The sequence below is a fragment of the Electrophorus electricus genome, chromosome 4, assembly GCF_013358815.1.
Source record: "Electrophorus electricus isolate fEleEle1 chromosome 4, fEleEle1.pri, whole genome shotgun sequence".
Classification (NCBI taxonomy): Eukaryota; Metazoa; Chordata; class Actinopteri; order Gymnotiformes; family Gymnotidae; genus Electrophorus; species Electrophorus electricus.
In genome coordinates, this window is record NC_049538.1 from 10604991 (window position 1) to 10748465 (window position 143475).

The 143475-nt window shown below is 46.9% G+C and overlaps 6 protein-coding genes across 11 annotated transcripts in view; 2 read left to right on the forward strand and 4 right to left on the reverse strand.

Annotated features, from left to right (window-relative positions):
• The first annotated feature begins 9221 nt into the window (after positions 1-9221).
• pepd (peptidase D) lies at positions 9222-54219 on the forward strand. 2 transcript variants are annotated; one of them, XM_027019784.2, is made up of 15 exons: positions 9222-9244; positions 11342-11528; positions 13380-13507; positions 14963-15026; positions 24207-24254; positions 24922-24983; positions 25609-25653; positions 28923-28998; positions 35955-36001; positions 49855-49923; positions 50739-50816; positions 51949-52097; positions 52337-52521; positions 52886-53077; positions 53381-54219. In XM_027019784.2, exons 1-15 carry the CDS (start codon positions 9237-9239, stop codon positions 53525-53527), a joined length of 1485 nt encoding a protein of 494 aa, XP_026875585.2. In that variant the 5' UTR covers positions 9222-9236; the 3' UTR covers positions 53528-54219. The 2 variants fall into 2 exon arrangements, with proteins under 2 accessions (XP_026875585.2, XP_026875578.2); XM_027019777.2 differs by lacking the exon at positions 9222-9244 and adding an exon at positions 9727-9827.
• Positions 54220-54668: 449 nt separating this feature from the next.
• LOC113583445 (thrombospondin type-1 domain-containing protein 4) lies at positions 54669-91458 on the reverse strand. Of its 4 annotated transcripts, none has more exons than XM_035524925.1 (18): positions 91196-91458; positions 90178-90226; positions 89760-89829; positions 85947-86317; positions 85436-85838; positions 84194-84296; positions 81843-81979; positions 62860-63064; positions 61316-61491; positions 60608-60695; positions 60238-60435; positions 59970-60099; positions 59600-59804; positions 58734-58907; positions 58436-58609; positions 57680-57859; positions 57343-57487; positions 54669-56651 (listed from the first exon to the last, which is right to left on the reverse strand). In XM_035524925.1, exons 2-18 carry the CDS (start codon positions 90198-90200, stop codon positions 56509-56511), a joined length of 2925 nt encoding a protein of 974 aa, XP_035380818.1. In that variant the 5' UTR covers positions 90201-90226; positions 91196-91458; the 3' UTR covers positions 54669-56508. The 4 variants fall into 4 exon arrangements, with proteins under 4 accessions (XP_035380818.1, XP_035380817.1, XP_035380819.1 ...); XM_035524924.1 differs by having other exon boundaries at positions 91168-91458; XM_035524926.1 differs by having other exon boundaries at positions 54669-55385; positions 91168-91457.
• A 3274-nt stretch (positions 91459-94732) lies between these two features.
• LOC113583899 (leucine-rich repeat-containing protein 49) lies at positions 94733-122926 on the reverse strand. The gene is made up of 18 exons (XM_027020503.2): positions 122538-122926; positions 122206-122274; positions 121977-122049; positions 121590-121802; positions 121108-121195; positions 120460-120663; positions 119549-119615; positions 116793-116936; positions 111923-111984; positions 110772-110919; positions 108675-108758; positions 104923-105098; positions 104568-104669; positions 99108-99342; positions 98535-98720; positions 98242-98351; positions 96428-96581; positions 94733-96140 (listed from the first exon to the last, which is right to left on the reverse strand). The coding sequence occupies exons 1-18, from the start codon at positions 122592-122594 to the stop codon at positions 95907-95909; spliced, it is 2406 nt and encodes an 801-aa protein (XP_026876304.2). The 5' UTR covers positions 122595-122926; the 3' UTR covers positions 94733-95906.
• Positions 122927-125939: 3013 nt separating this feature from the next.
• larp6a (La ribonucleoprotein 6, translational regulator a) lies at positions 125940-130760 on the forward strand. The gene is given in 4 exon segments (XM_027020518.2): positions 125940-126646; positions 127696-127894; positions 128826-129020; positions 129022-130760. Coding segments are annotated over 4 exon segments (2016 nt in total). The 3' UTR covers positions 129937-130760.
• A 2972-nt stretch (positions 130761-133732) lies between these two features.
• tm2d3 (TM2 domain containing 3) lies at positions 133733-139791 on the reverse strand. The gene is made up of 6 exons (XM_027021602.2): positions 139665-139791; positions 139118-139222; positions 138858-139018; positions 138427-138601; positions 136118-136193; positions 133733-134873 (listed from the first exon to the last, which is right to left on the reverse strand). The coding sequence occupies exons 1-6, from the start codon at positions 139771-139773 to the stop codon at positions 134708-134710; spliced, it is 792 nt and encodes a 263-aa protein (XP_026877403.2). The 5' UTR covers positions 139774-139791; the 3' UTR covers positions 133733-134707.
• Positions 139792-140049: 258 nt separating this feature from the next.
• The window catches only part of tars3 (threonyl-tRNA synthetase 3), a 9734-nt gene continuing 6308 nt past the window's right edge, over positions 140050-143475 (reverse strand). For both annotated transcript variants that reach the window (XM_027020079.2, XM_027020071.2), the window contains 9 exons: positions 143440-143475; positions 142962-143124; positions 142536-142673; positions 142340-142417; positions 142144-142244; positions 141864-141968; positions 141601-141673; positions 141201-141315; positions 140050-140852 (listed from right to left, as the gene is read on the reverse strand). The exon at positions 143440-143475 is cut by the window's right edge and continues 131 nt beyond it. In XM_027020079.2, coding sequence (XP_026875880.2) covers positions 140704-140852; positions 141201-141315; positions 141601-141673; positions 141864-141968; positions 142144-142244; positions 142340-142417; positions 142536-142673; positions 142962-143124; positions 143440-143475 — 958 coding nt within the window. In that variant the 3' untranslated portion in view covers positions 140050-140703. The remainder of the gene's footprint in view (positions 140853-141200; positions 141316-141600; positions 141674-141863; positions 141969-142143; positions 142245-142339; positions 142418-142535; positions 142674-142961; positions 143125-143439) is intronic.

Consider the following 143475-nt stretch of genomic DNA (forward strand, 5'->3'; position numbering starts at 1 on the left):
TAGTGTGTATGGTGTGTCAGAGTGTACGGTGTGTCAGTGTGTATTGTGTGTTAGTGTGTATTGTGTGTTAGTGTGTACGGTGTGTCAGTATGTACGGTGTGTTAGTGTGTATTGTGTGTTAGTGTGTACGGTGTGTTAGTGTGTATTGCGTGTCAGTGTGTACGGTGTGTTAGTGTGTATTGTGTGTCAGTGTGTATTGTGTGTTAGTGTGTATTGTGTGTTAGTGTGTATGGTGTGTTAGTGTGTATTGTGTGTTAGTGTGTATGGTGTGTTAGTGTGTATTGTGTGTTAGTGTGTATGGTGTGTTAGTGTGTATTGTGTGTTAGTGTATATGGTGTGTTGGTGTGTATTGTGTGTTAGTGTGTATGGTGTGTTAGTGTGTATTGTGTGTCAGTGTGTACGGTGTGTTAGTGTGTATTGTATGTTAGTGTGTACGGTGTGTATTGTGTGTTAGTGTGTATGGTGTGTCAGAGTGTACGGTGTGTTAGTGTGCATGGTGTGTTAGTGTGTATGGTGTGTATTGTGTGTATGGTGTGTATGGTGTGTATTGTGTGTTAGTGTGTATGGTGTGTCAGAGTGTACGGTGTGTTAGTGTGTATGGTGTGTCAGTGTGTATTGTGTGTTAGTGTGCATTGTGTGTTGGTGTGTATGTTGTGTCAGTGTGCATGGTGTGTTAGTGTGTATGGTGTGTTAGTGTGTACGGTGTGTTAGTGTGTATGGTGTGTTAGTGTGTATGGTGTGTTAGTGTGTATTGTGTGTTAGTGTGTACGGTGTGTTAGTGTGTATTGTATGTTAGTGTGTACGGTGTGTATTGTGTGTTAGTGTGTATGGTGTGTCAGAGTGTACGGTGTGTTAGTGTGCATGGTGTGTTAGTGTGTATGGTGTGTATTGTGTGTATGGTGTGTTAGTGAGTATTGTGTGTCAGTGTGTACGGTGTGTTAGTGTGTATTGTGTGTTAGTGTGTACGGTGTGGTAGTGTGTATTGTATGTTAGTGTGCACGGTGTGTATTGTGTATTAGTGTGTATGGTGTGTCAGAGTGTATGGTGTGTTAGTGTGTATGGTGTGTCAGTGTGTATGGTGTGTTAGTGTGCATGGTGTGTTAGTGTGTATGATGTGTATTGTGTGTTAGTGTGTATGATGTGTATTGTGTGTTAGTGTGTATTGTGTGTTAGTGTGTACGGTGTGTTAGTGTGTATGGTGTGTTAGTGTGTATGGCGTGTTAGTGTGTATTGTGTGTCAGTGTGTACGGTGTGTTAGTGTGTATGGTGTGTTAGTGTGTATTGTGTGTCAGTGTGTACGGTGTATTAGTGTGTATTGTGTGTTAGTGTGTATGGTGTGTTAGTGTGTATTGTGTGTCAGTGTGTACAGTGTGTTAGTGTGTATGGTGTGTCAGTGTGCATGGTGTGTTAGTGTGTATGGTGTATTAGTGTGTATTGTGTGTTACTGTGCATGGTGTGTCAGTGTGTATGGCGTGTTAGTGTGTATGGTGTGTCATTGTGTATGGTGTGTTAGTGTGCATGGTGTGTTAGTGTGTATGGTGTGTCAGTGTATGGTGTGTTAGTGTGTTAGTGTGTATGGTGTGTTCGTGTTTATGGTGTGTTAGTGTGCATGGTGTGTTAGTGTGTATGGTGTATTAGTGTGTATTGTGTGTTTTTGTGCATGGTGTGTTAGTGTGTATTATGTGTTACTGTGCATTGTGTGTTAGTGTGCATGGTGTGTCAGTGTGCATGGTGTGTTAGTGTGTATGGTGTGTTAGTGTGTATTGTGTGTTACTGTGCATGGTGTGTCAGTGTGTATGGCGTGTTAGTGTGTATTGTATGTTACTGTGCATGGTGTGTCAGTGTGTATGGTGTGTTAGTGTGCATGGTGTGTTAGTGTGTATGGTGTGTCAGTGTGTTAGTGTGTATGCTGTGTCAGTGTGTATGGTGTGTTAGTGTGTATTGTGTGTTAGTGTGTATGGTGTGTCAGTGTGTATGGTGTGTTAGTGTGCATGGTGTGTTAGTGTGTATGGTGTGTTAATGTGTAAGGTGTGTCAGTGTGTATGGTGTGTTAGTGTGCATTGTGTGTTGGTGTGTATGTTGTGTCAGTGTGCATGGTGTGTTAGTGTGTATTGTGTGTTGGTGTGTATGTTGTGTCAGTGTGTATGGTGTGTTAGTGTGTATTGTGTGTTATTGTGCATGGTGTGTTAGTGTGTATGGTGTGTCAGTGTGCATGGTGTGTTAGTGTGTATTGTGTGTTGGTGTGTATGTTGTGTCAGTGTGCATGGTGTGTTCATGTGTATTGTGTGTTACTGTGCATGGTGTGTTAGTATGTATTGTGTGTTATTGTGTATGGTATGTTAGTGTGCATTGTTTGATTGTATTGTACACTTGACCACCACTCTGGAGTCATTAGTGGAGTACACCACTCTGGAGTCTTTGGAAGACCATTCTTTTATGACACAGAGAGTCGAAGGCCTTCATAAATTCACAAGACAGGATTTTGTGGAGGTTATGTTTTATTAGGGCCTGGAGAGTAGATAGATGTTTTGGTGAGATCCCAGTCTGAGATTTATTAATTACACTGTGATTGTTGAGAAATGTTTGCATTCTAAAATTAACGCAGCTGCAGGATATGTTTTCTAATAGTCTGCTAAGACTGTAATTTATGGGATCACGTGTATCTCCACTTACAAAGGTTGGTGTGATTTGCCTTTTGTTCCAGATATTGGGAAATTTACCAGAATTTAAGTCTGGTAGTACAGTTTCAGCACTGTTAGTTGAAGTCCTGCTATATTTAAACATCTCTGACATAACTGTGGCAGTTTCAGAAGCTTTTGGTCTTTTTGTCTTGAAGTATTTTTTTTTGGATCGCTTCCGTGCTGATACATTACTGCAGCATCATTCCTGCTTTGGAGGGATTCTATGTTTCTGGTTTGAAAGTTTTCTAAGGAACTTTTTTGGTTCTGCACATTCAGTATGAAACCATTATTCTTTCTTAGCCATATTATAATTTCCTCTTTTTTCTATTCATTTTGTGACTGGAAATAATTGCAAGGGCAAGAAATATGTCATTCAATTTCTGGGTTGCTGTATCAACTTTTTTGTCATAAAATGTATCCAGAAAGGTTAAACATCAATTTTATTCACTTTCTATCCTCATCTGTCTCTCTTTCCCCCTCTCCCCCCCTCCCTCCCTCCCTCCCCCCCCCCCCCCCCCCCCACCCCCCCCCCCTCTCTCTCTCTCTCTCTCTCTCTCTCTCTCTCTCTCTCTCTCTCTCTCTCTCTCTCTCTCTCTCTCTCTCTCTCTCTCTCTCTCTCTCATGTTCTTTCAGACTGAGGAGGAACCACAGGTGTAGCGCGGTCTGTGGGCAGTAGAGACGATGGCTTTCCTGTGATGAAAGCTTAGCCTCTATCCTGACCACAGCCACATAGAGCAGTACTAAAAGCACTCAGCCACCTCCCCTCCTACACCTCCCCTCCTACACCTCCCTTTTTTCCTCCCCTCTGTAGAAGCCAGATGGCTTGCTCAGATCAGGCCTGGCTCACTCCTGAATGGCTGACATAGGGGCAGGTCACAAGGAAAGAAGCAATCTTCAACTCGCACAGAGTAGAGAATTACAAACTATTTACGGTAGATGAATGATATACAAACTATTTAAGATGGATTCATTTTATATATATATATATATATATATATATATATATATATATACACATAGATGTGATATAAGCTGTGAGGTATATGTACATCTATATGTTTATTTAAACATGTATATGTGTATAAGCGGGCTTTGACTGACTGCTTTAAACGAGCTCTGATAAAAGTTCAGTTGTAAAACAATATATTCTATGCTGATACTCCCGGAGCATTTTTAAACAAAGCAGGTAGTTTTGTAAAGGAAGTCTCACATGTGTCTTTAGTGAGTGACAGTGGGTGGGAGGGGTGAGCCGCCATGTTCCAGTAGTGGTAGCGCTGGCATTTCCTGGTGTTGTAGGCTGTCCCCTTTTGACTTAACGGGCTTGACTTTGTATGAAGGCACTGATTAAATCTACAAGCTCATCAGCGACACAGACAAAACAGGCACACATCACAGTGATTAAAAGATATAAAAGAGTAATAAAACAAAACATTGTCTTCAAAAGCAGTTTGCCTCGTCTTGGAATCATGTCTTAATTTCCTTGCAGGAAAAAAGGACACAGTCTAATGACTTTGGCGGGAAACAGCTCTCCTGGGTTAGCTAGCTTGTCAAACCGGCATCGTTTTTGTCACGTTCAGAAGAATTATGGACCAATAAAATGGCAAATCTAATTTTGCTTCTCCACACACACACACACACACACACATACACACACACACACACACACACACACACACACACACAACCCACCCCACCTAGTAAAAAAGCAGCGAAACAAACAAGACACATGGTTGCGCATTTCAACTAAGACACAGCCTACGCACGGCAGACCTTTGAAACAGCATCTGTTTATCTGTATTCCTGCTTGTCAAACTGTCAGTGAAACACGCCTAACTAATATCTCTGCAGTGAAACACACCTAACTAATATCTCTGCAGTGAAACATACCTATCTAATATCTCTGCAGTGAAACGCCTAACTAATATCTCTGCAGTGAAACATGCCTAACTAATATCTCTGCCTAATGCTGTCTGTTAAACAGATGATAAGGTAGGTTATTTACTTTCTTGTGGTTTTGATACAAAATTTGTATCCTTGACTAATACAAACCTATAGCTACATCAGTCCAATCCAGTTAACACTGAAGTAAGCATTTTTAAAAACCTATATTCTTCTAATTTGTGTGCTCTCAGGGTAGTGACCAGAATAGATCAAACAGGGCCTGGTAAATAGGTTCAAGCTTACATTGCTGTTTAGTCTGTCTTTAATGTAGGTTTATCTGCCTGCTTTAAGACATCTATCTAGACATTGCCAAAATAAATCAGCCGTCTGAAGCCAGCAAGCTAATACCAGAAGCAAAGTCTGAATACTTTTCAATGTATATGTGGAGTTGATGAATGAATCAGCCATTTCACTAAGATGATAAGACAATGAAAACCTCAAAGACAAGCAGAGAGAGAGAGATATAAAACCAGGCTGTTAGGACAGAGGTCCTTCATCAGCTGTGAGAGCAAAATGCTTCTGAAATTTGAGATGGGGAAACCTTTTTTTTATTCAACACAGTAGAGTTTAAATCATAACATTCATTCCATGGGGTTTTGAGAGTCTAGATCTGTTCTTTCCTAACTTCCTACCTTTCGTAACTTCATTTATGCCATAACAACAGCTGACAATGCAAACAGATGTGTCATTAATGCAGTGACCATTAGCATTAAAATGCCTGACTAGTCCTTAATTCTGAAGGTCTGAAGAGGTTCAACCAAATGATCATCAAGCCTTCTCTTGGATTCTCCAGTGTACAATAAGAGATACAGCAGACAACTCCCACGGTGATGCGTGAGGAGGAACGGGGGATGACCACTGATCCTTCTGTGCCAGCGATTTTAGTGCCTGTGTTAATAAACGTACATGTAGCACATCTAGAGCAGTTACAAGCTAAAGTGCCACAGTTATTATCTGAATGGTCATTTATTTGACTCTTGACTCCTGGTCACGCCTGTTGGAGAGTATGGTCCTGGAGGATTCTGAAGTGTTTAATTATGATATGTTGTATTTGTAGGATGATTGGTGAGCACCAGAGGAGTCCTTGTTGTCTTGACAGCAGATTGTTTATAGGAGAGCACATCTGTTCACTGAACATGAGCAAAGGCGTCCTTAGGAAATCCATTGTCATGAAAATATTGCCAGGTTTTCATACATCTTTGGAGGAAGTCTTCATTCTCACAGCAAATGCATTTAAACTTTAATGGCTTTGAGTGAGGGATGGAATTTTTACAGGCCTTGGAATGTGAAGAGTTGGACTGCAAATAAGAATGAGAGTCTGTCAGTCTATAATAGATGATGATATTTAAACTACAATCTTCAGACTTAACTGAAACATCCAAAAACGTTATCCCCGTGCTAGAATGCACTGTACTCTGTGTATATTCCAGAACCGGATGTAATTTGGACCCCATTTACACCTGGTTGTTTCATGCATCTTGAATATTAGGATTATATTTGGATAGAGATTATCCATATCAACATATATGTATAAACGCCCCCAAAACACATTTAAAACAGATTTGCTCAAACAACTCTAGGAGGTGGTCTGAGGCGCATTTTATGGTAGTGTACATGTATCCGTCTCTCTAAGCCACTGTCCAGTACAGTACGTCACAACTCCTGTGATCCATGGTTGGTACCCAGACAAAAATCAATGCTTCTGAGCCATTTTGGTGTCCAGATTGGCCCGTGGACCATAGTAGCATTTCCTGCAGCTGCGACAAGGGTCACTGCTGTATTAATTACCCTAATGAGTCATTTCCTCATTAACATCAACTGCTGGAACCGGTGCCTTCCTCAAAGTTTGTATATGAGCCAATTTGCATATTACACACTACATAGCAAATCAGATTTCAAAGTGACTAACTGGCAATGCCTTTGACTACCAAGTGTAAATGCATGTGGTCACTGATCAGGATGCAAGCCACATACTAGTCTCATGAAATGACCAGGTCTAAACGGGCTCTCGGAGAAGGGAGAAATAAACACTCTGAGCTTTTCAAATGTCTGTGACGCAGACCCAAAAATACTATCAATTTATCTCAGAAATACTGTCAGTGCAGGGCCAGTATATCATTCAAAATTGTTCAAATTGTTTTCCAACAAATGCAACAAAAAAGGTTTTCATAGGATGGTGACATTTTAATACCCATACATTTAATTCTCATTTTATCTGCGAGTAGTACTTGGAGTCAAAGCTGAAACAGTTTAGAGTTATTAGGAATTCTGCCACCCTTGAGTGAATATCTGTGGGGGAAATATTCTTACGTCTGGTAATAAGAAAATGCTTTAAAGCTCTCTGGAACATGGAGCGATCACGAGGCAGAAGCACATGCTGAGAAGAGCGAGGTTTATTAAGGGCAAATCCATAATCAGAGTTGTGGTCACGGTCCAGGGCCAATGAACCAATGTGGAGAGTCCGGGAATACCTAGTAAAGAGCTTAGCACATCCAACTACAGAGAACGCAGGAATGGAATCACAAAGACCAGCAGACTAACAGGGAGAAACACAATGAGGGTAATGAGAACTAACAATGAACATGTGACACACATGAGAAAGTGAAAACATAAACAAGGACTGGAACAAGAATGAAGAAAATGAACCGATGACATGAGACAGGAAAACCACGGAGACAGGAAAACCACGGAGACAGGAAAACCACGGAGACAGGGACACTAGGAGGGACCAACCATGACACTCTCAAAACATCTTTGATAGGGTTGACCGTGTATAAACTGTAAAAGTAGGGATTTGGACCGTGTGTTGAACTCCTATTCAGTATTTCTGTCTAATTTATTATAACTTTATTGAGTATTTCTGTCTAATTTTATCACCATGCCTTTGCAACCTGTGCCTTTGATCTACATATTATCAGCATTTACATCAGGGGGCATAGTGTGGTGTTTGTCCCACTGCCTGAGGAGCTGGCCTGCTCCGCACTCACACGCCAGGACAAGGAACAGGCCATGAGGGGGAGGAAGCAGAGCGGGAGGGCTGAGCTTCACACACACGCACACAGAAATCAAGGAGATTTTAGAAGCAACAGGCAGCACTTAATCAATAATTCAGCTGAATTTACTGATATATTTTATTTACATATGTAACATCTTTTTTCAACTATTGGAATAATGTGAATATGCTAGCTCCAAGGTCTTCATATTGTTTAGGATAAACCAGATCTCAATTTAACAATTGTATTTTTATTTTATTAGTGTTGTCTGGTTTACTTTCTTATTTCTTGCCAGTGCAGTTTAACTGCTCAACTCTCTGTGGACCTTCTCAAACAGAATAGCTGATGGTCCAGGTGCCTTTTTTCCATCATCTTACTTGCAGCAGGTTGGGTGGTGTTGGGTGATGTTGGGAGGGGTTGGCGGGTGTTGAGTGGTGTTGGGTGATGTTGGGAGGGGTTGGCGGGTGTTGAGTGGTGTTGGGTGGTGTTAGGAGGGGTTGATGGATGTTGAGTGGGGTTGGGAGGAGTTGACTGGTGTTGTGTGGGGTTGGGTGGTGTTAGGAGGGGTTGATGGGTGTTGAGTGGGGTTGGGAGGAGTTGACTGGTGTTGTGTGGGGTTGGGTGGTGTTGGGTGGTGTTAGGAGGGGTTGATGGGTGTTGAGTGGGGTTGGGAGGAGTTGACTGGTGTTGTGTGGTGTTGTGTGGTGTTGGGTGGTGTTAGGAGGGGTTGATGGGTGTTGAGTGGGGTTGGGAGGAGTTGACTGGTGTTGAGTGGTGTTGGGTGGTGTTGGGTAGCGTTGACTCTCGTCCAGCATGTTCAGCTGTGTTCGGCTTTCCGCAGGATCTATATTCAGGATCAGCAAAGCCTGGATCTTAGTTGGCAATGACTGTTTGATCAAAGTAATGTGTGTGACGTTATAAGGACAGAAGCTGATTCAATTCTCTCCTTCTGGAGAGAAGCCATAGTTTTGTCTATTGTTATCTGGTATCAAGTACACAATGTTCTGACCACCCAGCATTGAAGAAGTAGGCTACAGAGCAATGACGAAAACATGGAACCTCAAAGAGTGAGCCAGAGAGGAACAATCTCCTTGTATTACAACCAATCACAATCACAGTTATATTAGACATTCAAATTTGACAATTTGACAATTCTGTTTTTTTTTTATTATTTCACAATAGTCTCTCCACAAAACAGGAACTACTGTGATAACACTACACGAAACAGGAGATTCTGTGACAGTGGCTTCTCTTTATGACCCAGGTTAAAGCTACGATAGACTATTACTCTTTCTTGTTCAGTTTTGAATTATAGCACACCTGTCAGGATAAGTGAAAAGCTTGCTGAAAGGATGAGCTCAATATTGACTGTCCACCAACCTTAATGAGGTAGTCTAGCCTACATCTATCTTGCTGCAATTCATAGGCCTACACTTTAACGAGAGACGGTAGCCCACCTGAGGTCATGCAGTTTGTTGCCCACCCTCTGCGCTGTTTATCTATGGTCGGTTTCTCACCATGCTGTTGGCTAAACTTTATTTGAGCGGCAAAGTATTGGGATGGTAGTGGGTGCTGCGCCGGTAATCAGGTCTATATAAACCCTGGTGATGGACTTTTACACATGACCATGTAAGTACTGAGTTGGCGGTGGTTCATTACCGCAAAATATGACATATCACAAAATATCACCTATATAAGCTGTGGTCAAAAACTAAGCGTGTGCGGCCAGAACGTAGCTAAATGTAATTAAGAGATCACTGACAGCTGCTTATAGAAATGTTGTTTTTCATTTCGTGTGTTTGTAGGCTACATCAGGTATCCTGGACAACTTCGGTATTTATTTAGCGCACTGAAACGCTTGTTTCACAGGAAATCAGAGGCGTAGTTGGAGAAGGGGCAGGCGCCAACAATAATTCGTGCTCACACGAGTCATATAATGAGCCGAGTTCAAATGAAACCTACGCCATCGCAGGAAATGTTACACACAGCTTGCTTTGAATGTAACCATGTAAAAGGCATTTCAGGACTTGACGTTACATAAACATCTAAGACAGCCTGTACAGTCTAGCCACTACACAGCGAATCGTCTCAGCGCGTAAAGCCCACTAGGATCAGACCACGCCGCGGTCACGCTTTCTCACAACGTGGCAGTGCGCGTCAGCTGACGCGGTCATGTGATTCCCGCACTGGACAAGATGGCTACAGCAGAGATGTAAGTGTGCGCCTGTGCTCTGTAATACATTCTTTTTCGCTTCTTAATGACTGTACATTCCTAAAGTTCTGAACGTTTGTGCTTGTACATGTGATCCGCGTGGGAGCGTTTCAGTCTTTTTCGGGTTGTTGAATTTGGACAGTTTATGCATATATCATTAATGAGTACACTTCAGGTCTCTGTGGGCTAAACTACCCCAGAAAAGGGATTCAGATGATAGCTAGTTGGCTAAACTGATTGAACTGTTTCCAGCAAAATAGTCTTGTTGGGAGCTACGTAATCAAAAGATTTCGTTATGTCCGTTATATTTTTCAAATGCTATTTTAACGGAAAGTGCTGACACTGCAAGTGTTGTAGCTTGTCGCTTCTTAACTTCTTGGTCTTCGACCGTTCAAAGTTCGTCTCTTGAGGACTTTAAGATTTTTGCCGTGATTTCAAACTTTGCCCATGTCGTAATAAAACACTTTATGTTTGACACTAACAATATGTGAATCCTTGCCTTATCTCGTGAAACTTTGTAGTCGGCAAGATTTATATCTGTTTGTAATATACTTTCATTTATAAATGATTATTTAATTTATGATTATTTCTAAATCTCTGCCCTCATGTCCTGACTGTGTTGACCTGTCCTTTTGTATGTTTTATATCTAGGCCTGTTTCTCTGTAGCTGGTCTCTCTTTCCTCTGGTCTCTCTTCCCTTCTTTGATGTGCTCTTTCTCCATATGTTCATCTCCGTGTTGTGTGGTGAGACTGTTGTTGGACTGACTGCTGCGTCTCCGTGCTGTGTGGTGAGACTGTTGTTGGACTGACTGCTGCGTCTCCGCGCTGTGTGGTGAGACTGTTGTTGGACTGACTGCTGCGTCTCCGCGCTGTGTGGTGAGACTGTTGTTGGACTGACTGCTGCGTCTCCGCGCTGTGTGGTGAGACTTGTTGGACTGACTGCTGCGTCTCCGTGCTGTGTGGTGAGACTGTTGTTGGACTGACTGCTGCGTCTCCGTGCTGTGTGGTGAGACTGTTGTTGGACTGACTGCTGCGTCTCCGTGCTGTGTGGTGAGACTGTTGTTGGACTGACTGCTGCGTCTCCGTGCTGTGTGGTGAGACTGTTGTTGGACTGACTGCTGCGTCTCCGTGCTGTTGGACTCACTGCTCACCCAAAGATGCTCCTGGAGGTCATCTGCAGTCTTCTGACTCAGCAAAATTTCTGTTATAAAGCAATGAAAAGAAGGCTTTTTTAAAAATGCTTGAAAATATTAAAATCTGCGTTCAATATATAATTCTAATATTAAATGTTTAAAAAATGTTATTAAACATGAATAATAATAATAATATAAATAATATTAAAAATAAGTATGTTGAACTGGTTTCAGGACTGTGAGTAGCTTAGACGTGGTGTACGTGATCAGTGTCCTAAAACCAGAGCGCGTGACAGTAATTAACTTCTGTTCCCATATCTCTCATATCCTTTTTCCCCATTTTATTGTGTGCGTGTTTGTGCGCGTGTGTGTGTGTTGCAGAAAAGGAGTATATTGGTTGGGGAAGGACACTCTGAGGGTGTCTGCCGCTTTGTTTGCCGAGAACCGGTGGCGTCTGTGTGAGGGTCTGCGGGCGGTCCAGGGCCTGCAGCAACGTTCCATGGTGGTTCTGCAAGGGGGCGAGCAGAGACAGCGCTACTGCACCGACACCGATGAGGTCTTCCGACAGGTAACGGCCCCCGCCGCGCTGCCCACTGTAGCGCCAGACGTTCCTACAGGTAATGGCCCCCGCCGCACTGCCCACTGTAGCGGCAGACGTTCCGACAGGCAACGGCCCCCGCCACGCTGCCCGCTGTAGTGCCAGACGTTCCGACAGGCAACGGCCCCCGCCGGGCTGCCCGCTGTAGCGCCAGACGTTCCGACAGGCAACGGCCCCCGCCGCGCTGCCCGCTGTAGCGCCAGACATTCCCGACAGGCAACGCCCCCCGCCGCGCTGCCCACTGTAGCGCCAGACGTTCCGACAGGCAACGGCCCCCGCCGCGCTGCCCACTGTAGCGCCAGACATTCCCGACAGGCAACGGCCCCCGCCGCGGTGCCCGCTGTAGCGGCAGACGTTCCGACAGGCAACGGCCCCCGCCGCGGTGCCCGCTGTAGCGGCAGACGTTCCGACAGGCAACGGCCCCCGCCGCGCTGCCCGCTGTAGCGCCAGACATTCCCAACAGGCAACGGCCCCCGCCGCGCTGCCAGCTGTAGCGTCAGACGTTCCGACAGGCAACGGCCCCCGCCGCGCTGCCCGCTGTAGCGTCAGACGTTCCCGACAGGCAACGGCCCCCGCCGCGCTGCCCGCTGTAGCGTCAGACGTTCCGACAGGCAACGGCCCCCGCCGCGCTGCCCGCTGTAGCGTCAGACGTTCCGACAGGCAACGGCCCCCGCCGCGCTGCCCGCTGTAGCGTCAGACGTTCCGACAGGCAACGGCCCCCGCCGCGCTGCCCGCTGTAGCGTCAGACGTTCCCGACAGGCAACGGCCCCCGCCGCGCTGCCCGCTGTAGCGTCAGACGTTCCGACAGGCAACGGCCCCCGCCGCGCTGCCCGCTGTAGCGCCAGACGTTCTGACAGGTAACGGCAAACTTCAAGCACAGCTTCTCAGAAGGGCACCGTTTCCACCGTGCCATTGTTATTTCGGTACCGTGTTGACACCTACCAGTCGGCCAACAAACCTAGCTGACCATCTTGGTTCTCCTCGATTTGCCTGTCCGCGAAGGCCATAGATTAAACTCGAGCCCAGTGAGGAGCCATATTCAGCGCTGAAGCAGGCAGCAGATGAAACGGTGAAGTTTATGCGCACAGGAATGTCGAATTATGAGCAGCACGCTTTCAATGTTAATTTAACCATAAATAAATGAACAGCAGTCATTTCTTCCTGCCTGCTACGTGTTTATTTCTCATGCAAATGATTTCTTCATTTGAATAAAAGAGTCTTCGTCTGTTTAATTGCACGCTCGCCCATGATCGTTTAGTAGCAGGGAGCTGCGTACAAGCAGGAGTCTAATAGGACCGAACCAGGCAGTTATGGAATGTCTTCCTCCTTGCGCAATCGCTTATGAAACATTTACAAGCAGAGATTAAATCTGGAACGACAGGTCTTAATTGTTTGAGCGCGAGAGTGCTGGTGTGGAATATATATGTATGTATTTATTGTGGTTAAGATCATAGATTATTAAGCAGGCACACGTCTGATGCGTACACCTGCTCTGAGAGCGGTTATGAATTCAGACTCTTAAGTCTACCAGGACTTTAAAGCCACTTTATGGCTTGTAAAGCGACTAACGTGTTTGTGTTTGGTTTGAAACTTTGCAGCAATAATGTGTCAAAATTATTGGCTAATTGTGGTTAACTGTTGACTGTGAAACAAGGCATTTTTCTATTTATGGAAACTGCTGGTGTTCAAGCACCGTGGGGGCCGGGTGGGGTCAGGGTGGACTAAGGGTGGACTATGGCTGTGCACTGGGAAATCATTCCAGTGTTCCTGAGTCCTGTGGTGAGTCCCTCGTCCCGTGACTCGTCCCTCCATGTTCCGCAGGAGTCCTTCTTCCACTGGACGTTTGGCGTGACGGAGGCGGATTGCTACGGCGCCCTGGATGTGGACTCGGGCAGGTCCCTCCTCTTCGTCCCCAAGCTGCCGGAGAGCTACGCCACCTGGATGGGGAAGTGAGTCATGCTCTAATGCTCCCCAGAACACCCTACTGGTGCCCTGACGTTTAGAGTGCTGACCCGGCTCTTTCAGGGTCTTTAGGGGGCTTTCTTTACCTAAATCCCCCAGTCTGAGTGAACCAGAACCCATCGCTCTAACTGCACGTCATTTGTCGTGTACATTCCCCAGGGACACAACTCTACACACATCTCACACAGTCCTGTGTGAAGGCCCAGAAGCGTTCTGATTTCGCCAGTCACTCGCACATACCACATTTTGGTGTAAACACGTGTATTTAGCTGTCTGGATTGGTTATGTGTACGCATGTACGTGCACATCAAAATGTCTTATTGGGTTGAATTGTATAGTAACTTTTTCCAGTCCCTGAAAAGCATATGCCACTTTAATGAGCCGCCGTGGATAGGGTGGGCGGTGTGAAGAGATCGCCACGGCGTTTAAATCCATCCTGTTACCAACCTTTTCGGAGCTCAGTGGTACCAGCCTTCTTAAAGCTAGGGACCTGCTCCTGTTTAATATATGAATATGAAGCTATATTAAATTATCCATGAACAGAGGAGCTGTTCTATTGTACAGGATTAGCTGGTTATGAGATTCATAAGAAATATTATTCCTTGGCATATCAAGGGGGGGGGGGTGTGTGTGTGTGTGTGTGTGTGTTCTGGATATTCCATCATAAACGGTAACTGGGCCATCGAACAGTCAGGAAAGTACGAGGGAGGCGGCCCAATGAAATCAGCAGCACTGCCTTTCTGGTAGAGGGCCCAACCAATGAGATCCTGGATGTGTTTGTGAGTGGCATGGACATCACATCCAGACAGGAAGGACTTTTGTCCTGCTGTTCACTTGGTGGGGCTGTCACAGTGTTACAGAGCCGGACGTAGATGGTGCAGAGAAAAGTGTTGTCCAGGCACTGGATTAAACACCAGACACAAAGGTTTAGTCCGATGTGTGTGCTGGCACTGTCTGGCTTGGATTTTAGTAAGCACCTTTCCACATTGCAGGATTAGTACATTGGAGGTGTTTGGTTTGTTGGACCTACATTGGGAAATGTGCAAAAGTAACTTAAAGGTTGAATAAGCACAGTTTCCCATTAAATGTTGGCTTAAAAACAGTTTATACAGTAAAGCCATTAATATGAGTTAGAACAAAACCACATGTTGCTTACAGTACCTTTAACTGTGGCTTCTGTCCTGACTGAGGCACAGCACACACCATCTCAGACAATGCACTGTGTTACGTCAGGTCTTCAGGGATAAGGATGTAGCAATCGAGCACAGAGCGCATTCTGCTTCCTGGTGCAGGAGACCTTCAGGCTTCTGCTCGGCTTTCTTCTAATCATGACTGAACAAGCTGCTGCTTTTGTCCCGCCCCCTCCCTCCTCTGCTGCTCCTCGGGTACGGCCTCCCCCGGGCCCGGCGATTAAAGCTGCCTTCATCTGTCTCTTTTGGCAGGATCCATCCACGCGAGCACTTCAAGGAGAAGTATGCGGTGGATGAAGTCCACTACACCTGTGACGTGAGTAGAGCGCTTTGTTCACTTTCAAATACGCCCCACAAAGATCCGCGGACCGGTTGGCACAGGAAACGCGCGTGAAGGCGTGTTCGGCTTGTCCCCTAACCTCTCGGTTCAGTTATAGTTGCAGCTTACCGGTGTTTCAGGATGGAAACTTCACCAGTGACCTTGAGGTGACCTTGTCACTGTTTTTAACTCCAAGTTCTCGTTGTTTCCTAAAGCCGTTTTCGCTGAGGCTGAAAGCGAATAGAAAGGCGCAAGGCAGTCGCCGTCTCGCTCTGAAATCACCAGTCAAATATGCAGTAAGGGGAATTTCCTGTTTAAAAAATATTCACACGGCGGATATTGCGGCAGGGTCATCGTCGACAGATGCAATTGGCTGGCTGGAATTCCGGTGGCAGGGTTGTCCACGCGCCAGCGGGGGAGGCGGGTGCTGTTTTCCGTCTTGAGGCAGCTGGTTCAGAAACGCGTCGCAGTGATGCTGTTACGTGATGACAGTGAGTTGAAATGGGGAAAGGTGCCCACGTTTGAACTTCCTCAGGGTGGCAGCTTTTAAATATGGCGGGAGGCTGAGTTTAGGGTGGCACTGGTGGCTAATGAGGTGAGTGACAAGATTACCAGGTTTGTTATGGCTATTCTGGAAGTGCTGCCTTGCATCTGAGCATAGAGATCTAGGAATAATGTAGGAGGGGCCTACAGTGTGAGTTTTAGTTCAAAGATTCTACTAATCGTGATCTCTGTGGACATTTTGAAAGTCATTAGGTAAAAAGCTGTCGAGTTCGCACGTACACTCACATGCAGTAGCACAGCTACCGGGACCCATGGCGCAAGTTTCTTGCATTCCTGTCTCTTAGTGTTGTATCTTGGTTTGCTTTGTGTACATATTTATTTTATTTACTTGGAAGATCACCATATGCATCCTGTTTTCAAGCATCAGCAATAATCCTATCGGTATGTATTCATTCCCACGGCCTTGAATTGTGGAGTTTGGCAGGTCCTTATTTATGAGCTCAAAACATCTCCAGACAGCAGGGGTGAGGGAGGATTCTGTAGGCTGCCTGTGTTGGGCCTGTGTTGCCCTGCTGAGATGTCAGCCTGCTGCTTCTCGGTGAGGGTTGGACTCCCCGAACAGCTTCAGTACCTGCTTGGCTCCAGCAGAGACGAGGGCAAAGTCGTGGGCGGAGACAAGGGGTGGAGTTGCGGGAGGACACAAGGGAAAAGTCGCAGGTGGAGACGTGGGCGGAGATGAAGGCAAAGATGTGGGCGGAGACTTGGACGGAGATGCAGGTTTAACCTGAGGTTTGGCCACCCCACGCTGCTGTTGTGTTCGACAGCTCCTGATCTTCACAGCTGCTGTGTGAATGCAGATCAGACACTTTGCTATTCTGGGAGAAGAAGGGTGTGGGTGTGAGGGAGTGGGTGTGTGACAGCACTGTACCGAGTCAGACCTACAATGGCGAAAAAGTCACAAGTGAAATTTGGAACACTCTCTCTCCCCTCCCATTTGTTTATTCTCTGTTTCTTCCTCTCTCGCTCTCTCTCTCGCTCCGTCGCGCTCTCTGATTCTTTCTGTCTCCCGCTAGCTCTTGGGTTTCCCTCCACATGAACCCTCGAACCCGTCTGAACTGGCTCGAGCCGTGTAACTCGGTAACACGTCCACCAGGATCCATGACGCGTCACAGTGTAGCAGACCCAGACTGCCTGATGCACCGCTCAGCCCTTCACTCCTTCTCGCTCTCTTTTCCTCTCTACCATTTTAGCGATTGCAGTCATATTGCACTGCCACGACCTCAGACAGCTGATCCCTCCTCCTTTTGCTCTGGGTGGAGGATGGGCGGTGCTGCCCTGGGGGCAGCGGGCAGAGGAGAGGGAGAACTGCGGTCTACACCGCAGTGCCGAGCGAGACTTGCTCCTGCTCCACCTCCACCGCACCTGCGTGTAATAATGTCACAGGAGCCGTCTTCGCCACGCCACAAGGTCGAGCCCAACATTTGGGCCGCAGGTATTTTTAGCTGAACTCCCGTTATTATTACAGAGCTGCTTAGGGTGATTAATGGCAGGAAAGAAGCAGAAGGAACCGGAAAGAAACCAGAAAGCTCTCTGGGTTTTCTGCTGAGCGCGCACGTTAGACTGTCCTTGTTCTCCAGAACTCGGAAGTTTCATTTTGCTTTGCTCACATTGCATCAAGGTTTTGCAAGAATTTTCTGTTATCTTATAATGGATATATTTAGCAAGAGATGTTTTTCAGAGACGTTTTCAGAGCCTTCAACACTCTCCGTCATCGCCTATTATATCGCTGTCCTTTTCATGTCTTTCCTCCCCCTTATGTGGTTTGGTTTAATTATTTCATGTTCTTATTCAGGCAGAATTGGGTTTCATATATATGTCTGAAGCCTAATCAACTGTATTTACTGAGGGACAGCTAAACGTACCTGGGGATTCTCCATACACATGGGAACTGTGAGGTAGACGCCAGTAAGACAGCAACATCCAAACACCTCCACAGGGTAGGACGGGTCCTTGAGGCAGTTTGATGGGAACAGTAAGGTCAAAGCCCTAAACCCACGTGCCCTGCCTTCGGATACCCAGCAGGCACTATAAACTTGTCAAGAGAAGAACTGGAAGCTGCTGATGTCAAGACCAGAACACTCCTCACAGTACATGGAGCACTCCACCAAAGACCAGAAAACCCTCACAATGTACCACACTCTCCACCCAAAGCCACAAAACCCCTCACAGTGTACCACGCACTCCAACCAAGATCCAATGTCCAAAGACCATATACCAGCTGGACGGGAGTGGAGGGGTCTACGGAGCTTAAGCTCCACTGTCCAGGGTGAGACATGAAACATCCACCCAAGCAATGTTCTCCAAGGATGAGCTGATGACGGGGTGCCTCAGATAGGGGATGCAGTCACCATGGAAACAGAGGAGATGCCAGGGCAGGCTAAGCCCCTCCTTGGAGTGTACCACTGACAGATAGCAGGGGTGGCTGTTAAGACAATCCTACCAATGGTTGGAAGTGCAGGACTGAAGAACAGCACAAAGGCACCAATCACGGCAGTCGATCAAAGCAGGGGTGTGTCACACCAGAGAAAACCCAAGATGCAGACTTTGCAGAGCAGGCTCTGAGACAGTCCATACCAGACACAGGCAGGGAAGGCATACAAGGGATGTGATATGTCACCAGGACAGCACAACACCCTAGAGACCGTAATGGATATGATGGCTATTGTAAATATCTATTGTACTGCCTATAAGATTTCCTACAAGTGCTGCCTATAGCTGTGTGTGAGCGCGCCCTCTTAATAAGGATGGTAGGCCCCACAGCTGTCCTGGGAAGAGGGGGCCCCGGGAGAGTCTATGAAAGAAATCACGGTCAATGCATTCCATAATTGTGATAAGAACGTATACTTAGCAGTGTCTGTTGTGTAAACGCTCCAGGGAATGTAGCAGACGAAACCTTTCTACTTTTGATAACAAGCCTGTAGAAATCTTTTAAATGTCCATTTACGTTTTAACCCCTTAGCCCTAATGGAACGTCCCAGGCACTGGGGAAAGTACCATATGCAGTTCATTCCCTGCTTAGAGAAAGCTTCATTTGAACTGTGACTGACTGACAACTACCGAAAAACTGCCATTGTCTAGAGTCACTCCGTAGAGTTGTTCCATACTTATTTTAATGGAAAATATTTACTGGGAATGGTAAATGGGAATGTGGTTTGTTTGTTTTTTTCCCTTTTCACCTATACTTCTGCATGTTTTATTCAACAAACATTGTGGAACTGGATTTGGAAGATTTCTGAATCTTCCATTTGGTGCTTCTGACCCCTTAAACACACACACATATACGGGTAGTATATGGCAGTTAATGTAATTAAACCACTAATCATTTAAACCACTGGTCATTTCTACTTCGAGCCCTACCGCTACCAAGTTTGCACAGTTGGGCCTCTGAACAAACTGTACTCAGCGCACACACACACATATATATATCTCAGATTTCACAAAGCAGAATATGAGCTGGACACACCCAAGTTCACATGGTAGGAACCACAGAGAGTGGTGGAGAACAACAAGGTTGAGGTACTGTGAGACCTCCAGATCCAGACAGACAAGAAAGCAGTGGAGAACCAACCAGACAGTGTGATGTTGGAAAAGGTGCAGAAAACGGTAGTGGAGATGCATCTGCCAGTCCCTAGTGATGGAAGCGTCCAACAGAAGGAATGAGAAGTTTGAAAAATCCCACAGACTGAAAGAAGAAATGCTGAAAGAATGGTTAACACCAAGGTTGTCCCAGTGAGCCCTAACCTGGAGGTGTCAGGAATGACACTTCAGGAATGACATCATCAATTTGATTCCAGACAGACAGCAAAACACTGCCACACCCTCGAACTCCCAGCCACACCTTCAAACTCCCAGGCGTCTGATAGAAGGCCGAGGGCGGAGGGTAAGACCACCCGCTGGAAGGGTGAGACCGGAATTCTCATCAAAATCACATTCTCCTGAAAATGTACTTTATATGACACAGAAGGTTTCAAGGTGACGTGGTGCTGCATTTCTGATGTATTCTGTTTCTCTTTTGCTCTCTGCTCACACCTCTGCCTATTTTCTTGACTGTGTGTGTGTCGGGGGGGCGGGCGGTCCGCCCTCATCTTGTCCCACCTCCACTTAGTCCCTCCCCGTCTCTGCTCCGCTCGGGAGAGTAAACATGGGCTCTCCAGAGGTTTCTCTCGCTCTTGGACAAACAGATCATTTGAGAAGGCAAACAGCAGCAGAGCCACGGAGAGCAAAGCCAATCAGACAGCGGGGGATACTGAGAATCCTGGAGGACAAATGAAAGCTCGGAAGCAGATCACACGCTAACGCACCCGCGTGTGGCCACGGGCTAGCATGTGCGTGTGCAGCCTAATCCATCCTGCCAATGTGCTCTGTGGTGACCAACGTCGCAGCTTGACTTTATAGTGGGCAGAGTGGCTAATAAGAGTTTAAAGGTTTGTGCTTCTGGTTTGGCAGTTTGGGCCATGGCGCAACACCCACAACGAGGGCTGACACCCATGATTGTTGCATTCTCTGTGAAACCCTTTTCTGTAATGATATGCAAAATGCCCTTGGCACTCTGGATTTGCCCGCGGTGAACTTCACCCGTGTTACAAACCACCATAACGTGCTGCCTGATTTCCCAGCTAAACCGCCAGTGAAGTGATATCCGTCTTTGCAGTGCTTTCTCAAACACTATGATGCAGTAATGACCTTTATTTTGTGCTTGTACAGTTCCCAGGATAACATCCTATTCATCTTATGTTATTCTAGCGCTCTTTCTCCTCCGTACCATTTGCTGCTCCGCACCGAGATCACGGTACGTTCGTCTGATCTTATCTCGAGTGGATATCATGCCAAATTGCATAATTACAGCTGTTAGACTCGCCCACAATATGCAAACAACCACATTCAGATTGTCTTAATGACCGTCATTTTCCACTTATGTTGAGATGTGTTGCTGTTTAGCTTGCTCAGTCTGAGTCCGTGCGGTGAACACCATTGATTGGTTCACAATTCTCCTGCCATCGCTGGGTGTGTGTGATGATTGATTTGTTTTCCCCTGATTGGACCGTTTTTGTGTCATTAATCATGATTGCCAGTAATCTGAGTGTGTATGTTAAATATAAAATTGAAATAATTAAAGATCAATCAATGTCCGTTTCAGTGCAGTCTTTAGTTTGGCTCAAATGCTGCGGCTTGCACTCAAACTTAGAATTCTCAACATTTTGTTAGAAAACTTTTGTTCAGATTAAAGAGATATTTAAGGATATATTTTTATTTATTTATTTTTTTCTTCAAACTCAGATGGCCTGAATAAATCTCCTGAAACCTCCGTCTACAGAGAAAAATCCCGTATTAAGCAGACTGGTTGTGTTTTGATTTTTAAAAATAGGAAGAAAGAGAAGGTTCAAATTAACACATTAAAAGGATTTCCTCAAAGGGGACTGTTAGGACTGAAATGAGAAGAAGGCACGGGTCATTTGAGAAGATAGAAACGATGGATGATCATTCTGCGTTCATCATTTTAATCTGCTCCATCCTCAGTCACCATTAAGACTGGGGAGTGTGTGTGTGTGTGTGTGTGTGTGTGTGTGTGTGTGTGTGTGTCCGTCCGTCCGTCCGTCCGTCCGGGTTTTGGGGAGTGAGGAAAATCCATATTTCCAGAGCCATATTTCCAAAATCCAGAGTCTACTGTACTGCTGAGGGGAGGTAACCGTATCCCCCTCTGGCTCGTGTGTCCTGGACTCTTAAGTTCTAATGTACTGTAGTGCACACTGGCAGATATCTTATTATCTCTAAGCACCCCGACTCCCAGCAAAATGCATCGTGGGTAGAGCGATACTCTTGACGAATCCTGTCCGACTGTGACCAACACTCCCTTCCCCCTGAGGCTGTGTGGAATTCCCCTGCCCTGTGAAAGATGTGGCATTGTGTGAGGCGCTGTCCATGGTGCTGGGCTGAGGCACTGTCCACGGTGCTGTTGCCAAGGTTTGTGTGTGACGCTCCATCTGACAGTATACGTATATCCGTTAATCACGTGACCCTCAAGGCACATGAACATGTGAAACATAACACGTTCCAACTCTTTTAACAGGAAGGCATTTTTTTGTACGCCAAATGGCAAAGGACAAAAAAAGTGTCAAAAATAAGTCACTGTGTATGGTGCAAATGGAATCTTGTGTCTGATCTACTCTTTCTCAAGCTAACAGCAGGTTCACCATAAGTAAGCAGAACAACCAAGTTAGTGATATGAAACAAATTGGGCTCCTGTCGGCTCAATGCCTCGAGGTGCTGGTATCCTCATCCTCTATTATTTATGCTTTGTGGTGTTGGAAGATGTTTGGGAAAGTCAATTCTGAATTCTGAATTTCCTTCTCAAGCTGGCAGTGAGCTAGTTTATGATCAGCACCACTGCTGACATGGGTTCTGTGGGCTTGCTGTTGAACTTTCACCCCCGATTCCCTGGCAGTTTTATAGACCGCAGGCATTGCCAATAGTTGTCAGTGTTTTGAACATGTAGCTAATTACATATTTACAACTGACAGAGAATTACATAGAGAATTTATGGGTCAATAATGGTTCATGGGTAAGCAGGTGTGGTGTGCGTGGATGCTCTCTGTCACAGCAGAGCCTGATCTGAGCAAAGTGCAGTACACTTAAGAAAAAGAAAACATTAGCCCATGCTAAGACCAAGTATCATGATCATTACAGGCAGAGAGCATTCATTTAGAGGTGGTTTTTTTTTCCTTCCCAGAAAGGGGGGGGGGGGTTCCCACAAGGGTTGCCAGATGTTTACCTCACTCTCCACATCCCAGGGATCCAGGTGTCAGCTTTTCGCCATCAGCTGCTTGGCCTGTTCCCCAGTTGTTTTCAACTTGTGCCATCAAGCCAGAACTTGTCTGGCAACCTAGGACTTTGGTCCCTGTCCCTACTGCTGAGATCATTAATAAAGTGGCACATGTGTACAGAATGCAGTTTATCATAAGGTAACCACTGTTAGTTTTTATTTGGGTGCAGTCTTCTGTGTCAGCTGTGTTTACGAATCCTGAGCTCATTTGAAGCTGTTTGTGCGTGCGTGCGTGTATGTGCACGCACGCACGCGTGTGTGTGTGTGTGGTGTGTGTGTGTGTGTGTGTGGTGCGTGCGTGCGTCGTGCGTGTGTGTGCGTGTGCGTGCGTGCGTGTGCGTGCGTGCGTGTGCGTGCGTGCGTGTGTGTGCACGTGTGTGTGGTGTGTGTGTGTGTGTGTGCACAGGCGCATGCGTGCGCTGGCTTTAACTGCTGTGATAGTGATGCATAGTTGCGTCAGGCAGCTTTATTAAAGTGCTGTAAACGGCCAGAGGAGGATCTCGCACAGCTCACAGATTTTTAAACGATCCCCCACCCTCCTGATTTATCAACTCCGTACGGCCAGTCTGAGCATCGTGGCTTTTGTGGTCTTCTCAGCGTGTTCGTTATTTGTCGGACACAGGACATTAAGTCAGCATCATCACCGCTTTGTGAGCCATTAATCTGGCCTTCTGGCTAGCTTTATTAGCTTGGCAGTGAACACCCCTCTGGACCTCATCCGCTTTTATCGTCAGGTCCTTGCCATCCCATTTGCTGATGGCCACAGCCGATCAGATCGCCACTCTCTTCCTGCCAGGAATGTCCGGGACCCGCTTCCTGCTCCAGGACCACGGAGGGAGGCGTGGCCGTGGCTTTGGGAAAGCACTCGGTTGTCCTGATTTGGGGCTGGGCTTCTGAGCTAAGCTGAGGTTCCTTCCTTGAGCTCCTTCCTTGGCTGAGGTTCAAGCTATCGGTGGTCCGTCAGCGCTGCCTCTCTCCCTGCCTAATTACCTGGGGGTCCTCGTTGCCCTTTAGAAAGTGCAGTATCCACAAAACCGCATCCCAGCCTTTACCTGAGGGGGAGGGGGAGGGGGTCAGCGTGATCTCACTGTAAAGAGCAGTTTCCACTCGCACTATAGCATTGGAGCTGGGATGTGATTTGATTTGACTCTTCTCTCCCGTGCGATTTGCAGGCGTCGAACTTTGAGTGCTTCCGCAGAATCCATACAGCCCAAGGATGTGTCGTCTCAAAGCAGCAGAGAGAGAAGCGAGTGAAATGGACCTGTAGAGGGAATTAGTCCTGTGCTGGATTCTGGTCTGCTTATTTCATGGTTTTCATTTCTATATGCAGCATTTGGCAGACACCCTTGTCCAGAGGGACTTACAGAAGCACTTTGTAGTCTCTATCAAACACACGTCCTCGTGTGACGAGAGTTGGGTCAGTGTTAAGAATACAGGCAGGCTTAAGCCCTCAGAAGAGCAGGAAAGTAGACAGTGAAAGCTTTTTTTCCCTTTAGACTCTTCTGAGACTAGCTGCTTTCCGAGGGAATACAGACTCGGACCGCTCAGGAATGCTGTCCCAAAATTCTTGGCTCATGTCTCTCAGCTCCCTTCGCTTCTCAGGATTCCCGCCACCTCCTGCCAGAATTGCGCAACATTTGGGACGGAAGCAGACGCTTTAACATAGTCGGCTTGACCGCTCGCTTGAGAAGTTTTTTTATGTCCCAGGCCGTTTGAGAGTGTCTCCCAAAGAAATGCTCACATTGGATGAATTGAATGAATGTTAATTAGCGTACCTTGTGTTTTGTTTGCAGATCGCTGATGTTCTGACCAACCTGGGCCCGTCTGTCCTCCTCACACTGGTAAAATCTCATTTTCTCTCCATATTTTTAGAGAACACCACATACATTGGGTCAACAGAAGTGCTGTTGGGTTTTTTCTTACTGGCGATGAAGTCCCTGGGACTGTCTCTCCTTCATCACCAAAACTCCTGCTTTAGCCGCTGTATTAGCACTGGCGTTCCGTTCGAGGAACGTTCCCACTCACCTTTTTAAAAATGTCCCTCATCTAGATGTGAAACTACCCGAGGCCCGTTTATTTCTGCCGGTTCCTGCTTCCACTTCTCCTTCTTGTTGTTTTGTTGTTGTTGTTTTAAAAGAGGGGTTGGGCGGATCCACCCACCACGCGATTGACTAACGATGCCCAGACTAATGAGGGTCGATATTTACCACAAACCCTTCATTCCATAACGTCCGTGTCACAGCCTGGGCACTTGGAGGGATCAGGGGAGAACTCTTCGCCTGACTAGACAGATGGTATTCCACTGAGTGTTTGTTTTTTTTGTTTTTTTTTTACATTTCACATCAATAATAGGTTTGGCTAATGAGACGTTTGAAGGCGGCCTCGAGACTTTCTGGCACTCTCTGAGTTTCTCCTCCTTCGCCCCTCCTTCCTCTCTCACTGTGCTGTCTGCTTCTCTCCCTCGCTCCCTCGTTCTCACCTGTCTGTCTGTCTTTCTCTCCTCCTTAGAGAGGCCTGAACACAGACAGTGGCAGTATCTGTCGTGAGGCGTCCTTTGAAGGAATCAGCAAGTAAGTTTTTAAGACACGCCGTTCTCAACCCACGACTGCTTCCCGCCGATATTCCAATGGGCCTAAAATGACTTTGGGTGAAAGTTCCTTGAAGATGGGCAACACCCAGTTGGGATGGGGTGGGGTGGGGTAGTTAGCCAGAAGCATGGTGGCACTAATGGAGTGTTCTGTCTTGGTGGCACTACAGTTTAACAATAATTCTATTCTCTTGTCGCTTCTGGAGGGTTCAGCTATGGTTATGCCCTTCTCGTGTGTTATTCGGCACTTTTTTGGAATTGTAGCGCCTCATGCACCTGATTCTCCACCAGGGGGAGCTGTTAGTGTTTGCGCTTGTTTCGCGTGTGAATTAAAGGCCAAACTCACTCTGCATGTATATCCTGTGTACATCCACAAAACAGGGTATATTCCGTGGGGCCACAGCTGCAGTATAACCACTGTTTACTAATCATAAATATTAATTATGTCATGAATGCCCACAGGCAAACAAACAAATTAAAAAACTACATAAGTACATGAATACATTTATACATAAATATGTGTGGGTAAATAAATAAAAAGGCCTTGGTTCGTACTTGTCAGAGCGATCTGGAGTGATGCTTCACACATGGACTCTTTACTGTTTCAGATTCCAGGTGAACAACTCTCTCCTGCACCCTGTGATCGTGGAATGGTAAGGCGCGCACACACACACGCACACACACACACACACACACACACACACACACACACCCCAGCTCGGTTAAGATTCTTGGCAGTGAGCTCCGTGCCCTGATTCACACGGGGCCGCAACCCCAGTAAAAGTGAACTGTCCCAGACGCCTGATTAGGGAATTTTGTGAACCTGTGAAACTGGCCTAATCCTGACCAGAACCTGCGATTTACAACCATCGGACCCGACCCAATAAGGAGTCAGGAAACCCGTCTGTTGAAATTGAATTTTAAACGACTGTGGTGTGACCGACTAATATTACAAACCAGACGTCTGTCTGTATGTAACACATCTATGCCTAAGAACCATCAGTTCATCACAGATGTCCTCTTTCTTCTCCACCTCCACGGCTTGTGTAACTTAAACGTTAGCGAAGCACTAATTCAGAGTAACCGTCTGCCCTCACGCTACATTAAAGTCCAGCAAACAGCAGCAGACGCTCTGAGAGACTGAAGCAGACTTTTAACGGGTTTTAAGCTCGTCTCTCAGGCTTTGATAAAAGATTAAATCTTGTTCAGCGCTGCTCGTCAAAGAGTCTGAGCCTCCTCCTCCTCCTTAGAGACGCCTCCGTATCTTACATCAGCTATCGCAATCGTTTCCTCATTAGTCCAGTATTGCAGTCACAGAAAATATGGGGGTATGAACTTTAATAACAAGACCTGACAGTGTTCGGCAAGTTTGTTGGTTGGTCTTTGCCCTGTGAAGCAGCGAGATGCTTCTGGAATCTCTAAATTGTGTGGTTTTTTTTAAATTGGTTTTATTCATCACTGGAAAGTTCAGATTGTGCCAAGGGCAGAAATTGAGCTTTAAAGGCCCAAAAAGTGAAGGTAGGTGTGCGTGCGTGCGCATATGTGTGCATGCATGCATGCGCATATGTGCGCGTGTGCATGCGTGCGTGTGTGTGTGTGTGATATATAAAAACTATAAAGTGTGTGTGTATATATGTAAAAGTATAGAGTGTGACAGCATGCCTTTGAAGATATCGAGTTCACGTGTCGTGTAAATTGCACCTCACTCAAGAGTCATTGTTGGTAACACAATAATTTCCAAGCGTAACCACCCTGACAAATTTCCCTCAGTTCCAAAGCACTGTGTCCTCGCCCCGCCTCGTCCCCCCCACCTCTCCTCCGCCTCTCCCCACTCAGACACACTTGCAGAAGAAGTCAACAAGCACGCAGCCCCACTCAGCCTCAGCCGAGATAATTTTGTGAAAGTGTTCTGAGGCAGGACTATTGCTCACTCACGCGCTCGCTTGCTCTCTCTCTCTCTCTCTCTCATTTTTCTCCTTACACTCCATATTCCCTTTTTCTCTCGTTAGCTCTCCCTACTCTCTCTCACACACACACGCAATCTGTACCCTCTCTTTCATACACACACACGCACACACTGTCTCCCCATACACACAGTCTCTCTCTCTCTCTCTCCCTCTCTCTCCCCCCCTCCCCCTCGTTTCTCTGTAATAGTCTGCGTGCCTGCCAGGCTGTCCTCTGCATTATGCTCTCTCTCCTCTATGACCCGGTGGGGTGTAGCTTCATTACGCCGGCTCCTCGCAAGCCTCCAGCCCCCCATCCCCCACACACACGTACATCACCCCTGCTGTACCAGAGAGGAGTGGAGAGCCGCTCTCTGCCCATCCAGCCGGCCTTGCAAAAAATGGAAGAGCCTCGCATGTGACGGGAATGTTTTCCCTCTGGAGTGAAATATCTAATGATACGTTTAGAAGAATAAATGACAGTTTGTTTGTTTTTTATTCTCCTTTAGCCTCCCTTCAAGTCCTGGTGTCAGTGGCATGCCAACGTTAAAAGACTTAATGAAATAAAAGCAGGAATCAATCAGTTGATGGTATACTGGAAACACGAATTGCATTGCGAAATGGAGCTATGAGTTACAGCTGTGTGTGTGTGTGTGTGTGTGTGTGTCTGTGGTGGTCATGTGGTAGTTCCAACATCCTTGGTGCGTCATGACAGGTTCACGTCGACTCACGTGAGGTGACGTTCGCTTACACGTGTCTCCAACATGAGCGCCGTCACTGCAGTGTAGTTGGCGGCAGAGCAAGAATAGAAGCTCATTAACGAGTTAGCACAAGCTGATTTATCTGACAACTCGTGTGTGTGTGTGTGTGTGTGTGTGTGTGTGTGTGTGTGTGTGTGTGTGCGCGTGCGTGTGTGCGCGCACATATGCTGCCGGTGCATATGCTATAATTAACCTGCTACCTTGTTTTCCCTTGCTAACATTTTGAAGAGCAGGGATCTTTAAAACAGACAGCCGGTCACCTCCCCACGTGACGTGACCCCATCTACTGTTGAGTCGTAGCTGTATTATTACTACATGGTGTTGGGTGGAGGAGAGAGGCGGCTGTCAGCATACCGCCGTGCTGCGAAAATGACAGATTAAGATCACTGGTGTCAAACACCGATGTTTTCATCCTCACGACTCCACTGTTCTGCTGCCAGATCTTTTTATCATGGCAGTAGTGGTAGTCCTGGCAGTCCCACCCAAAAAACTTTTTTTAATGACGTCTGCAGCGCGGCCTCGGGTGTGGAACTTTTCTGTGGAGGGGCAATGGATGGTAGGTATTGTACCTTTAATTCCTCGCTGTGCTCATTAAAGGCAGGGTGGCCGACCCCTTCTGGTGCCGCACTCATGATTGTCACAGGCCGCCTCTTTATCTGGCCTCATCTAACACGCCTAATGTGTTTAATCAGTCTGTCTGGTAGCTTCTGTAGCTAGAGCAGGACGTGTGGGACGCTGGCCTAGGCTCCGCCTTAAATCTGCTAAGGGCTGGCCTTGTTACTGCTCAGTCTGAAAAGTGTAATCACGCTAGTAGAACTGATTTAACCAAGCAGTGAGGCCGGGGTTTGTCAAACACACCGAGTAAGTTTTGAAACCTGAAAGGGAACGTAAACACATCCGCGCAGTAGCTAGGAGGCTCTGAGGATGTTTTGGTACTCTTTGCGCCATGTCACGTGGATGGTGAAGGAGCGCGTCGTAGCGAAGGTGTGCCGAGTCCTGAAGCTCTGGGCTTTGATGTTGCTGGGATGGCAGGAGACACTGACAGCCTGCCGTGCTTTGTGACTCCTTTTCCCCATTCTCCTGCTCGCAATGCTCCTAAAACAAATGATTCTAAAGTGCTATATCTGTCTTATATGACAGTGTTGATTTTGCAAGATGACAAGTCTCTCTCTCTCTCTCTCTCTCTCTCTCTCTCTCTCTCTCTCTCTTCTTCTGTAGTCGACTGATTAAGACAGATATGGAGTTGGAGGTTCTGCGCTACACTAACCGAATTTCCAGTGAAGCACATAAACAGGTAATGCTGGGTTTTGGTCTGTATGTCTCAGTGCAAGCGTACAGGAGATCTGCTCCTAATAGTCTCCACAGTGCTGGTCTGGGCGTTGTCTGACGCTCTCTCATAGTCAGATTCAGGATGTTTTAGAGACTTTGGCCCGTTGCTAAGCTACGATAAGGAGTTTAATACTCTGGCTGTGCAATACGCCACTCCAGCGCCCTCTACAGGAGTGTGCAACTTGAAGCTTGACGTGTAAAAGTGCTTCAGACTACTCACACAATCGACTCTCTTCCCTTCCACTGTCGGACCTCCATCTTCAGTGAGGCCACACGGCATCGGTGTTGTCCTGAGATCTCGCACAGTGGAAAGTGGTTAAACACCATCATAACACCACCTCCACCCCTACTCCATCCACATGACCCCTGACACCATCATAACACCACCCCTGCTCCATCCACATGACCCCTGACACCATCATAACACCACCCCTGCTCCATCCACATGACCCCTGACACCATCATAACACCACCCCTGCTCCATCCACATGACACCTGACACCATCATAACACCTCCCCTACTCCGTCCCCATGACAGCTGACACCTTCCTGACCCCTGAGTGTTCACGACTTTCCAATTATGTCATTTTCATTGAATATCTATGTATTTATTTACATTTGGATTGTTCTGTGGAATTATATGTTCACTCATGATGTAGTAGGATACAAATCTAATTCACAGTTATCCTTACATGTTATCCCTCAATTTGACAGACTTCATTTTGAGGAAGAGACATTTTCTGGTTTTCTGTTAAGTACATATGTACTTATTAATATCAGCATGAATTCAAAACTGTAGGCATCTGTCATATGTATGTGACAGAATGATGGAATACGACCCCGGAGTGACATGGTCAGCCTTACTTTTAACCTTTGGCCAGCTGCGTGTAGTGCTCCGTGCCAGACAGCCCTCTTTTTTGGCCGTAGCTTTTGCCATCGTTCGTTATTCCCAACAAAATCCCAGCGTGACATCATCGTGACCACTCAGCCCTCTCCAGCACAGGCATCGAATGGTTAAACGGCAGCGAGGCCCCTTCAGGTTCTCTGAGCTGAAGGTCAGTTATCCAGCAGCAGCTGAGCGGCATCATTCTTCAGAGCTGTGGAGGAATCGGAACACACCGAGGCTCTGACGTGTGTGTGTGTGTGTGTGTGTGTGTGTGTGTGTGTGTGTGTGTGTGTGTGTGGAAATAAACAACCTTAACACGCAAAAAGAAGCTGGTCCAGTAATTAGAAGTTCAGTATTTAGAAGTTTAGGTTTAAGGTGCTCGTAACCATAACGAAGACATATGCCAGCTGCGATTATTTGGTAACCGTTTTTGAGAATTAATTATCTTAAACTAATTTGCATAATCTCTCTTCTTATAGTAGCCCCTGGAATTCTAATTTTCCTTTAATTAAACGTGTTCAGCTTGGAAAATGTTTTTCATGTGCCGCCACAGCCGTTTTGTTGTTAAAGGGAACGTTTGCAAGGGGAAAAGTGCTCGTCCTTGTGACGTTACTGGGAGACCGGAGTGGGGGATCGGGAGGCCCGCGCCAACTGCGCCTGCGTCCGCTCCCGCACACCTTGGACTGGCGCCTCCGTTCCTGCCGTCCTCCTCGTGCTCCGGTCTTCTGCAGGCGAACACCTCCCCTTCAATTAAAGCTCGCAGGCCTCCATGCGCCGCTCCCTGCCGCGGCCCTCTAGCGGCCCCCGTTACCGTTGCTGTATATTTGCGCGCCACAGACAAAGCTAATGGATCACAGGGTGCCAAAAACGGGGTGAGATGGAGCAGGCGGAGCTACGGGAAGGTAACATGGGGTGGGGCTCGGGAAACCAGGCTTGCTCCCACACTCCCCCTCCTTCCGCGCTAGAGCGCCGCAGGGCGGAGGTGCGCGGCCCGACCTCCCCCCCCCCCCCCCCCCCCCCCCCCGCCGCTTAATGCATTTAGTCAGAGTGGTTTTATTAGCACTACGTCTTCCTCCGCTTAACGCGCGGGGCTGATCAGGGTTTTGAGAAATTACTGTAACCTTTTATGTGTGTGTTGCACTTAATTACAAGCGCGACCTAAACGACTCGTCGAGTCGATGTAATGCGTGAGTGTTTGGGTGATGTAACGAGACAGTCTGGCTCGCGGTGGACAGGACAAGGCAGCTGCTCCCAGACAGTTTTCTCCCTGTTGCCTTTAATTGGAAGCAATGAACGTTGGTCTTTTTAAAAAAGAATGTTGTTCCATCGAAGAGCACGTTTACATCACGCTTGGTCATGGACTCGTGGCACATTTCTTTTTGGCTGCTAGCACAACTGGAACCTTGATAATGGTTTGACCTTAGTCACATGTCACCATGATGCAACAATGCTCAGCATGTTTGGCTGAAGTCGGACAAAGAAAACTAGAGGCTGAGCTCCTCAACAGATGCACAGTTCACTTGCATTAACCCGTCTGATGAGGGTGAGAAGAAGTGTGCGTGTGTGTGTGTGTGTGTGTGTGTGTGTCTGCATGTGTTTCCGTGCATGTGAGTGTGTCTGCGTTTGCTGGAGCGTGTCTCTCCGTGTGTGTGTGTGTGTGTGTGTGTGTGTGTGTGTAGGTAGGGCATGGGAACACTGGCCTTGATGTATGATTGTGGCCTTGATGTTGGCGTTTGTGTGCACAGAGATGAGGTCAGAGCCCTGCACGCCGCACGCCATGCTGACCTGGACATTTCCTCCTGGCTGGAGCGTGCACTTAACAGACACGCCACCTCAATTAGAAGGACTTCTCTGTGTTTGACATACATGGATGTGTAAAACCCTGTTGAGCCTTGCTCTTAATAATGCAAGCTGGGTTATGTGGGTTCTTTCAGACTCTGTCGTTTCCTTGTGCTTTCAACTCTTCTGCAACTGTGACTTTGTGAAGGGTTAGATTTTGTTCTGTTTAACAGAACAATCATTTGGCTCTGCACTTTTAGAAACCAAAATATCTTTTTAGATGCCAAAATTATTTTTCCCAGAACCAGTGATCGCCGCCAATAATAATAATAAATACATTTAATTTATATAGCACTTTTCAGGGACCCAAAGATGCTTATAGTTGACAAAAAGACACTGATGGACATAATGTATGCAGTAGACATTTACAAATAAATATGATTATAGAAGACCTTGAGAGCTGCAAGACATGGTTGGCCACCATCAGTAACCCAAACTTGGATAAAGTCAAATCCACATTCCCACGTGCTGCAAATCCCTGTTTGAACTCAGGGCAGGGCTAGTGGCCAGCCTGTGCTGCTGTGTTGATTCTTGGTAGCTGGGTCCTCTCTCGTCTTCACACACACATACACAGACAGACACAGAGGCCCTTTGCTTTGCTCAGGCGCGTTTCTTCTCAGTGGCTCTGATGGGGAAGGCCTCCGTGTTATATCGGGGCCTGGTATGAAGCCTCACTGCATGTTGTTAAATGTTATGAACCGAGGCTTTTCCCTTTTTCAACTAGGAATTCTGACGCAAATCAGTTCAACTTCCCTCCCTCAGATCTCGCCTCCAGGTTCATCATTTTTTAAACTTCTGAAGTTTAACCCAGAGTGTTTCTCTGGAATGAGACAAGCAATGAAACACACAGTGTCTGTCACAGTCACACAGTCTTAAGATCATTATTATTATTATTATTATGTTAGTAATAATATTACTAGTAATGGTAACAATAATAATTATGATATGATGTGTATTCTATATATCTATATAATATTGTGTGTGTGTGTGTGTGTGTGTGTGTATTATTTTTATTTTTATATATATATATATATATATATATATATATATATAAATATATAAATAATATATATATATATATATATATATATATATAAATATATAAATATATATATATATATATATATAATATATATATATAAATATAAATCTCCTATTAAGTGGTTCCAAAGGCATCATGAATATGATCAAGTATATAAATACAGTGATTATCCACTCTCACGTTATTCAGTTTGACACAAACGTGTTTATTCCCAATGCTGCCATACCAGCATTTTTCAGAAGCGTTTCAAGCACTTTAATAATTATTGTGAGCATTATTAAATGAAGATTTACAGCCCAGCCTGCTTCTGCTCAGACCCAGTGTCTGGAGTGAACGGACAAGGCCACTTCACGCCAGCCCATTGTTAAAACCTACAGTATGAATCATCTTGCAAGCTAACCAGAAGGAAACTGAAAATGTATAGACCAACAGCATGTGATTGTGGTTCGTTCGGTGGAGGGGTAGGACGTAAGAACAAGTGCCATATAAACACGGCAACAAAGGGACCAATTTTGTGTGTCAGTGAGACAGGAGAGCTGCTTAGATATTAATGTAACCTAGCAGAGTCACAGTCTCAGACCGGCTACTGCCTCGACTGACCGAGACCACAAACTCCTGCTGGACCCCACTTGTCCTTGCAGTCATCTGGACCTTGTGTTCCTGAGCGGTCACATCCCTGAACAAATCCACATCTTCAGTCTTCACACTGGGAGCAGCATGTGGGGAAAACACGCATGTTTACAGCCGCTCTTATCCAGAGAGACTTACGAAAGTGCTTTGTCATCTACTCCTAGAATATATCCTAGCCAGTACAGTAGATTAGAGTCCAAGATGCCAACAAACTAGAATACTGTTTAAATACGGGAAATACAGGGATCAATGCTGATACCTCAAAAAATGACAAAATGTGCATAAATGCAAAACCAAACTGACAATAAGTGATGTGAAGGGTTCAGTTAATCAATAGTAGCTCAAGACGATGTTTCTCTGTGGAGAATCCCAGCAGTCAGTAAACACGGAGACAGGCAGCTAAATGCTGCAATTAAATGACATTCACATTCAAATGCAAATTTAAATGGGCTCTGATTGTTTGAATGTTTTTCATGGGCCTCTGTGGTAGTGAGATATGGAGTTGACTTGCAAAGAAAACATTTCTCAATGAGACAAACACCCACAAAAAAATTGACACATGGTTGAAACACAAGTAATGCATTCAGAGCTAAATGAGACAAATTTGTGTTTGTTCACAAAATGGATTATTACATATTGTGGCCAAAAAAAAGTATTTTTTTTTTAAATACACAAAACAAGATGGTGACTCCTACTCCAGTTAGTTCAAAACCCTGCAATGCCAAGAGTCAAGCAAAGAAAAGAAGACTTATTGTGAAAAATACTTTTTAAAAAGTGTAAGATTGCACATACCTAATTTATCCATATCCCTAAGAGTGAGCAAGCTCTGCTCAGGCTGGTGTGTGTGTGTGTGTGTGTGTGTGTGTGTGTGTGTGTGTGTGTGTGTGTGTGTGTGTGTGTGTGTGTGTGTGTGTGTGTGTGTGTGTGTGTGTGTGTGTGTGTGTGTGTGTGTGTGTGTGTGTGTGTGTGTGTGCCTACTGCAATTTAGATGGGTGTGAGCCATCCAAACAAATACTGGGTTTGTAAGAAATGAAACATCGTGTAGTTTTACTTCGATCTTATATTGTCATGACTCATTTATTTCCATGTTCATTCTACTTACGTTCTACATCCCGTCATACTGTCTCATACTGTCGGTTCCTGTCATCTCTGTGACCTGAAGGTGGCCATGGCAACACAGGTCATCTTGGTGACCTGAAGGTGGCTGTTTAGTGGCCATGGCAACACTTCTCCGAGCTTGCTGTCAGTGCTCTCTAGGGGCGTCATTAAAATCTGGCCTCCCTGCACCTGATCTGGTTTCAGTCCGTCGCGCTGACCCCATCACGGGCATGCATCCCCCAGCACCCGTGTCCCCCACTGCTCAGCCTGGACCTGATCTGGGTTCAGTTGTCATGCTGACCCCTTCACGGCCATGCACCCGTGTCCCCCACTGCTCAGCCTGGACCTGATCTGGGTTCAGTTGTCGCGCTGACCCCTTCGTGTATATGCGCCCCATCATTTGTGCCCCCAGCTGCTCAGCCTGGCCTGCTTTGGCTCAGACTTGCTTGGCTCCAGTAGAACTCAGAATCTTCTCTGGGGACCACCAGGTTCCTTTGACCAAGTTAGATGGTTAGGAAAAAGAGTACTCACACACACACACACACACACACACACACACTCTCTTTTATGTCCTCTCTCCAGAGGCCGCTATATATACCGGCGTCCACTTTTTTTTTTTTAGCTCCAGGTCACCTTATTTGTCGAGGCATGTCAGCTGTATAATGGACCAGCCCCGAGTCCCTGGGGATGGGCTGGGGGACTGGGACTGGGGCTCAGCTGGGGCTCGGCTGGGCTGTGGCTCGGCTGGACTGGGGCTGGGGCTCGGCTGGGCCGGGGCTGGGGGACTGGGACCGGGGCTCGGCTGGGCTGGGGCTCGGCTGGGGCTCGGCTGGGCTGGGGCTCGGCTGGGGCTCGGCTGGGCTGGGGCTCGGCAGGGCTGGGGCTGGGGGACTGAGGCTCGGCTGGGCTGGGGCTCGGCTGTGCTGGGGCTGGGGCTCGGCTGTGCTGGGGCTGAAGCTGGGGCTGGGGCTCGGCTGGGCTGGGGCTGGGCTGGGCTGGGGTTGGGGCTCGGCTGGGCTGGGGCTCGGCAGGGCTGGGGCTGGGGGACTGAGGCTCGGCTGGGCTGGGGCTCGGCTGTGCTGGGGCTGAAGCTGGGGTTGGGGCTCGGCTGGGCTGGGGCTGGGCTGGGCTGGGGCTCGGCTGGGGTTGGGGCTCGGCTGGGCTGGGGCTGGGAGCTTGGCCATGCTGCACACCCTCTGCAGTCCAGCCCGTCCATTCCCACTGTTTGTCTCCCTCTCTCTGGTTCTCTAATATCTACTCTCCTCTTTAAAAATTGGTGTATAATTTGGACCCATCAGGTCATCATATCCAGCGCTCTCTCAAACCCGTTAGCCTTTGTCGGCAAGCTGGTCTGCGGGGGCGCTGAGAGGGTGCACACAACCAAGCCTTCATTGGATTTATTTGTTTGCCTCTTTGTTGCCAACAGATAATGAAGCATGTGAAGCCTGGCCATAAGGAATATGAGATGGAAAGGTAAGTGAGAGTGGAGCTCTTCAGCACGTTTGTCTCGGTGATCTTAGAGGTCAAAGAATCACAACACACACCATCGCCCCAGAACACAAGATGCGAAAGACCTTAGAGAAGACACTGTGTGTGTGTGTGTGTGTGTGTTGAGAGGCGTGATCCTCTCAATGCTCTGTGTTCTGTATATGTCCAAATATCTTCAGCGTTTGTTGTTTGTGGCGTGTGTGTGTGTGAGCACAGCACTGTCATTCGTGGTAAATTTGATCACAGACGCACACTTTTGTGAGTACTCTTAATATCCTTTGGGTATGCCTGTTTGTACGTCTTTGTGACATGTCTTAGTTCATGTGGTGTACGGTTCTGCTCACACGGCACAGTGTAGACGTACTGCTGCTGACGTGTGCAAAGGACTTCCTAAAATCTAGAAAACGTTAATTGCCATAAATCACAATGGGTCGTTTTAACCCTCGGAGACTGGGCGCGTTTCCTCAAGCTCGATGTTTCCCTTTCAACGAGACATCTTTGGGTGTGAGATGAAGTCTTAATTCTGGTTCTTCAGAGTCTCAGCCAGGTTCCAGGATGCCAGCACTCCCGACAGACTATAGAGGTTTTCTCACATCTGCAGGAGATCCTCAGAGCTGCAGTGCAATCAGTAATGATGGAACAGCATCAGACAGCCAGGTGGGAAAAAGGGCAAACTCAATGAGCCGGTCCTGGGCTGGATGCGAAGCTACTATGTTGGACATGACGCTACTCTGCTGGACACAGCGCTGTTCTAGGGTACAATAGACCACCCAGACCCTTCTAACAGTGGCTCACTGTAGCGTGCTGCAGCCACACTGAGATTTCTAGTGAGCTCATTTGCTCATTACAGGGTTAATGTTCACTTTTTTTGAAAAGTTGTTTTCAATGTTTCTGTGACGCAGTACAGTTCAGCTGGGTGTGACGTGAGCCGGAGGTGCCAGAGCGAATGAGCGTGCTGAAAGCTAATTCAGAATGGCTTCCAACGATTGCTTTGATTGATTACAGATGGCGTCATTGACTGTGCAGTAATGGCTGGAGCATGCGTTGTCTGTGGGGAGTCTTCAGGAAGCGTGTCGTGTGCACGTTAATTGAGTTTCGCTGGAGTGAGGAAGAGCATGTCTGCAGTCAACAATGCTCCAAATGTCATTATTGTATTGTAATGCAATGCAGGGCAAATCCACTCATGGCTCCTGTTCCACCCTTGCTTGTGAGAGTCTGTTCGCCCACGTGTATGTGTGCCCGCCTGCGTGTGTGTGCGCGTGTGTTTTGTATTAGGGGTGCTTGTACATGGATGTGTGTATGAGTGGTACACACACCCACACATGTGCTGTGCTGTTAGGTGTATAGGTGTGTATTCATTGCTGTGTACTGTCAGCAGTTCTTTAGCCATTTAGTCTGTGAGGGACAAGCTATGCAGGTCCAGGGTTTGAGAAGTGCTTTTGTTGACTTATCATTAGGAACAATTTGATTGGATGTCACCAAATCTCGGAAGCAACTTTTCTTCTTTAACCTGTTTAGATAGCAAGAAAAAAGCTCATTCTCTCTCTCTCTCTCTCTCTCTCTCTCTCTCACACACACTAAAGAGACTTTGCACTTTGGCTGAGTGGCTGTAGCTCTGAGTCTTATTTCCTATGTGGCTGTTCACTGCAGCAGCAAGCGTGTAACTTCAGCCTAGCGTGTTTGGAGTTGAGGCATGGTAGAGCTGTAGCCTGTCTCTGACAGATAGCCTTGACTCTGACGCACTGGCACCCAATGCCAGACACTGTCCACATTCTGTCTGCTGCTCAGAATGAAGCACATTTTGGAAGGGCGGCTGTGGCTTTGAATTGTCAATAATGCACTAAAAAGCCTTAAGAGTTATTTTTGAAAAATAAAGAGAGGAAAACACCCTCCCCTTATCACATCTTCCTTTAGCATAAAGCCATGGAGCTGAAAGGACAGAGCGCTCATGTTGTGGCCCTCCTCTGAAGCTGGGCATGTTCAACTCAGTGATCTCCAACGAGACTTGTATGTTGGTTGTGTAACCGCATCAGACTGGAGTCGTGAATTCAAGCCCTCACAAAGCATCACAGCTCACCTCTTCTCATATCTCCAGATCTGAGGCATCATTTTTAGTGTACATGCAATCTCATCAGGTTCCTGTTGATTGTGGAAGAATGCTGTCTGCATGCCTGCTGGCCAAGACCGATGGTCACTGATGATGCAAAAGCATGCAGTTACGGCATTCAGTGGAGTTGAATGACTGTTGGTTTTTGCGTTTAGAGGATCATGTGCTGGGTCTTTCACTCAGCATGGTTCTGCCAGGACCGGCTCTGCACTGAAGTAAGTCCCTTGAGCTGGCTGGAGAGAGCTCTCTTGACCTTTAACCCAAAGCTCTGAAGGGCCCGGTGTCGGGGAGGAACCCGGGGGACCCCTGAACAGCTCAACAAGCTCGGATGGTTCTCGAACGTTCACAGGGTGTGCTGTCCAGCCAGAGCTCTCATTAGTACCACTAGTAATTTACACAGGAATATTCTCTCAAAGAGGTTCAAGTGAGGTTCAGGGTTTGGCTTCTCTCCTCATATCTGCTCATTTACACGATCCAAGCTCCTCAAAGAGTCTGCCATGGCCAGCAAGGAGTTGCAGTTCATGATGGCGTCTTCAAAGTGGCATCACTTTTTAGGTCATTATTACAGTCAAAGGAATGTAAAATTGTATCATTATGTGAGATTTTTTTATAAGAATTTTCAAGAATATAGCTACATTTAATAATCGAAAACTAGCTAACTGTTATTATACAGTATGTTCTTGTACATATTGATGTTACATCAGCTACACTGTTCACAAAGACGTAAATGTGGCATCAGAAACGTGTTGGACGCTGACTTCGTGAGGATTGGCGATGAGCTGGATAAAAACATGAAGCCATTTAGGTTCACAGCGCTTGGACCCGATCCGAGGCTAAAGGTTGCCGTGTTCGCTACTCAACGTCTACAGCTTTCTCTTATCTGGCAGAATCTCTGGGAATTTCATGAGGTGTAATTCTGGCAAATGGCCTGTTCAACTTTTTTTCTTTTTTACTTCATCTTCTAATAGACTACAGTTTGTTTCAGCGTGTCTGTGCTCACTGTTGGAAAGCCAAGTACAATATGACTCATTCTATTTGGCAAGGTATTAAGATATGGCATGGCTAAATATAACCCCCGTAAGCATGCGTTTTGTGGATTTGTGGCTCTGAGAATAATGCAGATTTCCATTGTGAGGCGTGGTGCAATTCTTCTTAGCAGTTCGCTCAGAGCGTTAAAGCTTATCTAAGCAGTGTGCATCTACTGGAGCTAGCTAGCTTCCCAGAGACATTAGCTGTGGTTATCTAGCGTTAGATGTAATCTGTGAAAGCGGCTTCATCCAATTCTGGCCATGCAGTGCAGATTGAATTTGTGTTATGCTGGATTTGGGGTGGGGGTTGTAATGGCATTGCTTATACTGCACTGCCCCCCCCCCCCCCCCCCCACCACACACACACACACACACACACACACACACACACTCACACACACACAAGAAAACTGGTATCTTTGTTGAGTTTGGAAAGTTTTGACTGACGCTGATGTGAAGCAAGGGTTTGAATGACAACTACGATTTTAATACTCACTTGCCTCATTTTTATCAGCTATTCCTCTCACGTGCACAAGCATTTGCAGACTTTTTAAAATAATCTCTGGGTGCCCCATATTATTCTTTGATGAAAAACACAATTTTTCGTAAGATAAGGGATTAATCTTAGAAATCAAAACCCTAGCAGGTTGTTGGTGCAAACACATTTCTTTGATTTTCCCACAAAAGATTGTTGCTTAGAAATGACTGGGTTATCTGGACTCAAACAACTGTCGTCAGTTATTGAGTTAATGTGCCTCAAAGTCTGAAAAGGTTAAAGGTGCCTGTCACACACGGGTTCCACCTTCTGAATTGCCGCAAGGAAGTCGCGCGACGTGGTCAAAGGTTTGGTCTCTAAGGGAGGAGTCTGGGCCAGCTAAGGTACGTCTGCATCAGCGAGGTTGGTTTTGCTGTGCCCGGTGATGGCCAGAAGCACTTGGTGTGGACCTTGTTCCATGTCACTGTTGGTGTTACCAGGATTCATTTGACATGCAAGTGGATTTTTCTCACGGCGTTTCATCCACTCGACCTTAACCTTGCCCCACCCTCGTCTCTTACCTCGTGTTCTGCAGCGGAGGTGCCACCTGGGAAATTCTCAAACTGCAGAACCATTCCCTGTTAGTAGGTTACTGGTTATTAGCTTACTGAGCTACCACTGGGGCACCGGTAGCTTAGTGGTTAAGGTACTTGACTTGTATTCAGAAAGTTGCCAGTTCAAGCCCACCACCAAATTGTTGGACCCCTGAGCAAGGCCCTTAACCCTCAATTGCTCAAGTTGTACTCTGTCATAATTGTAAATCGCTTTGGGTAAAAGCGTCCGCTAAATGCCAGAAATGTAAATGTAACGCCGGTCCAGCTGTGGCCTCTTCTGACTGGGGCAAACGCACGCCAGTCCAGTCCTGATCAGCCGGAGTGGGAAGGTGTGGTGGGACCGAACATCTGCTGTGGGCAAGCAGTGGAACGTCTCCCATCTCATACTGACCCTGCCTCAGTTCCTCTGTATGCTCCTGAAGACGACGTCAGCCTCTGTTTGCAGACCAGCAAACTGCTCCTCACACAGGAAGAAGCGGAGCTGCTTTTCGGCAGGAGCTAACCCTGACCAGCTGGGACGAGCTGATGGCGCAAGTGGAAATAACCACCTAAAACCACAGCAGCCATTTGCAGGGACGATCGGGCACCTGTGCTGTTAATGATGTGGGATGGGGGGGACGGTTGATGTTGGTGAGAATCCACGGAGCAGTCTCACATTCCTGGGATCCCTTCGCTTCCCCACTGCTGCCCACACCAGGCTTTTGTTCCAAGTGCCAGCTTTTGACATTTATCAGTGTGTTGGCACCATGTTGAGGGTTATCCAGGTGTACGAGACACGTAGTGTAACATATAATTCAGTTTACCTTTTCAGAGGACAGCTGCTTTGTAATCTGCCAACTTTATTGGTTGGATGGGTGTTTGACAAATAGACCTTTTTTTTTTTTTTTTTTTTTAACGGTTACGTTTTAATTCATGTCTCATTCCTTATGTCACATTTTCTGTAAAGATTTAACTTTTTTTTTTGTTGTTGTTGTTAAATGTCACACCTGAGTACAATTTCTACCAGTCTGTTTTTATATTTTTTTTGTGTTGTTTGTTCTGCACACGGGCCCTCTCGAAACCCTGCAAACGTTCCGAGACAAAGCTTCCTCCCACAAGGAACAAAAAACCCCGAACTGACAGTAGAGAAACACAGCTGTTGTTATGGTTACAAGTTAAAAATAGCATGCACAGGTGACAGGGGAGCCAGGAAGACAGGATGAAACGCCACACCGAAACCCGACAATTAACGGCGAGTACGCTGCACGCGGCCTCGCCTGTGTGATACTGGATCTGATTGTTGGTGGGTTATCACATTATTGTGGTCCTGGCTGATTTAGACTCATCGATCATACCTAATGTTTCAGCCATTGCTCCTGACACCAAGAGGATGTTTGGAAAATGGAGTGTTTCAAGGAGGGCATCAAAGGAGTGTTCATGTTTAACTTACCGCACACGTGAGCACTGTTTAACAAAGCGAGATGAAATTGGCTGGAAGCCCCCCCCCCCCCCCCCCCGCGCGTTGTAAGGGCCAACCGAGGCCTCCGCTTCCGCTTGTATTGCCCCGCCACTCCCACGTGTCCGTCCCACGTGCCTCCTCCCGCAACGGCTGCACACGCAGCCTTGATCAGAAGCTGCTGGAGGTTTTAATGAGGAGGCGCAGCGCTCGCGACAGTGCCGGCGGCCGCGACTTCAAAGCCGCAGATATGGCGGCCCGGCGGGGGAAGGGTGGGGGCAGGGTGGGGGCAGGTGGAGGTTGGGGACAGATAATGGCTCGGGCCTATGTTGCTTTTGATTGGTGCTGCTCTGGTTGGTCCTGTCTTCTGTAGAGTTGGTCGGGGGGGGGGTTCTCTGAGAAGCAGAGCTTTGAGGGGTATGTATATATCTGCCATCACACCAGAGTTGGTTGTCAAAACAAACTTTTTGGGAAGGGTGGGGTAGATGTCAGTTTTTGACGTACCTTTGTAGTGGGGTTGGTGGCGTGGTTAAAAAAAACAGATCCAAACCCACGTGAGACTTGCTCACTTCTTGTTTTCTATGGTTGGTTTTGTTTTGATTTTCTTTTTCCTCCACCCACCAGGTTCACAATCAAAATTCATAAACTCCCCAGCACGTAGTCTAGCGGAGGGAGTGTTCTTCTCAAAGAGCACGCTCTCAGCATCCCGCCAACAGTGCACTCAGGACAGAATCATATTTCCGTTATTCAGTCAGCCTCCGTGTGGCTGTAGTTTATAGTCTGGAATGGCACTGTTCCTCTCGCAGTGTGAATATTCTTGTGTAAAACCTTTCCAGCTACCAGCCGTGCTCTCCTGGAGAAGGTCTGGTGATGGGTACGGCGGGCTCGACGCCCCAAGCGTGCTCTGTGTAGCGGCTAACTGCGCCGCGATTCTGCCTCGGAAGATGTTTTCTGCCTGTAAAGTTTTTTTGTCCCTCTTCATGTGCCGCCTCAGAGACGCCGGGCCTGTGTCTTTGGGCCAATGCCGTCTCGGCCACGGCTGCTTTGAGGCCTGTTCTCTGTCAGAAGCATGCTTCAGACCATATGACTTCCACTCCCCAGCGCTGGATGTGCTCCGGTAACACCCGCTGGGACCAGCGGCCAGACAGTCTCTCCGCCCCATACACACGGTTCACGTCAGCCTTGCCCGTGAGCCGCTCACCTGCCGCCTGCCAGGACGACGGGTGAATACGACAGCCGCGGTCCCGGCGCTAAGCAACAAAAATGCCCCGCTGCTTACCAAGCTCAGTCCTGTCGACCTTCGTTGTCTCTTTTGAAAACCTCCCCGGGGAGAGCTGAACGAGGGGAGAGGAGGCAGACTGTTCCTTCTCCGGAGCGCTCCTGGAACGAAGCCGCTAGCTCTCGCTGGGCTTTAATCAATGGAAAACAGGGCGGCTGTTATCTGTGTGGGGAAGCTTTGAACCGCACACATCTTTTGAAAAGGAACGGTGGGGCTGGTGGACTCCTCACTCGGATGGCCCTCATCTCTTCATACCGCAACATGCAAGTGTTACGAAAAGGGAACTGAGATTTTCAAGCTAAGACGATTACTAATTAGTCTTTGTTTTGTTTTTGGTTTTTGTTCTGCCAGCTGCCCAGTTCCCGTACTCCGCTGCATCTGTCTCGTGTCTTCGTAATTCCTTCCGCACGTGTTCGTCTACATACAAGCATATGTTTCTGGGGAAGTACTGACAGGAGGATGCAGACATGTCTGATAACACCCTCTGATTGTCACTACAGAGACCAAAGTAACGACCCACTGTTTTGCCATCTTGTGTTCAAGGACCTTGTCTGATGTGGTTCATGACAGTGTGTTAAAGATTTCCAAAAATGTCGGCACCCAGTTGATTATTGGCCGTGACATGCTGCCCTGCGGTGGGGTATGATGGCCAGCTGTGAGTGGCTCTTGAAATGTAGCCACGCGTGCGTTTTCCTGTATCGTACTAATATAGGCTTCCCTGGGCTTTGTTCTGTAACCCTAACTTTTCTGAGAGTTCTTTTCATCCAGCCTTCCAACGTAGAGCTGTCTCCACATCCATCAGGATGGAGTGATGGCTGTGGCATTACCGTGGCAACAGAAACGAGACAAACCTCTCCAGCCTTCCAGGATAAAGATTCCTACCGCATCCTGATTCATTTGCCAGCGGTGTGAACGTCTCCCAGCCAAACGTTCTGGACCGAACTGATAAAAGTGAAACGCGACCAGCTGCTTCCATCAGTGACTGCTCTGTCCACACAGTGCCTCCACCGTGTCTCTCTGTAAAAGGTTTTTTTTGGCACGGGTGCCTCCAGATATAGGTATGGATCCCGTAATCAGGCCCCTCGTCGCCTATTCCAGTAAGGGGGCTCTAGTTTCAGCGGCTATTCTAATTTTCCGGCTTTGTGTCTGATTCTTCGTCCTTGCCGCTGTCCTCTGTTGAGCCCTAGGCACTGGCTGTCTCTATAGTTCCAGTAACCTGCCACGCTTGTTAAAGCACCTTCCTTAATTTGCTCCAGCTGCGATTTACCTGAACACGAAGGCATCTTGTAAAGCCGCCTTTTAAAATGCAGACTTCCAGGGGATTTGAGGCGCGAGCCCGAGCTCTGAGGTGGCGACAGAGGCTCTGGGTTCAGGCTGAAAACTTTTGGCACTCTTGGAGGACGCGGAAGAGAAACCAAGAAGGATTGGAGAGAGAAGTGACGGGAATGGAAAGAAAGAGTTTGGAGGAGAAGGGAGGATTTGGAAGGAGGGCAGAAGGAAAGAAAAAAGAGAGAGAGCGCGCGAGAGCTAGAAAGTTACAAGAGAAGCTCCAGAGAGCTTTTGTTGTGATTTTTGGCCAGGGAGGCAGAGGAGCCCGTTCCCTGGCCCACTCTGCTGCACCCGGGGGCTCTGAGCCTCCGTCAGCCCCCAGTGGAGCCCTTGCTCTCTGTGCCAGCTCCAAGGGCCTCCGAGGTGGCTCTCTCCCCAGCGAAGACGAGCCCCGAGCGCCGCGAGGATCCGAGCCCCCTGCAGACGGCCAGACCCGGCGCGCAGGCAGGTGCGACGTCCTCCTCGGCCAGAACCCGAAAGAACCGCCCCCGAAAGGCACCCTCCCCGGTTCCTGAAGGTCGCCGCGTTGAGACCTCGCTCAGTGCGGCTCGGCTCCTCCGATGGAGTGGATTTGAGGTACAGATGTGCGGCGTCATTACAAATGCCAGGAACAGTCACGCAACAAGCATCACGCGCAGACCTTTGTGGGCGTGGCGCGCTGATTTGGCACTGCGTCCATCTTGAAGAAAGCTGGTGGGAGGATAAGCCGCGATGAAAAATCGCCTTCTGCCCCATAAAGGAAAATCCCGGAGACGATGGCTGGAAGTCGCTGGCCAGAAAACGGTTTAATCCTCCTGAAAAGGCAGATCCTGATTGGGGAGGGTTGCTTTTTTGCCGTAGCAGATTAAACAGTCTCGCCTCCCCTCCCTTCCTGCCATCTGGCAGAGTTTCTTCGTTTTATGTCTGTTATTAAGCGCATGCCAGTCGTGCGGGAGGGTTTCCGTTAAGGAGGCAACCATACGGCAGGGCCGGGGCCTGCCCATCAGAGCGGGCGATGGAGTACCGGCTGGGCGGCGGGGGGGAGGAGGTCTGCAACCCAGCTAAGCCAAATTTGAAGGGTTTCGTCTCTCCTCAGACAGCAGTGAGTCATCGGCTCTTTTGGTGAAGGTCAATGTCGATCTGGGTCTGAATCACTGATTCAGTGATGTACGGAACAGATGGGTGGAGGATTCTTTGCTCACAGCAGTGATAATAATCGTAATATACATTTGTGTGTCACGAATCAGCTGTAAGTGACGTTCGGAGTGCCATGAAATATGGACAGTTAAGTGATATTGACATTCAAAATATCCTGCGTTTGTGTAACAGCGATACTGCGACTCAGGTTACACTGTGCCCAACAACGCTTTGTTTCCTGGTTCTGCGCATTATTACTTGTTTCTCCTTGTAGAATCAGCTGCTGTGTCTGAGTGCTGGAGTTCTACAGTCACGGTTGGGGGTGACAGATGGGGAGACTGAAGTCATGCGCGCTTCCTGCGCAGGATACCGGAGTGAGGCCATGCGTTCCTGGCTGCATGTGAATCAAGGAATTGCCGGCATGCCGTGTGCTTTGTTCCGAGAGCTGAGACGAGGTGCGTTGTCATAGCTTGGCCCTCCGATGCGGGCGCTGGAGTGCTTCTCTCTGTTGCCGTGGCACCCAGGTGAACAGGCACGTGCGGGACGTGCTGCCCCTGTTCACCTCCGTAGAGCAGCAGGGAGGTTGCACTTCTCTGCATCACTGCTGGATGCGGAGTTCCCCCGATGCGTGGTGGGACATTAATCGGGAGGCGTGGCCACGGTAGCGGGGGCAGGTGTAACGCTCATTTCCACCTCAGTAGATCCTCCTCTCTTCTGTGGACGTCCGCTGGCCTAGTGGATAGCACTTTGGGCTATCGGAAGGTTGGGGGTTCTAATCCTGGCTCTGCCACGCATGCACACCGGACCCTTTAGCAAGGCTGACCAGGACGGTTCTTTCATAATCCAGGTCGCCAGCTGGGCGTGTTGTGCCAGCCAACACGAAACACATGGACCCTCTATTAAGTGTCTGGATATTTGATATACATGTCTCTTTCTCTATTTCTAATTAATTAATTCATTAGTACTTGTTGTGAAGGGCACCTCTGTCAGTTATTAAATGGTGAAACAGTTCATTATAAAAACAGTAATGTAACTGAAGCTGACTCTGTGGCTAGCTGGTTTGTATTCGTTATAATTAGATTCAAGGGTGACATTTATCTGGGTGCATAAAATAGCTGGAAGTGTACGCTGGGTTTGTTGTACCGTTCCTGCCGCACTCCCCCGTGAGGTCCTCTTTCACAGGAAACGTGAAAAGCTTTTACGCAGCTTTTCTTCCTTCAGTGCTACGCTTTAGGGACGAGTTCCCTTCTGTTTTGGGCTGACAAATTTTGCTCGGCGCATTTGTGTGAGTAATGCTAATCTTTACCGCCTCACTGTTGTTGGAGAGCGGCGTGAGATCTTTTGTATTTCCTGTAGCTGTAGCTGCCGTGGTCTTCCACGCGGCACTGCAGTAGTTGCCGGGAGACCCTTTGCCTGGCCTTCAATGCATGCAGTGCTTGGCCCTGCTGGACACATGAATGTTTTAAGTGAGTGAACGAATATTTTAGCTCCCAACATCCGTTCACACGCCCTTAGTGAAGTGTGGGCATCACATCACTGCGTTTCTTAATGGCTGTCATTCGTTACTACCCACAATCCAGTGCTCTGACGTTGTAATTATTCTTAGTTCGCTTTTGAATGTGTATGGGCCACCTACCGTGATGGGGGTGTTTTTGTAAAAAGAATTTAAAATTTATTTATTTATTTTTGTGGCTAACAGCAGTGGAGTGGTTTTGTATCTGCTGGCAGGAGAGTGTTTTCAGAAAGACAGATTGCCACTTCCATTTTATTTCACACCTCACAAATGATGATAAAATAGTCCACATGCTGAACTGTAACGCGATAACATTATTGCACGCGGAAAACATTGTGTCTTCATATCAAACATCGGAGTCTTATACTTGTACGTACAAAGAGGCCAGCGTTGTGTTGTGAATACAGGATTAAAGGTGCTCAAAATTCAAGCAACCGCTTAACTCAACCAGTTACACACACACACACCAGTATAGAACCAAGCAGCAATGTAGACTTTTAGCCTGTCGTTCTTACACACTCACTGGTGGATAATGAGACGTTAAGCCCAGAGCGTCTGCTGGTACAAAGTGTCTTTTGATTCAAACAAACCTTTAAAGACCAGTTTCCTTGATCCTTCCACAATGCCCTGCCATATAATGAGAGAGAATCTGATCCCTGTTTTAATAGCCATCAGAATATGTGAACGTGAGAGGCAGGATGTGCAGGTCTGCCAATTAGAAGGCGCCTGACCTTTTCGGGCTTCTGTCTCATGCTGTGAACTTTTCATTTGGAATTTGATTGAGTTCTCTTCAGGACCAGCTAAAGGTCTCCGGACATTAATTACAACTTAATCATGGGGTACATTTCTGCCCAAAGTTAACTCAAAAATAAACCACAAGCTCATGACTGTGCTTAACTAAACATTGGGATAATTGCAAGCCATCTGTACGGTGTTTTGCGCCAGTGACATTACCGACGTAGTCCCAGTTGGCCAAACTCAGGATTAGTATTTAAAGTACAAAGGCCAAGTGAACCAGGATTACGGTGAGGTGAGATGTCACGCAATCAGATCCTGATTTTCAGATGTAAAACTAAAATCTTCGAGGGATTGAGACCTTTTCCACCTTCCACCTGTGCATTATAATTCAGAGTGGTTCTATATGATGTCAGAGAGGCATGGCTATTTGATCAGACTTATCTACTCAAGCTTACAGATAGTAGGCACAGGGCTTCTGGACAGGGTTTGGAATGACATTCAGAGCTAACTGTCTTTCTTTTGATGGTGTTGCTTCTTTTATTTAATCCACCCAGTGACTGAAGATTAATTGTTTAGGCTTTAGGGTTTTTTTCCTAGGTTTTTTAATGGTTTTATGTGTTGTTGTTCGTGGTTTGTTTGTGGTTTCTTATATATTTGGCAAAGCTGTACTAACCAGCTCCCATGGTGTGTGTGTGTGTGTGTGTGTGTGTGTGTGTGTGTGTGTGTGTGTGTGTGTGTGTGTGTGTGTGTGTGTGCGTGTGTGTGCGCAGTAACCAGGATCCAGCTTCCCTCCCCTGCTCTGTCTGCCATCATGGGATTTAATTAAAGATGAATCTCAGTGACTGGACTGTACATGACCTCGGAGCACACACGCGTGTTTTTATATATATATACACACACACACACACATGCTGGGTAGAACTCCTATCAGATTAACTGGATGTGGCTCTTGTCTGAGTAAGGCGCTGTAGTTCTCTGTGCTTGGGGGAGGAGGGCCGTGTTTGCAGCTGCTGTTATCTTTAGCTCCCCACCCCTCTCCCTTTCTCTCCAACTCTCTCCATTTGTCTCCTTAACTTCTCTTCTGCTCACTCTCCCTAACACACACGGTTTATAGCTGGGGGCTGCATATCTCAGGAACACTCTGTGATCCACATTATTCTTTCTTGTGCCTGACAAGGGAGTGTATCTGACTTTTGTAGATATTTATGTTAAACCATGGTCTTGGGAAAGCATCCAAAGTTTCCAGCATTGCTGCTTGAAGATCTCGACGATTTCCACCGTTTCATGGTTCATGGTTTAGTTCTAGTTTTTGATTCACATGTCCTTCTTGGGTGTCTCCTACCGCAGGCGTATGTACTCGTGGACACAGAGGGCTGGTGCGTCTGCAGATCTTGGCATTCAGTAGCTGGTCGGGAGGGCTGCTGCTCAGCTGGAATTAAAGCTGACCCCGATGCAGATACCTTGTTGCCAGATCCTCTCATTTAGGTCTTTTTAAAGAGTACTCCTTGCAAAATGCAAACGTCAGTATGTGGTTCTGTACTGTCAGGGTTGGGAGACCCCAGCAGGGTTTCTTTACTTAGAAAACAAGGGAATAACATGGAAGCTTTTTTTAATGCCACCACCAAAAAACAACTTTTTAAAATAAAAAAGTGAAATAAGAAGTGAGTGAAATTGGGGATTTGGGTGCACTGACCTTTCACAGGGCCCTGAACGCTTCTAGAGAGGCATGCATCACATGTACATCAGTCTTGTATAAGAGGTTGTGCCTAAGATAAATGACTTTTAGCTCAGTAGTTGAGTGGGTCTTTTGCTCGGTAGTCGAGTGGGTCTTTTGCTCGGTAGTCGAGTGGGTCTTTTGCTCGGTAGTCGAGTGGGTCTTTTGCTCGGTAGTCGAGTGGGGCTTTAGCTCGGTAGTCGAGTGGGGCTTTAGCTCGGTAGTCGAGTGGGGCTTTAGCTCGGTAGTCGAGTGGGGCTTTAGCTCGGTAGTCGAGTGGGGCTTTAGCTCGGTAGTCGAGTGGGGCTTTAGCTCGATAGTCCAGTGGGGCTTTAACTCGGTAGTCGAGTGGGGTTTTTACTGAATATCTTAAGTGAAGCTTAGATTTAGGGTCCCTATGATGTATGGTCCTTTCTGCATGTGACTTTTGTGTATGATTGATTTTCAGCCTTTTCTACTGTGTGTGTGTGTGTGTGTGTGTGTTTGTTAGTTTGTTTCAGCACTATTGCTACTCTCGTGGGGGAATGCGACAAACCTCCTACACCTGCATCTGTGGAAGGTAAGGCCAACAGTTCGGTCATAATTTGTCTCCCAGCCACCAAATCAGCAAGGTTCTGAGATCTGCTCCCAGTGACTACAGGTGCTAATGACAAGGCCATTAGCAGATACCACATGCCCTTCCACCACAGTAGCTGAATAAATGTCATTTAGGAGGGAAATGAAAGTCATTCTTGCACTGTGAGAATATGTCTCACTCTTCTGGGTGTTCTTCCAAGCTCCAGTACCTCCTTGCTGCCTCTAGAGGGGGCTGATGTGTGCAGTTAGAAATTCCACCGTCAAACTGAATCATCTGAGTGTGCAGATGATGTCCACCCTACTGTGGGAGGCTCCCAGGCTGCACCAAGGAGCACCTTTCCACGCCCCTGACCACTCCCCTGGCCGACTCGTTTGAGCTGTTCTTCATGGAGTCATACAAGGACTGCTGACCTCAGATCAGTTTTTGCTTGGATTTTTTTTTTTTACCAAGATCACCATAATCAGGGCAGGAGCCTTTGCCTGGACTACATGTCCTGCTTTATAAAGCTTTGCTAAAGCCAGCCTGGAAAGCACAGTTGTTCTCAGATGCATCTACCATAGATAAAACACAAAATGCAGTCTGGCTGACTTCATAGAATACTTAATAGTTCGTAGAATGCTTAAGTTCGTAGTATTGTTAAATGTTGTACAGGGGAATAGTCAGGGGTATATAAGTACACTTACGTATTACAAAGTCTTGCTGACTGAGAACATTTGATGATTCTCACATTCAGCTTGGTGTTTCTTGCTGGACGTTTGTCTGATAGTGGCCATGTTGTATTGGTTGAATCCCTGCAGTGGAAACAACTCATCCATCCTGCACTACGGCCATGCGGGGGCGCCGAATGACAAAACCATTCAGGACGGAGACATGTGGTGAGTGCACGGCCCAAGCCAAGCCCCGCCTTTCACATGACTTCCTTTGACAGGTCACATGACTTCCTTCCTTTCTTCTGTATTGCTCATTTAGCATGTTGTATGCACTTATATACAAACCCTTTTCCTGCCTTAGTCTTATCCGCAAGGTTTTCTCCTCTACCTGTTCAGAATGATATAGTAACCGCACTATAACGCATGCATGCCCACAGTGCATATCAGTGTGTGCAACACTGTGAAACAAAATGAATACAGGCGTGTTTTATTGTGTCTGTGTGTGTCTGTATTGCCCTAACCAACTTATGCACTCTGCATAATACATTTCATATACTGAAAGGACAGGCTGAGACTTGCATGCACACGTGCGCACAAAGCTTTACCATGCTCTAGTCCTGCCACATTAGCAGTAAAACATCTCCCCCTGGTGGCCAAAAGCAGTAAAGCACTTCTTTCCCAAGTTTTGAAACAAGAACTTAGGAGTCTTAAGCATGAACAGATATAGCAGCGCCCCCTTTTCATCTTTTGTCTGCTGTTTTGTTTCTGTTTTGTGAGGGCTGTCGTTTTGTATTTAATGTGTCCTGGTTTAAAACTGGCCAGTGTTAGACGGTGTCACTAACACTTTAGATTCACAAACTTTTGAAAAAAAATTTTTTTAAAGCTACCCTGTCGAGCACAAATTTGTTAAAGAATTACACAGAATTACACAGCTAATTTGATAGCACATTTCTATGACATATTTAACTTCAAAAAAGATGCTCCGATTCCAGAGGCGCACTCAAACTGTGAACCATTCGGAGAGCGACTGCCGTAAGAAGCACCCGTTTGGGAGGGACCTGTGTTTGTTCTTTGGGAAGGCTGTCAGCTGCTCAGGTCTGGTTGGGTAAATCATGGGCCAGCAGCCCTGCTTTCTCAAGTACTTTTAAAAACCACTACACTGGACCTCCATCCGACAGCCTCCTCGAGAACCAGAGGGGTCCCAGATAGGTTTCGTCCCAGACTGTAATATGTAGAGGGCAGAATTTGTTGGGATTTGTCTGCACGTTTGTCTGTCACACGTGCCCCCTAACGAGGGGTCTAATGAAGAAGGGGCAGGGTTTAACGGCTCAGCTTCCTGCCTGTGCTCCTCCCCCAGCCTGTTCGACATGGGCGGAGAGTATTACTGCTACTCCTCCGACATCACCTGCTCCTTCCCAGCCAGCGGCAAGTTCACCCCTGACCAGAAGGCCATTTACGAGGCCGTGTTCAAGTCGTCCAGGGCCGTCCTGGATGCCCTCAAACCAGGTATGTGGACACTAGGACCCAGAAGAAAAGCATGAAGTCTTGGGGAGTTGAAGCATGTTTTGTACGTTTCTGGAAGGTTATCTTACATTTTGTCAGTCTTTCTGTTTTGGAGCATGTAAACAATGAAGAATGTTTTGGTTAAGTGCAAAAAAAAGAAAACAAAGTGACCAAATACTCCATGTAGTCACCTTACAGCTCATTGGAGTAGCTCGTGCAGTGAAGCCCCGCCCCTTCTGCAGGTGTGAAGTGGACGGACATGCACCGTCTGGCCGACCGGGTCCACCTGGAGGAACTGGTGAAGGTCGGCATCCTTCACGGGAGCGTGGAGGACATGCAGAAGGAGCACCTGGGCGCTGTCTTCATGCCCCACGGCCTCGGTCACCTACTGGGCATTGATGTGCATGATGTCGGGGGGTATCCGGAGGTCAGTGACAAGCACAACGGCACACAGGTGTGAGAGAGGTTCACAGACAACACCCAGCATTGTCTGGGGAAATGGTTTAATACATCTGAAGGTCACAAAGACACAAAGGCTGTGATTGGCTGAGTTTATTGGCTGAATATATTCCGTTTCTAGGGCTTTGCCATGTACAGTGACAAAGCAAATTTGTTTCAATTTACCGTCAATGTATGTAGTCTATATTGATAACATATCCAATAAGGTGTCAAATTGGGATTTGAAAAGGGTATTATCTTCTTTGTTATATTTTATAGGCTGATGCAGTGTATGTTTTGTAATTGTTACGCAAGCCTAACATATAGTCTTCCTCTCATTCGTCTTCCTCCAGGGCGTGGAGCGCATCGATGAGCCAGGCCTGAAGAGCCTGCGCATGGGGCGTCTGGTGCAGGAGCGCATGGTCCTCACCGTGGAGCCAGGAATCTACTTCATCGACCACCTGCTGGACAGGGCACTGGCCTCGGACGCCCAGTGCCGCTTTATCAACGCCGACGTGCTGGCTCGCTTCCGCGGCTTTGGAGGGGTCGGACCACCCAAGCCATTACATTCCCGCTTAGAAACAAGAACTCTGTTTAGAGCATGATACAGAAGCGCTGTTATTAACACCCACTTTAGAACCCACTTTACATCTGTTTGCAAAGATGCAGTCAGTCAGATGCGGGGGTCTGCAGAGGGTACTTTAGTTGGTCCTATAGTGAATGTTTTTTCAGTTTTTTGTGTTGATTTTTGTTCAATTTATCACATTTTAACTCTTTACGAAAAACCTGAGCATTTACCAGGCCTGAGGAATGTCCTGTGTGTAAAAGACGTGCGTGTGACCTTGCAGGTGCGTATCGAGGACGACGTGGCAGTGACAGCGAATGGCGTGGAGCTGCTGACGTGTGTGCCCCGCACGGTGGAGGAGATCGAGGACTTCATGGCCGACAGAGATGAGAAGTCCTTCAGTTCCAGTGTCAGCAGCCAGAAATTGTAACGGGATCGGCGACACGAGCATCTCATCACGAGATTCTGCAAAAGCTTGCCTTTGTTGAATTAATTCGGGTCCTATAGTTAAATTCTATGGCATGCACAGTTTGTAAGACTCTGGAATTATACCGCCTTATAGCTGAAAATAACCTTCTGAAATCACATGATTATATGGTATATAACTACATGCTTATAGCCCATACAAACATTTACTCACTTTATTACTTTTTAATTCAGTATGAATTAAATTCATTGTGTATGTAATTTTATACAAACCAAACAGCTGAAAAAAATCATTTCTATAGATATTTTTCCCCATATATTTGGAAAGTACAAATGCAGTTAGATCACAACTTGCCTTAACTGGAGCTTATCTGAAGTTATCTGATCTCAAATTTAAAAAAAATGTAAGAACAGAGCAGGCACCCATCTAAGCAGGTGCACTGCACAGTGGTACCGCAGTGCAGTGCTATCATGGTACTGCAGTGCTACCGCAGTGCACTCGCTGTAGTGCAGTGCTCTCAAAGTAGTGCCATGGTGGATTAGCAATAGTGATACAGCACAGCCTTCACGCTCCCAGGCAGAGTGCTCTTCTATATGAGATGATGATCTTTGGCTTTGCTTGTTGTTGCGCTTTCAGTAACCTGTTCTATTAAGAACTAAATCTCTCCTTTTTCAATAAAATTCTGGCATCCTCTACTTGTTGGATTTTTGTATAGCTGTCCCGATACTTATGGAGTTGTATCTATTTTTGAGTGAATACTGATGATTTTAATGTTTTTTGTAGCTAAACTTTGCTCAAAATGTTTCTGAAAGAGCAATTTGGAGTGTCCTGTAATTATATCCACAATTACACACACAAAAGATGTTAAATCAATGTTATTGATTGAAATTGATTGAAATTCAGTGAGAGGTCACAGAAATGGGTAAATCCTGACACGAGTTATTTCTGATCCCATTATTTAAGCACAATTAAGTCACATCCGCACCAGTCTGAACCCTCTCTTTCAGTGGTAGGGGAAATCCAGTGTCTGGGTCACAAATCCCACCGAGGAGGCATGTACACTGGACCCATCAGAAACCAGTTCTTATGTGAATGGATGGACTATGCATGTTGCGTGGATAAAATGAAAATAAAACTAAGACAGTTGAATTATGGACCTCTTTAATCAGTTTTATAAAACAACACTATCGCGGAACAGGTTATGATGACTCTGCACTGTAACAAACAATTACACGTGACAAACTATTACACATGTCAACACCTGGATAATTTCAAAATATAAATATAAATGAATTTTTTTTAGAAGCTAAAGAAATATAAATTAGTGGTAAATTTATACACTATAGCAGTCAGTCTAGTACAAAGAATTACTGAGGCAAAACCTAAATTTTAATCTTGCTCATTAGCTGTAGTCTAGTATTAACTAGGTATTATTGAAAGGTCTGATGTTGAAGATGAAATTACTGGAACATTGGTCAGTATATTCTTTGAATTCTTTAATAAAATGTTCTGGGCCATAAAAATGCAACCTTTATTCTACACTGGAAGACTGACTGTTCCCGAGAAAGGCCAGAGTTACTATACAAACATTTCATACAGCTTAATTAACTAGATGTTTGAATTTCTCCTTTTCTGGCACATTCAGGACACTTGGTTTCTGGAAACCTGAAGGCAGAAAGGCAGCAATCAAAAATAAACTACACACACACACACACACACAGAGAGACACACACACATCTGTGTGTGATGTTCCTGCTCATCTGGGTGATCTGTCTGTCCCTGCTGGAGTCTCCCATGCCTGAAAGCATTCCATGCCTTGACTACTGCAGTACATGGCCGTGTGGACCTGGATACACTAGTCCTACAGGAAAGGGCAGAGTTGGCAGAAACACTGCTGAAACACTCGAGCTAATACAATCGTTGGTGTGTTTTATTGTATATTAAGTCTCCTTTAACGTGGCAGGAGGCTGTTTTGACACGTGTCAGGTTCGGAACGCCAGCGAGATTATTCTTGCAATCGACTCCAGGTTGTGGCGTCAGATGAAAACAGAGCTGGCCGTGTGCGCCCCTGTAGTGGGAGCTTAGCCAAGCAGGTCTCGTCATAAATCCTGTCTGCTTTCCCCATCAAGGCATGCCAGCGGTTTCTCCCCTGCTGCACTCTGGGATGTGACTGGTCCGGCTTGTTTCTAGATCTCAACACAGCCTCTTAAAGCTCCGAGACCTACGTTAATTGATTTTTGACATATTCCATAGAATTTTCTCTCCTACCCAGTGGGAAGGAAGTTGCTTTTATTAGCTAAAGTATATGCATGATAACCTAATGATGGCTTGGTGTGAACAGTTAGTTAAAACTGAATCTATTTCAAGGGATTTGTCTTGTAAAATGACGCCTGTAATGGTAGTCTAGAAGCAGACTGTGAAAAGTTGTTAATAGTGGCTTTGCTAATACTCAGACTCCTTTTTCCCTCTGAAGCACTAATTATAATTCTAATTATATTACCAGGAATAAAACATTTGGCTTTGCTGCATTTTACATACTTATAGGTCACTATACGCATGAATCACTGAATCCCATATGAATCTCTCAGAGTCTCCAGTTCCTGTTAACAAAGACATCCTCAGTGCCAGAACAGACCTGGGTCACTGAGCCACTGTGGTCATTGCTCGCATGCCACACAAGTTGTTGCTTCAACAGTGTTCTCACCTGACTCCAGATCAGGGCCGTGTTTCGTCTCTATGGGATTTATCTGTATTTCTCAATTCAACAGTGTTCTCACCTGACTCCAGATCAGGGCTGTGTTTTGCCTCCATGGGATTTACCTGTATTTCACACCTTTGGTTCTCAAAACACGCATTGTCACTTAACTTTGACTTCCCCCCGTGTCCACTGTGTGTCAAGCCCACTGCAGATCTTTTGTGCTGTGTCTGGTTAAAGCGCCCCCTAGCGGCTGAACCGGTAACAGCGCGATCCGCAGGGGCTCATTTTATCTGTAGTTTTTGAACGTCGTCTGCCGTTGGGCAGCGCGTGTACAGGAGGCACAGCAGGCCATCTTATAGTAATTATACACACACAGTCGAGCCTGGACCACCACATTGCAGTTGAAGTACTTGTCTTGGCAGTTTTCATCTGGAGATGTAAAGAAAAGTTAGGCATGAGGGAGGAGTTTAGTGGGGTTGCCAAATCATTTCTTGCATTTCTAAGATATAGTTAAGAGCACAAAGAACAAATACACTGATATGTTTTATTAGTGCTTCATCATAATTGTATGTTTTATATTGTTACTGTTAATGTTTAAGTCTTGTAATAATATAGTGTGGTACCACAACCTTCATGTGGTACCAGCACAACCGTCGAATTTGTTGTTCTGTTTGACGTGTGTCTGTGTGTTTGATGTGTGTGTCTGTGTGTGTGGTGTGTGTCTGTGTGTCTACAGAGGGGATTTCTTTGTTGTGTTTGGTGTGTGTTTGATATGTGTCTGTGTGTCTACAGAAGGAATTTGCAGTGAGCTGAGAGTATAGCTGAGACTAATGCAGAGAGTATAGCTGAGGGTATAGCCGAGAGTATAGCCAGGAGTATAGCTGAGAGTATAGCCGGGAGTATAGCCGTGAGTATAGCCGTGAGTATAGCCGAGAGTATAGCCGAGAGTATAGCCGAGACTATAGCTGAGAGTATAGCTGGGAGTATAGCCGGGAGTATAGCAATGAGTATAGCTGAGAGTATAGCTGGGAGTATAGTTGGGAGTATAGTTGGGAGTATAGCCAGGAGTATAGCCGGGAGTATAGCTGAGAGTATAGCTGAGAGTACAGCACTGGCTAACCGATGTGTGGTAGACAGGGCTCAGGGCTGCACTCCTCTTGCTCCTCTGGTTTCAGTCCTTGCTCGCATGTCTCGCTCGGCGTCATATCGTCCGCGAGACAGCGCACCTCTCGCACACGGAATCCCCCCTCACATGTCTTGGAACACTACACACACGCACAGAGAGAGAAAGAGAGAGTTGTGGGTTCACATTTGCCTTTTATCACTTTTCACTATATCTTTGCACTATATATATATATATATATATATATATATATATATATATATATATAGAGAGAGAGAGAGAGAGAGAGAGAGAGAGAGAGAGAGAGAGAGAGAGAGTATTCTAGATTACTCACTGCACTCCAGTCAGTGTGGTGCCACTTGGCTCCGCAGGCCTTGGTATGGCAGGTCTGCTGGCTGAGGGGCTTGTCCAGTGAAGAGCATTCATACAGTGGCACCACTGTGAATCCCTCGTCTGACCTCGTCAGACACGCCACTGCCCTCTGCTGGCTGCCCGTGCCACACTCTGCAGAGCACTGGGGATTCACACAGTGAAAAGAGAGAAGTTGATATTTACACATAACCTCAGAAGCCATGAGGTACTTTATTCACAATAACATATCTGATCCCCAAATCCTCTGGTCTGATGGTGAATTCAGTCTAATTCTAATCAGTCACAATGTCCCTAAACATGAAGGGTATGTCTATTTCATTTCTGAATGTAGCACATCCATTAGCATTTATTTAGCAATTTCCACTAAATACACTACTATGTGATACACGGCACAACTTTTTTTTATCATGAACTTGTTACTGTATAATGTGTGTGTCTGATATGTGTCTGTATGTCTGATGCCTGTCTGTGTGTCTGATGCATGTCTGTGTGTCTGATGCATGTCTGTGTGTTTGATGCGTGTCTGTGTGTCTGATGCGTGTCTTTGTGTTTGATATGTGTCTGTGTCTACAGAGGGGATTTATCTGTTGTGTTTGATGTGTGTCTGGGTGCTGATGTGTGTCTCTGTGTTGGTGTGTCTGTGTGCTGATGTGTGTCTACATGTGATACACTGTATAACCTTCTGAAATTGTTACTGTATAATGTTCTGTGGGCTCACCTGACCCCACGGCCCAGTGAACCACTCAGTACGGCTCTCACAGGGCCCACTGTTGCAGGCCTGCACCTCTGGGGGGCGCTCTGACCCACAGGCCTCCAGAGGAAGACTGCTAACGTGATTAGTGAGACAGACCACGCTGCGGCTACGCACACCAATCCCACACTCTGCAGAGCACTGAGAGAAGCAGGGTAGAGACATTATTATTATTATTATTATTATTATTATTATTATTATTATTGATCCTACTAATTACTGTAATTCCTGCTGTGTCAGGAAGAGTTGTGGACCGGAAACCCACCTGCTCAGCCCAATCCGTGTAGAACCAGCTCTTAGCGCATGGTCCCATATCGCAGTTCTCCATGTCACTGGGGCGGAGCTTCAGATTGCATTCCTCATCCTCCACGACGTCACCGACGTTGCTGACGCAGAGCACCTCCCGTGACCTCTGACCCACACCGCAGGGCACAGAACACTGAGAACACACACACACACACACACATACACACAAACTGAGTTAACACTTGGAAATGCTATGAAACTACATTTATGTGTAGTTCTCTGTGTATATAAGATACATAAAGGGGACACAATCTTTTCCTAAGCTCTCTGTTCAAAATGCACAATACAGAAAACCATGTGACTGCAACCCAGTGAACGCATTCTGCATAACGGAGAAGTAAAATGGAAAAATATTTGTGATTCCGATCCGCCTTACTGGCCCCTAGATTTCTAAAGGGAATACAGCCTTAAGAGAAAGGCGCATGAACATGTTTCCCTGCTCTAGGATCAGTTCACACCCTGCTGCTCCATGTGTGGGAAGACCTGGGAGAAGATCAGAAGGAGCAGAAGGAGCAAAGGTCAACTTGCTATTCTGTTTGATAGGAGCAGAAGCTGTAAGGTCAAAGTGCTAATCTGGCCTTTCCCATCTTTTCCAAGAATTACTGGACAACAATATTTCCTTAAAAATATATAACGGACTAAGCAACTCTGTCTTCTGTCTTAAGGCTTGTGTCTTAATTTCCAGGTTAGCGGAACAGAAGGGTCCTTGTAGAAGTGTTCACCCCTATAAGCCCTATGCACCAGCTACACCCACGGCCCCGTTCGCCCCCCTCACTGGCCTCGCGGGCGGCTGGCCTATCGGGGAGGAGGGAGCAGGGCACTCACCGGGCTCCACTCGGAGCGGAGCTGCCACTCGCTGCAGATCTTCAGCTGGCACGGGCTGCTGCTCTCAGGCTGTGGCAGGTGGCGGCAGTGGGAAGCGTGCACGCTAAGCGTGCGGTTGGCGTAGGCCTGCCGACACAGAACCTGCCGGTGCTGCAAACCCAGGCCGCACGACTTACTGCACTCGGACCATTCACCGATGTCCCAGCTGCGCAGGATATAAAGAAGATAAAGAAAGATCACGTACAACACAGGTGAGCAAAGGCATCAGGTGCTGTATAATATGAATACTGTTCTGCCACTGTGTGTGTGTGTGTGTGTGTGTGTGTGAGAGAGAGAGAGAGAGAGAGAGAGAGAGAGAGAGAGTGCTTACAAGGCAGGACAAGGCTGGATGTTGCAGGGCTCATCCTGTGGGCTGGGTTTGGCAGTGCCGTCACACAGGCTGTCGGACACACGCTCGTGAGTGGCCCGATGGACACAGCCAAACACAGTATGGCTGCTGCCTGCCCGGCACACACACACACACACACACACACACACACACACACAAACACAGCTACGTGATGAGTGTCCCTATCAGCAAATCACAGCTGTGAAATGTAAAAGTGACTTGGAGAAAGTGGTGTAAAGGCAGTTCTGACCTTTCCCACAGGTGGCGCTGCAGTCGGTTGTCCCGATGAGCTTCCAGTTGTATTCTCTGTGCCTGCGTGGTGGGGCAGCAGCGGGTACCAGGTTCTCGGGTATGAGAGGGGGGTACCTGTGGCCCCCTTCCTGTTCATATGCATCCTGGGACGACCGGCCGTACTGATCGATCCCCACGCCTCCATTCACGGTATTCCCTACAAAAAACAGGATCCCGCTAACCAAACAGTCCTAACAGAACTCAGATTAACAGCCTACCTACTGAAGGTTTTCTTTGGTATGACGTTCAAAGTTACGATTAGAGTCATGATAAAGGCTACGGTTAGATCTTGAGTTGAGATAAAGATTAGAATTAAGGAAGCAGCTCACCCTCTGTGTTAGCAGCCGTGCCGGCGGAATTCTCGGAAGGCAGGATGTATTCGTACAGCACTCCCGGGTTAGTTTGCTGGTAGATAATCTGAACATTAAAAACAGAACAGAAGCTTTCATGAATGAGGTAGAGGGGTTTCAATATGCTTTCGGACCTTGGCATTCCCTGAGAGATGTGGGGACCAGGCATTAGAAGAGGGTGCCACCCCTTCATCTGCTAACTCCAACACTACATACACAGTGTTTGGCACATAGGCTCCTTCACGTCTTCCATATTTATCAGTGTGACAGGATGTGTGTTTCCTGGGAGTCGAACCCATCGTGTGTTAATCCTTAGTCCTACCCTAACAAATGCTGGTGTCCAAATCCTGGATCAGAAACCAGCCCAGCCAACATGTAGTGCAAGAAACGCTGTGGTAGAATCACACTTGTCACAAAAAGATCAGATACAGACTCACAAATGTTATCTTGCACCGTGGAAAGCTGCTCACCGACTAAAGTCCAAGCCAGACAGTGCCAGCACACACATCGGACTAAACCTTTGTGTCTGGTGTTTAATCCAGTGCCTGGACAACACGTTTCCCTGCACTATCTACGTCCGGCTCCGTGACGCCGTGTTGACCCCACCATGCTGTAAGAGCTCTCTACAGGAAGTGGACAGCAGGACAAAAGTCCTTCCTGTCTGGATGTGATGTCCATGCCACTCACAAACACATCCAGGATCTCATTGGTTGGGCCCTCTGCCAGAAAGGACTCCCCGGCAGTGCTGCTGATTTCATTGGGCCGCCGGTATGTGAACATGGTCCCACCTCCCTCATACTTTCCTGGTCGGTCGATGGCCCAGTTACCGTTTATGATGGAACGTCCAGAACGGCTCCGCAAAGCTATCGGACCACACACATACACACACACACATACACACAGACAAACACACACAAAAATTAAAGATGTAAACACAATCACACAGAAGCAATTATTAGGTTAGTTTAGGAAGAATTTGTATTTTTGTAGTTGACACAAAACATCACTGTCCCATCACATGAAAGATGTGGTGTGTAAGCGCTTGTGTAGTTGGTTTTCTAGTAAGGACCATGTAACTGGAAGACAGTTCACAAACCACCTTCATAAATTATCACACTTATTCAGTCTGTAGAGAGAACTGAGAGCAATGTGGTTTGGGGATTTTCTGGAATTTTCCAAACATTCAAAATCGTAATTCAGTGAATCCTCTGATGATCCAAGGAAGCCTGTGTTCCCCTACCACTCACTCCTTCTCTCTCACATTTGCATTCGATCAAGCAATAATGGCACACACACACACACACACACACACACACACACACACACACACACACACACACACACACACACACACACACACACACACACACACACACACTGCGTGGGCCTTTGTGCCCCCCCCCCCCCGCGTGACTTGTCCGCTGCTGTCGCTCTTTATGCAGGGTGACCCTGCCCAGCTCAGACGCATGCCCACGCCGGCCTTCTCCCCAGAGGCCCTCACACCTGGGCCCTCACACCTGGGCCCTCACACCTGGGGCCACGTCACCTCAAACATGCCTCTGTCGGGGGCTCCGGCTTTGGCTCCGGCTCCGGAAATTAGTCTCTGTAATGAAAGGGACCAGCTGGCGCCAAGGGGAAGAGTGATGTGATGTGCACCACAGCCCCCGAGGACGGAGGGGGGGACGCAGGGGGACAGACGGTTGCTCCTGACCCCCACGAGTCCGACACATGTCCGCAATTCAGCATGGCTCTCATTAAAGCAGTGTGTCCAACAATAAAGCACAGACGTTCCTCCAGTCACTCCTGAAATAGCACTGAACCGTTTTCGTCTTCTGTCTCACACACACACACACACACACACACACACACACACACCCGCGCGCACACACTCACACGCACACATACACACATTAGCACTGCAATCTTACAGTCAGGGAGGAGTTGGTCTAAGGTGGTTTGGGGAGGAGGAGAGTTTGGGGATAATTCCTGTGATGATGAACGTTATGAACTTTTTAGATGCTTCCATATTTTCAAAGTTACTTTAGATTGAACAAATCTGACCGAGCAGGAATTCATGAACTAATGTGACTTCACATGAAGAAAAGTGAGGAAAAATGCCAATGAGTGGCTTAATCCAAACATAAGCTTAGTGTGTGTGTGTGTGTGTGTGTGTGTGTGTGTGTGTGTGGGTGTGTGTGTGTTTCTGTGCGTGTGTGCCTAGCCCCACTCACCAAGGTAATTCTGGCTCCTGACCATCTCGGTGACATTGATCTTGGTGGCTCCCTCTGGGATCTCCACGACCTTGTGGTAGCCCACCCTGGTCAGGCTGTGCTGGAAGAGACCAGAGACCAGCCTGCAGGCTGTGCTGTCTCCCCCACACACTCCACATCCGTCCATCACCTTCCCAGAGCCCAGCAGCTCATCACAGCCGGGATTCTGACATACACGCACACAAGAGAGAGGGAGAGAGAGGGAGAGGGAGAGGGAGAGGGAGAGGGAGGGAGGGAGAGGGATATAGAGGGAGAGAGAGGGAGAGGGAGGGAGGGAGAGGGAGAGAGAGAGGGAGAGAGAGGGAGAGGGAGGGAGGGAGAGAGGGAGAGAGAGGGAGAGGGAGGGAGGGAGAGGGAGAGAGAGAGGGAGAGAGAGGGAGAGGGAGGGAGGGAGAGGGAGAGAGAGAGGGAGAGAGAGGGAGAGGGAGAGGGAGAGGGAGGGAGGGAGAGGGATATAGAGGGAGAGAGAGGGAAGGAAAATGAGGGAGGGAGAGAGAGAGAGAGAGAGAGAGAGAGAAGGGAAAATGGATAGAGAGACATTGAGAGTCTGACTTTTGACATCTGAGTGACTTTTAACCAGATAATGATTTTTTATTGATTATTGATTTCATTATTGCAAAATGATTATTTTTAATCCTTGCTTTTCTAAAGCAAATAAAATATTGTTTTCTAATAAAAAATATATTAATTTTCTCTGTTAACAAGACATGTCCTGTATCTGCTGACCTCCAACAGTCTAGACTGAAACAAATGCAGAAAACCATTTACACACACACACACACACACTCACACACAATGTTTGGGTGTCAGTATCTAACACAGGATTTGACACATTTTACCGTTCTGCCATTCACCTAATACTCCTACAGCCGCTTGTGTGCTGTTCTCTCACAGGTCCCAACCGGGACCTGCTGTGGACTGCTCGTGCTGTGGGAGTGTGATAGCAAACGGAGAGATCGGGAGACTCGAGAGACAACCGAGTCGGAATTTATCGGACAACCGTTTTTCCCCCAGACACAGTGCCAAGGCAGTTATAATTTTTAAATAGGTATAAGAACATAAAAAAGAAAGAAAAAAAACCCGCTTGCAAGATGACAAGCCTGTCCGTTTGACAACGGCGCTTTAAAGTCACAGCGACTGACAACGGTAACACTCACTAACATCCTTGAAGCTCCTCAGCTTAAACAAAAAAAAAACCAGCTTTCTCTTAAAAAAAAGTCTCACGTGAAAACGAAGAAAACCGAATTATTCTAACTGACAGAAAACTCAACACAGCCACAGAAATGGTAATTAAGTAACTATCATATTCTCATTCCTGCATTAATCATAGTCTGCTTCCTGGGTCAAACGCATCAGTAGAGCAGGTCACCATATCTGAACATACAATCAGTTCTACAAGCTTTACTTGAAATATTTTTGCTTCTTATCTGCTCACCATATGTTGGGTTTACTGAGCCATTTATCTTATGATTTACAAGGGAGGCAGCACACTTCCTCATCCACTAATGGCTAAAAAGTTGCAAAACCCACTTCCGTCTGTAATTGGTGCTGACGTAGAACCGTGGTTCAACGCAGAAATCAGTGGTGAAAAGTGGTGGAACACAAATCTAAAGTGACATCCAGAGTTGGGATTATTTACCAAGAGGGACTAAGATTAAGATTGAAGAGACAATAACAGACGGAGTGCATGTCACAGTACACCCACAATTCCCTGTTGCTGTCGAGTCAAGTAATGCCATGCGCTGGCATGCAACCAACCCTAGCCTGTCCCTCGTTGTGGGTGGTGGGCCCACCTCGGGTGTGGTTTGTTATGCACAGAGCTCCCAGACGTTATGGTGTCATAAAGCATTTCCCAATAAATCCCAACTGAGGACGCAAGGAAACAACAATTCCCTACACATGCATTCCAGCGCAGTCCCGAGCCACTGGCTCTGGTGTGTGGTGGCTGTAATGTATAAGAATATCCATAGTCCTCACTCACTGCATCATAGCCATGCCGTGACATTCCGTCTACACCCCTAAAGCACATTTCACCTCGGGGAAAACAAACATATATGCATTTCTGTTTTATGGTAAGGCAGCACACCTTAGCGCTTAAATCATAGCTAGTCCAGTGTATTGTTTTCAGCAATATATCACGTGATATTTAGCTCAGTCAAAACGATTAGTGACAACATGCTACTATCAGTGTAACACTACACTTCAGGGCTTTTTGTGTTTTTTGAACAACGGAAGATAACGGAACAAAAACACTAAAAAGTGCACAAGGCGAGCACCAGATCTCAGCTGCTTACTGGACAACATCTGCATTCAAATCTTCTTAGTGGGAAAACTCCATAACACTAACAGTTATCTAGAGTCACCAAAGCGGACAGGGGGCCCATGCCCCCTAGATGGGTCTAGATAAATGCATGCATCCCCAGTCGGAAATGGGTCATTTGCGCGCCTGCTGCCGTCCCTGAATGTGGTAGCTGTTTCTCAGGCTCCCTCTCCGAACCCATATTCCACATTACCCGTGGTCACCCTGGTAGGCACCTGGTAGGTACCTGATCGAAATTTGATCATTCTTATTTTCATGGAGGGACAGAAAAACACTTTAAATAATGATCTTATCAAAGGTCAGGAAACAAGAGAGTCATTGCTTCACTAACAGTAAATACCACAGGTGTCTCTCTACACATGCTGACCCAGCTGAGAGAGGTCTCGCTACACACTGTAACCGACCCAGCTGAGAGAGGTCTCTCTACACACTGTAACCGACCCAGCTGAGAGAGGTCTCTCTACACACTGCACCCAATGCAGTCTCACTAGTTCAAAATCAAGATTTCTTTGCTCTTTGCTGGCCAAAGAAGGTGAATCAATGCAGAATTGTAAGTTTGTGGCAATACCTTCAGCACCAAGCACCACTCGGAGAGCACTGTAGATCGCAGACAGCCATAAAGCGAGAGACTCAGATGTCAATGAGGGAATCCATATGTGTCCAGATGCTCCTCGGTGCGCAGAATATGACTATCATAAACTGTCATCTGGATATTTATCACGAGCTTGCTGACGACTCATCAGGTTCTGTTTACACCGAACATCCATTAAACACAACAGCATTACGCTCACATATAAATCACCACGACCTCTGGACTTACTGCGTCAGGGCTCCAGGAGTAAAGATGGCGGAGTATGACGTTGCCACTTTCCCTCTGTGCCATGGTGATCTAGGATCTACCGTCCAATCCACACACAGAACCTCACAGCTGTGCCACACACACTTGGGTTCATAGGGGCTTCGCTGCCACCACAGCAGAGGTCTCTCAGGGTCTGGCGCGGGGATATATCCCAGATATATCCCACCTGGCAGTTTCAGGCAGTGAGCTGCTGTTAGACTACTGGATACAGAAGGCTGTCAACAGTCCGGACCCAGGCAGCGTTCTGTACCACCCTTATTTACCATGTCGTAGAAAGGAAAAGCCCTCAGACACTAGACTCTCGAGTACGTACAGCGTTTCACAGAGCATTGAATGCCATTCAATTACTCTCTGCTAAATATGCACTGTAAAAGAGAAATATTCATGTTGCACATTAGCACGTGTTGAAAGCTGCAAGACCTCGTGTATGAGCTCGTGTTTGTAGCCTAAGACGTGATTGGCGAATGGCGCAGGCTTCGCAGGAAGCTGGATGGATCCAGAGCACTGTCGGCATGTGCTGAGATCAGCAGCTCATCTGGAAATGCAATGTTTACATGACTGAGGCTCCAGCTGAAAAACACGCTAGCAAGACCATTCCAGCCCATAATTTATTATGGAGGCAAGCTTATAGAGCAGTAGCTCAGGGACAGTAATGGGATCTCCGTCTGATACTCCACACACTGGAGACAGAATAAAAGACATACAATACAATGCCCAATTTGTTTCATTCTGATAATTTAAGTGGTCAGGGAAAGGCTTACTGGTTTTAGGTAAATATTACCTCACGCTATTCAGAGATCCAGGAATATAATAATGAGTTAACCACAGGAACACTTCAGAAGATATATTAGTATCATATGTGCTAAGGCTTAGCCCCAGGACTAATAAACTAAACCATGAGTCTAAATGTAAACAAGGTTAGCCTCCTGCTTGGGTCTTCATTTATCATCACACAAACCCTCCAGCGTCTTCCCTGCGGTTAACAGCTTCCTGTCATAAAGGGTCCAGCGTGGGAGCCTCTGTTCCAGATTTTGCATGCTAGCGCCGCCCTTGCCCTGCCCCCAGTTATCTATGTGTATGATATCATTTTATATCTCCACCCTGTTGCAGAACAATGGAGCACCAACCTGGAAAACGAGACCAACGCAGCACCTATCTGGACAACAAGACCAACGCAGTACCAACCTGGACAACGAGAACAACACAGCACCAACCTGGACAACGAGAACAACACAGCACCAACCTGTACAACGAGACCAACACAGTACCAACCTGGACAACGAGAACAACACAGCATCAACCTGTACAACGAGACCAACACAGTACCAACCTGGACAACGAGAACAACACAGCACCAACTTGGACAACAGGGCAAGGAACACATTTGACAAATGAGGAAAAGGTTACTTGCTGTATCTATAGCTTGAGAAGAACCAGAAAAAAAAACCTAAAATGGAGCATTAACCAAAACTATCTTTTTAATAAAAGCAATTTTTTATAATAGCTTTTAAAACTGTATGTCCCAAAACAATATCCATCTCCAGAGGTTAAGCACACCAAACATAATTTAATAATATGGTCTGCTGTGTCCTTCACACAAACTATTTTTACACTGTTCTTAAAGAGGAGACGTCACGACAAGTTCCCCATCCCCACCAAGGCCAACCCATGTGTGGCAGTCATGGGGGGGGGACCCACAGGAGTCACCACATCTCTCTTAATGAGGTAGAGGGGAGCCAGCATTTCTGCTATGGCTCAGCAATGCAGTCCTTTATTAACCATCTTTATGCTATAGTCTGTGAGATGAAATGAAATGACATTTCTGAAGGTACCTGAACCGTCTTCTCTTAAGTACTTTATTTGGATTTTCATGATGTTCCGTTTTTGGCTGCTTCCACTCAGCACAGTAGTCTCTCTCTCTCTCTCTCTCACACTCTCTTTTTTCTCACTCTCTCTCTCTGTCTTGCTCACTCTTTCTCTCACTCTCTCCCTCTATCCACCTCACTCGCTCTCCCTCCCTCTCTCTCCCTTTCTCTCGCTCTCTTTCTCCCTCTCCCTCTCTCTGCCGCTCTCTCTCTCCCTCCCTCTCTCCACCTCTCTCACTCTCTCTGTCTTGCGCACTCTTTTTCTTCCTCTCTCACTCTCTCTGCTACTCCTTCTCTCTCACTCTCTCTCCCTCTCTCTCTCACTCTCTCTCCCTCCCTCCCTCTCCCTCTCTCTCTCACCCTCTCTCCCTCTCTCTCTCTCTCTCTCCTTCCCACTCTCTCCCTCTCTCTCTCTCTCTCCTTCCCACTCTCTCCCTCTCTCTCTCTCTCCTTCCCACTCTCTCCCTCTCTCTCTCCCTCTCCCTCCTTCCCACTCTCTCCCTCTCTCTCTCCCTCCTTCCCACTCTCTCCCACTCTTTCTCCCTCTCCCTCTCTCCATTAGCCAACACACTTCCCCTCATGCTTTGCCTCTGTAACTTAAGAAACGGAACTTGCTGGGAGCGCGACCAAAATGGTGGGCCAAGCATGTCCCTGCCGATGGAAACCCAAGCTGCAAAGACTACTGGAAAGCACTTCATGATGTCTGCTATACGACACATCCCACGGAGACAACGCGCGGACACACACCACTGGTGTGGCTATTCAGCAGTGTGGCACGACATGGCTTTTGTGGCCAAACTCCGTTTCCATGGCGATTAGTTAGGCCACTGCATTCTGACATCGGTGGTGAGGAAATCTCTTTTCGGCAGATTGCTCGTTCGCTAGCACAGATACTCCGGCAACGTGCACACGGGCCAGCGAGACCATGAGAGCACTAATTAGACCATGAGAGCACTAATTAGACCACAAGAGCGCTAACTAGACCATGAGAGCACTAACTAGACCATGAGAGCGCTAATTAGACCACGAGAGCGCTAACTAGACCCTGAGAGCGATAACTAGACCCTGAGAGCGCTAATTAGACCACGAGAGCGTTAACTAGACCATGAGAGCACTAACTAGACCCTGAGAGCGCTAACTATACCCTGAGAGCGCTAACTAGACCACGAGAGCGCTAACTAGACCATGAGAGACCTAAAGCGCTTTTTAAGCTCCTGGGAGGAGCAAGGCGAAGGCCACCATCACATGGTAAAAAGACACACGTTGCTAGTAAACCTGGTTAAAACAGCCAAGGGTGGAGTGGGTCCAAATACCACACCACATCTCTGCCTCCGTTGAAAGGCCAAAGGTCATTCTGTCTCAGATCAAAGGTTACTCTGGATGTACTAAGTTTATAAGTCAGAGACTGCATTCTACACTAATGAAGTGTGACTATATACACAGGCTGAGTTCACATTGTTTCTGAGACATATGATATGTAGACCATGTCTTTAAAATGAAAGCACAGGAGGCTGTTTTGGAGGCTGCCCCGTGTTGGCGGTGGGGGGGAGCAGGGCTGGTTGGACCGTTTCAGGACCCAGCTGTTAACAGGAGTGACATGAGAGGGCTGTGGGTTTAAACCCTAATGGACGCGCCCAAGGACAAACAAAACCCCACACAGGCAGGAACACAGAAGAGTAAACTACACCCAACCTCAGGATAGACAGAACACAGAGAAGAGTAAACTACACTCACCACCCCCTACCCCAGGAAGGATGGAACACAAGAAGCGTGTCCAAAAAACTTGAGTCAAACCCACCTGCCTCAAAACTCAACACAAACGTATCAAATTCTAGCATGTTAAGAATATCACAACTAGAGTGGAATTCCCTGCATTCTTTTATCCTACGATCTCGAAAAAAGTCAAAGAAAACCCACAAGCCCAGAAAATTCCTGCTCCGAGAAAACCAACTGAGCTGAGAGCACCACAAGTAGGCTACAGTGATGTTTTAAGCCCAATTCTAGACTAGATTTACAAGCGGCAGTCCTCACAGCGGACAGGACTCTGGTTGAGACTAGGGTTAGGCTAGACACTGCCGCTCGGTCAGCCAGTGCAGAAGGGAGGGTGGATGTGTGGAGGACAAGCTCACCTGCGGCCAGGACATGCCCAGTGCACAGGCGTGTAGAGAGAGCAGCAGCAGGGTCAGACGTCGCAGCATGGCAGCGCGGTGATGGAGGAGCGTGGCAGCGGGCGGAGGGGACTCGCTGTGTCCTCCCTGGCTGGGCTTCCTCCAGGACGCTGACCAACCTCCGAGGCTGCCTGGCTCACACGCAACACGCAGTCAGACGAGGCCACACGAGCGTGGAGCGCCTCGATCGCACACGACGAGCGTGGAGCGCCTCGATCGCACACGACGAGCGTGGAGCGCCTCGATCGCACACGACGAGCGTGGACTCTCTCGATCGCACACGACGAGCGTGGAGCGCCTCGATCGCACACACGAGCGTGGAGCGCCTCGATCGCACACACGAGCGTGGAGCGCCTCGATCACACACACGAGCGTGGAGCGCCTCGATCACACACACGAGCGTGGAGCGCCTCGATCGCACACACGAGCGTGGAGCGCCTCGATCACTGATGTGGCGAGTGTGTGCATGTGCCAGGGGCACTGCAGAAGAGAGGTGAGGAGCGAGAGAGGCCAGTAAGCCAAGAGAGGAGGTACAGAGGGAGGAGACCGGAGGAGAGGGAGAGAGAGAAAAGAGAGAGAGAGTGTGTGTGTGTATGAGAGAAACAGACAGAAAGGGAAAAGAAAAATAACCAATGAGAGAGACAGAATGTAGAAGAAAAAAAAACGATGGTGTGGGAGTGAATGAGGTCTGTATGTGTAAGAGTGAGAGAATATATGAGAAAGAGAGAGACTGTGAGAGAGAGTGTGTGTGATAGAAAAAGAGAGGAAGAGAAACGTGAGAGAGGTGGCGACTCCTGTGTGGGGATGTGCTGGGTGAGGAAGTCTGAGCCGTGCTTCCTTCCCGAGAAGAATGACAGGACTGAGGAAGAGGAAGGAACAGCCTGGGAACAGCCGGGGCTTCCGCACACACTCCCTACGCTCCAGAGTGACTGCCACCCTTAGCAAAGACACGTACGTGAGAGATAGAGAGAATGTCTTCATCTGTCACTGGAAAGACAAACATAGCCTCCGAGGTTAGCCCTAAAAATTAATTTAAAAAATCCTTATTCATGTAAATAAGATAAAAATTAATAGTAAATAGTAAAGTAAATAAATCCTTATTTATACACAAATTTTTAAAAAATGCAACATATATATATATATATATATATAAAAATCTTAAGTAAATTAAATTTAATAAGTACTATTTCACATTTCTCAAAAACATTACGGGGCATCCCTGCCTTTACCACTTTGTGAAGAGTCAGTGTTGTCAAGCACTGAGTTTCTCTTATAAATAAAGGCTGAGATGTTCCCTCCATCCTAAAGCTCCATCAGGTTCTTCTTCCCTGTTTGTGGGCTCTTCTCTCTGTTCATCTCACAGATCTTTGATGGGGTTGAAATCGCTGAACAGACCCAAACGTACGGCACAGCGAAAGTCCGGTTCTATGGTAACCGTTTCAGTGTGGATCTGAAGGCTTGCTTGGACCGCGGCCCAGCTCGAAGAGCCTTCCACTCTCGCCTCCTGCTTGACTCTAATCTAAAACCTCCTGCTACTTGTTGCAGTGCATTATGGAACGCTAACAAACGTCTCAGTTTCTTCCGAATTCTTGTGTCAGTCCCACCCCCACACTCCACAGACCCACCCACACATTCCACAGACCCACCCCCACACTCCACAGACCCACCCACACACTTCACAGACCCACCCCCACACTCCACAGACCCAACCCCACACTCCACAGACCCACCCACACACTTCACAGACCCACCACCACACTCCACAGACCCACCCCCACAGTCCACAGACCCACCCCCATACTTCACAGACCCACCCCCACACTCCACAGACCCACCCACACATTCCACAGACCCACCCCCACACTCCACATTCTCACTAAAAACACTAAAAGTGACAACGGAACACCCATCCAATCATCCATGTTCTAGTGATGTTTAATGACTTCCAGATGTTCACTTGTAGACTGACTGGATGCTTTCTTCTGGCAAAAAAACAGCTTGATTGGCATGAGGTGAAATCTAATTAAAGCTTTGGAGCCTTAAGGATCCAAGGAGGTCACCAACTCCTGCGTGTGGCCCCACTGTGATCCATGAAGGTTCGGCCTCCTTCTCCTCACTGTACAAGTTCAGAGACTCATGCAGTGGTATTAGTGGTCTGCAATCATGTCAGCAAAACACTCCCCCAGACATGTACAATGCCTCCAACACCCTGCATTTGGCCCACAGTTGTTTCATGGAGGCGCTCTCATGCATTTGGCGGCTTACACACCACGGTCCATCCACTTTATGCAGCAGGAACCCGGATTAGTCCAAGAAGTCAACGTTTTTTCAGTCCTCAAGGGATTAACATTGGCATCTTGGCCATGCATCTGCTTGGCAGGCCCAGACGTAGCCTTGTTCACTCAGTGGTGATCCCTGACACTGTCCACATCACTCCTGTGCTCAGTACAGAGATTAACTGATCCACTGTGTGCATTACACTGTGTTCATTACAGACATTAACTGATCCACTGTGTTCATTACACTGTGTTCATTACAGACGTTAACTGATCCACTGTGTTCATTACACTGTGTTCATTACAGACGTTAACTGATCCACTGTGTTCATTACACTGTATTCAGTACAGAGGTTAACTGGTCCACTGTGTTCATTACAGAGGTTAACTGGTCCACTGTGTTCATTACACTGTGTTCAGTACAGAGGTTAACTGGTCCACTGTGTTCATTACACTGTGTTCATTACACTGTGTTCAGTACAGACGTTAACTGGTCCACTGTATTCAGTACAGAGGTTAACTGGTCTACTGTGTTCATTACACTGTATTCAGTACAGAGGTTAACTGGTCCACTGTGTTCATTACATTGTATTCAGTACAGAGGTTAACTGGTCCACTGTGTTCATTACACTGTATTCAGTACAGAGGTTAACTAGTCCACTGTGTTCATTACACTGTATTCAGTACAGAGGGTAACTAGTCTACTGTGTTCATTACACTGTATTCAGTACAGAGGTTAACTAGTCCACTGTGTTCATTACACTGTATTCAGTACAGAGGTTAACTAGTCCACTGTGTTCATTACACTGTATTCAGTACAGAGGTTAACTGGTCCACTGTGTTCATTACACTGTATTCAGTACAGAGGTTAAATAGTCCGCTGTGTTCATTACACTGTATTCAGTACAGAGGTTAACTGGTCCACTGTGTTCATTACACTGTATTCAGTACAGAGGTTAACTGGTCTACTGTGTTCATTACACTGTATTCAGTACAGAGGTTAACTAGTCCACTGTGTTCATTACACTGTATTCAGTACAGAGGTTAACTAGTCCACTGTGTTCATTACACTGTATTCAGTACAGAGGTTAACTGGTCCACTGTGTTCATTACACTGTATTCAGTACAGAGGTTAAATAGTCCGCTGTGTTCATTACACTGTATTCAGTACAGAGGTTAACTGGTCCACTGTGTTCATTACACTGTATTCAGTACAGAGGTTAACTGGTCTACTGTGTTCATTACACTGTATTCAGTACAGAGGTTAACTAGTCCACTGTGTTCATTACACTGTATTCAGTACAGAGGTTAACTAGTCCACTGTGTTCATTACACTGTATTCAGTACAGAGGTTAACTGGTCCACTGTGGCATGTTGATTGATCTGTGCCACTCACTGGTGTTGTCCTCACCACGGCGGCTCTACAACGTCCCAGGAATTTAGCGGTTTCTGAGATGATTCAACCCTTCGCCTGGTACCCTGTTCTCATATCCTTTTGGAAATAGCCCCACCCTAATACCACACGCATAACCTGACACTAATACCACACACATAACCCCAACCTAATACCACACGCATAACTCCACATTAATATCGCATGCATAACCCTACTCTAATACCATACGCATAACCCACTCTAATACCACACACATAACTCCACCCTAATACCACATACATAATGCCACCCTAATATCACATACATAACCCCACCCTAAAACCACGCACATAACCCCACCCTAATACCACACAACCGGGGAGTGAAAGTGCAGAAGCAAGGGGTGGTGTGTAGCAGATCTGAATGGAGGAGGTTCAGGGCTTTGGAGAGTGTGGTGTGTCGGAGGTTCAGAGGTTCCTCCCTCTGCAGAGTGAGTCCTCCTCACATACCTATGGAAAGAGGTGCATGTTGCCAAAAGGCCTGAGCTCATGATTTGATTTTCCCATCACTCCATAACATTCCAGAGAGCAGGAGAGGGACACTGCCGTCAGCCATGTGTCTGATGGGCTGTGCAGGTTAGTCGCACATAAAGATCTACAGCCATGTGTCTGATGGGCTGTGCAGGTTAGTCGCACATAAAGATCTACAGCCATGTGTCTGATGGGCTGTGCAGGTTAGTCGCACATAAAGATCTACAGCCATGTGTCTGATGGGCTGTGCAGGTTAGTCGCACATAAAGATCTACAGCCATGTGTCTGATGGGCTGTGCAGGTTAGTCGCACATAAAGATCTACAGCCATGTGTCTGATGGGCTGTGCAGGTTAGTCGCACATAAAGATCTACAGCCATGTCAGACTCACCACAGTGTTGTGAATGCAGTCTCTAAAGAGAATCTCTGAAAGAACTGAATAGCTTCCCACTGACCACAGAAAACACACACACACAGAGACTCATATATGCAAGAATGTACGTGCAAGTAAATTGCACAGGAACTGTGAAAAGTTTACTTGTCAGTTGGCTCTCAGTGTGTGTGTTTGAGATCATGTGTGTTTGTGTGTGTGTGTGACACACCCTGGACCTCCTCCATTACTCCACAGTTACACACAGACAGACTAGCAAACAGGGCTAGTGACCCCGGTTTTGTTGAAAATGCCTATTTTAGAATTTTGGGGGTTTTTTGAAATTTTTTTAATGTTTGGTTATTTTTGTTGAACATTGCAGTGTGGTTAGGAACTAATAGTGATGTGTGATGAAGTACACAGTCAGAAATAATGGCAGAAGTATAACAAACCTGCCTGACTGATCAACTAGAAGAGCTCCCATGATGCTTTCTGTATCATGACTGTATAATGACCCCCCCCCCCCCCCGCTCCGACCTCTTTTAACCGATGCTCATCACTAAAGTCTGATTAAAACAAATGAAGCATATAAATTATTTCTAAGAGTGAAAGCGTAGTGTAAGGACTTAACTCTTATAGCATGGGTTTCTGGGAGTGTAAGGGGTTAACTGTTACTGCATGGGTTTCTGGGAGTGTAAGGAGTTAACTTTTACAGAGTGGGTTTCTGGGAGTGTAAGAGGTTAATTCTTGAGGTGTGGATTTCTGGGAGTGTAAGGGGTTAATTTTTGCAGCATGGGTTTCTTCAAGTGTAAGGGGTTAATTTTTGCAGCATGGGTTTCTTCAAGTGTAAGGGGTTAACTCTTACAGCGTGTAAATTTAATGTGCATCCTCAAGGTGTTAACAGCACTCCAGTGAAGACTAGAGGAACTATTGACCTGTGGTTTTACTGAGATGAGCACTGACGTGAGTACTGCTGTGTGATTGGCTCTGACGTGAGTACTGCTGTGTGATTGGCTCTGACGTGTGATTAGCACTGACGTGTGGTTAGCACTGATATGAATACTGACGTGTTATTAGCACTGACGTGTGGTTAGCACTGATATGAATACTGACGTGTGATTAGCACTGATGTGTGGTTAGCACTGATATGAATACTGACGTGTTATTAGCACTGACGTGATCAGCACTGACGTGTGATTAGCACTGATATGAATACTGACGTGTTATTAGTACTGACGTGTGGTTAGCACTGATATGAGTATTCCTATGTTATTAGCACTGACGTGTGGTTAGCACTGATATGAATACTGACGTGTTATTAGCACTGACCTGTGATTAGCACTGACATGTGATTAGCACTGATATAAATACTGACGTGTTATTAGTACTGACATGTGTTTAGCACTGATATGAGTATTCCTGTGTTATTAGCACTGACGTGTGGTTAGCACTGATATGAGTATTCCTGTGTTATTAGCACTGACGTGTGGTTAGCACTGATATGAATACTGACGTGTTATTAGCACTGACCTGTGATTAGCACTGACATGTGATTAGCACTGATATAAATACTGACGTGTTATTAGTACTGACATGTGTTTAGCACTGATATGAGTATTCCTGTGTTATTAGCACTGACGTGTGGTTAGCACTGATATGAATACTGATGTGTTATTAGCACTGACGTGTGGTTAGCACTGATATGAATACTGATGTGTTATTAGCACTGACGTGTGGTTAGCACTGATATGAATACTGATGTGTTATTAGCACTGACGTGTGGTTAGCACTGATATGAATACTGATGTGTTATTAGCACTGACGTGTGATCAGCACTGGCGTGAGTATTCCTGTGTTATTAGCACTGACGTGTGGTTAGCACTGGCGTGAGTATTCCTGTGTTATTAGCACTGACGTGTGGTTAGCACTGATATGAATACTGATGTGTTATTAGCACTGACGTGTGATCAGCACTGGCGTGAGTATTCCTGTGTTATTAGCACTGACGTGTGGTTAGCACTGGTGTGAGTATTCCTGTGTTATTAGCACTGACGTGTGATCAGCACTGGCGTGAGTATTCCTGTGTTATTAGCACTGACGTGTGGTTAGCACTGGCGTGAGTATTCCTGTGTTATTAGCACTGACGTGTGGTTAGCACTGATATGAATACTGATGTGTTATTAGCACTGACGTGTGATCAGCACTGGCGTGAGTATTCCTGTGTTATTAGCACTGACGTGTGGTTAGCACTGGTGTGAGTATTCCTGTGTTATTAGCACTGACGTGTGATCAGCACTGGCGTGAGTATTCCTGTGTTATTAGCACTGACGTGTGGTTAGCACTGGCGTGAGTATTCCTGTGTTATTAGCACTGACGTGTGATTAGCGCTGACGTGAGTACTGACGTGTCCAGTGTCATCCCCATGCTACAGAGCACCTGCTTTTGGAAGCAAACATCTGCACATGTACACCTTGAGCGTTTATGGTGGAGCTCAAGTGTGGACGGCTCCCAGCGTGCGGGGGAGGCGAGGCGGCAATATTTCAGGGAGCCACCAGAACCAGGAAATTAACGTGGAGGTCTAGACCCCTGAGGGACACGTCCTGTGCCCCTCACCCTTACGCTCACCCCGAATAAAGGTCTTAAAGCTGTCAGTCAGGAAAGATTTTAGTACTGTAACAATTAAGGCATGGTAACACCCCTAATGACAACATGAAGGCCTGCCAAGGTTTCATGCGTGCTTTAGAACATTCAACATGGTTCCTGCGGAGGCAGGAGGAGGGGTTTATTGGAGCAGCTGGTAGCACGGCTCTTCTGATATGTGTAACACGTCGCGTTTGCCAGATGTGCAGAGAATAGCTTGTGTGTGACTGAGGGCTTAAAATGGGCTTAAAACACTTAAAACAAACAAAAGCAAATCAACCCGCGTCTTCCCTATTTGCAAATACTAAATTGATGCCATGAAGTGAAAAAAGTCATACGGCTACACGAGCTGTTGAAATCACACCCAGCTAGCTGGATGAGCAGACAGGTCTTTGTCTTTGTGAGGGAGCCCAGAGAGAGAGAGACGGAGGATAGTGAGAACAGAACAGGTCCGAATATCCGCATGTCCTGAACCAGTCAGGCTGACGTCCTTATCCCTGTCCTTCCCAAAGGCAGAACTCCGGGTCTAAGCCTCTAGAGCACCCTCCAGTGGGCGCCAGGCAACAGGCATACTTCACTAGGGTTGAGCCTGCCCCCGACCTGCGCTGGGAGTGTTTATAACGGCCGTGGTGCTCGGGCTGGGGGGGGGGGGGAGAGAAACACCCGGGACAGGATGCTTATAACAGATGGATGAGCAAAGGAGAGGAGGGATGGGGAGAGATTCTCAGTCCCACACCCACGAGAGCTGGGAGGGGGAGTCAGGAACAGCCACATGCTGGCACGATTACAGCATGTGGGATCTGCAAAAGAGGTGAGTGAAGAAGCAATGAGACACCAGGCAGAGCTGTTAGAAGCAAACACGCACGTACGCACGTACACACGTACGCACACAGCCTGAGCTGTATGTCCACTGTAGAACCTCATTCTAGTTCCTTTTACTTGCCCTAACTGAACTATTAATACATTAATAGTTCTATTAATAGTTCTAATATTAATAGTTCTCATTAATACAACAAAGCCATTAGGTAATGGCAGCCCAGACCGAATAGTTGCCATAGGTGTAGTGGGTTACCGAACCACTTCCGCCAGTCACTTTCCCCAGAACAGCAACGTGTACTGGCCTGGGTCCAGGTTCGCTACCAGGTTACCAACGGCCAGTTCAAAGAGTGAGAACAGAGAAAAGTGGGTTTTAAGAGAAGCCAAACTAATGCATTGCCTCGCCGACAACCTACTGACCTTGGCGACCCCTCCCCGAGCCATCCTAAGGCCGGTCGGCGCGGTGCTCAGGCAGCAGGGGTCAGGGGTCAGGGCTTCCTGGAGTGGGAGACAAGGTGGTGGTTATGCGTTAAGGCCCAGACTAACGTCAAACTTTCATCACTCATAACCCTTGCGGCTTCCCAAGAGCAGTAGCCTTATATAAACAAAAACCACAGGGTCAACCAGCGAGACAAGGCTTGCACACTGAGACAGAGCTACAGCCCGACGGGGGCGGTCTTTCTCCCAATTTAGCCTTTATGCCACATCCACCCATTAGCCAGCTAACCTTCTCTGTGATAGAACACCTACCATGGCGGGTATGGCAAGCTCATACGTCCTGGTCAGTAAGTTTGAACAGCTGTCCACGATTGGGTCCTGCTCGGCTACACACACACACACGCGCGCTTGTGTGGCACAACTGAGCCTCGCTGGGGGAGTTTACACGTACAGGGCACTGACTTCTTCACGCGCCGCTACAAAATTCCAGACGGCTTCAGACCTCGCCAACGCAGCTGCCCGAGAGGCTTGTTCAGTTTCATGCCCGGAAGGCAGTTTTGGTGGAGGGTTCAGTGACTGAGAAGCTTTCTGGGAAAGGGAACCTTGTCCGCCCTGTGACTGAAGGTCAGGAGGTCAGCGCCAGGGTGTGTGGTATGACACCAGCATGAACTCTCCACCCCGTGTGATTGGGCGCGTGCATGTGTGCGAGATTTACAGCCATTTCCAGTTGCATTTGCTCTCAGGCACCATTAATGTGATAGTCTTAAAGGAAACACACCTGCAGAACATAAACAAGAAGCCAAAATCATGACAGAGTCACAGGGGATGCACGCACACACACACACACACACACACACACACACACACACACACACAGCATGGATGAGGTGAGACTAGTTTCATATGCAGAGAAGCACCTAACGCTGAAATGCTTATGCGTCGAGGTTTTGCTGCTCCAGAAACACACAACATGACCCCAGGATCTGGAGATGGATTGTCTCTCTCTTAAAGGAATCACGCAACTTTGCATTTCTTCTCCGCAACCTTCCATGAAGCTCCCATCTGGACACACACTCAAACGCACACGCGCACACGCACACACACACACACGTACACACACACATGGGTTGGACTTGATTCTACAAAACAACAGTGAACCAAGCATGAATATTTAGTACCAGCCACCCTTGTGCGATGGGGGGGTGAGAGTTATTTGGGATGTCTGGGGCTACACTGACCCTGTCTGTCCACATGTCCCCTCCAAATCTTAGTCCAACACAGAGTCCTCGTCAAAGAGCAAGCATGCTCAATGCTCAGAAATAATTCACAATAATAAAAAAGCCACAATGAAATTCTTCCGGCATAAACAACTGTGCTCCCAGGATCCACCCAGCCAATGGCGAGGGCTCAGAGGTGGGCCTGCACGTGCAAACTCCGCCCAGCGGGAGCGCGGATGTCGTTATTTCTTGTCACCATGGCGATGTCACCTACAGTGCTGAAGCCACACACGTCATGTTCTGCAGCGGGAGCTAACCCGGCCGAGACGATGTTCTCCGCATACACTCCTACACGTAGCTGCATAGTCTCCACCCAGCTCGGCGTGAGAGGGCGAGACGGCGATGGAGCGCTCTGGACCCAAACCCACCACTTGCACGGGAGAACACACAGACCCAAATGTAGGGCTGGCCCACAAACTGGGAGGACAGTGCTGGAGATGCATCATCCCTCTCTTAAAAGAATCCCACGCAACTTTTAATTTCTTCTCCGCAACCTTCCACGAGGCAGTGATCGCCTCTTCTAGACGGTGTAACAGTCTGGCTCCATGGTCAAAGAATTCCCTTCACATTCCACGCAGAGCTTTGGCTCTGAGAAAACGCTCTCGGCACAGCCAACAAGAACGTATGAGGAACACGTGAGGTCCAAGAGAAAGTTTCGTGACTGGTTAACCTACAGTACACATTTACAAGTGCAGACAGTTATGAAACAGAGTACACAAACAAAAGAATATCAGCCTGTAGGAATCAAGAGCACAAAAAACCCACACAGAGTAGAATAGTGAAAGCCTGGCTTAGATGGTGATGATTCAAGTTGGTCAGCATAAAGGGTCCTTTAGGGCATAGAGCATACATCCTTTAGGGCATATAGCACACATCCTTTAGGGCATACAGCATACATCCTTTAGGGCAATATTCTCAGCATTCTGGAGCAGTCTACCACTGAACCACTCACTTTCCCTAAAGGAAGCGTGTAGGTTACACCTAATTCTACTCACTTCATTTTGTTGAGAAAAGGTTTTGTTGGAATTTGCCAGTGCAAGTTCCATTGACCTTATTTTGATGACAGCTTAATAGCTTAAATATTAAATCGCAACAGCAAAGATTCAGGGTGGGTCTCGACCACAGGAAAGACAAGGAATTGCAAATAAAAAAGCCAGCACAGCAAAATGTGGGAAGTTAAAAAAAGTGTGGCAAAACAAATGGACCACAGCATGTTAACGTGTATGTGTGTGTGTGCATTTGTGTATTTTTATATATATATATATATATATATATATATATATATATATATATATATATATATATATATATATATATATATACATACACAATGCATTCTCTTATAAAAATGTGTGTGTGTATGTGTGTATATATATATATATATATATATATATATATATATATATATATATATATATATATATATATAGTATGTATATAATGTATTCTACAAACGCAACTATTAAGAACAGTTCTAATACAACATTCCATCAAAATTAGTTACAAACGACCATTACACACGTTAACAGACAACAGGTAAAACAAACCAAAAACTATAACAATGTTGAGACTCTTCTGTGAGGTCCAACATAGAGCCTTTCAGGAATAATCATTTTTGATTATATTGCACTGCCCTCCACTGGCTGCTAGTGTAACTGCACTTTATAAATAGCCGCTGTGCTTCAGTCTTACTCTTTTTCACTCCCGGCTTACAGTCGTTTTAGATACGCTCTGATCACGTGATCATTTCTACAAGCACTCATTATTCATATCAGACAGACATTTTACAGATTGAGAAATTTCACTATTCTGCCAAACCTGTAAATTACCCAAAAAACAGAATGTCAGGAGTTGTCATAACATGAAATATGGAACACGTCAAGAGTCCCAGTCAAATATCTATCTAATATGTCCAGCATGGTGAGTAGTGTCTAATAATTAATGGAAAAGCAGTGTCACTGCACTACCCCCAAAAAACAAAGGTCACAGGTCAAGGTCAGACGACTCCTACCTGACACTTCCCAGCCACACAGACGGATGTCTCATTTTGTCCGCAGGGAGTTCCGTCTATGACCCTGTCCGACTGGCGCACGTAGAACCGGTATCCAATCGCCCGGCAGTTTAGCTCACAGAGCTGGTCTTCGGGAACTGGGAAGAGTTTTCACAATGCTCAGTGCTCAGTCACTACTCAGATCTGAACTGGGATCAGTTTAGCCTTTCCTGTTCTTATGACAACAGCTGGGAGAGCTGATCCTTTATCAGTCATACATAAAGCTATGGTGTTAAACCATTCACATCCATTCTGTTAAATCATTTAAATTTAATATGAGGGTTTTCTATAAGCTGCCACAGGAGGGCAGCAAAGACACCCAGAATGTACTTGTGTAATGACTGAACTGGTGGAAAGGTTCACACTATGTTCACATTAGAGGCAACACTGTTCCATTCAGATTTTTTTTGCTCAGATGAGACTGGCCTATCTCAGTGGTTCACATTCAGAATTGCAAGTGACCTACAAGTGTCTGTAATATGAATGGATGTGTCCTCTGAAATGGACACGTGTCTGATCTAGGACAAAAAGCTGTGTTCACATTACCAACCTGAAGTGACTCAAATTAAATTTTATTCTTCAATGTGACACAGCTCTGATTTTTCTCAGGGTTGTGCGGGCATTTAAGCCAATCTTTTCAAATCTGATTTGTGTCACTTTCGAATGTGGTCCTAGATCTGTTTCATCTGATTCGTGGCCATGCAACTTGAGTGAGAACAGTCAGATCAGGATTTAATGTGGCTTTTTGTACACACGCATGCGCTTAGCTCTCACCGGAAGAGAGCGGTGAAAGAAAGTAGCTGCAAAAACGGCGCGAGCTAGCCGTGGCAACCTGATCGTGTCTGGCCATGATATAAACATGATTGCGTGCGGTTTGTCAGTATTAATACCGTGTGCCTTTTTTCTCGGTGGTGAGACTCATACAAAAACACATCAATGTGTGCATGTTGTCAACCATCAAGATCCAATCCTGATTTAAAAAAAAATAGCAATTGAACAATGAGGTTTGTAATGTGAATGCCTCAAATCTGATCTGAAACAATCACATACCTGAAAATAAATCAGATCTGTGTCACATTAAAGCAAAAAAAACAAAAAAACAAAAAACAAAAACTGGATTCGAGCCATTTCAGCCTGGTAATGTGAATGTAGACAGTGAAGCACAATTTGGATTGAACTCCTTAAAAATGTCATAGTGGGGCCCCCAAACCTTTGGAGCGAAATGCAAATGAAGCACAGAGACAGTCAACCTTTAATTCAGCTGTACGCACATCGCGGTCATGATGTCCCATCGAATAGCAAAGCGTTTCCTTCTGAATTACCGCCATACCTGCAAAAAGCCGCAACCTTCCTGTGGACTCATAAACTCTCAGAGAGAAACAGCTGCAATCTCACCGCAACCAGTAACAAATTACACCACCAGCTAGTGCCAATGAAAGCTATTTACTACGATTATAATTATAATCAGTGAAAACCATTTCCTCCAGTTCCCTGTACTTCCCAGCCTAAAGAGGGCTGGCAGAAGCAGTTGCACTTGGCACAGTTCGACCAGCGTGGGGAACTTGCTAAAGTGATTCAGAGCTCCACAGCACAGGGAGCGAGCAGCACTCAGTTCTGCTTGTTGCAGTGCACCAGTACGTGAGGGGCAATGACCTGCTGACCCTCCACCAACCAGCCTGTCATGAGTTAATAGTCATGCACACACACACACACACACACACACACACACACACAAATGTTCACACGCACACACACACGCATGCATGTGCACAGACACGCATGCACACACAAATGCTCACACACGTGCACGCACGCGCACACACACACATACACACGTAAACACACATACACACACACACACACACACACACACATATTGGTTCCTGCTCGTTCCTGAAAACGTTTAGAGTTTACGATGTTGGTTAGGTTTCAGCCCCAGGGAGAGGAAGGCACCTTGGCAGAGGGGTGTGCACATGCAGCGCGAAATATGCGCCGGCATGACTGAACGTTCTCCGGGCTGGTGCGTGCACATTTGTGTTCGGCCAAGAGACCAAGAGATTAAATACAATATACCTAATCTTCTTAAATTAGGATGGCATTATTCACACTTCCATTCCTATTGAAACTAACTGGCATTTTGACATTCGGTGAGTACAGTCATTGTTACTATCCAAAGACAGGTGTTCTGTTACACTGTATATCAGTGGTTGCTCAGAGACCCAAAATACACAGTTCATGTTGCTTAACAAGGTATGAAATTGAAATTTCCCCCCAACATCACCAAACATCACCACAAAATATTAATGTCTCACCTTCATTGAAGGGTTCCCATTCGTAGAGGCGTCCCATAAAAGGACGTTTGTTATAGGAGGAGCACTGGACGTCTCTGATGTGCCTGCTTGCTGCAGGACAAGGCTGAAGATGGGTGAGAACACACACACACACACACACACACACACACACACACACACACACACACAGACACAGACACACGCACACACACATGCCACACACATACACAGAAACACGCACACACACACACCATACACAGACAGACAGAGACACACACACACACGCCACACACATACACAGACACACACACACAAACAGACACACACACACACACACAGACACACACACACACACACGCCACACACATACACAGACAGACACAGACAGACACACACACACACACACACACACGCCACACACATACACAAACAGACACACACAGACACACACACACACGCCACACACATACACACAGCAGTGGACTTTTGCAATACAATAATTATCCCTGTGATAAGATTATTAAGTTATTCATCCATTATTAAGCCTCCTGACCAGCAGCACTCTCAAAGTTAGGAGTTAAGCCACATGCTTCATGGCCTTAGCACTGCTGCATTTAACCTTTGACCTTCGCTCTTCAATATGTTTGGGGGGCGGGTGGGGTCTAAACCCCCGACACTGTAACATTCCTCCCCCTGGACAATTCCTGTTTTAACGATTGCCATGAAGAGACATGGACTCCAATCACATCCACCCATACACACATACCAGAAGCCTTTCTGTCTGAACAAGCTCTGCATCATCTTCCCCAACTCAGTACTGAACATACTGCTAGGATGAAATCAGGACACAACCAGGATGAAATCAGGACACAACCAGGATGAAATAAGGACACAATCAGAATGAAATAAGGACACAATCAGGATGAAATCAGGATGCAATCAGGATTAAATTTGCAGCCTCTGCCAAGAACCTTTACAATGCAGATCATCAAAATGACGTTTAAGATTGGAATCATCGCAAATCTACATCCGCCTCAAGTTTGGGTGAATATATCTGACAAACTGTATATTCAAGTTGCAAGCGTCTTGGTATTTTGGACGCACACCCTGTAACGTCGCGCATGCCAAACTCCTGGTTGTCATACTTGGCAATAATATATTCCGTGTCATATGTTTCTAATTCCGAACCCTCAGTATCCTACGCTACCAGGGAAACTTCGGAGACGTTTTAAGCTTCATCTGCACAGTCGGTGTGACTCGTACCTTCCTGTTGCACATCTTGTACTGACTTGGGGCTCCTGGGCAGGATGAGGCAGGTAAGGGGTTGGAGGGTCTGCTCGGGGCCGACACCTGGCCTCCTCCATCTGCCGATGGGCTGCGTGGGTACTGCTCACCTTGGGGCTGGAGCCCTGAGCGGGGCTGATGGACGGACACCTGCTGGCTGCTGCCATGATGGGCATTTAGGTGGGCGAGCTGGTGGTTGTTCAGGTGGGTGTTCCTGTAGCTGTGTTGATGCTGTCCATAGTTGTGCCAGGGGTGCCCGAATGTGGAGCCAGAATGTCGGGGGCTGCGGAGAGACCGGCCTGGCTCTCTCTCTGAGGGCATCACATATGGCATCTTCCCATAGCCGTACATCCCTGGGCTGATCTGACTGCTGCCGCCTCGGCTTAAAAAAAACACACAGCGCTTAACATATTTAATGTGTGCACCATTACCACTAGACACAGAGCGAGAGAACAATATCAACGATGCCAGCGGCGTTAAAGGGCTGTACCGTCGACCGGGCCGCACTTCACCCTTCTCCTTCCTCGGGTCCCTCTGGGCGTTCGGGGTCCGCCCCGTATTCCCACCATGCAATGGCACAGAGGGTCTGGAGGCCGACGCCACCTGCTCTGGGTCCTGGCGCCCCATGTGCGGACCCTGCCTCGGGGGGTAGGCCCTGTCCACAGGGAGACAAGGCCTGCTTTGTTCCTGCACTCCGCCACCGCAAGTACGGGAACACGTGCCCCATGTTCCCCAGGAGCCCCACGACCCAGGAGGAGAGGAGCCCCAAACACCCGGGTGGGACTCGGGGTGGGACTCGGGATGGGACTCGGGATGGGACTCGGGATGGGACTCGGGATGGGACTCGGGATGGGGAGTGACCTGTGGGCACAATAACACATGCATTACACACAGGTGCAGATCACTATAACACATGCATTACACACAGGTGCAGATCACTTTAACACATGCATTACACACAGGTGCAGAATAAACAACAAACGATAATACCTGCAGACATCAAAACTACACCTATAGAAAATGCTGCATTACTCATTTCAGGGTTAACCAAGTACTTAGTCAAGTCAGAAAATGAACTGGTTAAATAGACATTTTTTGCCATAGAAATCTGAAAGGTGTTATAAAATATATGGTATAGGTGTACAGTGTGTCCTAAGGAAAGCATCTGAACTCCTTTGAATGCCCTCCATACCCAGAATTCTTACAAGCTCATCAGTCCAGTACAAGCAACACTGGCACCTCTGAGTCACTGGTCCCTTAGTGCTGACCCACAATGCACTGCACACTCAGTTCTCTCTCTCTGAATATCTCTCTCTCACACTAAAGCCGAGATGACAGGGGCCAGTAGCAGTCAGAGAATAAATCTTAATTAAACAGGAACTGCTGGCAGAGGCTTCCACGGCTGTCTGTCCACAGGAACCTGGTCCCCAACCCCATCCTGCTTCGAGAACTCTAGCCCACTGTCATCTTCAGGGTCAGCAGAGGGTCAAACAGCCGTGCCCCCCACCCCTCACGAGATGCCGTGCCAACTCTCTCTATGGGTGGAATGCCAAGAGGTGGCTCTGTGATTGGGCGCTTCACCTATCAGTCACTGTATCCTTTACATGGATTGGTTACCGCAGCTCCTTTTAGTCCCTCATAACCTTTCCATGTCCAAATCTCCAGGGAAAACTTCCCACCCCTGGCCGAGAGCCACCTCTCCCATCATCACCTGAGCACTGATCGCACTCTCTGTGTCGATAGCTGTGACCTCCGGTTCACTCTGCTACCATGCGACCGAAGCACCCCTAAAGCCTGACGTGAGCTGAGCATTACCAACCCTAATCCACTAATCCTAGCCCTTATACTTGAGAAGCAGCCAAAGACTGGGTCAGATCAGCCACTACGGATAACATTCCCTCTCCCCCTTCCCTGTGACACCAGGATTGGGTTACTAAAAGGGATTGTACATGGCCTGATTACACATTCCCGATTTCCGGACCCTAATGTGGTTCAAGTCTTCATACTTAAGTGTGAACACTGGTATTAATTACCTGTCATGTCAAAGCAACTTGAGTGATAGAAGACCATTAGGCGAAGGTTAGCTCTCTCATGCCAAAACATGTGGTGTGTTTAAAGGAGCCGTGTAATTCCTTACGTGTATATCAGGTTTAAGTTAGTTTCCTCAGTGATTAAAGTGCCCTTAACGTGTGATGAGAGGCCAAGCTCATTAAGTCGTATGATCCTCCAGCAGATCAGGCAGAGCTGGTGCTAGCAACACCAAGGTCATAGGTTTGATGCCCCAGAAGATCACATACTACTGGTCTGCTGCTCTGGAAAAAGAGGTCAGCCAAATGCCGAAAAGGTCAACAATGTCGTAGTCAAATATTTTTAAGCGTCCTAGTTAAAAGTGGTGAGAAACAATGCAAAACAGTAAAAGAAAGAATACGTCCAATCAGAACCCTGAACCATGTTACAGACTCCTCCTCCAGAATTCTCAAAGCATTCTCAAAAATCCAGATTCACACTTATTGTTCATAACTATGTAGATGTTTTGATTTGAGTTTTTCTTTTCCTACTACACAAAAATATGAAGAGCTTTCAGTTTCCTGAATGGCATTTGCAGTTGTGAATCTAAATCCGTATGCACTTTAAACACACAGTGCACACAGTGTTAACACACTCGGTGGGTCTTTATGTCAGACATATACTGGGCAGACAGGAAGTCACAGACTTTTTAAAGACAGCACCTCCATTTCAGGGAATGCATTTTTATTGGACAGCTGGTGCTTCCTAGTGACTGTGCTGTTTCTTCATTCATTCATGCACAAGAGAACTCACAAACGGTACTGAATTGATGAGAGTTTAACAGAGTTAAATAGAGTTGATTCTATGTGTGGTGTTTGCATCTGGGCTCTACTGCTGTTGCATCTCAATGCAAGGAATTAAGAGTGGGTTAATTTCTGTAGGGCAAGCCATCCTGATGGCCCCAGCACCCGAATAAATCAATCAGACATCAAGAAAACATGAGGTGTATCGAAATCAAGTCTTTGGAGCTGAAACATCCTCGTGAGTTTGGAAGTAGTAAACAATCTGGCAGGCCACGACTGACCACTGCAGACTGAAAACCGCGGAACAGATCAGGAACACTATCCAGGATGTTAAGCACAGCTGCATCAAAGACTGCCATGAAGGGAAAGTATACGCTAGCACGACCTCACGGCACTCACCGCAAGACACAAACCGCCGGAATCCTTCAGGAACAAAACGGGCCAGGTTACACGCAGTTTAGAAGAACATTAAGAGCTCTGGGACAAAACCAGACACATGAGACAGACATCGAGGCATGCCAAAGCAACAGAAAGTAGCCACAAAATACCCTAGCCAACTTTAACCACCTGATCCGTGAAGCATGGTGGCACGGGATTGGACGACAGCCAGAGCAAACTGTCCTGACGCAGGACGCGGCTACAGGATGTGCACAGACGCACCACAGACGCACCACAGACACTCACACGTAAGTGCCTCAGACCTCACTGGGTGGTGTTTCACCCAGGACTCAAAGCAACTAATAACGCAGCTGTGTATTTTACTCAGGACCAAAATGTTGCGCGAGAGTGACTGGCCAAGACATTCAACAAACTTCTTGCCAGGTTAGCATACACTTAATGTTCTAAAGCAGTGGGAGCTCAGTGGTTAAGGTACTGGACTTGTAATCGGAAGGTTGACAGTTCAAGCCCCTACCAAGTTGCCACTGTTGCCTCAATTTATCAAGTTGTGTTTGGTCAGATGGGTAAGTTCTTGGAAAAAGTATTAGGTAAATGTAAAAATTAATTACAGGACTGCCAGAGCTTCACAGCGAGGTCTGTAGGATTTGAAACTAAATACAAACTGTGACTTTACAAACACTGCATTTAATACTATGTTCATTGACCAATTACTTAGGGTCTCTGGATGGTAGGATAAAGCATGATGATTCCTAAATGTAGTAGAAGTCTTAAAATAGCCTGTGTACAGTACCACATGTAAGAGCCTTGAATTAAAGGTGACAATCCTAACTTCCATCCTATATATTCGTTCGTTCATTTCAGGTCCAGTTTGGTGGAGTGTAGAATCAAAATAACCATTTATGTGTCACTAATTACAGTTTTATGTATAGTGCTCTAGTTGCGGCGTGTGTGTTTTTTAGCAGATTCTCAAAAGTTGACTCACTTTTATACTACGTTTAGGAACCAGATGCGGATTTCAGTACTATTAAATCAATTCAAAGATCAAAGTCCAGTCGTTGAAGCTCCAAGAAATCTGGCCCTGGTGCACGCGTTACCTTGTGATGGTCCGCTGGGAGCTGACAGCTGGCGAGGCTTGACCAAAACAGGACCGTAACCATGGTGACACTGTGAACAAAAGAGTACAAGGAAAATACTTCTGCAGCCTATACACATAGATGCATACTGCATTTACAGGCACACTTCAGACCCATATTGCAATAACTGCTATTCTATTAATCTAATCAGAATTCAATTTAGAAAAATGGCTGGATTTGCTGTTATGAAAGACATCATAACCACTATAAGCACAATCACAAGTCTGGAAAGTGAGTAAGAGCCACCAAAACACGGCAACATGCACGTGCACCTCGTGCCGGTCCCAGTAGCCTGCCACTTTGCCAACAAATCGCCGGTCTGAGGACGTCCCTGATAAATCAAGTGCCCAGATCATCTCAACTTCGGGGGGGCTCTTACCTCACGCCCGGGACCCCACACATGCTGAAGAGAACGCGGCCGGCTGTACCTGAAATGAAAACCAAGGCACTCATTACGCAGACCCCCGTGCAGGGTAACGCTGAGCTGGTGTGGATCTTCTCATGCAGTGGCGCAAAAGACCCACGAGCACTGACCTCCGTCACTGACCCGGGACTCCCTGACCCTGTCGTGCCCTTTTACTGAAACCCAACACCCACTTCAAACACACTAGTGGGTTTAAATAATAGCTCCATAAATACACCAATAATCACAAGCATCTCTCCCCACGATCCCAATTTAGGCACTCAAGCTTGGCCTATGGACCAAGAGAACATCACCAGATAAATGGGACATTTAAAACAAAAGGTGTTATTTTCACCATTGATTAACACTTAAGAAATCCACATAGTTCATATCACATAGGTAGTTAAACAGTGGAATACACAATTACGATGTGTGAAGGTTAAAGGTTCTGTTGTCTTTAAATTCACGTTAAAGGTAAAGGAACATCTCCTGGGAGCATCTTTAACTTTCTAGACTGGTTAAGCTCTGAATTCAGTACTTAACTCCGGTAGATATGTCCTCACTAAGGCATAGCACGGAAGCTGTTATGACACACTGAGATAAATAACGCAGATAATAACGAGATAAATGGGTGTAGGTTTGTGAAGATATTACTGAAACACCACACAGGCAATGTGCATGCTGGCAAAACGCGCCACTGTCAACGACAGAGTGACACGGACCGGCAGAACTAAAGACCGAAAAAGATAACGCGCGTTTTACAATATAGAACAATTTAGGGAAATGCAATTTTGCTGCTATAATTGTTACCACTCTGGAAAAAAAGACTTGCACAGAACAAAAGACGGTTTCACTTGCAAAGTACACTATGAGAACTTGCTTAAAGAAACGATAATGGCTGGGTGTAAACGTGCAGTAAAGAGTGATACGAGAGTGAAGGACTTGATGTCCAGTGAGGCATCTCACAAAGGATCAACGTTAGCCCCGTCGATACCGTGACGAGGTCCTCGCAGTGCACTGCGCTCCACCGGTCCTAGTGGGAAAGATCTTTATTTGGTCCGAGACGACTTGAGGCGCATAAAACAATGCGCAATGCGCTCCGAAGGCAGTAACCGCGGTGGCGGTGGATATCCTTCATGTTTAATCGAGTTTAGAAAAGTTTGCTCATGTCAAGGCTTTGCCCGCTGTCCCGGAGCAATAAGCACTCCCTTAGTGCAATGCGCTGTTTTCGTCACATGCGGTTGGCAAGGCTTAATCAACAGCGGAGAGATTGGACAAAATCATCGGAGTGCGCCACCTGCCGTGCTCTGTCTGTGTGTGTGTGTGTGAGCGAGAGAGAGAAACTCCAATGTAAAGAGACAGAAAGGGAATATGTATGGTAGAATGCATACTGAAACTTTGCTGTTTGCTATTAAATGGGGGGCTACAGCCGCATGTTCAATCTCATTTTCAACAGAATCTGTAACCCTAAAGTAGAAATAAAGAGAACGCTATTAACAAACATTTACAGAATCTATTATTGAATTGATTATTCCTATTAAAATAACTGTAAAAACAAACAAACAAACCAAAAAAACAACAAAAAAAACCCAGCTGCATTGTTTTTTTTAAAATTCAGCCAGCGCGAAACAAGATTTCGAAAGCGCTGTCATCTCGTCATGGCCTCTGCCACACCGTGTGCTGTGAGATCTGCGTCCGGACAGCGAACTGCGTCGAGGCGGGGAACCAACGCTGGAGCGCAGCCACGATCTTGCGCTCTCCAGATCCGAAGCTGGGCCTCTACCGTAAACTCTCTCTCCGGTACTAGATTTCACTTACTTTTCACAGAAGCGTAAAGTAATACTTCAGAAAAGGTGCAAAGGTTCAGAATCACAGCCTAATTTCTGCTCGCCTCCACCGGGTGCAGTCCTGCATCAGTGTTTAATCCACATACTCAATGTCATCCTTGAGCGCGAGGCAGGAGTCGCCTCGGGCCTGTTTTTTTGCGACGCCATCAGATTTGGCGGATTAGAGCTGCGATCCTCTGACAGCAGCGTTCAGTATTGCGTGACATTTGCGCGGCCAAGAGACATTAATTGCTGTACTGTACTGATGATAGACACCAGGCAGGGCAGGGGCTCTAAACAAACCATGTCCGTGCAGAGATGGCGCTAAGCATGCTTCCTGCGAAAAGAAGCCCGAAAGCGCCTTCGCTAATTCCCAAACTCACCCACTTTCTGCGGTTTCGCTTTGCCTGCAGCGTACGCTAGACCAAGCTCCCGCGCGACCTCCGCATCGCTTGTTAGCCGTTATCATAAGCTTGACTTTTGTAATATCGATAAAGTGGACATGGGACCCCTCACAAATAACACACATTTCTTTCTTGTATGTTTTCTTATTGTGAGCATCTGAGTAAATCTTTGATGTTCCAGATGGGTCTTTTGCGGGTAAAACCACTATTGGTTTTCACACTATCCAACAAAGTTCGACAATTTTAATCAGAATTATGCAGGCCAGACTTGGTCGTGTAACATTGTGAGTTTGGCGGTATGTTTTAAGGCATATGGCACTCACAGTGTGTAGCACAGGAATAGCAGTGTGGTGCTCTCACCATATGCTGCAGTCTTCATTACGCTGTGTCCAGCTAATCGTGATCTTCAGGAGCACCTGATTCAGGTCAGAACTACACACACATGACCTAAAGCCAAGGTCAGGTACACTGACCTGAAGCCAGGGATCAGATACACTGACCTAAAGCCAGGGTTCAGGTACACTGACCTAAAGCCAGGGATCTGATACAATGACCTAAAGCCAGGGGTCAGGTACACTGACCTAAAGCCAGGGATCTGATACAATGACCTAAAGCCAGGGGTCAGGTACACTGACCTAAAGCCAGGGGTCAGGTACACTGACCTAAAGCCAGGGATCAGATACACTGACTTAAAGCCAGGGGTGAGGTACACTGACCTAAAGCCAGGGGTCAGGTACACTGACCTAAAGCCAGGGGTCAGGTACACTGACCTAAAGCCAGGGATCAGGTACACTGACCTAAAGCCAGGGATCAGGTACACTAACCTAAATCCAGGGGTCAGATACACTGACCTAAATCCAGGGGTCAGGTACACTGACCTAAAGCCAGGGGTCAGGTACACTGACCTAAAGCCAGGGGTGAGGTACACTGACCTAAAGCCAGGGGTCAGGTACACTAACATAAAGCCAGGGGTCAGGTACATTGACCTAAAGCCAGGGGTCAGGTACATTGACCTAAAGCCAGGGGTCAGGTACACTGACCTAAAGCCAGGGGTCAGGTACACTAACATAAAGCCAGGGGTCAGGTACACTGACCTAAAGGCAGGGGTCAGGTACACTAACCTAAAGCCAGGGGTCAGGTACACTAACATAAAGCCAGGGGTCAGGTACACTGACCTAAAGCCAGGGCTCAGGTACACTGACCTAAAGCCAGGGGTCAGGTACATTGACCTAAAGCCAGGGGTCAGGTACACTAACCTAAAGCCAGGGGTCAGGTACACTAACTTAAAGCCAGGGGTCAGGTACCCTGACCTAAAGCCAGGGATCAGATACACTGACCTAAAGCCAGGGGTCAGGTACACTGACCTAAAGCCAGGGGTCAGGTACACTAACCTAAAGCCAGGGGTCAGGTACACTAACATAAAGCCAGGGGTCAGGTACGCTAACCTAAAGGCAGGGGTCAGGTACGCTAACATAAAGCCAGGGGTCAGGTACACTAACCTAAAGCCAGGGGTCAGGTACACTAACCTAAAGCCAGGGGTCAGGTACACTGACCTAAAGCCAGGGGTCAGGTACACTAACCTAAAGCCAGGGGTCAGGTACACTGACCTAAAGCCAGGGGTCAGGTACATTGCCACAGGAGCCACAGCCACTAGCTGCAGGTACAAAGTAGATGAAAAATCCATGCTCTCCAAAAACTTGGATTAGCAACCAAACAAAAAAAATGATATCAGGCAAAGTTGGATTAACTAATTCACTATATTCAATATCTGTGTCACTTTAAACTTTTGACCTGAGCTGCCTGAGTTCTTTATTTTGCTGCTTTTTCGTGCTGCGTAAGAAAAGGAACAGAGGATGTGGGCGGGGTTGCTGGTGGTATCACGACTGCAGGGCGGAGCTACACCTCAGGCACGCGTGTCCTGGCTCCTGTCCAGGGGCAGAATGGGCTGTCTAAGGAAGACATGCATCTTGACCTCGCACAGACAGACAAACGTTCACCAGCTGATAAGAGGCAGGAATCACCACGAGCAACCCACAGCATAGGACCTGAAATAGCAGCTTTGGCTGTGAAGTTACTCCTCTTTCCACAGCATGTCAGTGATTGAGATATACCTCCTGCTGTACGTGTGTGTGCGTGTAATTAAAGGTTAGATGAAGATCTTCTTTTTAAATAAACTCCAAGCCTCTTGGGCAGACATTAACAACACTGGGAAACTACACCTCTGTGCTTCTTCTGAAAATGTGTAGATAAAAGAACAGATTTTTTGTGCAGTCCTCTACCAGGCAACCTGAACACACTGCATTCAGTAGATACATACATTCATTATGACACACACTGCATTCATTATGGCACACACTAAATTCAGCATGGCATACACTGATTTCAGTATATCACACACTGCATTCAGTATATCACACTGCATTCATTATGGCACACACTGTATCCAACTTATCACACACTGCATTCAGCATGGCACACACTTCAATCAGTATAGCACACACTGTATTCAACATATCACACACTACATTCAGTATAGCACACATTGCATTCAGTATATCACACACTGCATTCAGTATGGCACCTTCAGTCTCAGCTCACTACTGATGCAGCATCTCTGTTAGCTGCTGTTGATTTTGGAAACACACAGTGCTTTCTTTTCATTTCTCATGCGTGGGACACTTGAATCTTCATCATTCTCTTTTAATAACCCCTAAAATACAGAACAAAAAAAATCTCTGTGCGAGAAGAATAAAAGTCATTTGGGTCTCGTCCAGCACTGTGAGGCTTGGAGAAGGGAGGGGAAGTATGAAGAAAGCCTGGCTGGTGCAGTCTTTCTCGGTGGCGCGGAGGGCAGATAAGAACCGGACTGGATTGTTGTTCAGGGACTGAACTACGTTAGCAGCACCATTAGGAAGACCCCGAGTTCCGACAAGTTCTGTTCAGGTACACTTGTAGTGCGTGAACAAACGTAAAAACATCTACAGGCATGGCATCTTTCAAATGTCATTCAGACATTCAGACATGTCTCTCTCTCCCTCAACCAGAGAAGTCCTGAGTAAAAGTCTCAGCTTAGAGTGTCCTTGGAGAAAATCCCTGTGTCTCCCTGGGCTGGAAACCTGGCGGAAAACGTCCAGGACGAGTCCAGAATCCATAACGATAAAGTAACAGACCTGCATGTTTGAACATATCTCTCCATAGGAGACCCTGATTCTGGAGGAAAAAAAAGGATAAGAAAAACAGAAAGACACGGAGAAGGTGCGGAAGAGGGCGGAGACAAGGTGCGGGAAAGTGTGGGCATGGAATAGGGCGGGGACAAGGGCATAGATATAGAAATGGAGGGAATGTTGTTTTTCCTGGGCAGGCTATGCATGGAGTCACACTTTCATTTTTTTCCATGCACCTCCCACTCCATTGCGCTCTCTCTCTCTCTCTCTCTCTCTCTCTCTCTCTCTCTCTCTCTCTCTCTCTCTCTCTCTCATTTGCTCTGAGCAAGCCTGCTAAGGCAGGCGCGCCTGTATGTGGGCATGTCCCTCGTCTCCAGGACACAGTCTCGCACCATCTCCACAAACATGGCGGGCCAGAGCTTCTGCAGGGCCTCACCCTTCAGGCTGGTGCTGCATGCGCTGTTCCCCAGGCCTCGCAGGTACTGCTCCACCGCAGAGGCACACTCCAGCGCCTCGCCACGCCCGCCACCGCCGCCCTGGGGTGCCTAGGAGGGTGGAGGTGGGGGCGGAGTCAGGGGAGGGGCAGGATTTAGCAAATGCTCAGGTTTAGCAAAGATTATTTACAAGCAAAGCTTGATTACAAAATGACAGAAATTAATCTTAGACGGTAAAGTTGAAAATAGTTAGTGTGTGTAATTTGTGTATTTGTATATGATACAGTAACCTTTAAATAAAAGTACACATGTATACATATGAGATACATGTGTGTGTGTGTGCGTGTGTGTGCGTGTGTGTGTGCGCGTGCGCATGTGTGTGTGTGTGTGTGTGAGACCTCAGGGCAGTCGGAGCTGACATCTCTGCTGGGGTAGTTGAACAGTGCGCGGCTCACACTTTCACCCAGCAGCTTCCCGTTTTCCCTGAGCTCCTCCAGGCTCAGACCGGCCCTGTGGCCCCGGCCCTCCAACAGAAACTGTAGCTGCCTCTTCCTATGCGAGAGAGAGAGAGAAAGAAACTGTGGAGAGGAGGCAGGAAGATGGACAAAAACACAGCTAAAACATCCAGCACGTGTTTCGCTGTGTGTGTAATTATACATCCTTTTGTTTCTCTGTGTGTATTAGTATAGGTGTTTTGGGAGGGAACATTAGTAACCAATGTTGTGCCACACACAGGCATCCTTGAAGTCTGTGATCACTAAGAGGAAAGTATATGGGTAGTAAAGTGAACCTGCGTGCCAGCCATCTCCCACTGGAGGAGACATGGTACTACACACCTGACAGGATTAGCCTGTGTGTGTGTGTGTGTGTGTGTGTGTCTGAGCGAGAGCGAGAGAGAGAGAGAGAGAGAGAGAGAGAGAGAGAGGAATGGAGTGTGGTTCACTCACTGTAGAGTCTCTACATTAGAGCTCCTGAACATGGCGGCTACAAAACAGATCAAGAGCACAACATTCTTGCTTGAGAGGTGTGGGCGCAGTGGCACATGTGTGATGGCGCAGACTTCCAGCACCGTGTGTGTTAGCTCACTCTAGTTCTCACACTGCAAAGCTTGTGAGGAGCCCAGAGAGAAACCACGGTTTATAGGAGCTGTTGCTTACTGGTGTCCCTGCCAACATGGCCTGAGGTGTTTAGGTAATCCTTAACCAAACGGTGATTCTGTCCTCTGCCTCTCTCTCTCTCTCTCTCTCTCACACACACACACACACACACACACACACACACACACACACACACACACACACAGTGCTGTAAGGGGTGAAAACGTAAGCTGCTAGAAACAAGCACTGGCCTGCTATAACCAGGCTGTATGAGCACTTTCACACACACACACACACACACACACACACACACACAGAGCTTACTGTCAGGACTTCCATCTATACATTTTGTTTGGCACTCATCACGCAGAACCCATAACAAGAAAATTGCCATCTCTGAAAAACTATCCACACTGAGCCCACTAGGATTACTGCCATTAATCAGCTGACCTCCTGTAAAGGTCAGCTCCTGGACATGTCCAGCTCCAAGACTGCACTGCTACTACCAAGGCAGAAGGCTGGATTTAGCTCAGAGGCTGAAGAAAAAAATTCTTCTTCATTGGAATTCTGTGAACAGACTGAACCGTTGAGTACTGAGTCAGTAGTAAGCCGGAATTTCCTGACACATTGCGCCATTCCTACTCTGGGTTTTCCACGGAGCATTGTAATACTCTGGGGAGTTCTGGAACTCTGGTGGGATTCTGGGACCAGCACCGATGTGTTTCATTAGGTGCAGATGTGGGACGCCAGCGCTCCACCCCTCCAGCAGTGCCGGCTGGGCCTTGGCCCCCCACCCTGCCACACGCCGCTCTGCTCGGGAATGAAGTGGGTTTGGCTGGACTGAGGTATGACTGGCACTGCCCGACAGGTACCACCCTCCCCCAGACACAGCAAGCCCAGCTCATCACATACAATAAATCACTATATGTGCATTCACTTACATGTGCGCGTGCACACACACACAGTTACACCTCATTTGACAGTCAGACACACAGTCTCTAGCTCTCACGTTACACTACACTTTTGTTATTAAAGTGTTACTCAAGTTTCTTGGTGTGATGAAAAGCAAACACAGACCCCACTTTAACAAACACCCCCCACACACACACACACACCTAGACTCCTCCAGCTGCAGCAGCAAACGGCAGCGCGGTGTTTCTGTGGACGCCACGTAGCCTAGAGTCCCAAACACCCGCTCTGACGCCATGATGTCATTCGTGGTCACCTGATGCACACAGACAAAAAAGGACACTGTGCAAATATAAAAGACAGCAAGACATTTGAAATGAGGCACAGTTTGGCTGATATGTTTGGTTGATAAGTTATCAAAGCTAGCGTATCAAACAGTTATGTTGTGCATGAGCACTGAGCTGTGGGCACGGTGGGGATCCGGCGATGGGTCACCTACCTCCGTGCCATTGATCTTCTGAAGGCTGAGGTGGTTGAGCCTGTAGATGAGGAAGGCCCTCCACAGCGTCAGGCCTACCACGGGGTTCCCATCCGGGTGGATAGTGACCTGCTCCAGCCTCCGGACCTGCGCCAGAGCTGCTAGCTGCTGCAGTCGGGTTATGTTAGTCTCCATGAAGACCAGGTGCTGGGGAGAGGAGAGGAAGAGGAGAGGAGAGGTGAGGAGAGAGGAGTCAAAACACTAAAAAAAGTCTCAAATTGCATTCCTGGACATACAGAATCTCTGTCTCAGCGGAGCAGGAGAGCTTGTGTAAGAGAAGGCCTCACCATGTCTGAAGGTAAAAGAGAAGGTGTTCTGTGCTATCTCTGCATAATGGAGGGAATGTTACCCACATGGCATAGCAGTGGTTCACCAGTGCCTGCTTAATACTAGTAGAGCTAATTTAATTCTCACACAGCACATCAAAGATTCGCCTCACGGTCACCTGAATAAATGAACGTAGGCAGAAAAGGAAGACTTTTAACTTATGCTACGAACGCTGTCTGAGCCCAGGTGTGGAGGAGTCAGGCTCACCGTGAGATTGGGGAACTTGAGGCGGACGCGAGGAAGGGTGGGGGCAATACTGTCGAAGTGGATGTAGCGAAAGGCGATGGTGGTGACGGCCCCGGCTGTCTGCACACCCCAGCCCCGCTCCAGGGTGTCGAGGGCCCCCAGACCGAACAGGCGCACTGTCTCCCCGTCCAGCTCTGCCACGTGGTTCTCGGACAGGGACAGGCTCTGCACGCCGGCAGCCCCAGCCTCCTGGGTTCTGGAAAGGGCACGAAGGGAGCACCTGAGGTCAGGGAGTTTTCCCTCGCCACTGTCACCTTCCGCTTGCCCACTGGGGTCTTGGACTCGCACATCTGGAAAGCTGCTTATACGGCTGTTGTAAAAAAGAACTATATAAATTTATTTGACTTTGACTTTCCTAAAAGCATAGCACTGCATCTCCATAGTAACTACTAACAACAGAGATGAAAGCAGTAAGGTGTCACCATAAACTGACATCACACTCTCGTGTGAGATCATGACATCACACTCTCACATCATGCAGGTAACACGTGGCTGGTTGCAAGCACCCTACAAGACTTTTACGGGGTTGTTAAGATTCACACAGTTCATATCAGGCTCATGTGTTTTCTGTAGTAGATCTTTGATGGTAAGTCCCAGCACCCAGCCCTTCAACTCCAGAATCCCTTTATCCAGAATTCCTGCTGCTATCCCTGTGTTAGCCCCGATGGCCACAGAGTAGTTGTCAGAACTGCTTACAGTGCTGGGTTTGTGTGTGTGTGTGTACATATGTATGTGTGTGTGTGTGTGTGTGTGTGTGTGCGCATTTGTGTAGATGTGTGTATGTGTGTGTGTGTGTGTGTGTGTGTGTGCATTTGTGTAGATTGTGTGTGTGTGTGCATTTGTGTAGATGTGTAGATGTGTGTATGTGTGTGTGTGTGTGTGTGTGTGTGTGTGTGTGTGTGTGTGTGTGTGTGTGTGTGTGTGTGTGTGTATGGTCTGCTACCACCTCCACTCCATGACAGGTCCTTTAGTGAAGTTGCCTCCCACACAGACCTGCATTCATGTACCTGTGCTTGAGAGGGTTCTGAGGACATTAGCTACAGCCTGGCTCAAGAGCGTCCCAGGGATTAGAACAGGACAGACCTCCCGCTCTGCTCCAGCAGAGGTCGTCTGGCTGATAAGGAAGCCGTGAGAGTAGTGGATGGGGGCAAGTCTCAGGAAGACCCCGTGTCTGGCTGTGACCCCTGTGACCCGCGACCTCCAGGGCCGTGACACGCATTAACCATCGGATCAGATACGTGGCCCTTTGCTTTTAACACGAAAACCAGCAGAACAGGGCTAATTTGCCTGTTCAACGTTTCACAGGGTGTAAGACTAGAGGCACACGGGGAGAAGAGGGAGGAATGAGGCCACCCTGGACTGCAGCGCAGAGAGGTGACAGAGCACAGGAGTGAAGAGACGGTGTCACAAGGCAGCCACTGTGCTCCCCAGGTGACTGAGAGAATGAGAGAACGAGACAGAATAACAGAGAAAGTGGCATTAAATGCAAAACCAATTAGTTAAAAGCCTAAGGAACAAGACAATGGGGAGAGAAAATAAGGTTAGCATTTATCAAAACGTTTAATAATAATAATAATATAACCATAATATAACCATAATAAAATTTAACATAAAACTTCACATGTAAATTTTATATCAAATTATACAAACTGTTAAATAAATGAATATGGCTTGATGTATAGAACTTAAAGCACCATGGCGACTCTGTGAACAAGCAGCCATCATGAATCTGCGTGTTGGTACAGAAAATTAAAAATTGCAGATGCAATTTAGTCTTTGTCCTTTGTTCTTTCAGGCAAGCTAGTTGTTGAAGCTTTTATTAAACTGTTAGATCACATTAATTTATCATTTTTTCTAGCTAGCCAGAGTCAAAATTCCTTACTAGTATGCCCGAAGCCTTAGTATGACTGGAGGTTGTGGGGATGGTGTTGGGAAAGTGGGAGAGAGACAAGTTTTATTTTGTGTAGTGTGTAAAATATCCTAAATATATAACAAAATGTTGAAATTGCCAAGTTTGGACTTTTTTTACAACTGAAATTAAATTTTGTTATTATTATTTGTAGTAATGAAAAAAGTACAGATGGGTACTGAATTTCAGGTATCGGTACCAATATTGCTACCAATATCAGTTCAAATGTGAACTGTACCCAACCACAGTCTGGGTGGTAATACAGTCTTGACGTGATTGGGTGAGGCAGGAAAGTAAGATGTGGAACCAACAAAGGGCCTGGAATGTGGAAGAGGACACTAGGCTTTCAGTGGCTTCGGAGGGCAATGTCTCTCAAACACACACACACAACAACACGCACACACACACATACACACACACGCACACACACACACACACACACACACACACGCACACAAATATACACACACGCGCACACAAACACGCACACACACACACCCACACATCTCGGTGGCATTTAAGGTAGCCAGCAAGTGGCATAAAGCCACAGTTACTCTCTCTCGTTTACACACATATACACACACACGCACACAAATATACACACACACGCGCGCACACAAACACACACACATACACACGCACACAAACACACACACACCCAAAAACACACAAACACACCCAAACACACACATTTCGGTGACATTTAAGATAGCCAGCAAGTGGCATAAAGCCACATTTACTCTCTCTCACTCACACACACACACACACACAAGCTCACACATACACACACACGCATACTAACGAATCTGGACCTCATTGTCACGCTAAGCAACATCCCGGATGACGTTCTGAGGTGCAGACCCATCCTAGGATGGGCCGGCACCAGGCACAGAGACTGGCCTGACGCCCCCCCTCCCTCCCCACCTCTGGTCCACCCTAAACTCCTCGGCTCGGCTGGAGCAGCTGACGAGCTTATGCGCCCATAACGGAGATGGACAGCTTCTATCTTCTCCTGTAAGTGGTCCAAGGACCAACACTGGAGCAGGGTGCGCAACACAGGCTGGTATTCCCACGCTGCAACCTTGTAGCCCTGCCCCTTAAACGGACGCTCCAAAATGAGGTGAAGGAAACGGTGCACTGAGCCAAAGCCAGTTCCTTACAAAACCATTAAGCGTGACATGGTACGCAGCCTACAGATGAAATGAGCCCCAGAAAGCCCTGGTTATCGGTATCGGTGAAACCATGGTGATACAGTTCAAGTCAAACCACGGTGATGCATCTCCAGTGTGGTTCACAACATTCTGGCTGGCCAATTCACTGCATCACTTTTCGAGACACATACTCTGGCTTTCCTGCTTGAATTTCCCCGTCTGGGTCTCACTCCAGCCCCCTGCTGCCCCTCTCTCCCGCAGGGTGGACGCCACACACAGGGCTGACACCTCCAAGCACTGTATCTGGACCGCTTACTCAAACATAACCCACTACTTCACGTTCAGTGATAATATGCAGACCAGGTAACTCACCATAATCAACCACAACCTGAAGCTGATTTAAATACTAATTTCCCAACAGTTCAAAATCAGAATATAATGAAGTTGTGCTCTGGAAAAGGTAACGTACTCCTGAAGTCTTCATGACCTTCAGAGTGTATGGAAAAGCAAGACAAAAAACACAGTGTGATTTATTTAGAGGGCAAATCCTTCATTGTGGCTGGAAAGGTATCAGTTGGTGAGGTTCTCATGAGTTCATGCACGTGTGTCCTAGACTCCCGAAAAAAATCTGGCCACCAAATGGTCATTTTTCACGACCCTCGACAGCCTTAGATGCCTCACACACACTTGGAGAGTGTTTCATCCCTGTTTCATCCTGTGTTGTCCCACATTCCCTGTTGGTCAGTTAACCCATTCACTGCTGTCATCCAAACTATAACTAAGCATTATTTCATCACTAAACAAAGAACTGGCAACGTGTAAAAATTTCACGGACTCGGGTCGGAAAACTAAGGACATTTTCACACTTGTCCTGAATACTCGAGTCTGTACCGAGGACCGATGCTGGGCTGATTATCACTGGTTTGCTTTCACACAGAAGAATTCCACACCAGAGTTCACTTGAAGTGAAGGACAGAGGTCAGTTCTCTGGACCGCTGCTGGGCTCAAAAACAACTTTCACACTTAACCAAACGCACCAAACTTGCAGAGCAAGCGGTCCTAGGTCCGGAAAAAAAAACCCCTCCAGTGTGAAAATGCCCTAAGGAGGTTGTTTATAAGTGCTCTGTCTCAAACGTGAAGCTTTTACAGCTCAGAACAGCTTAGACCTTCACTGCCAGTGCCAGCTATTTCCACATAAATTTTCATTGAATTCCAGACGATGTTTTAGACTTTCATGGTGAGTCCAATTCTTGACAAAGCAAAATGTTGTCAGAGAAGAGGTCAGGAGATCAAAAAGCTGACCGGTTCTAAACAGCTAATCGACCTCACTCCCAGAAAATCCATAAATCTTGTGCTGGAGACCTGAAAGCCATCTATTATACATTCAAGCTAAACTAAGCTAACGCAGCATCTAGCCTACATCTAGGCAACAAATACTAGGTGTCCAGTGCTTACTCGAACACGAGCTGGACATTAACATGTGGCAGTGTTACAGTGCTCAAGAATAAAGAGAGAGACAGACAGACAGTGAAAGAGAGAGAGAGAGAGTGAGAGAGAGAGCGAGAGCACTCTTTTGAAAATCTTCATGAAGACAGAGTGGTAAAGCAGGTCCACAGAAGGGACTGGCGTGTGAGCTCAGCAGGCGTGCCCTACCCTGCTCTTAGAGACAAGGTGAAATGTGTTAGGACTAATGTGTGTTGGGAGGAACACTCGTAATTCATGCTTCTGATCTGAAGTGTGTGTGCTACAGGGGATCTCCATCCTCTACAAACGTTCCATACATACATTCAAAAACATTTTTCCAGTGTGGTTTTGCTTTTTCTCAAAAAATAACAGACCAAATCTCTCTCATATATATATATATATATATATATATATATATATATATATATATATATATATATATATATATATATATATATATATGAGAGATTTAAATATATATACATACATACTTTATTTATTTATTTTTTTAACAATGTTAATAATGTAATGGGATAAACATATAACACTCCTACTGAGTAGTCCAGAAGTTAAGTTTGAAGTAACAGACTGCTATGTGAAAGCGTGTGTGCATGTGTGTGTGTGTGTGTGTGTGTGTGTGTGTGTGTGTGTGTGTGTGTGTGTATGTGCGTGTGTGTGTGTGTAAGAGAGAGTGAAACTGAATCACACAGTATGGTAATGCTATGTCACTTTAAAGGGAATTGAGGCACAGTAGGATTTAAAACTGACCAACAGTCATCAGACACACGCTGTTATTTACAGCACATTTAATACAATGCATGCAGTTACACACTACAAAGTGAATTCACTACAAAGCGGATCTACTGTACCCGATACCAAGGCACCGTGCGTGTTTACCTGGGGTCTCGAGGGCTGCTGGGCCGGCTGGTAAAACGCAACCTGCTCTCACTGCCCCCTGCTGGACGCTCTGGGACCGTGAGAGGACTCCCTCTTTCTCGCCTGAAACAGAGAGAGTGAAGAAATGAGGGCGAACTGACAGACTGAGAGAGAAGGAATGGGGAGGAGAGCAACAGAAAGAGAAAAGGGAGGTTCATAGCGAGACGTTTTTAGTCATTCATTAGTTCATGTAAATTCAATTTTACAAAAAAACAAAACAAAAACAAAAACAAAAAACCCCCAAAACATGTGATGCTTGATTATCCTCAGTCAGATTTAGCTGTAACCTACATGAGATCTAACCTTTGATCCCTACCTCAGTTCATCGGGCGAGGGATCTTGAGCAATGCCATTGGACTGTGCGGGGCTGTGGGCGGGGCTGTTCTCAGGGCTAAGCTCTTCCTTGGCACCGTTCTGGGCAGGAAGCTCCAGGCAGGCCTTTGACCCCTCCCACTGTTGTGCAGCATTACGGATCGCCAGACGTCGCTTCTCCTGTCCGAACGCAAGCAGGCACGGATCGATGACATTGACGCCTGTCGGTGCTGTCTTCAGCACACGTGTGAACCCCGTGCAAGCTCCTCAACACACTCAACAAAAAGAAGCCCCAGGGTCCCTTTGGAGGGAGGGGCTTTGGGGGAGGAGCTTTAGAGGGAGGGGCTTTGGAGGGAGGCTCAGCTAGAAGGCGTGGGACTGAAGAACACTGTGGACTCTTCTTACAGTAGCTTTAATTACCAGGCTCAGATGTGCTGGAGGAGGAACTGAATAAAACCACTGACTGCCCAAAAGCTGCATAAGGACTCACCTGGGCATGATCTAGACAGTAATAAAACAACTATCCCTGGCTATTCCTGCAAACATACTGAAAACCACACAACAGCGCCACCTTGCTCCCAAAGAATTCCTGACTCTCAGCTGAACAGAAAAGCTTTGTGCAGAGTACACGCTATGTGGAGCACACTCTATATGTGGGGTTACAATGTATGTGAGCTAAACCATATATGTGGGGTTACACATTGTATGTGAGCTACACCCTACACCGCATTCCACGTTATTATGCAAATGTAATTTAAGTGTCATAAAGATTTATTTTTTTGTTTTTCAATTAAACTCATGGATGGTATTGTGGCTCAGGGGTCTTTGGATCACTGAAATCAATCTCAGACACCTGTGATAAATAGTTTGCCAGGTGAGCCCAATTAAAGGAAAACTACTTAAGAAGGACGTTCCACAAGCAGGCCACAGGTTTCAAGCAATATGGGAAAGAAAAAGGCTCTCTCTGCTGCCGAAAAGTGTCACATAGTGCAGTGCCTTGGACAAGCTATGAAAACATCAGATATTTCACAAAAACTTAAGCATGATCATCATACTGTGAAGAGATTTGTGGCTGATTCAGAGCACAGACGGGTTTGTGCAGATAAAGACATAATGAGGAAGGTTTTTGCCAGACAAATTCATCGGATTAAGAGAGCAGCTGCTAAAATGCCATTACAAAGCAGCAAACAGGTATTTGAAGCTGCTGGTGCCTCTGGAGTCCCACAAACCTCAAGGTGTAGGATCCTCCAAAGGCCTGCAGTTGTGCATAAACCTACTATTTGGCCACCCCTAACCAGTGCTCACAAGCAGAAACTGTTGCAGTGGGCCTAGACATACATGAAGACTAATTTTCAAAGTCTTGTTTACTGATGAGTGCCGTGCAACCCTGGACGGTCCACATTGATGGAGTAGTGGATAGTTGGTGGATGGCCACCGTGTCCCAACAAGGCTGCGACGTCAGCAAGGAGGTGGCGGAGTCACGTTTTGGGTCGGAATCATGGGGAGAGACCCCTTTAAGGTCCCTGAAGGTGTGAAAATGAAACTCTCCAAAAACTCAAGTTCAATGGATGCAAGAACTGTGAAGGTGATCTCAAAGAAGGGGTCCTATGTTAACATGTAACTTGGCCTGTTAAGATGCTTTTTATTGAAATGGCTCTTGATTTCAGTAAATGTGAAATTAATGCTGCAAATTCAACAAATGACCATTTCAGTTCTTTACAACCTATAAAATGTTTTGAAACTCTGTTGTCCACAATAATTTGGAACAGTGCATTTTGAGTTTTTATTTTTGAAAGAATACTGTTATCAATGGGAGCTTTGTTCAATAAAATTCGATTTATACTCTAATGGTTGTCGTTTGCATTGACCATTTAGGAAAATCAGAGAAAAATCTAATTTGCATAATTTGGAACGCAGTATATATGTTATGTTGTATGTGCGCTACACCCTATATGTGATGTATACTCCTAACTATGCCTGTACCATTTCATCCAGATCTGCATTTAGCTGTTGCGTGGGCTTATGTACATATTCCTCCATCCTCCATCCTGTCAGTCACTGTCAGATGACACAGAAACCAGTAGGAACACTTTGTGTATGGTGAACTCTGTATGTACACACTGAACAAGAAAAAGATTTATATATATATCGGAATCTTCCACATCCTACCTTTAGTTTCATGCACTCCACAATTTTTCTTTTAAGGAGGCTTCTGTGTTGCATAAATACATCACTCAAAACATGTAAAAACTACTAACGGGGGTGGCGCGATGCTCACCATAAAGCTCATTGTCACTTTCATTTTTAATGCCAATAGCATTTCAGGAGTTAAGCATGCTTTTAAGGCTAAATTCTACAGCTAATACCACTTTTTATTGTGAATGACAAAATTTGAATTAGCAACACACTGCATATGTCTGAGCCCATTCAAGACTTTCTTCTCTAAGTCATACTGCCTTTCCCAAGAGTCTGAATGTACTGGGGTTTGACGGACAGTAAACCCCACACAGGAGCCCAGACAGAAATACAGCTTCTTTCACCCCTTATTAAATTTCCACTAGCTCAGGTATGGAATGTGCCACTCCCTGTGTGTGCACGTGTCTGTGTGTGTGTGTACGTGTCTGTGTGTGTGTGTGTGAAGGCGAAATGGACTTGACAATTTATCATGCTCTTGGCAGGGATTAGCTGTCCTAGATTACATCGACTCCTAACTCTCTCGGTCTCATAGTCATGGATAGGAACAAACAGGAACATGCACGGCTCATTGTATACCCTCCACAAACACACCGGACTTGCCAAGCCATTATGTTAAAGAAGGAGCACGAAAAGGCAAAAAGATAAAGCAGTGAAAGTGGGGAAAAAAGCATGAAACCTTGTTCTGTTCCTACATGCTTTCGTGTAGATTAATTTAAATGCGTTTTATACAAATGATATTGCCTAAAATGATAACTAGTATATCTTAAAAAAGAAAACTTCACCCAAGAATGGCAAAGTTTTTTAAACGCTGTATGTCTTGTACCAGTGAGAATTGCAAGTCAATTGCAAAGACATTAACAGACTTGACATGAAATCACTGTAAAGTTAAAGATGCAGGTAAACTGACATCTTATCTGAGGTCAGCTCTAGAGCAGGGATTTACATTTAAACTGGCAACAACAAATCAGGGAGATGAAAAAAAACAAAACAAATATACTACCTTTGGACAACATATTTAAAACACATGGATATGTCACGGCTGGTCCAGAAAGGGTATGTAAATCTTTTATGGTAATTTTTTAAAGTGGGTAAGATAAACAGGACGGTTGTCAGGCATGCACACGGAGAGCAGTGAATCACTCATGCACTCCAACTCAGCAAGGCCTCTGTGTGAGTGTCTAACTGCAGAGCTCCAGGGATCTACTGCAGCACAGTCTGGGGATGCTGGAAACTGGCAGAGTGAAGTGGGTTCAGCGAGGGCGCACAGAGACGGCGCAAACCCAGGCCAAAAACACACCACGGGACACCGGCAGCGGATCTGCCGTCGAAGCCTGCTGCCTCTCAGTGAGAACAAAAGAATGGCAGGGATTCAGAAAAGGCACAGTGACAGAGGTGAGCATGTGTGGACCTTGTGTGCAGCCTGTTTGTGGCCCTCACGTTTCTACTCATCCTTTACTGTGTGTGTGTGTTTGTATGTGTACCTTGTGTGCAGCCTGTTTGTGGCCCTCACGTTTCTACTCATCCTCTACTGTGTGTGTATGTGTGTGTTTGTATGTGTACCTTGTGTGCAGCCTGTTTGTGGCCCTCACGTTTCTTCTCATCCTCCTTTCGTGCTAAAAGACTCGCCACGCGCCTCTCTTCCTCCTGCAAAATGCAACCAGAGAGACACATGCCCAGGTCAAGAACAGCAAGACAGTGTGCAAGTGAGAGAGAGAGAGAAAGAGAGAGAGACGTGTGTGTGTGTGTGTGTAAGTGGTACATAGTGACAGCCAGGAAGAGGGTCAGAGGCAAACCTGTGTGTAAAGTTCTTAGTTTTAGAGCCAGTGCATCAGTTTCAGAATGAAATGTGGTGACGTGGGTCTTCCTGGTGTTAAAAAGAACTGCCACACTACACAGTAGACCAGCGGCTGTGTGCTTTGGCACAGCTGCTAGGTTGGGTTGTTTGTGTGTGTGTGTGTGTGTGTGTGTGTGTGTGTGTGTGTGTGTGTGTGTGTGTGTGTGTGTGTGTGTGTGTGTGTGTGTGTGTGTGTGTGTGAGAGAGAGAGAGAGAGAGAGAGAGAGAGAGAGAGAGAGAGAGAGAGAGAGAGAGAGAGAGAGAGAGAGAGAGAGAGAGAGAGAGAGAGAGAGAGAGGCTGTATTTGAGCCACAGGATAATATTATCACTGCTGAGAGACAGACATGAGACTCTCCCTTTAATGACTCAGAAAAAACACTGTCTCTCCCTTCTCATTCATGCTGTCTTGACACTGTTGACACGGGACAAGTCATAATCTGATCTCTGTCTTTGTTCTCTTTTTCTTTTTAATATGATTAAATTGACTGTCCTCATAAGACTCAGATACACGATGAGTCTGATAACTGGCAAAGAAAAGTGGATATTCCAATTATGGGCATATCCGCATATAATTAGCACAATTAGCGTCGTAGGCATAAGACAGCACTTCACCTTAAGATGTAGTTAATGTACACACTCTCTCTCTCACACACACTCTGATGCTCCCATTCACACAGCTGCTGTCAATCAAACTGTGACTGCTTCATGGGGGGTTTTTTGTTTTGTTTTTAAATAAACGAAAACTGTAATTGATGGCCATGTCACATCAGCTCCCTGGATCTCGCGTCCCAAGCTCGAGCTACCCCGCGGGCTGATGGAAGCGCTGTCTCCCCGTGGGACGGACTGCAGCTGGCCCCGAGGACCCCCTCCATCTGCTCTACATTCAACCGTAGCCACGACGGTGATACACGAACCGGCATGCTGCAACAGTCGTGCCTACTTTAACCGGAAATTCCACCGTAGTGCCGGCGTTTTCATCATGTGCTCCACTGTCACAGATGCGGTGTGAGCATGAGGCGTTGTGCAGGTTGGCTTCCGACATTAAAAGTCTTTCCCGAGCTCTGCCAATTGGCTCGTGCTAACCGATAGCATTAGCTAGCTAGTTAGCGAAACAGTCTGGGAGCAAGAAAATCGTGTCAGGACTTCTTGATCTTGACCTTTCACCTCACGAGGAAAAGCATCCCGAGCTGGTCACGCGCTTGAGAACACCTTTACGTGCGAGCTTCAGTAGAGCTCTGCCCCCGGTAATGCGATCAGTGGCTCCATCGTTAGTCCCAGCCTCCTGTAGAGAGAGTTTGAACAGCAGTACACGAGAAGTTGTTTGCATACGTCGCTACCAGTTTGCCCTCCTGCTAACTATCGGAGGTGGAGGAGCCGGGTTTCCCGGTGACGGTTCGGTTTGAGGCAGGCAGGCGGGGACACTGCCGGAACCTCTCGATTGCAGTGAAACTGCGGGAAAACCGAATCGCTGTATGTTGATGTCTGAAATTAGGAACGTGTTCAGACCTGAACTATCCGTGCTGCAGTGCCTCTGGATACAAAACACACACACATATACACACACATTCATGCTGGGTTATCGTGTACAAAGACGGGTTTAAAAGGTTCAGAGTATTTAATGTGTGGAAGATTGGAGCCATTTAAATGTGTACATGTCAGGGATGAGAAGTCCAGATAAAACCACTGAAATGGCAGAGCATAGCTACTGTTATCATACAACACACACACACACACACATTAATGTGATGCAAAATTACATAAAGAGATGCTGCTGCACACAACATCCTAAACTTGTCCAGTTAACCACACATACACACACTTACTGTGCTGCGCTTCATGTCGAGCGGCCGTAGTGGGAGCAGACAGCGGAGTGTGGTCTGTTTGTAGCATGACTCCTGAGCTACTGGGTTCCCATCCAGGGTGAGCTCACTCAGAGAGCACGAGTCTCCCAAACAAGCCAGCTCATCAAAACTACACACACACACACACACACACACACACACACACACACACACACACACACACACACACATCTGAGAAGCAAGTCAAAACATCATGCCATTTTACTTGCATGCAATTACATGGTTTTCTGTCACACAGACTTGTAACCTGGGAAGCAGCTGCTCATTTAATTTGACCTTATTTCACATTCTCATCTCTCCGCTACTCCGACACCGATCCCAAGAAAAGAAAGGAGAAGATGAAAGAAAACAGGAGAGAAGAGCTCTTATATGAGCATCAGCAGATGAGAGGATAAACAGACTGGCCTAACACCTAAACAGAGCCGTTCTGTAGGCCGGTGTGATCGATCATTGTGAGAGGTTTCCATCTCTCTGCCCCTCGTGAAGAGCTCAGTCAGACCAAATCCAGCATTAATAAATCATAGGTCTTCTAATTTGTTACAGCCCCCCTCTGAGTGAACATGGAGCCCACACACCCATCACTCCCACCCCCTACACACCCAGACTTCTGCCCAGTCACCATTCTCTCTCTCTGTGTCTCAGCAACACATGTGCTGTAAATCCAACAGTATGGTGATGCCTGCATGACACAGCAAAATTCAGGACAAAGAGATTTACCTGTGCAGGCAGACTCAGGAAAGGACAGCTCTCATTCTAAACGAAGTGAGCCCGTCACTACACACATAACCCTAACAGCAGGACACAGACAGGGAGAAGTACACACACACACACACACACACACACACACACACACACACACACACAGGCTAACTTCTTTAGCAACCCAACTATCCTCACGCTAATGCCACAGAGAACAGAAGGGCTCTCATTCACTCTTACAGTTCTTGCCAACACAGCTCGTAATGTGGCGTGTTTCCTCGCGCGTGGGCAGGGACGGGGGAGAAATAAAGACGTCTGCTCAGCACTTTGTGTGCGGATGGATGTGTGGCGGAGCAGCGCTGAGTGGCAGGGAGGAGGGGGTTAAAAGCAGCCCTAGCAGCCCTTTCCCTTACCTGCAGATGCTGTTCGTGCTGAGGAACAGGCGCTGGAGACACGGCAGTCGGTCTACCTCGGTCTGCGGAGAGAGAGAAAGAGAGAGCGGGAGGGCGAGAGAGAGCGAGAGAGGGATGAGGAGGAATAAAAGAGCGGGAGAGAGATGGTGCAGACAACCTGCCTGCAGCTGAACGCTTCTGCCATTCGTCCAGTCACCTTGCAGTGCCGGCACACTGCTCTGTCTGGTCAGCGCACGCGCGCTTCCGTAGAGAGAGACACACACACACACACACACACACACACACACACACACACAAACACAGCACACAGACTGCTGCGGCTGCTTTGGGAGGGGCGGTGATGGAGTGCAGGGTGAGGAGGAGGAGAAGCGGGAGGAGGACAGGAGGGAGGGGGGAGAGAGAGAGCGAGAGAGCGAGAGAGAGAGAGAGCGGGCTATTGCTGAGGCAGCCACTGCAGGGAGATGCTCACACGACACACACACACACACACACACACACACACACACACACACACACACACACACAAAGCAGCAAGGGGTGGTAAAACAGGAACAATGTTCCGGCAGATGAACAGCGGAAGAGGCTGGAGCTGCTACTGAGGGGGAATCTCAGAAAATGCAAAACAGGTGGAGGAGGGAGAGAGAGAGAGAGACTGAGAGTGTGAGAGAGAGAGAGAGAGAGAGAGAGAGAGAGAGAGAGAGAGAGAGAGAGAGAGAGAGAGAGAGAGAGAGAAAGAGTTTGAGATAGAGAGAGAGAATGGGGATGAGGGGATAAAGCTGAAAGCAGGGCCAGGCGATGTCACAAGGGAAAGCAACAGATATGCCATCTACGTGTGTGTGTGTGGGGTGCATGTGGGTACGTACATATGGAGAGATGCTGTGATGGGGAAAGATTAATACCCCCCCACACACACACACACACACATAATCAATAGTATAGACTCAGCACTTGCTGCAGAGTATGGCTTACTGCCCTTATACTGCCAACATTCATCATATATGTACACACACACACACAAATACACACACTGCAATTTTTGATGAAAAGAATCTCGGTTATAAAGCCCACAGCTCCTAAAGCTGCAATCAATTACCATCCATGAGCTCAAACCTGCCCATGAGGGGTAGACTGCTGGGATGCTGGGATAGCCACTGTACTGCTCCAGCTACAGTGCTGTTATAGCCACAGTGCTCCTACAGCCACACTCCTGGTATAGCCACAGTGCACATATAGCCACACTCCTTGTATAACCACAGCGCTACCATACCCTCACTCCTGGTAGATCCACAGTGCTACCATAGCCACAGTATTCATACAGCCACACTCCTGGTATAGTCACAGTGCTCATATAGCCACACTCCTGGTATAACTACAGTGCTACTATAGCTACACTCCTGATATAACCATAGTGCTACTATAGCTACACGCCTGGTATAGCCACAGTGGTCATACAGCCACACTCCTGGTATAACCATAGTGCTCATACAGCCAGACCCCTGGTATAACCTTAGTGCTCATGGTATAACCACAGTGCTCATAAGCCACACTACTAATATACCCATAATGCTCATGGTATAACCAGAGTTCTACTATAGCTAATCTCCTGGTATAATCACAGTACTACTATAGCTACACCCCTGGTATAGTCACAGTGCTCATACACCCACACTTCTGCTATAACCACAATGCTCATACAGCCACACTCCTGGCATAGCCACAGTGCTCATACAGCCAAATCCCCAGTAAAACCACAGTGCTCTTGGTATAACCACAGTGCTACTATAGCTACTCTTCTGGTATAGCCACAGTGCTCATACAGCCACACTCCTGGTATAGCCACAGTGCTCATACAGCCACACGTCTGGTATAACCACAGTGCTCATACAGCCACACTCCTGGTATAACCACAGTGCTACTATAGCCACATTCCTGGTATAATCACAGTGCTCATATAGCCACACCTCTGGTATAGCCACAGTACTACCATAGCCACACTCCTGGTATAACCACAGTGCTACCATAGCCACACTCCTGGTACAGCCACTGTGCTCATACAGCCACACTCCTGGTATAGCCACAGTGATACCATAACCACACTCCTGGTATAACCACAGTGCTACCATAGCCACACTCCTGGTACAGCCACTGTGCTCATACAGCCACACTCCTGGTATAGCCACAGTGATACCATAACCACACTCCTGGTATAACCACAGTGCTACTATAGCCACACTCCTGGTACAGCTACAGTGCTACACAGTGTTGGTCTCTGTGACTGTGATGTTCGCTGTTCAGTGATCAACAGATGAGACATGCAGGTTGTAAGTGTGTGGGTGCTCTGTTTGTCTTCTGGACCAGGCTGGACTCTCTCCGAGATCAGGCAATGGGGGGTCCTGATTAACTGCCCCCATGTTCGGGCAAAGCTGGACTATGGACCAAGCCACTGAGGTTGTGTAACAGGATACGTGACCTTCAGAGCACTGCTACAAAACTACCTCACTCTGTTACATAAACCAGCCCCTTCAAGCAATAGAGAAGGCACAGCAAAGTAAACAATGACCCCAATAAAATATCAAGAGCTGCAGGGAAATAATACAGAGACACCAAAGCTACAAACACTACCTTCACAGTTAGTGTCACACAGTTTAATGCTTTGGCATGTTATAGTTTACTTCCCTACTTATGTTTGATGTGGATGACCGTATAAAATGGGTGGGAAAAAAACACGTTATATCCTGAAGATTTCTAAATATTAAATGTCTACATATAATGTACACATCGGTCTGTACACATGATGGCAACATATACTTTCACATGATGATTAGAGGAGGAGAATAAAGCAAGGATTCTGTCCTTGGTGCATCTCTCAATCAGTGAATGGCTGTATCTATATTTAGCAACAGTGTCCCAGACAGAAGGTGATGTCATCGCTGGGCTGATGTTGTGCTCACCAACAACTCACCAATCAGAGACGGGCACTCAGATAGAAGAAAGTGAGAGAGAGAAGCCTCACATGTATAACTATCCTGACAGATATGCACTAAACCCAGCTTCAGACAGCTGAGGAGATTTCTCCTGCTTGTGATCATTTCGATGTGTCTAAAGAACTACAGCTTGACAGCCACATCTGCTCAGAAACACTTTTGCTAACCAGGATTTATAGACCCAGATCAGAGCACTTCTTATTTTCAGTGCTCCGATACAAACTGAGTGACCAGGAACACGCCATGCTAGTATGGCCCTCTGTCTGGAGGAGACTGGAACCCACCCACCTGTAGTGGTGCTTCCCTGCAGGTCCCTTTCACTACTCTAACTTCATCACATGCCCCTACACTGTCCACAGTGCCTCTATGACACTGCCTTCACCCTGCACCTCACACGTCCACCCTTCATCCAAGGTCCACACCCCTACCTCTCAGCCACACCTGGCCCCAAACCCAGGTCCTGCAGGAAACAAACATGTGCTCTAACCACCACACCAAAGAGCACGCTGTCTGCCACAGCACCCATTTCACATTCACCACCCTTTTCTTCAGGGAGTGACAATCTCCGTCACAACCACAACACCTCAGCGTCCCTAATGACTGGATAAGATAACCATTCCCATGCAAGTCACAGTGTGGAGAAACCCTGCGTGAAGACAGATCAGGCCTGCGTTTTGTAGCTTTCTTTATATAGGAGGTTATCTGTGGTTCAGCGTCTGGATTTAACGGCGTTCCCCCCAGGCTGCCAGCACTGCTAGCGGAACGGAGAGACCATACGCCACCACTCTCACAGCTGCAGCCTGCCAACTAGATGAACCGATGAGCCAATGAGACATTGGGAAGGGCCACATGCACGGAAGCGGATCCATGGGCACCGACAACACCTGGCAGCTTCTCCTGAGTCTCCAGAAATATCATAACCAGACGAAGTCTGTCACAGCGCTGTGGGTTTGGCTGGCCATGTGTGTGAGAATGGATGAGAAGGGAACTGTTGTCTATAGTCTGTAATAAAACACCTCTGTCCACCGATAGCACTGGAAGTTCTCTTCAGCTTCAAAACACAAGGGGAAAACTGAGTTGGGATACAGCTGTGGTTTAAAAGTCTAAACCTGAGTTTGATCATACACTCTAAGTTCAGTGATTTATCTGAGTATCTCAGTGGCTACACATCTTCAAATGACTTCACAATGCCAAAGGAAGATTTTATTTTCCCTCTTTTCTCCCAAAAATGTTTTCTCCCTTTCTTTATCTCTCTCTCTCTCTCTCTCTCTGTCCAATCGCACATATTTTAGAAGCAGCTATTCCCTAAGCTGAATGAACCTCATCCTACGGCCCTGAGAAAAAACGGCATGAAGCAACCCAAAGCAGGAACTCGCACAAGACAGAAGAGGAGATGACAGTGAAATGAAGGAACAGGCCACAGCTATAGCGCCTGCTTGGCAAATGACTGTTACGATGAAACGGGGAAGAAAGAAGAAAAATTCCACTGGAAAGGCACAAAGGAAGAGGGGGGTGCTGACTGTGTTCAGACAACAGCGCGCATCCCACGGTGGTGTTCTACGGTGGAGAGGACGGCTTTGTTATAGCCAGCCTGGTTGATCAAGAGTAGCAGGAACCCCTACCCATGCACAAACACAGCCTTGAGGCTTAACAGCTGGGAGATTGCTGGGAAATTACGTGCTGCCAGGTTTACATCTCCCCCATCTGTCTGGGAGGAGGAACTGCACCAGTCACACTTCCAGTTAATTGGTACAAGCTGCTTCTTTGACGCTACCACTGAATACACAGTCGTCTTTTTTTTTTTTTTTTTTTACAGAAGAGACAGAAAAACAGAAGCAGACTGAAACCATGCTCTTTATTCATTTCTTTCGAATGCTGGTGCTTACCACGGTGGAGATGCGGTTGCAGCGTAGGTTGAGTTCGGTCAGCGAGTCCAGGCCCTGCAGCTTCTCCACCCTGGTGATGTGGTTCCCCGCAAGGTTTAGCACACGCAGCTCCGACAGGTGCGACACGTTCTCGATCACGCTGATCTATGAGAGCTCAGTCAGAGCACAGCAGAGCAGCCACACACCAGCAAGACACAGTCGTCGAGAGAGCACACGGACAGTGCAGAGTTTACCTCAACACACACACATAAACCTGGTTTGCCTCTAATTCTCTTTCTGGCTGTCTCTGTGTCACACACACACAGATTATATTTCTCTCTCTCTCTCTCGCTCTCTCTACTGTTCTCTGTGTGATGGTCAGTAATGGAATACAGTGCATTTCTTGTTCTGGTGAGGTTACACCATATCTGAGATGAGTGCAAGGACCAGAGACAGCGTGTATTTTTAGTGTATATGTGCACTGTCACAGTCACACCTGCTTCTGTGACATACGTGTTGGAAAGCAATAGTCTGACTCATCTCGTACAGGGGTTCACACACAGGAGACCAGAACAAAGGCCCAGAAACTCCAGATCCAGGCCCAGAAACCCAGAACCCAGGCCCAAAAACCCTGATCCCAGGGCCAGAACTCCAGGATACAGGCCCAGAAACCCAGAACTTAGGACCAGACTCAACCACAGTCACACAGACTTTAACAACCAAAGTGACAGTGACTTTAAAGGCCCCTTCAGTCAGCTTTAAGCACGGCCCGAAAAGGTAAAGAAAGGGAATATAGACGTGAGGATGACAAGCTTTGAACCCAGCCCCCATGCGGCGTGAGGATGCATGAGGCAGAAGCCTCACCCATGGCACCCAAGTTTAGGAGCAGAAGTGTCTTTTACTTCACCTGCTGTGAAAACGCCTGGTGTCTCAGGCACACATTTTCACTGTGACCTTTCTAGAAACCTCCCTCTCTCAGAGAAAAAAAGAAAACAAATAAAATCCCCCAGACCTACCCCTTAGTAATGATTTCAGCTTCTGATATTCTCAAAGGCTCAGAGGAGTCTTCTTAACATCTCAATATCCATCATCTCCACTCACTGCTGCAATAGAGTCGTAAACATCAGGTGCGTTTGAGTTACAGGTCATTCGGGAGGTTTTCCCTCCGCTGCAGGAAAACAACCCAGGATGTGTGGTTGTGGTTGCCATGGTAATTAATCACTTAATGCTTCCCTTGGCGCTTTTAATGTTTGTCCTCTCTGCTCACTAGTGTCAAATGTAGTAACGTTTGGCACAGATTTCCTCGACTGAGTAAGAAGGGAGAAGCTGCTTCTGTGCGAGGGTACGTCAAAGAAAAAACTGCCCCGGGCTGCCTGGACAAATGCCTGTCCACGCAGCTTACAGTGCCGGGGTGTAGTGGGTGCGGCACAGACTCACGCACAAAAGAGCACAGCCGTGAGGGCTCTCTCTCGTATGGAGGGTCGGCATGACAACATTAAAAGAAAGTTAAAGAAAGAAAGAAAGTAGGAGATCTGCTTTTTAATCACTACCGGAGTATTTAATTAGAGCGCACTCGACCGGCTCTCAGGCAGCGAGTACCAGAGGGAAACTCTTATTTTCAGTCAGTGGGGGAGCGAGGGAGAGCGAAGGGTTAATGAGCGCTGGTGGGGGGGGGGGGGGGCATCTGATAGATAAAGAGAGAGTGGGCGGAAATGAGATGAGGGGGGTGGGGGGTGGGCTTAGAGGACAGTAGAGCAGATGTGAGTGCACATTAGCATCACACAGCAGTTTAATGGAAGCTGAGGGCAGGCTCAGCCCTGTTAGACGCCATCACAGATCACAGACGCTTCGTCTGAGGAACACGGCCCGTCTGCATGTTCACATGAGACAAGGCATCTTAAAGGCTGGACGCCGAGGGGCACAAAGACTGGCTCAACCCAGTGGAAAACCGAGCGGGATGGGCCAGCGTTTGAGAAAGAGTGCAAGAGACAGCGGGTCTCGAGAGTGCTTACAAATCACCCTCTCTGTCTCAGTGCTTCTGTCTGAGTGCTAAGAAAAACCAAGCACCCCAATGGTTTTGTGGGGCTTGGATGTTGGCTCGCTGGTGCATCCAGGCTTGAGTACATCCTGAAGCATTTTAACCTGCTGCAAAAAGGTTTATGTAAAAAATGGAATCAACATAAAACTGAAAAAAACTGTTTCCTGAAGGATGAAAAAACCTGAAAAACAGCTATTTGTCCCCGAAAAAGTGCTGATAATTACAGCAATTTCCTACAACACTGTGTAATTGAAGCCTAGCCACTTCTACCTATTCTGATGAGCTAATTGGATGGGGCCCATGCACGGAGCGTGTGAAGACCGAGGGTGTTCAGCACTCAGCCTGGCGCTAATGACACATCTCAGGCCTGCCGCCGCTCCGAGCTCCAGTCCCGCCGTGTCACGTCCTAATCTGAGTCATTCCAGGAAAGATGTTCTGGGTTCTGGGTTCTGGGTTCTGGGTTCTGGGTTCTGGGTTCTAGGTTCTGGGTTCTGGGTTCAGCCCCACCCCAGGCATCTCTGCTGGGGGTCATCACAAGTGACATGAGGCACTGTCGAGGTGCGGGGAAGGTGCTGCTTCCTCGCAACGCGACATGATCGCCCGTCAGCCAATTGGCACCAGCCTCCCTCTTGTGGGCGGGGTTGAAGCCTCTAAATGTCATACGTTCAGGCAGGCAGCAGCTGGGGGCGGGTGGGTATGCGCACCAGAGAGCTGAGGAGGGCAGGGAACAAATCAATACCTGGTTGCTATGCAAGTCAAGCACATTGAGCTTAGTCAAACTGTCCAGACCCGATATTCTCTGAATTCTGAAAGACAAGCACAAAAAATCAAATAAGCAATGATGTGGTGTGTCTTATTTTTCTTACGTTTGTTTTTTCAGATAAGGAAACAGGTACATGGACTCACTGGCATCTGAAGATCTGTAGCAGGCATGTGTGCGTGTGTGTGTATGCGTGTTTGTGTGTGTGTCTGTTTGTGTCCGTTTGTGTGCGTGCGTGTGCATGCGTGCGCGTGTGTAGGACATTCCAGGGGTCCATTTGGAGGGGAAGGGAATACTGTTACAATGGGGCCAAAATGCCAGCGGAACCTTAAATGGCCGGCGTGCTTTCACTACGAGGCAGAGCTGGAGGCGGAGCAGAAAGGTCACGGTTTCAGTAGGAGGGACAAAGGGCTCACCTGCGCAATTAGATCCCAGTGGCATTATAGCACAGTTAGCTGGAGGCTTCCGAGGAGAGAGGAAGCATGGAGTCTCCCCGCATTCTTAAATCTAACACAGGCTTCCCAAAGCCCAGTTCTGGAGGGCTGTGTCACTACATATGTCAGCATCTAGTTCACATTAATGAGCCTAACTGGATGTACTCCCTTTCTCTAACCATTAGCAGTTCATTTTTTTCAGTTCTCTAACCATTAGCAGTTCATTTTTTTCACTTTAGGAAGATATAATAAAGGATAACTGTTTGAAGCAAAGTACAGACAATATAACAGCAGAACAAAAAAAGCAAAGTTACATGTAAACAGGAAATTATCTTCTACACATGTATGTAGGCATGCTGATTAATGCATGTCCATTTGTGCATGTTTACATGTGTGTGTGTGTGGGTATGTGTGTGTGAGAGAGAGAGAGAGAGAGACATGCCCGCACACACACACCCGTTCTTTCCGAGTATGAGCACACGGAGCGAGGGGAGGGCGGAGATGGCAGACATGTCGGTCAGGCGGTTGTCGTAGAGGTCCAGGATGGCAAGGCGTCGCAGGTGAGCCAGGTGTGGGAGGTGAGAGAGGAGGTTGTGCTGCAGGTTGAGGAGGCGGAGCTTACACATCGTGTCCAGACTTGGGCATTCAGTCAGTCCATGACTGGAGAGTCACACAAACACACACCAATTAAATCACTACAAAACTCTTTTAGCCCTAAGCATGTCACATGATCCCTCATAGTAAAATGGCAGTATAATGCAGAGCCTTTCAAGGATTATTTCCATTAAAGGAGATGTAGTGTTAATCTATTGATCGATCAGTAAATGCTTAACAACCCAACTTTGCTTGGGCTTAAAGGTGCTCTTTCCCAGCACTCTGCTGCCCCCTGGTGGCTCATTATTGTCTGATTTCTATGCTCATTAATGAGCGAGTCTGTCAAGCAATTGTCACACAGCCAGAGCACCTGCTTCAGCTTCTAACAGACTTGAACGTTCACAGAGAGGTTCAGCACCGACTGAGGCTGGAGGACACTGAACAGTGTCAGCCTGTGTAGACAATATGGACCCGCATACACAAAACTGGGTTTTCAGGTGTGTGACGTACTGGTCCAGATCCAGACGCTCCAGGCTGGGAGAGCAGTCATCCCTGGAGCGTGCTGGGGTGGACCTGTTGCTCATCGCCAGCGCATCGCCTAGAGCGGCGACGACACCACACACGCAGCATACACACCGTTCACACCATTCACAACCATACTAATCACAACCACAAGATGTGGCTAGCAAAAGCAAAGCACATGAAGAGCCAACACAAGTGTAGTAAATATTTTAAGGCTTGTACTCATAGTCACGAATTTCACGAGACACTAACACACACCCCAAATATGCTAGTTATCTACTGAAATCACTAACCACTGTCATGATTGAACTTTTACAAATAAATGTTTATTGATGTATAAATAAATGTATATTTTGGTTATTTGCATACATAACACTGTAATGCAGAAAGGTTATATAAGGTGGCTCTCTGTGCACCCTGCAGTGGTTGATTAGCTGTTTTTGGCCCCAGGGAAGGTTCTAGATGCCCACCGAAAGTGCGCAGGAGGAGAGGAGCCTTGCTGAGGGAGTAGGTCGTTCCTGCACTGCCTACGGCTTGAGGAGCTCTGCCCCTGTGTGCTGGGGACCCTCTGCCTCCTTTTACCCATGCAGGGGGCAAAAGAGTCCACTCTGGCCCCACCAACTCATTTACAAAGGCAAGCACTGGTGGGTGGAGGGGTCTGCAGTGCGTAGCTGGCCTGCTGTCTGCAGAAACCACATGGATAAATCCAGATCAGGGAGGGTGAAGTAGAAGTAATCTGGCAACCTTAAATTCTTGCTGCACAAGACACATTAAGGTAGAGCACTGTTAAAAGAGCAGTGTTTGAGCCACAGACCTGTCCCAGAGTAGCTACGGTGTAATGCTGCGTGCTAAAATACCTTGTCTTGATGGATTAGCTCTGAGGGCGTCCATGTTAGCTTTTGTGGGGTGTTTTGACAACCGTAGGTCAATCTGCGAAGCACATAAGGCCGCAAATAAATTGCAGCTTGTAAATAGTGAATTCTTCCAACACAAATCTTTGGCACCCGTTTTCATTATAGCCGTTACCTTAGTGACACTCCAGATACCAATATGAGGAAATACACAACTAGTTCACTGCATACTCACAGGTCTCTGTATGGGTCTATCAGGTAGTAATGTTTTCACCGCTGCCAGGTGGAATTTGTAGCTCTTTACCTGTGGGAGTGATAAAGGGAAACACCAGCATACAATCAGCGCACTAGGGGAAGTCAACATACAACACACACTGAATAGCCATTAAACCTATTTGGAATCAAATATTTTGGGAAAACTTATACTGTAAACGTTGATGTGCAAAAGATGACCATCTGGTGGCTCTTTTGTGAACTGTAGATGGCTAGATGACACGCGTGTCTATGACTCAGCTTTTTTGCCTCAGCTATTGTTTCCACACTTGGCAGCTCTCCGCCGGCTCTTACCGTGGGTGTGAGGGAGCGGCTTGAGAGACTGCTGCTCTGCTGTTTATGAGACCCCATGTCGACAAATAAACGCGCGATAACGCAGTTAAATGTGTCCAACGCCAGAAAGGGAATGTAATATCGAAGCAGAGCTATTGTATCGCCTTGCCTGTGTTATTGGCTAACCTGCCACTACTTAGCTAACTCTAGTTTGCTAATTTAGGTAGCAAATTTTTTTGTTCGTTTGCTTGTTTTATGTAGACACCGTCCTGTCACTCTAAACGCATATTGACAGAAATAGTGACTTAGTTCTCTCGTTACATTATGAGAATTATTAATAGAACAATTCACGTTAGATATTTCAAAAGCTTTAGTAACGTTATGCAAACCACAATTCCAAAAACCGTCCTGTTTCCTTAGTAACCAACATAAACTGGTTAGTTACAGTCACATCCTGCCTCACGCAATAAGGTTCCGAGTAGAAACAATGAGCATATTAGAGGGTTCCTCCACGTTTGTTGTGGGCCATGGTTCGAGGCAAAGTGATCATTCTCTAATAAGGTACTATAGGACTGTATTATCAGACCTGTTATGGGTGTGTCAGAAGAGCTCAGCTGGAAGAATGAAGTTACTCATCTTGTTTACATATTCCTGACCCCTTCATTTAGGGAATGTTTCTTTTGCCACCTTTCTTCAGTTAAAGGTTGGCCTGTTGCAGCCTGTTTTCAGAAAAGCCTTGTATCTCATACAAAGCTGAGTTATATGAACTATAATTTAATATATTGCCTGCTGCAGATATAGATCAAACCAATCCAAACCAAACCAGTGATTTATGATTAAATATGTGATATAAATGACCTAAGAACCAGTAATAATTAGGCATGGTATACCTACTGGGTATTATATATCTAAAAAAAAAAACAAAAAAAAAACAAAATAAAGGTTGTTGTTAAATCCAGCACTGCATTGTTGAATGTGTTGGAATTGAAATGATGGGATTTCCTGTTTTTAGATATGAGAACAAAATAATAAGTCACGGGCAGACAGAAGTTATTACACGTGTTATTCTTAGGGTTGTAACTAGACCTGCTTTCTATTTCTTAGGGTTGTAACTAGACCTGCTTTCTATTTCTTAGGGTTGCAACTAGACCTGCTTTCTATTTCTTATATGTCCTTGTCTGAACTGGAAAATTCCTTGTGCCCAAAAAGTCCATTTTTTTTTTTAAAGATCTATTCTTTATTAGTTTATAACAGTGGTATTCAAACATGGACCTCAAACCCAAATCCAGTCCTGGATCTGATAATCCCCTGTAGTTGAGTAAATGATTCAAGTAATTGGTTGTCCAATCTATCATCACACCTGACTCCTAGATAAAGGGGCGTGGTAATCCTGTAGATAAAGGGGCGTGGTAACCCTGTAGATGAAGGGCATGGCAACCCTGTAGATAAAGGGAGGTGTTACCCTGTAGCTAATGGGTGTGGTAACCTGTAGATAAAGGGGCGTGGTAACCCTGTAGATAAAGGGAGGTGTAAACCTGTAGATAAAGGGAGGTGTAACCCTGTAGGACCTGAATCTCGGATTTGAATACCTGTTGTTTATAAATGATCCATTACCATGCAGTAAGTAACATTATTCTGCTCTGTGTCATGTTTAATTGGACATGCAATGAGTCATGACATAGCCAATACATCAGGTGTAACCCCCCCCCCGCACAATAACCAACTACACGTCAGTGATGCTGTGCTTCCATCGTCTGCATGTAAGATAAACACATAGCCTCAGACTCAGACCCGTCAAATTCGTCACACGTGAGAAGACTGATGAGGCCCTCACATCATGGGCAAAGTTGCCTATTTATTTTTATTTTGTGCAACGCAGTGCCCTGGGGTTTTGGCGCATGAAAGGTTAGTTATTCTGCAGTATGATGGTCTTATTATATTATCCTTTTATATGGAAGTGCCTCTTCATCTGAAAAGATGAGTAAGCACTCTCACCTTAATGAGGTTGTTTGCCTGAGGGCAGGAATTATGAAGATGATTTGAATCTCTGCACTCTTCCACATTAACACACAAACTCACTCTCACTCTATCTCTCTCTCTCTCTCTCTCACACACACACACACACACACACACACACACAGAAACACACACAAACACTTCTAAGACATGAGATCATGAGATCGATGCAATTTGTCTGTTGTAATGCATTATACATGGGGACTTGGCCGATCTGAGCTCTCTTGGGTACAGGAATCTATAAATATCCCGACTGAGTCAGAGAGAGGGAGGGACACGCACCACCGCTCTCTCACCACGTGCAGCCAAACAGCACGCCGTCAAATGGAAGATTTAAACAGAGGCACGCAGCCTGCTGCCTGGAGGAGATGAGAAAACCTGGGGCCAGAGCCGCTAAACGCGGCGAGGCCCACAAGCCAAGACGATGACTGCAGTCGGATGCTGAGTGCTGGCTGACCTGTGCACTAGTGATGGGTCTCCATTCTGTGCCAAACAACAAGTCTCTATCAGCCCTGCCATGAGCCAATCGCGCACGGCGAGCATACATGTATAAACGGAGCATTAACAAACAGCCTAACCGCCTTTGTCTATGAACACACACACAAATTGCGCATAGCGTTTTAAAATGGCGTTACGTTTAATCTAGACAACAAAAGGCTGGCTTGGGGTGAGCTCCAAGTGCCTGTTTTTCGAACGATTGTTTTAGCTCTTTCAGTCTGAAGCTGTGCACGGAGGACCGTACGCGACAGCGCGGACTCTGTCCATCAGCATGCTGGTCTTTAAAGAGCTGACGCGACGTCCCGCTGCCTCGCTTCTGGCCGTGGCAACGTGCACACACGGACCTCTCGGGAACTGAATGGATTTTTGTGAGCGCAGGTGCACGCCTTCGCAGCCGCACGAGTCACACACACACAAAACCCCCCCCAAAAAATCCGATAGTCTATCCTGCTGGCCAGAAAACGTAAACTTTACGTCTGCACAACACGTTTTGCACAAGATGAGCGGCGGTGCGGGGCGGTTTGTGATGCTTATTTATGAATGGAAGACTCCATTCACTCAGTCCGGTTTGTTATGCAGTTTTTGCTATGCAAAAATTATACGACTTTCGAGCGAAAAATATTTAACTTAAGATTTCAAACTGATCAAACAAAGAATTCCAAATAATACTGATGTTGACATTATGTATCATACGTCGCGATCCAATGTCAAAACCTATTAACCAATTTGCACGAGGAAGTGGATCGAACCGTTTGATTGCTGAGCTGCCTCTTCTAATTGCTTTCACGTGAAATTATGAATTTGCCACACCTACAAGGGTATCTGAGAAAAGCGTCACCGACCTTCCGAGTAAAAAAAAAAAAATAATTTTTAAAAAAGAGAGCGAGCGAGCGAGCGAGAAGCACAATAATGCAAGCTTTAGTGAACGCGTTCCTGCGCCTGTTCTCGTTCCTCCTGCCCCCCTCTTGGCTGAGGTTAGGCTTTTGCTGGTGGGTTGGGGATGAGTGCGGAGACTTGCCGTTGCCCAATCCTAGGGCTCGTCTCAAACGTAGAAAACCTCTTACATATGAGGAAGTAACAGCACAAGACTCCGTGCCTGCCGCCTCCCGTCCTCCTAGCTGTGTCTCGCTAGCTGCTGACAGCCCCGCGTCGCCGCCAGCGGATTTTCCGTGGGGCAGAATCTGGGAGTTCTGGCACGCTGTGGAGCGCATCTTGGGGGCTCCCTTCGCCATCCGCAGGCGCTGGTGCCAAAAGCATCGAACTTTATATCCGTCCTACGCCGCCGATTCCGGTTCCCCGCCGAACACAAACGGCAATCCGCGAAGCACTACCAAAGACGCCGACGAGCCGAGAGCCGACACGTTCCCCACTGTCATGAGTGCTGCTACGGAATCGCCAAGCTCTCTCGAACCGCTGTCCGGCGCTTCCGTTCGGTCGCTTGTCGACGTAATTAGCGTGGACAACCACCTGCAAGAAATGGGGACTCAGGTAACGATAACCGTTGCTATCCAAGCAGCGGAGGACGAGGAGCCGGACGAAGAGCTCTCTTCCAACAACCTAGATCTTCACGGAGGCAGCTGCAGTGAGGACGAAATCGCGAAGCATGATAAATCTAGGTGGGGACACACTTCGTTATGTTTTTCGTGAATGAATAAAAGTTGTTGTCTTTTTTTAATCGAAAGCAACATAGTCATCAGTTGCATTCAGTAACAGAAGGAGAAATAAGCTTTTGCGACTTATGGGTTGCCTAAAAGTTGCAGACTAATCCATCTGGAATTGAATCTGGTCTAAGGGATTATGCGAGCGCCCGTGCACGGTGTGTGGGTGACGCAGGCGGCGCGTGTCGGCTCTGGGAATGGCACCAGACCTGTTGCTTTTAATTCCCCTGCGTCACACCTGGCTATTTTCTGCTTGCTGACCCTAGGCGAACGTGTGGCATTCAGCAGTCCGCACACTTCGCAGAATCCTGCCTCCTTCACGAGGCCGCTTTCTGACAAGTTGTCACAAGTTTTCTGAATAGGCTGGGAGTGCAGCCCAGAGCACTGTTCCTCGTGCACGTCGCGTGAAGCGCGTTAGGCTATGTCGGTGCAGTTCATTGCCTAGTGGTGGTGTGGGAGGTATATGACGCCTTTTTGTCCGTAAAGGGTTTTCCTCTCGCGCACTCGCTGCGTTAATCACTGCACTCGTTGAAAAGGGTGAATATCCGCTGGAGCAGTCTGTTTAGGCGCTCGCGCTTTTAAAGGGCGTGGGAGGATGCTTGAAGCCGGTGAGTCATCAATTATATTTCATTCTTGGACACTTTTTTTTTTTTTTAAAGAATTTTTTTTTGCGATCAATCAAGTAGGCATATTGTATAATCAAGACACTTTGGGACAATAGAGAAATGTTTGGAGCGCCGAGTTGTTTAAGAGCGTTCCCCCTGTTGCTGCGGCGCTCGACAGTCGTGGAGCACCATGTGTTTATCCGTCACTGCGCGGTCATCAGATGGCGAGGCCTTGGCGCGCTGTGCTGGGCACTTGGCAGCGTTTAAGGCAGAATGGAATAGATTTTCGGGGGGGGTTTGCAGTCTGCTGAGAAGCCCCTTCTGCCAAAACCACCAACTTCTGCCCGATGTCAAAGGGTTACTCCCCTGGCGCGAGTCATTTAGTTTCTTCCTCCCGCCTAGTGGTGCTGGCACTAGTGGCGGGGAGCTGGAGGAGGAGAGCTGGCGGCCCCCCGACCCCGAGCTGACCCAGAAGCTCATCGCACAGATCGAGTTCTACCTGTCGGACGAGAACCTGGAACACGACGCCTTTCTGCTCAAGCACGTCCGCAGGAATAAGCTCGGTTTCGTCAGCGTCAAGCTCCTCACGTCCTTCAAGAAGGTTGGTGGTGTTGACCCATCTGTGCTGGGATCTACTGGCATGTCAGGGAGGTGGACATGCACTTTACCTCAAGTCTTAATTTAGAAAGAAATCTAACATTTGAATACAGTGCATCTCAGCTCAACAGTTTATTCTTTCCGGCGGCGCTGATTGCCCCGACATTTTAAATAGGGGGGGCAGTGGTAGTTCAGTGGTTAAGGTACTGGACTAGTAATCAAAGGGTTACCAGTTTATATCCCTTCACAGCCAGGTTGCCACTGTTGGGCCCTTGAGTGATGCCCTTAATCCACAATTACTCAAGTTGTGTTCAGTCATAATTGTAAGTCGCTTTGGATAAAAAGCGTCAGCTAAATGTCTATCGGTGTGAATTTCCTGAAAGTGTTTTAGGCAGTTGCCCTGTGTGCCAGTAGAAGTATTACAGCCACGATGAACTGTTATAGGCGGTCCCCACGTAAAGGCAAACTTGCAAGCTGCAGTCTGACTTCCCCTAACATCCACTTCCTGCTTATCTGATGCAACCCTCAAACCGTCATCAAAGCAAGGACACCAGAGACAACAGATGCTAGGCAAAATGCACCACACACGCCTCTCTTGTTTGGGCCATGTGGAAGCATTCTCAACAGATGTTTTACCGTAGCAATTATGAGCAAGCCAGAAGTTGCTCTGGCAATTAACACTGCAGTACGAGTGGGCTGAGAGCACAGGCGCTGAAGTAGTTCTCTTCTTTGCAAACGTAGTAGGCATTAAATGAGGAGTTAAGCTGGATCAGTTTGTTTCCGGATCAGTTTAGACTGCGTGTCCGTTTTCTTAAAGACTTATTCCACATCCCTTATTTGCATTTTCATAAACCCAGTTAGTGTCATGAATTGAAGGGTGCAGTAAGTGAGCACTGAAGTGTGTTTGTGTGTGTGTTTGTGTGTGTGTGTGTGAGGTGAAGCACCTGACGCGGGACTGGAGGACCACGGCATACGCGCTGCGCCAGTCCACCCTGCTGGAGCTGAACGAGGAGGGGCGGAAGGTGCGGCGCCGGACCACAGTGCCGGTGTTCGCCAGTGAATCGCTGCCCAGCCGCATGCTGCTCCTCAGCGAGCTGCAGCGCTGGCCCGAGCTGGGCGTGGCTCTGGCGGGGGGGGGGCGGGGCTGGCGACGGGAGCCCCGGCTCTGCCCAGCAGGAGCGCCTCATGGAGCTTCTGCTGAAGGCCTTCGGGGCGTACGGCCCGATCGCCTCGGTGCGGGTCCTGAAGCCTGGCAAAGACCTGCCCCCTGACCTGAAGAAGCTGAGTGCCCGCTACTCGCAGCTGGGAACCGAGGAGTGTGCCATCGTGGAGTTTGAGGAGGTGGAGGCAGCGGTGAGGGCCCACGAGGCCTATCTGGGTGGAGACGGCGATGGCAGAGGCCTGCTGGGGCTGAAGGTGGTACTGATCGGCACCAAGCCGCCTAAAAAGAAGGCGCCCAAAGAACGGCCACGGGAGGAGGCCGGCGGCGGCGGGCTGCGCAAGAGCCGCTCGCTCAACAGTCGCGTGCGTGAACTGCAGTACCACGGCGATGACTCGGCCTGCAGCTCCTCAGAGACGGAGAGCAACCCCACCTCGCCTCGACTCACCCGGAAGTCGCGCTCGTGCAACAAGCTGAGCCCCGTCAGCGGAGGCCCCAACTTCCACCTGAGTCCGGCCGTGTCGCCGCGCACCAGCCCCTGGAACAGCCCCCGGGCCAGCCCCTGCTCCCAACGCAAGGCTCCCCACTCCGGCAAGTCTCCCCTTGCCAGCGAGGGCAGGCTGAGCCCCGAGCCGGGCCGACGCTGGGCGGACTATTCCTCAGACAGCAGCCTGACTCCCTCCGGAAGCCCCTGGGTCCAGCGCAGGAAGCAGGTCGCCAGCCAGGAGAGTAGCCCGGTCGGGAGTCCCATGCTGGGAAGAAAGATCCAGAACGCGGATGGTCTTCCCCCAGGTGTGGTGCGGCTCCCCAGGGGCCCGGATGGTACGCGCGGGTTTCACGGGGTTTCTGTGGCCGAGCGGGGCAAGGCTGCAGGCACGCAAACTTGACTCAAATGTGGGGACCCTCACTACCTCCGAAACTGCAGAACACGGCCCACTGCGGGTCCAGCCATCCTGACCCTAAGCTCCAAACTTGGAACAGTTACATGTCACTGTCTGCTTGACTTGTCTTTGAAATACATTTTTATATGTATGGTTTTGTTTTTGCTTCATATGGACATCATAATTTCATTAGAAATTGGTATTCATTGGTATTAGAGCAGGAGGCTGCTATAAGTGCAAAAATGGAACCACAAACCCAGGATGGACAAACTTGGAGGGGGCTTCTTATTTTATTATTATTATTATTATTATTATTATTATTATTATTATTATTTTAAATTTAAGGTTCTTTTTATGTCCTTGGTCTTGAGGTGTGTAACTCTTACTCTAATGAACTCTTGTGAATGTTGTAACTTTGTTGATGTGGACAGTGGTTTAGGCGTGTGGTTTTGATATGACCACCACCATATTGCCTTGTTAAATGTCAAGCACCTAAAAAGCAGCAGTTAAGTCTGCTCTTTCCATATGTCTTTCATTTGGGCATTTGCTGGAATAGTAATCTCCTAGAACACTTTCGTTCTTTCCTTTGGTATTTTGAGTTTTCTGCCTTTCCGGGACCACTTTCTATTTTAGAGGTTACTGTTCTTGCAGGGATGCGTCAGAGTATTGTCTGTGCCCAACAGAGGCCCGTTGTGCTTCGTTCAGGTGTACGAGAGACGTGGTAGTGAGGGTTCAGGCTACAGTGTGTAAAAATGCTTCGCGTTTGCCGATCAGAGGCAATGCACAGCATATTTCCTATTGTACAAATAAAATCACTACTGTGGCATTCATCTGTTCCTGTTCGCCGTCTTTACTGACTGCTAGCTCTTTGTGTTTATTTATGCCAACGCGAGGCTTTGGGGTTACCAGTGACACCCCAAGCTCATGATTAATTGACTTTATCTCCGATGAGCAGGTCGTGGGAGGCTGGCTGGCCAGCTTCTGGCAAACCGTTTAAGTACCCACACCCCTTTTTTGCGGGGTTGTTAACTAACCTGTGTAGCCTTCTTGGAGCAAAGTCTCTCCAAAGAGCCATGCCGGCCTCCTGGTTCCATTAAACACACATGGTGTAGCGGGGCTCCGGACGCTCGTCCGTGGAGTGTGGACACAATTGTGTTTTTAAGGAGATGAACCAACAGACTTAAATGATGTGCTCCATTATCTCCAAAATAATTTATTCCACAGCGTGAAAGTTTTAATGTTTCTTAGCAACCATGGATGGCCCAAAGAAAAGCTGGCTGCGGAAACGGTGTAATTTAAAGTGAATTTAGTGGAGTGAGGTTAAAAGTCGCACAGGGGCTGTTTAGTCCAACAACATATTGGATCATGTTCTCTTGTGTAACTGATGTAATTTTAGTTTCCCCTCCCCCTCTTCATTTCATTGCAATCCCTGTTCTCTCACTCTTTTCACCAGTTTTGAAACTCATTTTCTAAATTAGTTTTTAAAATTGAGCTAATTTGCTACAGGAGATGGGATTAGTCTTGATGAATAGTGATCTTTTTGAACTAAAAGATGTCTGAGGGGCCAATTTTCTGAACAGATTATGACTAAAATACCCAGAAAAAAAGCAAGGCATTTGATGCTCCCAGTTGTCATGGATATGGGGCCTTTGGGCTGGTTTTCACTAACTGTGGTGCAGAACACGCTACTGGACCGAGATCGCAGTGCTTTTTTAAAACCTCTGTTACAGTAGCCATCACCATCCTTTCAGTGCCTAAAGTTCTGACCCGGGCCAAGGTTCCCTTTCCCTATTGGCAATGGTGCTCTGCGCATCTTTTTTTCCTCATTGCTTATTTTGTGGTATATTTTGTAATCTGAAGTCAATTAAGTTTGGTCAGTGATGGAAGGAAACTTAAGTTTTGCTACTTCAGTGGTGTCACAGTGCAAACCCACAAAGCAGAAGGATGTCTTGGCTGTCAAAAATGTTGGCAGGTGTAATTTGCTAGGCTACAGAAGGCATTGCTGGTGCTAATGCTTTGCCCCATGTTGCTTTAAGTATAGCTTAGGTTAAAAATTGAGCCAAAGAAAAACTCCCCATCAAGCCTGTAAGAGCTTTTCCCGGCTTCTGAATCTGAAACACCGTGTATGTTTACATGGTGCTGTATGTAAACAAGTGCAGTGGTTTTTGGTTTTAGTTCCATATCCAAGCACATAGTCCCCATAACTTTCATTTCTAATCTACTCCATAACCAAAACAAAAAGGCTCTCCATAAAGCTGTGCAGATTTAATGTTTTCCATATATTATATAAACTGGATCAATTTTTTTTTTTTTTGCTGTTGTGAAACCTGGAATGTATTCTCCACCTACAAGGTCCACAGAAGCCTTTATTTCTCCACCTGTAAGGAAGTGGTAGAATAACTGCTGTCTGGGGTAGGTGCAGAGAAAAGAGGGGTTTGGGGCTTTATCCTGGGGCAAGCTGAGGCAAATTCTGCTGATTGGTTCTTCCTTGTAACTCCACCCCCCAGGCCTCCACATGAGGCTACTCATACCACATCTGCTACTGGCTGGACTCTGGTTCCCAAGCAAACTGGTTTGTCCTAAGATGAGTTCAGTATAACTGTTCAAACCAACTCCTTAAGTTCAAGTGTTTCCTTAAATTCAGCCAAAGTTGGCTCACTAACCAATGAATTCACGTGGGTGTGTGTGTTTGTGTTACCCTCTCACTTTCCTTACTGAGTGCTGGGTTTAGCTCTGAGATGTGAGCGAGGTACAGGCTTGGATCAGAGGCTGGCAACATATAGTGTGAGTGCACCAGCATGTGGGAAAAAAGTGTGGGTGGACTGGTGTTATACTGACCCTACATTGCAACAGAGAACATGTATATATACACACACACACACACACAAAATACTGGGAAATGAAGAAACAATGCTTCCAGTTGTCAAACTGGTGAATAATTTCTCCAATCACCCTGACAGCAGTCTGATGTACCTAATGAAACCTACACTGAGATCCCAACATTGGGATTGGTGAGCAAAAGCCTGAGTTATGAAGTGAGCAAAGCTTTGTCTTTCACCTAAACAAACACCAAAAAAGACATTTTTATAGTTTCATTTTATGTTATCACTGACCCAGAAACAGGCTTCTGAACCGCCTGACTTTTGGAAAGCCCATAAAGGGAAACATTTACTAATGGAAGTTCACTTTATTCAGACCTCAGAGAGGTCAACATGTGTTACGTGGGCTGTGCGGAGGAGGCGGAACGAGAACTGCTTCCCGCTGTGCGACGTAGGCCCACCTGCGTCAGACGTGGGATCACTGGTGTCGGAGCGCTGGAGGGGGGCCGGCTAGCGACAGTGGCGGACGGCTGTGAAGCGCTGAAGCGTGCGGCGAACGTCCTGGTAAAGGGACGTGGAGTTCATTCTAGCGCTCACTGCCATCGTCGCTTTCCAGATAACATCCAGACCAGCAGGCTTGATCCACAAATAAAAGGGGCCACAGTAAACCGAGCACCTTAATCGCGGTAGAGGCAGTTAACATCACGTCTGTTTCAAAGCCAAATATATAGACCTGTGCTTCATGAAATTCAGAGTACTTGGGAAGCTCAGAGAATATTAATAGGGTTACGAAAGCACGAAAAGCAGGTTTCGGCCCACAGGTTTTCGGCGCACACACAAACACGCACCCTATAAGATTTGGCTGCCTTTGGTCTTTCTTATTTTATCATCATGATTTAATTCATGAAGAAGTTTAATCTGTAGCTGGAAACCAAGCCTGTAAAACTGCTTAATCTGACGGTCCAGAGAAACACGACCAGACATTTCACAGGTCAGAGCTCTATTACGTGAACAGCCACAAGAGGACTCCATTTCACAGGACTACCTTGTTTTGCAGGTTTGCACGATTTATTTGTAATCTCTCCTTCCCTGGTCATGCATCATGGGAGTGGTAAGGTCTTCAAAACCTGATTGGACAGTGAGTATACGGGAACCATGAAACCCAATGGCCTTGCTGACGCCACACAAACCGACAGTGGTGACGGAAGGGTTCCTATAACCATATCCTGTTTGAGCGCTTAACGAAAGCCAAACAAGCAAACGAATGATACATAACGGCACAAACGTGATGACAGTCTATACAAATTTATCACAACACACCGTTTTTATATACAGTTGTGATGCTACACTGCGTGGTGAAATACACAAGTGACATCTTTAGGGAAGTCCTGTTCCTTCTCAGCATAAAAAGACTTGAACCACCCTCCAAAGGACTCTGCACGTCTATAAGCTACAGCGGCCAAAGGTGCGAGGGAGGGAGGGAGGTAGGGAGGGAGGGCTGCCTCTCTGTCGGGACATCGCCTCATCTCCGGGACGACACGAGGACAAAACGATCGTGGAAAGCGTCCAAGCTTCAGTCAGACTCCACCTTCTCCTTCAGGCTCCGTCTGGGGGAGGTAAAACCCCGGCACGTTGGCGGTGTGGGGCACGCGCCAGCTGCAGATGCCCTCCCCTCACACACTGCAACGCACCGCCTGTCTCGGCAGCGCCAGGAGCCAAACTCGCAGCCGCGGAGCCAGAGCTCCCCGCGCAGATGGGAATGGTGGCAGAGGGAGTGTGGATGCCCGCACACATGCCAAAAGGACTGGAAATCACGTAATCACTATGGAGCCAGCCAGGTGGGCTCTAAAAGAAACGGGGGGGGGGGGGGTCCGTAATCCATAACATTGTCTTTGAACTGGCTGGGAGTGGTGACGTTTGGTCCATGGTTTGTTTTTGTCTTCTGCCGTGTCAGAGTCTTAGATGTAGAGAGAGCCATCGGCCGGCCCCACGTAACCGACAGCGATGAGCAGGACATCGATCAGGGTCCAGATGCCCAAACCTCCAAAGCTGAAGAGTTTGCCCAGCCCCTCCCTCCACTGGCCCAGATAGAACCGGTCAGCGCCGAACCCACCCAGGGTAATGCTGCAGAGAACCAGGAGACAGACACACACACACACACACACACACACACACACACACACACACACACACACACACACACACACACACACACACACACACACACACACACACACACACACACACACACATTTTGTCCATCAAATGGGTGAAACAAGCAAGTCTCTGCAATCCACTAACTTTCCATTCTCAGGGCCATTTACGACATAACCTTGATTGTGATACAGACAGCGTAATTATCCTGTTTTACACCGTAGCTTGTACTGCAGAAAGTGGGTGAACCCGATCAAGCCAGCTTACTCCGACAAGCCTGGCAAAGTGCCAGCAGCACATTAAGCTATCGATCAGCTGGAAGGTCGGCTGGTTTTATACCGTGCACCATTGTCTGTCTACGCGTTTGTCTTCATTATACACAGCCCAGTTCCGACTCGGAAGCTAAGCAGCCTGTCTCGGTACACGACTCTAGGGTATTCTGAGCACCTCGCTGGCACAGAGGAACATAACCCGGTTGAGGGCCCTGTAGCAGGCATCACGTCTGACGCAGATGACCCCTCCCCCCCAGGTGAGTGTCAGCAGAAGGTCCGTCTTTTTGGTTTTTGTGGCATTATAACAGAACTGACATGCTGCAGTCGACCCTGAACCCTACTCTTATGCAGCGTCTTACCCCATCGCCACTTTAAAGGAACATCTGATTACGGTTTTTTTTATTTTAGTTTTTTTAAGCAGACTAATTATTTTAGAACCTGATTAGCAATGTAATTTGCCTAGATTAGTCATAGGCTACTCAAGAATAAATACTGCATATGTTGATACATCACTGGATTTGTGTAGAATATGTCCCCAGGCCTACATAGTTAGTAAAATGACTAGGTTTTCCTGGCATTTAGTCCGTCAGATATTTTCTGCTCATGAGTCTGGTGTTGCCTTGTCTTGTGACTAATTACAAACGCTGTCTCGGCAGAGTGGAAAAGAGACGCCCCTTTTATTTCCCCACTGTCCATTGTTTGCTTATACATCTTACGTACACTCAAGAATCTCACATTTCACATCTGGCCTTGAATTAAGAGAGAAAATGGTGTATTTGGATATTATGTGGTGAGAGGCCCAGAGCCTGGAGTGGACCATAAGGGACATTTCACACAAGGCCAGGATTGATTCTTTCACTGTACAGACTCCGCCCCTCGGTAGAGAGAGGGGGAGCCCAAGCTCAGGTGAGCGCATTACCTGAGCTCAGGCGAGTGAATTACCTGAGCGTCAGCGCTGTAGACCATTTATATCCCCCAGTCCAGTTGCAGAAGAGACGCTTCTGAAATTCCCTTTGCCCTGTTCAGATAAAACAGACTCAGCCTGCGTGCCAAAGTTGCTCACACATTTGACTGATACTGCAGCAGGTCTACATAAGGGCTGTTGGTTCATCTGCACTGCAGTATTGGCCTTTGCCACACTGAGGCCTGAATGTTCAAAGATGTCAGTGTTCATCCAACTTCACTACATTTCACTGTTTCTGAGCGTTCTAACAAAATCACAGATGCCCAAGATGTTGGGTTTTGATGAATCGCATCATTCATATGTGGCAACAATTGCAACAAGCAATGGAAACATATGTAAACAACTGGACAACAATTCAGGAGTTCTTATCTTCCCAACATCAATGATTCACCAGTGTGATTTTAATATGTTGCAAGGAATTTTGCAAATGCACCATCTAGAGATAAAACTCCTTATTCCTAGTTCATATGCCCCATAGTCCTTCATGCGAGCGCTGAAGACAGACACACTGCACTCCTTACCACTTATCATTTTCAAACGTTTTACCATAAAAAGAAAAGCCGTCTTCTCCGTGCTCGTGGAGAACCTACTCGTCAGGCTGTCCCCTTTATATCAAAGGATTATATCAAAGGGCCTGCTCCCTTTATCCGGCGCCTCAACTGCCTACACTCACGGGAAGTCTACGGAACATTGCACAAAAGACAGCCACTTTTCAAATGCAGTGTTACAGCTGTAGGAGTGTACTACTACCCACACTACCTCTCTGGAACGCACCTTCAAGCTCTCGCTATGAAAACATTTGAATGATTCTTTTGTATTGTGTCTCCGGGGGACACTGCATGACAGAGTGCAGACTAAAATAGCTGCTGTATAACAGCGGGCATCGGAGCTGTGCAAGGCATTACCGGTCAACAGGTCATGTGTGCTCAGATGCACCTGACCGTCCTCTCTTCAGGTTTGCAAGAGACAAACTGGCTAACGGACCCTAGGATACGACTCCAGTGCCTTTACTTGTCCCAAATGTACAGAAAAGCAAAAGGTTCCTTGCACACATTACCTAATGCTGCCCCATGTCCTTCAACAGGTATCGGGGGTCTAACACACGCCCAGATCACGCTGCACGCACCCTGCCACCACTGTCAAAACACTCTGATCCTTACGTCAACATGATGCAAAAGGAAACTGCCATCATCCAATCAGGACGCCCCGGTGTGTGCCCATTGGAAACACACTTTCATCTTGTCCATCTCAGACAAGCCTGCTACCCAGACACTGTCTTCGGCTGCCATATCTATTGACACAAAGTCTGACAAGTGGTGCATTTCGAAATGACGCGCCAAACACGCAGTGAATTTGGACATAATCTGCCTGGCTTTCATGCTTTCACGATTCTTGCCTTTCTCCCTTGACCCCTCTGACCCACAAAATGGTCCCTGTCCAAAGGATTACTGACCTCTTTTCTCACCACTCTCCCTAATCCCTTGAAATGGTTGGGTGTCGAAAAGCTCAGGATGATGGAGGGATGCAAGAACAAACACACCCAAACAACCATCTTGGTACAGTCAACATCACTCGCTGTGCTTATTTCAGAACACGAACTGGTGCTCGATATGACTAATTTTTACTCCACACACTGTAGTCTTACTGGAATGTACCATTCATGTGAAGGTGGGAGGTCATTATAAAACTGGTAACTCAGTAGTGAATATCAGGCCTGCATTATATTTTTGTCCCATATTTTATAATTAGCCACTTGAAAACGTTGCTACAACAGACAAACCCGGAAAGTACATTTGATTCCAACATTAGACATGAATCTGTGTGTTTCTAGCCACTAGGGTTGCGAAATATGCATACTATATTATTGTTTATGGACATATTATAGCTTATACATATTTTATATGAAGTAACATATTGCAATTATATTGCTAGCTACATACTGCAATTGTGAAATGCCTTACAATATATTTAAAAAACACTGGTGTTTATGATATGTTTTGGGTGAAAAGGTTTGGTTTGATTTATATTGACCAAAATGACAGGATCATTTGAATGCCATGATTAATCAAAAGTTCCACAGAACATCTGGAACATCAGTCACCGGTCAGGATGCACACTACGCAACAGGAAATGATCCGGTTTATATGGTCACAGTATGCTCTTCTACTTACTTCCTTTTTTTAATGACTATGTAGGTATTGCAAAGACCAACACTCTGATAGTAATTAACAGACAGTATACTATGTAAGCCCCCCTGCCCACCCACAAAGAAAAGGGGAATCCACACCTAAGCAGTTGACATGATCCAGGACCTTACAGGTGGCCTTGTAGCGCTTGCGAGGGCACGCCACAGTCGTGCAGATGGTGGAGATGTTACAGCGGTACTGAGACGGATCCAGCTGCCAGCAAAACTGGCAGGCAACAGTCAGGTTAAAGGTTTTCTGTTGCCTCTTTGACCCATCCTGAGGAGACGCAACCACACAGGGCAGGGATTATTCCACAGTGGCGTAAACCAGGAAAACACTAGAATATCTGACAGAACGTCATAGTCCGTGAAGAGTATCAGCACGTCTGGATTGACGGCAAAGTACGAGCCCTCTTGAGCCAATGTAAAAAGCAATGTGAATAGACTCAAACATCTAGCTAGAAATGAAACCTTATTCATTTATTTTCATGGATAAAAAGTGAATAAATTGTGTAAATGTCGGGCACACATACCACACAGTGCACTCCAGTATTGGTGCTGCAGGTGAAATTGGTTGGCTTGCCATAACTGCAGTTGTGATGGTAGGAACAGTTGAAGCAGTCTGCTGGTAACTTACTGCACAGTCCCCCGCTAGGACATTTGGCTGTGTACTTCTCGTTGTCAACTGCGGACTCTGAAAGGACCAAAGAATGACAGATTAAAGGCACAGATACCGAGACCAATAGCAGAATTCAGCTAAATATCATACTATTTCTGGAACACAGCGACTCACTTGACGATGCTGTGGATAGACCCGGGCTGGTTTGACTCGAGCTGGCCGGAGATGTATATGTGTTGCGCGGAGGGCCTTCACCCGTATACGCGGAGCTCAAGTAACCTTTCGAACAGAAAAGAACAGCGCTATTTGGAAGCGGAACCAAAGCCAAGATATCTCAACAATGTACTAGTCCACGTCCGCCCAGATCACCTAGCTATATTTGGAAGGCAAATTTTCGTATCTTTAAAAAAAATAAAAAAAATTAAAAAAATACCCTAGCACTATTGTAGCATCAGCTAGCTTCATGCTGTTGTGAACACGCTCGTCAATCTAGTTGGATGGATGGAATGGCCACGAAATCTGTAGCTAGACGTCTTTTAGGTGAACAGTTCAGTTAATTATGAAATACAGCTTAAACACGCCGTTAACTGACAAAGATTCACGATGGCAGTTAGCTAGCCTAGACAGCATCGGCTAACGTTAGCTAGCCATCAAAGTGTGCTAAACTAGCTCGTCGACAACAGTAACAACGCTTCTTTTGTGTTTTAGTCGTCCGTCATACCACTTGCAGATCTGAAGAAAAGATCAACGAGCAGCAATGATAGAATGCCATAGGATCTCATGATGTTTCGTCCCCTTTCAAAGCCCCTCGTCAAGCCATTAGCCATCATTCAGAGTTCAGAACACGCTTCCGGGAACCATACGTCACCAAGCAACCATTGGCCGCTGCTATATAGAGATCTTATTTATTTATTTATATTTTGATATTTCTAAGCGGATTTTTTTCATGGTAAACTACAAAACATTCAGTGTCGTTTGATGGTTTCTCACGCGATATATTTCGCTTCTGTGGTTTAAGAAAAGTCCTTATTTGCATTTTTTTCTTCATATGCGCTCTCTCACTCGCTCACGCACAACTACCCCCTACATACTGAAGCAGGATAAAGTCACGGGTTTCACCATTTATTTCATGAACATCGTTCATAATGTCACGCAAGTTAAGCTTCCATTTAAGAGAACATTCCATTTACGAAATAACAGACCTTTACGTTCTTTTATGGAAACATTTAGTGCATTTCAAAAAATCATCACTGGCAGGACATTCAGTCAATATCTTCCGCGTTCACAAGCCTTCAAGTGAAATGTTACTTTACCACATCGCTTTCCCACTCGCCCAGTAATGGTCTGGTACGTTCCAGTGGAATAATTCTGCCTTGATAAACATTTTCTAATCATCACAACTCCACTACTCTGTTCCACTTAAACATGACCTACAATTCCCACTTTGCCCTGTCCTTTCTGCCTCACCACAGCTCTCTTTAACCCTAATCCCAACCCCAGACACAAAAAAGATCCTACTCACTCACAGAAAACAAGACTGAGCCGATAAATCAAAACTCTTCATCATGTCTTCTATTCATCCCAATAGATGTTACTGAATAATCAAAAAATTCATAATACAGGTTAAACAGAATCAAAATTAATTTAAAATAAAAATTTGCAGAGCCCTTCATTGTTGATTTTTCCTAGAAATGCAAGTAGCTGTTGGAAGTGTGAGTAGGTTCATCTTTTTGGAATTGGGATCTGGTCCATGTCTGGGATCAGAACACCTCCTCAGCGTTCCTGCACCGGGACTGTCTGAGGAGCATGAGGCGGGCCAGGACCTCAGGCACAGTCAGCTCGCCGTGGATTCCGTTGTCCCTAGTGCGCACGTTCACGCTGTTAGTCATCTTCTCCTTCTCACCCACCACTGCCAAGGACAACATCAAGTCGGGGGAGAAAAAAAAAACAAACCAAAACAAACAGTTAGTTGTTAGTCATGGTGGTTGATCTACAAGAACAACAGCTGCCCCGACAGCAAAGCACAATTCCCTCTTCAAAGGGCCTGAAGATTCATTCATGGGGCAAGGACATGAATGCAGAAAACATGTGAAGTGGCTTTTCATCTAATCACACACACACACACACACACACACACACACACACACACACACACACACACACACACACACACACACACACAGCACCTAGCAGTCTGTCAGACAGCATTCCTGCTCAAATGATGGATGTTTTGTAGTGAAATCAAGTGCGGGCGTACCCAAAATGAAGTTGTACTGGGCTAGCTGGGCGTTGCGGATTTTCTTGTTCAGAAGGCAGCTGGCGTCGAGGTCCACGTCCGCCATGAAGCCTGCCTCCACGAACTGCTTACACACCTGCAGAGGGGCAGGGCCTTCCGTAGTGAGTCACACAACAGCACCTGGGCCCACATTCTAGGCCCACATGGCTTAAAATGCAGAAATTACAAGGTGATGAAAGACCAGGCGTCTTAACCAAAAAGGTCTGAGACATGCACCTTTAAATTCAGGTACCAAAAGTGATTTCGCTTGACGAGGATTGGGTTTCTTCTGTGTTGGTGACCCATAATGCATTTAGATAAAGTGTAATAAACAAACAAACAAACAAATAAATAAATATTAGAGCATGACGGAGCAGCCTACTTTACTGGCATATTCCTCAAGGGACGGATTAACAGGCACCACCATCACCTGATGGGGAGACAGCCACAGTGGCCTGAGAAAAAGGGAGGAGTCCAAATTAGAAGACAAAGCTATGTTTGTTTACGCATGTTCTATATGAACACAGGTACTTAATTAACACACAATAATGAGTTAACAGCCTGGCCTATATATTATACTCAGTACTTATACTCAGTACTTCTGCTGTGTTGTGCTGCATGAATGAGAGGGTATTATTACTGTACCATTTTCCAGCGTAGTTCTCAGTAAGGATGGCGATCATTCTCTCTACAGAGCCCAGGATTGCACGGTGGATTATAACAGGCCTGGCTCTGTCATCCCCGTCTTTCCTGCGAGGGAGCACACACATCACAGCGTTCGTTCATGGGAATGCGGTTTAACGGTAACGCACTGCAAATAGATGGCGCGCATAATCCTAGAAACAGCAGCAGATTGAAGGCAGCGTGAGTAATTCGCGAGTCTGACTGTGCTACCACTGTGGGCGGGTCTTGGACACTTCCTCACCCGACATATGTCAAGCTGAATCGAATAGGCAGCTGGAAGTCCAGCTGAATGGTGGCACATTGGTGGTAGCGCCCGATGGCATCCTTAATCTTGATGTCAATCTGTAGAGCCAAAAATGGGAACGTTTGAAGTTTCTAAAATGCAATGGTTCATAATTCACGGCAGTTCCACGAAACAGAAATTTCTGCAGACCAACCTTTGGGCCATAAAAAGCGCCATCTCCTGGGTTCAGCTTCCACGGTTCACCAAATTCATTCAGGCTGTTCTCCAGTTGCTGCAAAATACACAGGAAAATCCAAACGTCTTCTAGAGTAGAACTTCAGTAACTTCAATTTCCTGATTCTAAAATTACCTAGAATAATCCTAGATTAGGGCCTTGGTGAGAACAGTACCTCCTCAGCCTCGTTCCAGAGGGTGATGTCGCCAAGGAATTTCTCAGGGCGGGTGGACAGGTGCAGCTGGAAGGAGAAGCCAAACACATCGTATACGCAGCGGAGGAAGTCCAGACAACCCTTCATCTCGGACTCAATCTGGAAGCAGAGCAGCAGATTAAATAATCCCAGAGGGACTGGTTTAATCCCATTTTATGTTCCTCCCCAGCATCTAGGTCAGAACACCTTCTGATGGGAAAGCAGTAACATACCATGGGGAGATGTACTTAGTGGATCTATAAATGAAATGAAATGTTCAACTCACTTCATAATCAGAATGGTTACATGCATGTTTTAAAACATCTTTTCCCATTTCTGAACAGCGCATGTGTGTTAATTCCACAATTGAATGCACATGAATTCCAGAGCCATACTTGATTGGCATACCTGCTCCACGGTACAGAAGATATGTGCGTCATCCTGTTGGAAGCGGCGGACCCGGGTGAGTCCCGTGAGCGTCCCGGAGAGCTCGTTACGATGCAGCACACCAAAGTCAGCAAGCCTCAGGGGCAACTCGCGCCAAGATCGCGGCCGATGACTGAACATTAGACTGGGGGGGGGGGGGGTAATTTGTAAATTTTATTTTATTCTATATTATATTTATCTAGCAAAGTAGTATGTCAGTCAATCAATCAATCAATATACACAAAAACACATGACACTCACAGATATGTAATATTGGATAATGTTCCTCAATAAATAAATGATTTGTCTCATGTTTGATTTGGTTCTCTTTATCTACTTTTGGGACTTGTGTGACATTCTGATAAAGTTTTAGGTCACATTTATGCAGAAATAGAGAAACTTGTAAAGGGTTCAAATCTTTCAAGCACCACACACACAATCACACACACATAGAACATACCAGTGCCCTGGGCAGTTCATGGGCTTGAGGGCGAAG

What these genes read in the sequence shown, in the direction of transcription:
- pepd (XM_027019777.2), top strand. An exon ending in AAGGAATATGAGATGGAAAG is followed by an intron (nt 36,002 to 49,854) that starts GTAAGTGAGAGT and finishes TGTGTTTGTTAG; the next exon opens with TTTGTTTCAGCACTATTGCT. An exon ending in GCTTCCGCGGCTTTGGAGGG is followed by an intron (nt 53,078 to 53,380) that starts GTCGGACCACCC and finishes GTGACCTTGCAG; the next exon opens with GTGCGTATCGAGGACGACGT.
- LOC113583445 (XM_035524925.1), bottom strand. Translation starts at nt 90,200, where the DNA reads ATGTGTGGGGTCCCGGGCGTGAG. An exon ending in CAGGAGCCAGAATTACCTTG is followed by an intron (nt 61,492 to 62,859) that starts GTGAGTGGGGCT and finishes GTGGTCCGATAG; the next exon opens with CTTTGCGGAGCCGTTCTGGA. An exon ending in TCCGCTCCGAGTGGAGCCCG is followed by an intron (nt 58,908 to 59,599) that starts GTGAGTGCCCTG and finishes GTGTGTTCTCAG; the next exon opens with TGTTCTGTGCCCTGCGGTGT.
- LOC113583899 (XM_027020503.2), bottom strand. Translation starts at nt 122,594, where the DNA reads ATGGGGTCTCATAAACAGCAGAGCAGCAGTCTCTCAAGCCGCTCCCTC. An exon ending in GCCGCTCCCTCACACCCACG is followed by an intron (nt 122,275 to 122,537) that starts GTAAGAGCCGGC and finishes TCACTCCCACAG; the next exon opens with GTAAAGAGCTACAAATTCCA. An exon ending in ACAAACAGGCTGCACACAAG is followed by an intron (nt 105,099 to 108,674) that starts GTACACATACAA and finishes GCGTTCGGACAG; the next exon opens with GAGAAGCGACGTCTGGCGAT.
- tm2d3 (XM_027021602.2), bottom strand. Translation starts at nt 139,773, where the DNA reads ATGATGGCTAATGGCTTGACGAGGGGCTTTGAAAGGGGACGAAACATC. An exon ending in TTTCTTCAGATCTGCAAGTG is followed by an intron (nt 139,223 to 139,664) that starts GTATGACGGACG and finishes TCTGTTCGAAAG; the next exon opens with GTTACTTGAGCTCCGCGTAT. An exon ending in GGATCATGTCAACTGCTTAG is followed by an intron (nt 136,194 to 138,426) that starts GTGTGGATTCCC and finishes TTATCTGAACAG; the next exon opens with GGCAAAGGGAATTTCAGAAG.